Source organism: Salmo salar, chromosome 13, assembly GCF_965601325.2.
Source record: "Salmo salar chromosome 13, fSalSal1, whole genome shotgun sequence".
NCBI lineage: Eukaryota > Metazoa > Chordata > Actinopteri > Salmoniformes > Salmonidae > Salmo > Salmo salar.
The window spans coordinates 93,007,640-93,151,818 of NC_138303.1; the positions used below are offsets into that span (position 1 = coordinate 93,007,640).

The 144,179-nt window shown below is 42.4% G+C and overlaps 7 protein-coding genes across 14 annotated transcripts in view; 4 read left to right on the forward strand and 3 right to left on the reverse strand.

Annotated features, from left to right (window-relative positions):
- The first annotated feature begins 4,025 nt into the window (after nt 1–4,025).
- Nucleotides 4,026–24,412, forward strand: LOC106568228 (E3 ubiquitin-protein ligase RNF34). The gene is made up of 9 exons (XM_014138382.3): nt 4,026–4,184; nt 4,386–4,421; nt 15,840–16,058; nt 17,090–17,584; nt 19,954–20,019; nt 20,234–20,435; nt 20,664–20,699; nt 22,012–22,053; nt 22,351–24,412. Exons 2-9 carry the CDS (start codon nt 4,413–4,415, stop codon nt 22,533–22,535), a joined length of 1,254 nt encoding a protein of 417 aa, XP_013993857.3. The 5' UTR covers nt 4,026–4,184; nt 4,386–4,412; the 3' UTR covers nt 22,536–24,412.
- A 406-nt stretch (nt 24,413–24,818) lies between these two features.
- On the reverse strand, nt 24,819–75,943 carry LOC106568226 (lysine-specific demethylase 2B). The gene is made up of 21 exons (XM_082960456.1): nt 75,199–75,943; nt 74,470–74,614; nt 73,527–73,605; nt 73,330–73,376; nt 72,695–72,873; nt 72,496–72,602; nt 69,258–69,351; nt 68,696–68,849; nt 68,380–68,495; nt 63,635–63,761; nt 62,897–63,306; nt 62,699–62,785; nt 40,300–40,533; nt 40,035–40,178; nt 35,395–35,496; nt 34,921–35,244; nt 33,545–34,611; nt 32,444–32,607; nt 31,759–31,920; nt 31,253–31,471; nt 24,819–30,445 (listed from the first exon to the last, which is right to left on the reverse strand). The coding sequence occupies exons 1-21, from the start codon at nt 75,229–75,231 to the stop codon at nt 30,264–30,266; spliced, it is 4,176 nt and encodes a 1,391-aa protein (XP_082816582.1). The 5' UTR covers nt 75,232–75,943; the 3' UTR covers nt 24,819–30,263.
- Nucleotides 75,944–76,036: 93 nt separating this feature from the next.
- Nucleotides 76,037–78,285, forward strand: LOC106568227 (calcium release-activated calcium channel protein 1). The gene is made up of 2 exons (XM_014138381.3): nt 76,037–76,454; nt 76,758–78,285. Exons 1-2 carry the CDS (start codon nt 76,341–76,343, stop codon nt 77,316–77,318), a joined length of 675 nt encoding a protein of 224 aa, XP_013993856.1. The 5' UTR covers nt 76,037–76,340; the 3' UTR covers nt 77,319–78,285.
- A 26,029-nt stretch (nt 78,286–104,314) lies between these two features.
- LOC106568223 (transmembrane protein 120B) lies at nt 104,315–112,693 on the forward strand. The gene is made up of 12 exons (XM_014138374.3): nt 104,315–104,561; nt 106,792–106,910; nt 107,030–107,146; nt 107,243–107,302; nt 107,392–107,487; nt 107,585–107,674; nt 107,789–107,854; nt 108,026–108,087; nt 109,010–109,102; nt 109,694–109,758; nt 110,243–110,311; nt 110,539–112,693. Exons 1-12 carry the CDS (start codon nt 104,499–104,501, stop codon nt 110,653–110,655), a joined length of 1,017 nt encoding a protein of 338 aa, XP_013993849.1. The 5' UTR covers nt 104,315–104,498; the 3' UTR covers nt 110,656–112,693.
- Nucleotides 112,694–113,478: 785 nt separating this feature from the next.
- LOC106568222 (rho-related GTP-binding protein RhoF) lies at nt 113,479–124,149 on the reverse strand. Of its 3 annotated transcripts, none has more exons than XM_014138372.3 (5): nt 124,005–124,149; nt 117,589–117,676; nt 115,292–115,401; nt 114,315–114,449; nt 113,479–114,099 (listed from the first exon to the last, which is right to left on the reverse strand). In XM_014138372.3, the coding sequence occupies exons 1-5, from the start codon at nt 124,104–124,106 to the stop codon at nt 113,935–113,937; spliced, it is 600 nt and encodes a 199-aa protein (XP_013993847.1). In that variant the 5' UTR covers nt 124,107–124,149; the 3' UTR covers nt 113,479–113,934. The 3 variants fall into 3 exon arrangements, with proteins under 3 accessions (XP_013993847.1, XP_013993848.1, XP_013993846.1); XM_014138373.3 differs by lacking the exon at nt 124,005–124,149 and adding an exon at nt 122,374–122,560; XM_014138371.3 differs by lacking the exon at nt 124,005–124,149 and adding an exon at nt 118,408–118,928.
- Nucleotides 122,876–143,049, forward strand: LOC106568221 (histone-lysine N-methyltransferase SETD1B-A). Of its 3 annotated transcripts, none has more exons than XM_082960459.1 (18): nt 122,876–123,084; nt 124,262–124,378; nt 126,625–126,779; nt 127,072–127,170; nt 127,583–127,853; nt 129,893–130,014; nt 130,963–132,075; nt 133,830–134,570; nt 135,824–136,003; nt 136,150–136,434; nt 136,605–136,680; nt 136,794–137,219; nt 137,340–138,691; nt 138,912–139,079; nt 139,249–139,374; nt 139,483–139,602; nt 139,751–139,888; nt 140,017–143,049. In XM_082960459.1, exons 3-18 carry the CDS (start codon nt 126,639–126,641, stop codon nt 140,188–140,190), a joined length of 5,532 nt encoding a protein of 1,843 aa, XP_082816585.1. In that variant the 5' UTR covers nt 122,876–123,084; nt 124,262–124,378; nt 126,625–126,638; the 3' UTR covers nt 140,191–143,049. The 3 variants fall into 3 exon arrangements, with proteins under 3 accessions (XP_082816585.1, XP_082816584.1, XP_082816583.1); XM_082960458.1 differs by lacking the exon at nt 122,876–123,084 and adding an exon at nt 123,103–123,825; XM_082960457.1 differs by lacking the exons at nt 122,876–123,084; nt 124,262–124,378 and adding an exon at nt 124,407–126,449.
- A 391-nt stretch (nt 143,050–143,440) lies between these two features.
- idd (Integral membrane protein DGCR2/IDD) overlaps nt 143,441–144,179 on the reverse strand; it is a 22,008-nt gene continuing 21,269 nt past the window's right edge. For all 4 annotated transcript variants that reach the window (XM_014138171.3, XM_014138175.3, XM_014138172.3 and 1 more), the window contains one exon: nt 143,441–144,179. This exon is cut by the window's right edge and continues 4,505 nt beyond it. The gene's annotated coding sequence lies outside the window, so the exon portion shown is untranslated.

Consider the following 144,179-nt stretch of genomic DNA (forward strand, 5'->3'; position numbering starts at 1 on the left):
GGCGGTGCTTTCACTCTAGTGGTAGCATGAGACGAAGTCTACAACCCACACAAGTGGATCAGGTAGTGCAGCTCATCCAGGATAGCACATCAATGCGAGCTGTGGCAAGAAGGTTTGCTGTGTCTGTCAGCGTAGTGTCCAGAGCATGGAGGTGCTGCCAGGAGACAGGACAGTACATCAGGAGACGAGGAGGAGGCCGTAGGAGGGCAACAACCCAGCAGCAGGACCGCTACCTCCGCCTTTGTGCAAGGAGGAGCAGGAGGAGCACTGCCAGAGCCCTGCAAAATGACCTCCAGCAGGCCACAAATGTGCATGTGTCTGCTCAAACGGTCAGAAACAGACTCCATGAGGGTGGTATGAGGGCCCGACGTCCACAGGTGGGGGTTGTGCTTACAGCCCAACACCGTGCAGGACGTTTGGCATTTGCCAGAGAACACCAAGATTGGCAAATTCACCACTGGCGTCCTGTGCTCTTCACAGATGAAAGCGGGTTCACACTGAACACATGTGACAGACGTGACAGAGTCTGGAGACGCCGTGGAGATCGTTCTGCTGCCTGCAACATCCTCCAGCATGACCGGTTTGGCGGTGGGTCAGTCATGGTGTGGGGTGGCATTTCTTTGGGGGGCTGCACAGCCCTCCATGTGCTCGCCAGAGGTAGCCTGACTGAGTTTAGGATTAGGGTTAGGGTGCAATGTATTACCAATCTAGGGTCAAGGTTAGGATTAGGATTTCTGCTGTAAGTGCAATGTATTAAATCAAATCCAATTTTAATTGTCACATGCACTGAATACAACAGGTGTAGACCTTACCATAAAATGCTTACTTACAAGCCCTTAAGCAACAACCCAGTTTTAAGAAAATAGAGATAAGAACATATTTACTAAATAAACTAAAGTAAAAAAAAAAGTTACACAATAAAAGTAAAATAACAAGGCTATGTACAGGGGATACCGATACCGAGTCAATGTGCGGGGGTACAGGTTAGTCGAGGTAATTGGGGTAATATGTACATGTAGCTAGGGGTAAAGTGACTATGCATAGATAATAAACAGCGAGTAACAGCAGTGTAAAAACAAAGGGGGGGGGGGGGGTTCAATGTAAATAGTCCGGGTGGCCATTTGATTGATTGTTCAGCAGATTTATGGCTTGGGGGTAGAATCTGTTAAGGAGCCATTTAAGGGTAAGGCTTGGGATTCAGGTTTCTGCTGTTAATGCAGCAATATATTACCAATCTGGGGTTAGGGTTGTGGTTGTGGATAAGGCTAGGGATCAAACGGGATGTGGATATGAAGCTCGGGTTAATGTCCGCGCTCGCATTGAAATCTAATTTGAAAATCTGTTAATTTAAACTAGAGATTTCTAGGTTTTTGCAAGAGAAACGGATGATGGTTTGTTACCCAGGGTCTCCCTCCACAGCTTCAGAATTCTGTTTGATTAAAGACGATCTAGCTCACATTGGGGGAGAAGAAAATCCCTAGTCTGGACCCCATCAAGGGGTCACATTCTGTTAACCTAACAGGCCATAAAACACATCTGAAAAGGATCAAGGGGAAATTCCAAGAACTGATCAAATCCCCACCATTAAGTTAATCACCCTTCCAGCTAAAAGGATTACAAAACGTTGGAGATTGAGTGATGAACAATGTATCATTTCCTGGGAACAGTGTTTTTCCAGTAAACTCTGTGAAACCTTGGATGTGTGGGGGTTTCTAGTTCATACATGAGGCAATGATCCTACTCAGCATACTTCTGTCCCATCTTCAAGATGTTCAAATCCTTGAGTTTTCCATATTGGGGAAGGATAAAAAGCGGAAATCTGTGGTTGCTACATCCACGTTTTTATATTCAGCATGGATAGCAGAATCTGCTTTCCCAGAAACTGAAGAGGTACTTGTTTCTCGCTTCACGGTAAACCTTAAAGAGGGTCAGGATCTAAAAACATACTCTTAAGTTTGATTTGTGTTTTCTAGCAGACATTTTGGCCTACTACTGTGTTGCTATACTCTTTACAGACCCTTCAGGGGGTCAGAGCTGTGGACTTGGGAGAGTAGCAGAGTATTTATTTACCAGGGGTCAGACCTTTGGCCCATAGGAACAAACACTCAACAAACTACTACCCACACGTGTTTTCAGTAAACTTTATTAGTGCCAAAGGCTTCTCACAACATTTACCATGCATACAGTGCCACCTTATGGCCATTAGAGCGTATTGTATTGTGAGACATTGTATTTTACATGGCTCTTTTCCTCAGCATTCCCATTCACTGAGTGTAGGGTTAAGGTTGTGTTTGAGGATAGGGTTAGGGTAATGGTTGAATCAGGATGTGGATATGGACTAGGGTTAGAGTGAGGGGGTTAAGGTTGTGTTTGAGGATAGGGTTAGGGTAATGGTTGAATCAGGATGTGGATATGGACTAGGGTTAGAGTGTTGGGTTAAGGTTGAGGCTAGGGTTGGGGGTTTGGGGTTGTGTGTGTGTGTGTGTGTGTGTGTGTGTGTGTGTGTGTGTGTGTGTGTGTGTGTGTGTGTGTGTGTGTGTGTGTGTGTGTGTGTGTGTGTGTGTGTGTGTGTGTGTGTGTGTGTGTGTGTTAGGGGGAATATTGGGGCCTTGCCTATTCTAGTTATTTTTCCACCTCCAACCATTGGAAACACTGCAGTATTAAATGTAATTTGATCCCACTCACCTCATCATCTACAAGCCTGTAATCAAATGTTTGCTGCTCCGAAGCGGATTCTGCTACATTTACAGGCCACGTTGTTGGCCTCAACTGCCATCACTTAATGTGATTAGGTGGGAATAAATGTCTCTGGAAGCACTGATAAGCAGGAGGCAATAGACTGCAGGCAACACTGCGCTGATGGTGGCTGTGTGATGTACTGTAGGACTGTTATTATGTAATACTGTGATGGCAGTATACATTTGTGGTACAAATGTCCCTAATATTTGGGACAGGCTAGAGATTGATTCAGAAAGACTAACTATTTACCCATGAGGCTAAATATTTTGCCTCTACTGAAGTATGTGAAAAATGTAGATTTTTTGCAGGGTGTAGGTTATACTGCAAAATATGTACTGTTCTGTGTATGTAGTATTATATGTATTGTAGTGTTGTCATCAAAGTCTGTTATACACTCAGTGTACAACACATTAGGAACACCTGCTTTTTTCATGACATAGACTGACCAGGTGAATCCAGGTGAAAGCTATGATCCCTTATTGATGTCACTTCAATGGTAGTAGGTATGGTAGTAGGTGCCATACTGGTTTGAGTATGTCAAAAATTGTAGCACTGCTGGGTTTTTCACGCTCAACAGTTTCCCATGTGTATCAAGAATGATCCACCACCCAAAGGACATCCAGCTACAGTGACTTGACACAACTGGGAAGCATTGAAGTCAACATGGGCCAGCATCCCTGTGGAACACTGTCGAGGGCAATAGTGGGTGCAACTCATTATTAGAAATGTGTTTGTATACTCAGTCTCTCTCTGTCTCCCCCCCCCCCACACACTTGTTTGTTTCCCTCCCACTTTGAAGTTTGTAGAGCCAGATGGATAGCCTCACATTGATCTCAGAGATTAGATGTTCTGATTCTGTATTTAGTGGAATAAAAAAATATTCAAGCCAATTCTTTTTGTGATAATCATAGGCTAATCAAATAAACATTCAGAGGTAGCTAGGCTCTATAACTAGTTGTAGTGCAGTGAAGTGAAGTGATGGATGGGCAGCTTGTTCGAAGATTACATCCTAGCCTACTGGGCTACAACTCAACTCTGCAGTAATGCAGTAATTTAACTATCACCCAAACACTTGTCGCAACAAAATCAAGTCCACATCTTAATAAAAAAGCTGCAGCAGCAGTATTTCATAAATATACATGATCTAAATTAAATATCGATAGTGCACGGCGGGTTGCCCGTATCAAGACATGCGCGTGCCTTACGCATAGCTCAGAACGCCCACTATGCGGCAATTGAAAAGGCGATTGGCTGCTAAAGATAACCGTACCTCCGGTTATTTCGTGATTGGTCGAGGGTGACTTGTACATTACGTTATGCCTATTCTAGAAGTACACAGGGAGCTTCTGAAAAGGAAGACGTAATGGTGTGATTCCTTGTGTCCTTGCAATGGTCATCATTCTAATATTACACGACAAATTCCACAACCGGGAGTCAGAATGAAGGTATAGTAGGCCTACTGCAATGTCAATATATCTATGTTGTGATATTTTGCACAGCCGGCTTGCATTCGATCTATATTACAACTTTTAAATCCGGTGCGTCGACAAATAGTAACAAAATGTCAATTTGGCATCCAATCAAACCTATTAATTGTTATACAATTACAATACATTCATTTTGTTGTTTGTCTGTTTGCTTTAAAGGGTTGCAAACTCTGATTTCACGGATACATGTATAAGGTGAGTGACAGTAGTGTTTTGCCGGTTGGAATATTTTCTCCAGGGCTGAAAAATGTATATTACGTTCTATTTACAATGGCATGGATACATTAAATGATGATGGTCACGAGCTCTTTCTGACCCTCGGTCTGACACTACTGTGCATCTCCCTCGCAGTGAACTATACCACAGTGCAATGTCCATTCATTTCCCCCATCGTTAATCTGCCTTAATGACATCAGTATACTGCAGTCAACGAGTGATGGAATATTTTGAGATGTCTGGTCTATTGATAATACCCCGTCCCTAGTATTTGGACTCACTAATCACAGACCAGGAGTGCTAGAACAGGAAAGAACAACAACCATGGTGGAGGGGATGGTGATGATGTTGAGGATGAGGATGGATGATTATGATAAATAACCCCCTAGCATTCTTTCAGTGTGAGCATCCGAAGTATGGAAAGTTGTTTACCTAATTTCAATGAACAAAGCCTAACCCCTGAAATCCTGTTTCTTGCAACACTGTAATAATGAGTATCAGTGTAGTATTGTGTTCAGAGTAGGTGATAGATAAGATCTAAATTGAGCAATTATTTCCACTGTCAATGTTTGGCTCCGATCCAGCATATCAATGTTATGCTGTACAGCAGGCAGTAGTCTTTCAAATTGCTATAGTATCACAAGGTGCCATGCAACGTCAACATATCACAACATATCACTTTAATAATGTTTACATATTTTGCATTACTCATCTCATATGTATATACTGTATTCTACTGTATCTTAGTCTATGCCACTCTGACATTGCTCGTCCATATATTTATACATTCTTAATTCCATTCCTTAGATTTGTGTGTATTGGGTATATGTTGTGAAAATTGTTAGATACTACTGCACTGTCGGAGCTAGAAACACAAGCATTTTGCTACACCCGCAATAACATCTGCTAAACACGTGTATGTGACCAATAACATTTGATTTGATATCAGACATTTGTGAGTACATAAAGTGCATTCGGAAAGTATTCAGAAACCCTTCACTTTTTTCACATTTTGTTATGTAATAGCCTTATTCTAAAATTGATTGACAAAATTTTCCTAATCAATCTACCCAACACACCCCACCCATAATGACAAAGAAAAAACAGGTTTTTCTAATTTTTTGCAAATTTCTTACAAATAATAAACAGAAATACCGTATTTACATAAGTATTCAGACCCTTTGCTATGAGACTCGAAATTGAGCTCAGGTGCATCCTTGTTTCCATTGATCATCCTTGAGATGTTTCTACAACTTGATTGGAATTCACCTGTGGTGAATTCAATTGATTGGACATGGTTTGGCAAGGCACACGCATGTTTATAGAAGGTCCCACAGTTGACAGTGCATGTCAGAGCAAAAAAACCAAGCCATGAGGTTGAAGGAATTGTCCGTAGAGCTCTGAGACAGGATTGTGTCGAAGCACAGATCTGGGGAAGGGTACCAAAACATTTCTGCAACATTGAATGTCCCCAAGAACACAGTGGCCTCCATCATTCCTAAATGGAAGAAGTTTGGAACCACCAAGACTTCCTAGAGCTGGCCGTCCGGCCAAACTGAGAAATCGGGGGAGAAGGGCCTTGGTCAGGGAGGTGAGCAAGAATCCAATGGTCACTCTGACAGAGCTCCAGAGTTCTTCTGTGGAGATGTAAGAAACGTCCAGAAGGACAACCATCTCTGCAGCACTCCATCAATCAGGCCTTTATGGTAGAGTGGCCCGATGGAAGCCACTCCTCACTAAAAGGCACATGACATCTGGCATGGAGTTTGCCAAAAAGCACCTAAAGGACTCTCAAACCATGAGAAACAAGATTGTCTGGTGAAACCAAGATTGAACACTTTGGCCTGAATGCCAAGCGTCACGTCTGGAGGAAACCTGGCACCATCCCTACAGTGAAGCATGGTGGTGGCAGCATCATGCTGTGGGGATTTCTTTCAGTGGCAGGGACTGGGAGACTCGTCAGGATCAAGGGAAAGATGAACGGAGCAACGTACAGAGAGATCCTTGTTTAAAACCTGCTTCAGAGCGCTCAGGGCCTGAGACTGGGGCAAAGGTTCACCTTCCAACAGGACAAAGACCCTAAGCACACAACCAAGACAACGCAGAAGTGGCTTTGGGCCAAGTCTCTGAATGTCCTTGAGTGGCCCAGCTAGAGCCCGGACTTGAAGCCGATCGAACATTTCTGGAGAGACCTGAAAATAGCTGTGCAGCGACACTCCTCATCCAACCTGACAGAGTTTGAGAGGATCTGCAGAAAAGAATGGGAGAAACTCCCCAAATACAGGTGTGCCAAGCTTGTAGCATCATAGACAAAAATACTTCAGGCTGTATTCGCTGCCAAAGGTGCTTCAAAGTGCTGAGTAAAGGGTCTGAATACTTATCTAAATGTGATATAAAAAAAAATGTAAAAAAATCTTAATCTGTTTTTGCTTTGTCATTATTTGATATTGTGTGTAGAATCAGGGGGGAAACTATTTAATCAATTTTAGAATAAGGCTGTAACGTAACAGAATGTGGAAAAAGGGGTCTGAATACTTTCTGAAGACACAAAGTTGGCTATGATGGTTCAGAGGTCTATCATAAACATGTTTGTAACATCTATATCTTCAAGTACTCAATCTTTTCCTTTATCTGCTTCCCTAGTATTTGAATAGTGATGTATTGTGGGGGGCCTAAATCAGTTTGTTGTCTCAGTGGAGGTGAAAGGTCATCTGGTCTTCTATCTGATCATGACAAACCATCATCTGCCCCAGAGAAATGGCTGTGACGTTGTATTGACAAATCTGGTTTCTTTTGAAAAGCAGCTTTTCAGCTCATGAGAAATGGAGGATGATGGCTGTAATATGTTTAGAACCACACATGAACCGTTTTTGTTGCAGTCAGTTGTACCATATGTTTTTCATCTAATTCATTGATACTGCATTGTCATAAGGATGCTGTTATTCGACATGACTTCTCTTGAATTACACTGAATTGTCAGTCATGGGGACTGTTGCTCATTGGGGCATATTGTTTTGTTGTGCAAGAGAATTCACTGAGAATTTGAGAGAATTTGCACAAGAGAATTCAGGATAGGTTGACTGGCATGACCCTGTTCTGAATTCCAAAATGGATTTGGAACTCTGAGAAAAGGAGCTATGGTCTGGAATTAAATGTGATAGACTCAGAAAGGTAGCAGTTTCCGTGGCGGTCGTTATTAAATATGCCAGTCATATTTTAATATCATTACTATCTCCTGAGCAGACACATCATTTTGGTTTTATTGCCTGCAACCCAAAATCCAAATCGCTCTTTTTTTTAATTAGTTGGAGCTATCCTCTTTTACCCCAAAGGTAAGGCTTTAAAGGTACAAATGTATGATGCACAGGACATTTGCCATCATTTCTAAGCGCCATCATTTCTAAGCTCCATCAGTTATCATTGACATGTTTGAATGCAGTCTTTTGAACAGCACATATTCATACATTGTGATTTGCTGTGCCTTCCCTGACAAAAGCAGCAAGAGATTGATTGAATCAGCTAGATTTTTCTGTCAGTTTTACTTCCTGATCTCAATGGAGATGAAGTCTAGTGCAGGCTGCCAGCTGACTGCACGCTTCACTATGTGAATGGCATCTCCCCCTGAAGCTACTGAAGCAATACTCTCCAGTGAGGAAACGATGGGGTGGAGAAGAGGGAAGGAAGAGAGGATCATCAAACTAAATTGATCATCAAATCACAAGTGTAGAATTTACTGTGAAATGCTTACTTACGACCTTTTCCCAACAACGCAGAGTTAAAAGGAAGAAAAATTAGCTAAATAAAAAAAGGAAATAGTAACACAATTAAAATAACATTAACGAGGCTATATAAAAGGAGTACCCGTCAAGTCAATGTGCAGGGGTATGAGATAGTTGAGGTATTGATGTAATATGTAAATGTCATGTAGGTAGGGGTCAAAGTGACTAGGCTATCAGGATAGATAATAAACAGAGTAGCAGCAGTGTATACGAAGAGTGTGAAAGTGTGTGGGTGGGTAGCCATTTGATTAACTGTTCAGCAGTCTTATTGCTTGGGGGTAGAAGCTGTCCTGGAGACGTTGGTCCTAGACTTGGCGCTCTGGTACCGCTTGCCATGTGGTAGCAGAGAGAACAGTCTATGACTGGTGGCTGGAGTCTTTGACAAGTTTTCCTCTGACATCGCCTGGTATAGAGGTCCTGGGTGGCAGGGAGCTCGGCCCCAGTGATGTACTGGGCCGTATGCACTACCCTCTGTTGCACCTTACGGTCGGATGCCAAGCAGTTTCCATACCAAGGGGTGATGTAGCTAGTTAAGATGCTCTCAATGGTGCAGCTGTATAACGTTTTGAGGATCTGAGGGCCCATGCCAAATGTTTTCATTATCCTGAGGGGGAAGAGGCGTTGTCATGCCCTCTTCACGACTATTCTGGTGCGTTTGGACCATGATAGGTCCTTAGTGATGTGGAAACCGAGGAACTTGAAGCTCTAGACTGGATCCACTAGAGCTCCGACGATGTGAATTGGGGCGTGCTCGGCCCTCCGTTTACTGTAGTCCACGATCAGCTCCTTTGTCTTGCTGACATTGTAGGAAAGGTTGTTGTCCTGGCACCACAGTCCCAGGTCTCTGACCTCTTTCCAATAGGCAGTCTCAATGTTGTCATGATCAGGCACCATCGCGTCGTCTGCTAACTTAATGATGGTATTGGAGTCGTGGCTGGAAGAGTGAAGGCTAGGGACACTGGGACAGGGTCTGTTGTTTTGGTGGGGTGGCAGGTAGGATAGCGGTTAAAAGCGTTGGGCACAAGAGTGTTGGGCCAGTAACCGAAAGGTCACTGGTTTGAGTCCCTAGCTGACTAGGTGGAAAATCTGTTGGTGTGCCCTTGAGCAAGGCACTTAACCCTAATTGTGCCTGTAATTCCCTCTGGATAAGAGCGTTTGCTAAATGGCAACATTTTTTAAATAAAAAAATAAACGTGGTGTGTCAACAGTAATCTGTAATTATTGTGACAGTTTGCCTATGTTGTCTGGTCTTTGTTCTTTAGTGAATGTCTAAAGCTCTGTTTTTACCTGGTTCAATTGTCCTGATCTTGTCCATATCTTGTGTCAATGGACTTATGGCATTAATATGTCTTAAAATAAATAAATATGATTTTGAAAATATAGTTGTTAAATAATTGCCATACAGTGAGGGACCAGGAAATCTGGTCACAATGCGGACACAGTGGATGGATATGAAACTCATTTTAATACCGTGTGTGGACATATTGAACAAGATGGCGCCAGAGAACAAGGCTGACGTTTTACGTATTCCTAACCAGTTGGGTTATTTTTGTTTGTTTCTTTGCGTTGTTTGTAATTAATTTTTGTACTTATTTTGTACATAACGTTGCTGCTGCCGTCTGTTATGACTGAAAATAAATAACTTCAGGACATCAGAACTGCGATTACTCACCACGGACTGGCAGAATACTTGTTTTCCTTTAACAAATCCGACGAGCCTGACGTGAATCATATACTGCTTTCCCTGGAACAGGCCCAGATCCCTGTAATTTGCGTGAAGAGAAGGCGTAGAAAACGGGTCCAGAGGGTGGGCAGTCTTCTGAGAATTCTTAGGTGATCGAATTAACCCCCACTTCCTTCCATTGAAATAGAAAACGTGAAAACTTTGGACGGCATTATCAACATACAGCTGGCTGGTTCTACACTGTATCGGTAGGATAGAACAGCGGCGTCTGGTGAGACAAGGTGCGGACTATGTATTTTTGTAAATAACAGCTGACGCACGATATCTAGGGAAGTCTCGAGGTTTTGCTCACCTGAGGTAGAGTATCTCATGATAAGCTGTAGACCATACTATCTACCGAGAGAGTATTCATCTGTATTTTTCATAGCTGCCTACATACTACTACAGACTGATGCTGGCACTAAGACCGCATTGAATGAGCTGTATTCCGCCATAAGCAAACAGGAAAACGCTCACCCAAAGGCGGCGCTCCTACTAGCCGGGGACTTTAATGCAGGGAAACTTAAATCCGTCTTACCAAATTTCTATCAGCATGTTAAATGTACAACCAGAGGGGAAAAAACTAACTATGGACCACCTATACTCCACCCACAGAGATGCATACAAAGCTCTCCTTCCATTTGGCAAATCTGACTATAATTCTATCCTGCTGATTCCTGCTTACAAGCAAACATTTAAGCAGGAATCACCAGTGACTAGATCAATAAAAAAGTGGTCAGATGAAGCAGATGCTAAGCTACAGGACTGTTTTGCTAGCACAGACTGGAATATGTTCCGGGATTCCTCCGATGGCATTGAGGAGTACACCACATCAGTCATTGGCTTCATCAATAAGTGCATCGCTGACGTCGTCCCCACAGTGACCGTACATACATACCCCAACCAGAAGCCATGGATTACAGGCAACATCCGCACTGAGCTAAAGGCAAGGGCTGCCACTTTGAAGGAGCAGGATTTTAACCCGGAAGCTTAAGAAATCCCGCTATGCCCTCCGACGAACCATCAAAAAGGCAAAGCATCAATACAGGACTAAGATCAAATCGTACTACACCGGCTCTGACGCTCGTCGGATGTGGCAGGGCTTGCAAACCATTACAGACTACCAAGGGAAGCACAGCCGAGAGCTGCCCAGTGAGACAAGCCTACCAGATGAGCTAAACTACTTCTATGCTCGCTTCGAGGCAAATAACACTGAAAAATGCATGAACGCACCAGCTGTTCCGGAAGACTGTGATCACACTGTCCGCCGCCGATGTGAGTAAGACTTTTAAACAGGTCAACATTCACAAGGCCGCAGGGCCAGACGGATTACCAGGACGAAAGGCTGGTCATGGCTCACATCAACACCATTATCCCAGAAAACCTAGACCCACTCCAATTTGCATACCGCCCTAACAGATCCACAGATTATGCAATCTCTATTGCACTCCACACCGCCCGTTCCCACCTGGACAAAAGGAACACCTACGTGAGAATGCTATTCATTGACTACAGCTCAGTGTTCAACACCATAGTGCCCTCAAAGCTCATCAATAAGCTAAGGACCCAAGGACTAAACACCTCCCTCTGCAACTGGATACTGGACTTCCTGACGGGCTGCCCCCAGGTGGTAAGGGTAGGTAACAACACATTTGCCACGATGATCCTCAACACAGGGGCCCTTCAGGGGTGTGTGCTCAGTCCCCTCCTGTATTCCCTGTTCACTCATGACTGCACGGCCAGGCGCGACTCCAACACCATTAAGTTTGCCAAAGACACAACAGTGGTAGGCCTGATCACCGACAATGACGAGACAGCCTATAGGGAGGAGGTCAGAGACCTGTCCATGTGGTGCATGGAGAAGAACCTCTCCCTCAACGTGATCAAGACAAAGGAGATGATTGTGGTCTACAGGAAAAAGAGGGCCGAGCACGCCCCCATATTCGACGCATGTGACTAATACGATTTGATATTTCTGAAAATGTGGGCTCAATTAGAATGTGGACAAGATCAGGACAAGGAACGCATGTTCACACCTGGTTTAAACAAGGCTTTACACTGTCATATATTCTGCCAAAAAGAATAATAGAAGTCAATGGTCAAAAACATTTTAAAAAAGCACAGCGCTCCTCAGCAGGTCCAGCGCATCAGCAGATTGACTGTTTGCTTCACTGTCAAAATGTCTGAAATGACAAGTGCAAGTTAGGGGCCCTAAACCCCTTAAAACTGCCCACAACCAGGCATGCTATAGTAATATGTAATATTTAATCTTCATGTAGATTAGATATTAATAAGCTCAAAGAAGTGTATATATTGGTAACAAAGTAGTGCATTTTATTGTAACTCTTGTTTGCAGTTATCTATTGTATGTTTTGTCAGTCCCTCCCTGCAGAGCTTACTGGGTGCTAATTGAGGTGACAGGGGAAAGCTCTTCCTTTGGCGCTGTGCCAGATATGAGTGATTTCATGGCCATACCACTGTGCCTCCTTCTGCTAAATCTAGCGGAAGGGTGTAGTAATGGCCCACTGAGTAACTGTCCAAAGATAGGGGAATTATCTAAGTCACAGTGGATCTTTTACCACTCTTTCTGTGTGCCTGGTTTATGCCCCATTGCATGCTTGGTTGGATGTATGAGTAGAGCACTCATCTATTTCCATTGCCTGCAATGTATTGAGAAAAACTCAACCCTGCGACACTTATCTTTTCCCATTGACTACATTGTATTGAGAAAAACATCAGCTACTGTGACATTTGACCTTCATTCAGAAACGTGCCAGGATGACATTTTCTTATGATATCATGTTTCACAACCAACTTATTGCTGTACTGTACTGTATTTCTGGGAAGACCATCTCCATCTCAGTGCAGTCAGTTGCACATATAGCACTTAGCTCCTGGATTATATAACTGCAGACTGGCTAAGCAGGCAGGCGAAGAGAGGTGAGATCATAGAGCAGGGCTGTGTGTTGTGGCAGGTCATGGCTGAGTAGAACTGTGTTTGTGGACGGCAGCGGCCTCATCTTGTAAAATATAGCCTACGCTCACTGTTCTCTACTGTGCTCAGACATAGCCACACTGTATGCTCATGTCAGCTATTGATTCCCCAGACCCTGTAACAGAAGACATTTTCTCTCCCTGCCCTCTTCCTCCTCTCCTCCCCCAAGGAGCTGCGCCAGGGATCATGCCATCTTGGGTCTCAGGCCTTGGAGTAGACAGTCTTGCAGTCAGTAAACATTGATCAGGCAAACATGTCACATCCATTGTATGGTCTTCTTTTGGACCACATTAATATCACTAAGTGCACCTACTCTACTAGGTCATAAGGCTGTCATATCTGTTAAATTAACCCACTGCTCACACAGTTACCATACAAGTCTTAACATAGAGAGGATGTTTTCAATGAGAGCCATAGCATACTCTCATCGGGGGATTTATGTCTGTAGCGTTGTGTGTGACCAGGCATTCATTATATAATGGACAGAAAGTTAGTGGCAATGTGCAGTTGCTACATCCATTTTTGGACTTGTGATAATGTACACATTGATTCTTGAAAAATATAACTGATAAATGCCTCATGAGCTTAGTTCAACTGTCGTACCCCATCAGAATGCAAAATATAAGCTGGTTATAAACAAAGTAAATGTAAGCAGGGTTATTCAACTCTTACCCTATGAGGTCCAGAGCCTGCTTGTTTTCTGTTCTACCTGATAATTCATTGCATACACCTGGGTGTAAATCAGTCTCTGATTAGAGGGGAACAATAAAAAATGCAGTAGAATTGGCTTTGAGGTCCAGAGTTGAGTTTGAGGGCTATAAAGCCTCAAAACATGGTTAAAACTATAATTTTGATATCATGGATGGGTCAGGCATTGCATCCATAGCCCTGTCTATAAATTTGAGAGTGGTTACATTTCTCCAGCCCCATCCCTCAGCCGAAACGGGTGGGAGGCAGCTTTGTTATTGTTTCAACTGTGGATTACACCTTTAATGATTGAACCCAAAATCCCTTTTGGGGCATAGCTCATTAGGACAGGCTGTTTATGCTCTAGTGCTTGACCATTTTCAACCACAAACAGACCCAAATAGCGCTCATAATAATGTATTTGCAGCAGGCACGTTCACAGATAGGGGTCTACCTTTGCCCTCCCACTCGCCAACTGCCCTTTGGGTGGTGGAATATATATTTTTGTATGCGGTTTGCTTTACAACTGCAACGGTTTATCGTCTCATTAGGGTGAATGTGTGTCACCTGTGCTGGCCCAGATGCTATTTAAGAGTGGCTGGCCGAGGGCTCCAGTTGTCTTGAAAGAGGTGGAGGGTTAACACCTTTGACTCTCCCCATTTGATTTCAAAATCATTTATCTGAACTTCCCAGTTTTGCACCACTTTTTGGTTTCTTCCATGTTTTTAAATTTGGTGGGTGTCTTTTAGGTCCTAGTTGTTGCTAGTCAGCTTTCAGTGGACACCCCCATAAGTGTTTTTCAGAACCCCTCTTAAAACTCAACCTGTTTTGTTTTGGTTGTTGACTGGTTTTGTTTGTTCCCCTTTTCTGTTTGAGTGAACATTTTTGGTTTTCTTGCTAGGAAATGTAACAAAAACCAAGGAAAGAGAATGCAAGGAAAAAGTGGCACAAAACTTAAACCAGAAGATCAGATAAAGGATTTTGTCTAGAAAGCAAATGGGGGTGTCAACTTAAGGCGTTAACCTTCCGCATCTCTCAAGACAACAGAAGCACTAGGCCAGCTGCTCTTAAATATCACCTGGCCCAGCACAGGTGAAACACCTTCCCACTAATGAGATGACAAACCAGTGCAGGTGTAACACATACTGACTAACGAGGTGACACCAATCGGTGCGCCCCACACACTAACATCCAATCTCTAAATATAAATGGAAAAAACAAAGCCTATAACAGTAGCAGCACCACATGTAGTCTATTAGACTCTAACTACCATATACTAAAAATATCCACTAGCCAGCCAGTCATATATCATGAGTTAGAAGTTTATGAATATTATATTAAGAAGTTATTATTTAAGAGCATTGAAGATAAATCACAACCAGTGAAAACATATATATATAATATAATATTTTTCACCTTTATTTAACCAGGTAGGCCAGTTGAGAACAAGTTCTCATTTACAACTGCGACCTGGCCAAGATAAAGCAAAGCAGTGCGACAAAAACAACACAGAGTTACACATGTAATAAACAAGTATACATATAGAGCTAGCTAACTAGCAGATGGGTGCCCTTTTTTCATTTTGAGCACCTGCACCCTGAAAGGTCTGTGCACGGCCCTGATTTGCAGTCCACATTCAGTGTCCTTTTGTGTCTTTCACTCTGTTCCTTTTGGATCTTAAGTTCCTTCCTGTGAAGAGCTATAGGCTGTATAGCATCCACCTCTGCACCTCCACACTGTTCACAGGACCTTGTTCTGAATACGCCAGCTGCCGTCAGGCACTGCTACACATTTCTGTTTTTATGTGCGAACACCCCAGATTCTGTATTATAAAACTTCAATGCTTTTTGTTGAGGAACTCAGGAGCTCAAAGGTAGTTCATCAGAGGGGGGAGGTGGTTGAGCATCTGAAGGTCACAATGAGGCATTGTGGGATTCAGGGACAAATTACGAATGATGTGAGAAGTCTGAGATACCATTCCCTTAGCGACGCGACCTACAACAAAAGTTGTACTTTTCTCTAGTCTATTGTTGTAGGTGAAATTGGGGCACTGTATTGATTGCATTGAAGGCTACTATGATTTCAGTACTCCCAAAGGCATATTGTTTATGAACCTACTGGGATGGATAATAGGACTCCAAACTATGCATTCAAACTTGGAGACATTCATTTAAAAAGAACAGACGTGCACACTTTGTGTGTTTGTTTCATAGGCGGGGGCATCGTCCATGTGGGCGTCATGCTGTGGGCTGCTGAACGAGGTGATGGGCACAGGGACGGTGCGTGGGCAGCAGCCAGGGTTTGGGGCCGGGACGGGGCCCTTCCGCTTTGCCCCCAGCGCCGGGTACTCCACATATCCCCCCACCAGCTCAGGGAGTGCAGGTCAGCTCTGCAAGGCCTGTGGACTGGCATTCTCCGTCTTCAGGCGCAAGGTAGGTGGTGATGAGGATGATGACAATAGTGTGTAAAAAGATGAGGAAGAACACTGTGCCCCTTATAAATAAACTAATAACACTAACTTCCATATGAAATACTCAATCATACTGGTCACACCAGGGCATCAGCTTAGACTGCAGACCGGTAAATGGCAGAGCATATCTAGGCTTTGACTGACAGTGTAGCATGCTGGGACAGCGATAGAAGCCCCTGGAGGCTTCAGCGTTCTTGCACTTCCAGGCTCAGACTGCTCTATCAGCTCGCTCACACCTGTTGCCATGCCGATGGCAGGTTCAATCCCAGAATATATTCTACTCACGTGTGTGTGTGTGTGTGTGTGTGTGTGTGTGTGTGTGTGTGTGTGTGTGTGTGTGTGGTGTGTGTGTGTGTGTGTGTGTGTGTGTGTGTGTGTGTGTGTGTGTGTGTGTGTGTGTGTGTCTCAGCTCGATATCTGTGTCAAGAAAGGAGAGGTTCTGGGGGACGAACACAGATGATTGATAAATGGATCTGTCAGAGTGTGAATGTCCTTTCTGGTCCACAGCTCATTTGCAATGCACAGTAATGATATGGAAATTATTTCTGGCCATATCCCACTTTTTCTGTCTCCATTCAGACTGCCTGTCAGTCGATTCATCTGAGTTTCCTCAGTAAACCGAGATAAGCTTGTAAATGTCAGGAATAGCTAGAGAATATTCCACATAGTATTATTTAGCTTGTCTGTGCCAAATGGGGTAAACTCATCCTCTCTCCTAGGACATAGTGACATCATAGGGAATGAGTCCTTGTATTGGAAAGCTGTTGTCTGGTAGATCTGGCAGATCCCTGTCATTAGTTGTAATTAAGAGTTCTAAAACCAGGATAGTTAATTGACTCCATGATGCCAATAATTAATTACATCTATTAATGAATTGATCAGGAGGAATGGACATGACTGGCTGATGGGATCGCCTCTCTTCTAAATGTGTGTGGTTAGTCTCTATCGCTGTCTCTCTCTCTCTCTTTCTTTCTCTCTCTCTCTTTCTCTCAGCACATATGCTCGGACTGTAAGAAAAGTTTCTGCGCCCTGTGCTCGGTGCTGCAAGAGAGCATCCGCTGCTGCACCACCTGCCACCTCCTGCGCGGAACGGCCTTCCAGAGACCACAGCTCATGGCGCTGCGCGTTAAAGACCTGCGCCAGTACCTGCTGCTGCGCAACATCCCCACAGACACCTGCAGGGAGAAGGAGGACCTGGTGGACCTGGTGCTCTGCCACCAGGAAGCTGGAGAAAACACCTTGACACAAGGAGGTGTAGAGGAGGAGGAAGAAGAGGAGGAGGATGCAGACACAGACAGCCAGCACTCGCTCCCCCACTCCCTCCACGCCTCGCCCCCCTCAGCCGCACACCGCTCCGCCTCGGAGCAGTCGTCTCTCTCCACCTCGGAGCAGTCGGCTCTCTCCACCTCGGAGCAGTCGGCTCTCTCCGCCTCTCAAGGAGACTCTCCTCTCAGCCGGAGTGACAGCTCAGGGACCGTTCAGAGCCAGGTATGACTACACAAACACATAACACACACACACGCATGCACACACACACTCACAAACACAACCTAGTCCCATTCCCCATACAGCTGCCCCCCTTCGTTTACCATCTTCCCTGCTCTTTTGACATCTGTCCTCCTTGTATCAAAGCTAATTCATGTGAAGGTTGATAAGCACATGGCATGGATGTGGGAAACATATTTGTCAGTGTGAAGTAGAGTTGTCACAGCTAAGCATAACAATCAACAACGAGGAATTGCTACTCTAGATCTCTAGTGCTGGGATGTAAGTGGATTATGATTGTCCACAGCCCTGCTGAAAGTAACTCCTTTGATAACCATTTAGGCTAAATATAGGAGCATAAAAAGCTTACAAGCATTCTAGTAATTGCAGTATAGTTTATTGCAGTCAAGCCCTGTCCTTTGCAGCCAGTTTGATACAGTCTGGTGCTTTGTGTTTGACATGAATGAAGGGGTTCACTCACACAGATCATCTGCTACATTCATATTTCATACTGCACAATTTCAGTCTTTTCTGTGATCTGCCGTCCACGTGACTGACAGCTGCTCTTACAATGTAGCCCTGGGAGCTGCAGCCAGTCATCAACAGCCAGAGCTGAAGCCCTTTTTTTTAGGTCTATTATGCTGTCGGTTATGTAACAACGCTCAGGCTGGACCTGATTCCTCTCAACCGCACAGCTGTAATTGAAAAGAGAGAGCGAAACACAACAATACTGCTCACATCTCTGTCCATGGGATCATTTTGGCCTAAACATCAAAATCATCCACTCCTATTGTAATCCATAAAGGATGAAATGAGTGGGGCTCTAGGCTGGTTGTGGGCATCGCTGGTGTCTGGTGGTAGTGCAGTTGTGGTGTTGTCAGTTGTTAGAGCTGAGCTAGGAAGGCAAGCACACCACAAACAGGCCTGCTGATGCATTATTAACACAGGTGCATGCTTGCAGCCTGCGGCTGATTGGTCCAGTGGAATACGTAGGGAGCATGTGTGTGCACATACACCCAGGAACATCAGCCTCCCCCGACCCCCTATAGACCCAGCCCCCATCCCTCATCGTGATGTCACACCGGAAGAATGCATTAGCCCTGCACCGTTAGCTAATTGCTTTATGTGCGGTGGTCCGGTGGAGACAGAGAGGAGGGGGGGAGTAGGCTCTTCATGATCGTTGCTGTTTTATGTTCTCTCTTCATTGCACATAAATGGCTGAGTTAATGCAAGGCAATACGCCACAAGGTAAACATTCTCATCAGATTCATCCCACCAAGACCATTAGATTCTGGTTGCAGGCAAACTCCTAATATAGTTAACATATTCAAAGGGAATAATTAACCAATCAGTTAAGATTAGAAGAAGCAAATGGTGCTGAATACTAAATGTAGCATGGTACCTTTTTATAGTCCCGTACCCCTTCAAACATTCAACCTCCAGCTGCGTACCCACTCTAGCACCAAGGTCAGCGCACTCTAATGTTTTTGCCATCATTGTAAGCCTGCCACACACACACTATACGATACATTTATTAAATATAAGAATGAGTGTGAGTTTTTGTCACAACCCGCCTCGTGGGAAGTGACAAAGAGCTCTTATAGGACCAGGACACAAATAATAATATAATAATAATCAAGAATTTTTCTCTTTATTTAACCATCTTACATATAAAACCTTATTTGTTCATCGAAAATTGTGAATAACTCACCACAGGTTAATGAGAAGGGTGTGCTTGAAATGATGCACATAACTCTGCAATGTTGGGTTGTATTGGAGATAGTCTCAGTCCTAAATCATTTTCCACACACAATCTGTGCCTGTATTTAGTTTTCATGCTAGTGAGGGCCGAGAATCCACTCTCACATAGGTACGTGGTTGCAAAAGGCATCAGTGTCTTAACAGCGCGATTTTCCAAGGCAGGATACTCTGAGCGCAGCCCCATCCATAAATCTGGCAGTTTTCACAGAAACGCTTGTTGCAATTTTGATGAGGCTCTCTTGTTCAGATATCGGTAAGTGGACTGGAGGCAGGGCATGAAAGGGATAACAAATCCAGTTGTTTGTCATCCGTTTGTTAGTGTCATCCATTTCGGGAAAGTACCTGCTCAATTGCGCACCCAACTCACTCAGGTGCTTCGCTATATTACATTTGACATTGTCTGTAAGCTTGAGTTCATTTGCACACAAAAAAATCATACAATATAAAACCCGTCTAGTGATCACAGCACCTCTGGTGGTGTTTTATAGAAGTTCTGATTTGTGGGAGAAAGAGTGAGGAGCATCAGACAACACAAGTATTTCAAAACTGTCATATCTGCTCCAGTACTGTTACTTAACTGCTGTTGATCCTCTTTTGTGATGTGTTTCCAGGAGCATGGGGAAACTCCGACCATCCCACTCCTTCACCTGGAACCTGCCAGTGACCCTATCATAGAGGTGAGACGACCAGCCCTTTACATCGAGCTGCCTCTTTCCTTTCAGTCTCCACCTCATGTATTTAACTGAAGAGAAATCACTGACCCACTCTTGTGAGAGCATTCACTTGGTCAGTTGTATTGCCTCAATGACCATGGTGTGACCAAACATAGTCATAATTGAACTCTTTGTATTGAACATGTTTTCTGAAGTGCCTCCTCTTTTCTCTTTGTAGGTCAGTCCAGTGACACAGAGGAGGATACGGGCCTCTCTATCTGACCTGGACAACGAAGGGGACATTGAGAGCCTGTCTGTCCGGCAGCTCAAAGAGATTCTGGCCCGTAACTTTGTCAACTACTCTGGCTGCTGTGAGAAGTGGGAGCTGATAGAGCGGGTGCATCGGCTCTACAGAGAGGACGAACAGAACAGGAAGTCCAGTAAGCACCACGTTGAATCATTTTAGTCCTCCTATACCAACCAACCTAATCTTAACTAGAGCACTACTGATCCATTTGATAACGACCTTCATAGATTATCAATCTCCAGTTCAAACCTAGTTTGAACAATAGAGAAACTGTCCAATTTAAAACATCTTTCTTTGATTTGGTATTATTCACAGGTCCAGATACACAGTATTAAAGATGTATTTCTGTATTTTCTTCCAGTGGAAAATGTCAGCAACATCAACAGCATGTCTGCAGGTGAGGGCATTCAATACTGTTTTGTTGTATTGTATATTACATGATGCACATACAGTTGAAGTCGGAAGTTTACATACACTTAGGTTGGAGTCATTAAAACTCGTTTTTCAACCACTCCACAAATATCTTGTTAACAAACTATAGTTTTGGCAAGTCGGTTAGGACATCTACTTTGTGCATGACACAAGTCATTTTTCCAACAATTGCTTACAGACAGATTATTTCACTTATAATTCACTGTATCACAATTCCAGTGGGTCAGAAGTTTACATACACTAATTTGACTGTGCCTTTAAACAGCTTGGAAAATTCCAGAAAATTATGTCATGGCTTTAGAAGCTTCTGATAGGCTAATTGACATCATTTGAGTCAATTGGATGTGAACCTGTGGATGTATTTCAAGGCCTACCTTCAAACTCAGTGCCTCTTTCCTTGACATCATGGGAAAATGAAAAGAAATCAGCCAGGACCTCATAAAAAAAATTGTAGACCTCCACAAGTCTGGTTAATCCTTGGGAGCAATTTCCAAACGCCCGAAGGTAACACGTTCATCTGTACAAACAATAATACGCAAGTATAAACACCATGGGACCACGCAGCCGTCATACCACTCAGGAAGGAGACGCCTTCTGTCTCCTAGAGATGAACGTACTTTGGTGCGAAAGATGCAAATCAATCCCATAACAACAGCAAAGGACCTTGTGAAGATGCTGGAGGAAACAGGTACAAAAGTATCTATATCCATCCTACAGAAAATTTGTGGGCAGAACTGAAAAAGCGTGTGTGAGCAAGGAGGCCTACAAACCTGACTCGGTTACACCAGCTCTGTCAGGAGGAATGGGACAAAATTCACCCAACTTATTGTGGGAAGCTTGAGGAAGGCTACCTGAAACGTTTGACCCAAGTTAAACAATTTAAAGCAATGCTACCAAATACTAATTGAGTGTATTTGTACTTCTGACCCACTGGGAATGTGATGAAAGAAATAAAAGCTGAAATAAATCATTCTCTCTACTATTATTCTGACATTTCACATTCTTAAAATAAAGTGGTGATCCTAACTGACCTAAAACAGGGAATTTTTACTAGGATTAAATGTCAGGAATTGTGAAAAACTGAGTTTAAATGTATTTGGCTAAGGTGTATGTAAACTTCTGACTTCAACTGTATATTTGAGTTTTGTACAGGAAATGACTATGTACAGGAATTGTTTTAATACTATGTGAGAAGGAAGAATTTGAGTAAGAGCTTGTATCCTATTAGAATCACTAATGGTTGTTTTGTCACTGCTCCTTTCCTTCTGTAAATAAAGTGGTGTCATATCCTCCGCCTATCTGCAATGGTGCAGTGGAAGGTAGGCATGTCTAACTCCCACTATCCCACCTGCAAAACCATCACTGTCTTGAAATACAACTCTCCATATTGATGCATGCTGAAGTCTAATTTCCCATTCAATCCCAACCATAACCCCTCCTGAGTAATACGCTATGTGCTGTTCTGAGAGAGACCACCTCATCCTGCTGTTTAACTGGCTATTTGGGCAATACATCATCATGTACAGTATGTGAATGACCCTAGAGAAGACAGCCATCCTCAGGCTGCTAGCTCTGTAGAGTAATACTGTTTTCTCATGTGTTGTTTTTCTCCACAGACAGTGTGAAGGCTCAGCTGGCCTCTGATGACCACCTATGTCGCATCTGCATGGACGCTGTGATCGACTGTGTGCTGCTGGAGTGCGGTCACATGGTCACCTGTACCAAATGTGGGATGAGGATGAGCGAGTGCCCCATCTGCAGGCAGTACGTGGTGCGGGCCGTGCACGTCTTCAAGTCTTAACTCTGCCGTGAGCGTGCATGTCAGCCAAGGACATTGAAGCTGTGACGTGGAGTGTGCATATGCTTGAAAACCTGAGGGAGTGTGAATGGTTTTGCAAGTTTCCAAGGACTTAATGCTGCAGCAGATGTGCACATCCTCCAGTCCAAATGACATGCAGAGCAGACAGCTTCACACGGCCTGACTTTTACTACAGCTACTAGAACTACAAGAGCTCCACAGGAAACTGCTCTGTCGTGTTTGGACCTCCACTGGCTCCGGGACACTGACTGACCTTCTGTCTTTAGTGTGATACACACTGAATTGTTTCACAAATAACTCTACAATATCTTATTTTACAGCGCTTCATTTCAATTCGTTTTTTACTTTTAATAAACCATGATGCGGAATTGGTCCCATCAGGGCCAGTATACTGAAAGGGGACACAGGGCTTGTGCCCCGGGGCCCTGTCCTTCCTCAACCAAATTTGTATTATTACATTTTTTGGGGTTGTGGGTCAGTGGGCCCCCCAGATAGCAAATAGTGTAGAATTGCAGGAAATTACCTTTAAAACGGCAACATATTCTCTTAGCCTCATGATAAAATGTGTAGGAGGGGGGAGTGCCTTGAGGTCGGTGCCCCAGGGTTCCAAATGCAGTAGTCTGGCCCTGGGTCCCATGGATACTTGAATTGGATATGTTTCATGGTGAGTAGGTATGAGGTGATCAAGGTGGAGATCATTATGATATCCCAGGGTTAGAGTCAATATGGTTTACACACTCATACCACACCAGGCTATACTATACGTATCTCCTTCAATGTTCTTTAGTATGTGCGATATTAAAAAGGACTTCTATGTCTGTCTATGAAACTAGTCTGAGAAACTCAACCAGGTTGCATGTCTCTGTGCTGTTCCATTCTACACACACACGGGGAGGGTTTTAGGTGCCAAACTTCATACCACAACTACATTACTGATGTCTGATTGCTGTTTCTATGCCAAGTGTCACTCCTCACTTCAGACCATGCGTTGTAGATTTGAGCAACATCCAACCAAATCAATATGTAAACCATCAAGCTCAGTGATTGGTTGGATTGTAGGGAAGCTCTTGAGCCACATGCTATGGGTTATAGGGGCTTCAGTTCAAGGCTGTCCAACCCATGTTCTCCTTGCATGTGTTTAGTCAGTCACAAGTGATATCACATTATGATTAATGTCTATGTTGATGATCTTGTTTGGTTTAGAGAAGGCTCCTGTCTACTGTGGTAACATACCATACACTGTGGCTGGGTCATCCCATGCTTTACGTTCGTATGCTCTTCGTCGGTGTATCTTTTATTAAAGTCTGGCATGACTGACAATGTGTCTCTGCTACTTAGCTTAATTAAGCAATATCATTCCATTACTTTTCCTAGGTGTGTTGTCCATTGGCTCAGTGTTCACCTCTTGAAGGCGACTGGTGCTAATTCCTCTGTTCTGAGCTCATATTTAAACGTCTTATCACATTGTGGGTTTGTCTTTTAATATCTCTTTTCAAGAAAAGAAAATGATGCATAAACTCAGTCTGTTAAGTTTGTTTGTTTATACAAATACAACTTCTGTTCTTTCATAAAATTATATTTATTCAAATGTCTATTGAAAAAAAAAAAGTATCTACTAATGCCTGTAGATCGTTAGACAAAAAGCTTATTGCTCTAAAATAATTGCATATGATATGTAAGCTATTGATAAATATTTTTGGGATGTCTTAATATAATTTATTAGCATTTGATATTTTAAGAGGTTGAATTGAATTTTTTTCAGAATGTAAATTCCCTTAATTTGATCAAACTAATATGACTCCAATCAAAAACAGAGAGATCACTGATCATGACATTTCCCCATTAAAGTTCTCATTTTATTTTGGAGCATTTCTTATCCTTACCTGCTAGGGGATTCAAAACCTTATGAATATTTGTACATCGCTCACGGTGGCAAACACTGTCACTGTGTTTACATGTATGTTTATAATAATGCTGCGATATCTCAGATGTCACTTGTAGGCAGCTATATGATGTCAAAGTATGATGAGTTATAGCTATGAGCACTCTATGGAATCCTGGAACTTTGTATTTTGGAATGTTGAACATTTTATTTTGGTAATTACAATAATTATTTAATAGATTTAATAAAATACCGTACCATATAATAAGCAGAGATCCTGTTTTTTTTTTTAACACTGCTGTATCCGACCAGTTACCCTAAATCAATTGTTTATCCCCGGTTTAATGAATGCAAGTAGACAAAATGGCAAACTATTCCAAATGTTGATGTTTAAGGTCTTTATTTCAGAATGTAAAAACCGTTAATAGATATTCCAACATATGACATACTTTAAACATATTTCACAAATGTTTTGTTTACATATTGCACACAATGCTTATAAACATGACCAAAAAGATAAATTAAGACGATCGTGGAAACATGACCAAAAATAGAGTTCAGTATTTAGAATGAATTTTTAGTAACTCAAGTCACAAACAGTTCTCTATACAGTATATACAGTTGAACCAATGACATACTAGTACTAAAATATTTCCCAACTGCACAGGGAAGACATGGTTGGTAGTTAGGCCTGTCCTCATACAAAAAAGTATATTTATATACACATTAGGACCCCCCAGTAGCCATACTTTTGTTATTTCCTGTAATTAACACGAGTTAAATACAAACTGGGGAACTGTATGGTCAGTGTCTGACAGGTAACTAACTACATTCCTTATATTACACCAGTAGTAAGTAGTGGCTTTACTTGTGTATAGAAGTTATTATTATACCATATACGATACTGTGTCTGGTTAAAGAGATTCTCCAGTACTTTTGTATACTTTTTAGCCAGTAGTTCTGAAAGTAGCGCTCATAGCTAAAACTGGTCCCCGAAAATTGCATACCACATCAGATATGTGCACCACATCACTGCTCTCTCTCTCTCGCTCTATTATGTGTGCATCTTGCTAGCTGTCACTCAAGCATTTCACGGTTAAGTCTACAACCATTGTATTTGGCGCACGTGACAAATACAATTTGATTGTGAGGGGCTGAAGCTCAAATTGCTAGGGGGCTAGCCCACGTGGGGGAAAATGGCAGAGCCTACAGTTTCCAGTAAACAGTGGCTTCGAACTAGCGATTTCGTGGAACAGTAATTCTGTTCATAGATTATGCACGTATGAACGGCATTGACACATTCAGTCGAAAGTGGGAGGTTTAAAAAAGACTCACTAGTCGGCAAAGTTCAGGAGCATGTCTTTAAAACCTGCATCTATAGGTGTGAGAATCCCTTGTAAAAAATTAAAACAGTATGGTAATGTCACCAGCCTAGTATATGGAGACTGATTGACAGATTCTTGGTATGCAAGTAGTAGACTTGAAATCAGTCTCATGATGCTTCCTCTAGTAAACGGTTACTGGTGCCAACTCACACTGGCTTGATAAACCTGGGAAAGTACAGTAATATAAAAAAAAAAAAGTCAAAACAGTGGAAATCGATTTTTATAGATACTTAGAAATTGAAGTGGAGTAAAACAACTGTTCTATGGAAAGTAGAAAGTACCTGTGTAAAGACAAATACAAATATCAAAATGAAATAGCAGCACTTAAATAAATAAAATATAAAACACCTGCACAGAAAACAAGCTACTGCTCTATTGGCATAAATCTTCAGAGAAGGTTTGAGTCTAAATAATAAAAAACAAACAGTGAGGCAGATTGACACCATTCAATCAAAATGGTACATGTAAATCAGTGCATTCAGTACTGCACAAAAGTATGAAACACTTTCTGATAAAAAAAATTGTTCTGTATAATGCATAAACGGTGCATTGCAACAAAAGAAAATAATGAACAAAATTAGAAAAACATGACCATTGTGTTCATCAGGGGTGGCCAATCATTTTGGCTCGAGGGCCACATCAGCTTTTCAAAATTAAATGTTGAGCAGCACAGATTTATTTTCGGACCGATGTGTTCGTCAAAAGCAAATTTGCAGGTCAGAAAAAGAAGGCAGTTATTTGAAAATATATATCGGCCCATTATAATATCTATCTATCTAGTTTTAGATGTTCAAGAGTGGCCTGGAGTGGTTTTTAACCCAAAACAATCATTCCTCATGGAAAGAGAACACCTGCTCTTTCCATGACAGACTGACCAGGTGAATCCCGATGAAAGTTACGGTCCCTTATTAATGTGATGTTAAATCCACTTCAAATCAGTGTAGATGAAGGGGAGGAGGACCCGTTAAAGAAGGATTTCTAAGCCTTGCAACAATTGAGACATAGATTGTGTGTGTGCCATTCAGAGAGAGAATGGGAAGACAAAATATTTAAGTGCCTTTCAAAAGGGTATGGTAGTAGGAGCCAGGCACACCAGTTTGAGTGACTCAAGAACTGCAACGCTGCTGGGTTTTTTACGCGCAACAGTTTCCCGTGTGTATCAAGAATGGTCCACCATCCAAAGGACATCCAGCCAACTTGACAGAACTGTAGGAAGCATTGGACAAAACCCTGACACCTTGTAGAGTCCCCAACGTAATGATGCTGTTTAGGGCAAAAGGGTGCAACTCCATATTAGGAAGGTGTTCCTAATGTTTTTTCACTCAGTGTGTGTGTGTGTGTGTGTGTGTGTGTGTGTGTGTGTGTGTGTGTGTGTGTGTGTGTGTGTGTGTGTGTGTATGTGTGTGCATACATACACTACCGTTCAAAAGTTTGGGGTCACTTAAATATCCTTGTTTTTTAAAACACCAGTCTCAACGTCAACAGTGAAGAGGCGACTCCGGGATGCTGGCCTTCTAGGCAGAGTTCCTCTGTCCAGTGTCTGTGATCTTTGCCCATCTTAATCTTTATTTTTATTGGCCAGTCTGAGATATGGCTTTTTCTTTGCAACTCTGCCAAGAAGGCCAGCTCCGGAGTCGCCTCTTCACTGTTGATGTTGAGACTGGTGTTTTGCGGGTACCATTTACTGTAGCTGCCAGTTAAGGACTTGTTAGCTGTCTGTTTCTCAAACTAGACACTCTAATGTACTTGTCCTCTTGCTCAGTTGTGCACCGGGGCCTCACACTCCTCTTTCTATTCTGGTTAGCCAGTTTGTTCTGTGAAGGGAGTAGTACACAGCGTTGTAATAGATTTTCAGTTTCTTGGAGATTTCTCGCATGGAATAGCCTTAATTTCTCAGAACAAGAATAGACTGACGAGTTTAAGAAAGTACGTGGTTTCTGGCCATTTTGAGCCTGTAATCGAATCCACAAATGCTGATGCTCCAGATACTCAACTAGTCTAAAGAAGGCCAGTTGTATTGCTTCTTTGATCAGAACAACCGTTTTCAGCTGAGCTAACATAATTGCAAAAGGGTTTTCTAATGATCAATTAGCCTTTTAAAATGATAAACTTGGATTAGCTAACACAACATGCCATTGGAACACAGGAGTGATGGTTGCTGATAATGGGCCTCTGTACGCCTATGTTGATATTCCATAAAAAATCTGCCGTTTCCAGCTACAATAGTCATTTACAACATTAACAATGTCTACACTGCATTTCTGATCAATTTTATGTTATTTTAAATGGACAAAAAATGTGCTATTCTTTAAAAAACAAGGACATTTTTAAGTGACCCCAAACTTTTGAATGGTAGTATATATATATATATATATAGTTGAAGTCAGACGTTTACATACACTTAGGTTGGAGTCATTAAAACTCGTTTTTCAACAAATTTCTTGTTAACAAACTATAGTTTTGGTAAGTCAGTTAGGACATCTACTTTGTGCATGACACAAGTCATTTTTCCAACAATTGTTTACAGACAGATTATTTCACTGTATCACAATTCCAGTGGGTCAGAAGTTCACATAAACTAAGTTGACTGTGCCTTCAAACAGCTTGGAACATTCCAGAAAATTATGTCATGGCTTTAGAAGCTTCTGATAGGCTAATTGACATCATTTGAGTCAATTGGAGGTGTACCTGTGGATGTATTTCAAGGCCTACCTTCAAACTCAGTGCCTCTTTGCTTGACATCATGGGAAAATCAAAAGAAATCAGCCAAGACCTCAGAAGAAAAAATGTAGACCTCCACAAGACTGGTTAATCCTTGGGAGCAATTTCCAAAGGCCTGAAGGTACCACGTTCATCTGTACAAACAATAGTATGCAACTATAAACACCATAGAACCAAGCAGCCGGCATACCGTTCAGGAAGGAGATGCGTTCTGTTTCCTAGAGATGAACGTACTTTGGTGCGAAAAGTGAAAATCAATCTTAGAACAACAGCAAAGGACCTTGTGAAGATGCTGGAGGAAACAGGTACAAAAGCATCTTTATCCACAGTAAAACGAGTCCTATATCGACATAACCTGAAAGGCCGCTCAGCAAGGAAGAAGCCACTGCTTCAAAACCGCCATAAAAAAGCCAGACTACGGTTTGCAACTGCACATGGGAACAAAGATCGTACTTTTTGTAGAAATGTCCTCTGGTCTGATGAAACAAAAATAGAACAGATTGGCCATAATGACCATTGTTATGTTTGGATGAAAAAGGGGGAGGCTAGCAAGCCGAAGAACACCATCCCAACCGTGAACCACAAGGGTGGCAGCATCATGTTGTGGGGGTGCTTTGCTGCAGAATGGACTGGTGCACTTCACAAAATAGATGGCATCATGAGGAGGGGAATTATGTGGATATATTGAAGCAACATCTCAAGACATCAGTCAGGAAGTTAAAGCTTGGTCGCAAATGGGTCTTCCAAATGGACAATGACTCCAAGCATACTTCCAAAGTTGTGGCAAAATGGCTTAAGGACAACAAAGTCAAGGTATTGGAGTGGCCAATCCCAAAGCCCTGACCTCAATCCTATAGAAGATGTGTGGGCAGAACTGAAAAGGCGTGTGCGAGCAAGGAGGCCTACAAACCTGACTCAGTTACACCAGCTCTGTCAGGAGGAATGGACCAAAATTCACCCAACTTATTGTGGGAAGCTTGTGGAAGGCTACCCGAAACGTTTGAGCCAAGCTAAACAATTTAAAGGCAAAGCTACCAAATACTAATTGAGTGTATGTAAACTTCTGACCCACTGGGAATGTGATGAAAGAAATAAAAGCTGAAATAAATCACTCTACTATTATTCTGACATTTCACATTCTTAAAATAAAAGTGGTGATCCTAACTGACCTAAGACAGGGAATTTTTACTAGGATTAAATGTCAGGAATTGTGAAAAACTGAGTTTAAATGTATTTGCCTAAGGTGTATGGAAACTTCCGACTTCAACTGTATGTAAGTATGTATGTATGAATGCATGCATGCATGTACGTGTATACACACACACACACACACACACACACACACACACACACACACACACACACGTTCACTTGCAGAAAGAAAAAATTAAATACTTCAATATCTTAGCAAAAAAAATAAAAATAAACATGCTCTGTCAAATTTCCAGTACAGCCAGGTGTCCTGTCTTACATGTTGAACATCCTGTTTTGGAAAACATTCTTGCTTCAGCAGCACAAGAGCCATTCAATGAGTATCAGGGCAACAGTCACTTTTAAAATGTCTTATGCCATTTCCAATGTGGGTTGTTTTTTTGCACAGAGATGTGTGAAATACAACACTGTCTCCATGGTGACAACATCACCCTTGCCAGTTCCTTATTCTGACGAGTGTCCTAGCTAGCCAGTGCATACAGTAGTCTTTGTCAACCTGCTGTTTGTCCACTAGCTGAGTTTCAGCAGTAGTTTCTCCTCTACTAGTTCAAACTGTACACTCACTGACATCTCAGCAATGAATTGCTCGCAGCCCTCTTTGGTCACCTGCTTGCAGTAGCGCAAGTCAATATGACAGATGCTTCCACAGCGCTTGAAGTAGGTCAGGGACTGGTCCGTGACTCTGTTGCACACTGCAGAGATTAGGGAGGAGGAAGATACATTATGAGGTTGTTGTAATATGAGACCATTCATCATCTTCAGTTAATGCACAGAAAGATACGTGCCTCCTATATACTTGGTCATAACAGTCATTTGTTTTCTAGAATAAAGGCTCCAACCAAAACCTCACCATAGTCATGAGCATATTGAGTACAGTCAATGGGTGACAGCTTCCCCCATTAACAGTGACTGACAGTGGATATTTAGACATCAGTGGTGCCAGAGAGCCGTCTGTCTGTCTGTCTGTCTGTCTGTCTGTCTGTCTGTCTGTCTGTCTGTCTGTCTGTCTGTCTGTCTGTCTGTCTGTCTGTCTGTCTGTCTGTCTGTCTGTCTGTCTGTCTGTCTGTCTGTCTGTCTGTCTGTCTGTCTGTCTGTCTGTCTCACATTGACCCAACCTTTAACAGCACTACTCAGGGAGAGGAGAACCATGGGGTGGTACTTCAGTTATGGTGTTTGGAATGGAGCCTAGTTTTACTCCACCCCATGGCTCCAACTGTGCATCAGAAATAGAGACAATTAAAGATATTTATACTGGTGTCCATGGGGTCGTTATATGACTTTATGAGGCACACATTCATCTCAGTGGGCAACATTTGTCATTCAATAAGACCTATGAAGCAATGAATGAACGTTGCAATGAGCGGTCAATGGCCATGTCCGGATTCTCACCAGTATGTTTTAAATAGTAAATAGTACTGTTAGCAGTGATTACTTTTAGTAGAGACATCCAATGTCTCTAGTGATAGTAGGCATTGTGACATGGCCTTGTATGCTCCTACCGGAGAGGTTGATGTCAGTGAGCGAGTCTCTGGTGGTGGTCCCTGCAGCGGTCAGGATGTTGACTGACTGGTCAGTAACGTGGTTGCAGTAGCTCAGGTCCAGTCTGGTCAGCTGGGGCATGTAGCGGATGAGGAGGCGCAGAGAGGTGTCCGTGATGTCCAGCCCGGCCAGACGCAGGTCCACCACGTTTCGCAGCTTACTCCTGTTGTCCAGCTGACCTATGGAGGGAGAGAGAGACAAAGATTGAATGCATGTCAAGTTCTTTTTCTTCTTTTTTCTTTTAAAAGCTCCTTACTTCCAGTAGGAGCAGAATCGAATGCAAGCGTTTCCAGCTGTGTGGTCTATAAAGGCCAACACAAATGTTCAGCAGAGAGCACAGCAAGACCTGACATGGATGGGCTGCAGCAGCCTGACTGGACTGCAAAGCAGATTGACATACTGTTCAATACTTCACACCATGTGTCCAGATGGTCACTAACACAGTGCAGGATTGGCGAAAACCTACCTGGTCTGTTGTCTGTGGGGGGTGAGAGCAGATCCCTCATCTGGGCGTCTTTGAGACCCTCTACCCACTGGACGTCCAGGGTCCGCAGCAGCGGGCAGCTGGCGGTGCAGAGGGCAGACACAGCCACCCAGGAGCAGCCTGAGAGCAGCAGCATCCGCAGACCTGCAGGGACAACAGTCAGGGGTTAAGAGGGGTCAAACTCATCGACATCACTCACTCTCTCAATTCCTACTAAACATCTTAATAGTCTCCAACAGTTCATTAACATGAGGGTGCAAAATCAAGCAAACAAAAACCATCACTATGCAAATGTAATTACAGTCGCCGCATAATTAATTCTAAGAAGAAACAAAGCCAATCGTCAGAAACTCTGAGGAAACCCTGGGGATACCATTATTATGGAGCAGACATACGGCAGCATTCTCTGAAACTTCCAGCTCACCCAACCAAGGAAACAAAGACAGCGTTACATTATCCCCAAACTAGTCACATTAAATACGTTCTTATCAATGCTCTCAGTACAGAGAAGCACAGTAACAGGCTGCAGTGGTGACATCAGGTTTGCAGTGTGTACCCAGAGCCATGGACAGAGACACAGTATAATGGTATATCGTTCTATTATAAAGCCACAGAGGGATATGCACATTGCCTCAGTTACAACACTGCTGGCTGGTGTTTAATATACCTGGCAGTCTGTTGATGAGCCAGCTGAGCTGCTTCTTGGAGATGTTGGTCCAGCTGAGGTCCAGAGCCACAGGCTGTCTGCGGATGATGCCACTCAGCATGAGGGGAGTGATGGACTTACAGCGGTTCAGATCGATCTGCGTCCACAGTCTCTTATCACAGCACCTGGGGAGGCAGGGACGAAGGTAACTACACGATCACACAGCCACCATAGCTACAGCTGTGGAAAGACTACACTGAGGTGAGAGCTCTAGGCAAGCTACAAGCCTTAAGTGTTCATATGGTCTTTCCAATAAACAAGGACCACTTTGAAAAACACAACCCGCTATTCACAAGACTGACTTGTCCAACTTCGTACCAGACGCTTTGGTCTATCAGGCCCTGTCTGGACTTAACAGTTCATGCAGCTGTAGTATTCTGATAATGGAATTCCGAAAACGTCACGAGTCTACATTTAAATGTGTCCACATTGTGTCCGTTCCTGCACTATAATCAAATGCCAGTGTGCATTCTACAAATGGTGGAATAAGCTAAATATGATAACAACAACAGACGGCAGTAGTTAACTACTGTATAGCTAAGTAGCCAGATAACCTCTGTAGCTAGCAAGCAATGCTGAAGGGATTGCATAACTCTAGCCAAACAAAAGCATTTATGAGGCCAGCAAATACGATCCTCAGACGCTAGGAACGCATTTCCTCCAATGTTAGAATGATGGCCTTTCTAGGGAGTTTTTACACCTGCATTGCTTGCTGTTTGGGGTTTTAGGCTGGGTTTTGGTACAGCACTTTGAGATATCAGCTGATATAAGAAGAGCTTTATAAATACATTTGATAAGGTGCCTCTCGGTCCCAAAACACACATTTTCTAGACACTGATGACGTCGTCCACTGTATGCGCTTTTGGTAGCCTGATTGCATCCAGACTGAGGAGAAATCCGCACACAACGCATCCCTGACCACTTCCTGAAGTGGTCAGACAGATCTGAATACAATCAGACCACAAAGTGACTTTTGTGCGTCTAGACCCATGCGATCTTCGTATTCTGATAGCAGAAGTTGCATGTAATTGTCAAGTGTAGACACGACCTCCGATAGCTCACCATCGGTTCCAGGTCTTGCAGACGCGCATGCAGACACACAGGTCTCTGTGTGCGAGGTGGCCAAACACGACCATCCACACCTCCCTGCGCATCACGTGGGCCTGTCCGTCATCCAGGGGAAGTCTGTCTGGTGGGGGGCTGATGGGAGGCGGCCGGATCACGTGACGCTCCATCTGTACACACTTGGGCGGTGAGTGGCAGGGAGGGGGGCGTGGGCAAATAGGTGTGATCGGAGGGCTGCGGTTCCACCCCAGGGGTGAGAGCTGGCGGGGCGTCCCGTTCACCTCCCGCCCCCTGGGGTGGAGCCAGTCTCCGAGGTCACTGCTACCGTTGTCGAGTGGCCGCTTGGGCTTAGGCTCCTCCCCGTCACTCTCAGGCTCTGTCTTCATTGGCCTGTGGTTCTGATTGGCCAAGCTGTCCTCGGTCTTCAATGGTCGACGGTTGTGATTGGATAGGCCATCCTCAGTCTTAATTGGCCTGCGGTTATGATTGGTGGGGGAGTCCTCTGTTTTTAGTAGTCTGCGGTTCTGATTGATAGAGGAGTCCTCAGTCTTCAGTGGTCGACGGTTGTTATTGGTTGGGCTGTTCTCCCCCTTCAGTGGTCTGCGGTTCTGATTGGCCAAGCAGTCCTCGGTCTTCTGGATCTCCAGGTTGAGCTCTTTGCTCAGCTCCTTGCTCAGCTCTTTATTGGGTAGGCGGCGTCGCTGGAGTGCCTTCAGCTGGCCAAGTGTCTTTTCTGGGGCATCGCCCCCCTCACTGCTGGGCCCTGCCCGGGGAGAGCTGGAGCAGGACTGGTCACTCTCTCTGGCTGCAGACGTCCGTAGCAGTGGACTCAGCATAGTCTTTACTTTACCGCCTTTACTGTCCTCTACACCACGTTTCTCCTCTTCTTCCTCCTCATCATCCTCCTTATCTTCATCATCTTCTCTTTTCCCTTTAGCTGCAACCCTGTCCCCTGTGTATCTGTCATCTTCATGGTCTTTGTCCTCATCAACTTTCTCTTGCTTGATGGGCCGTAACAGTTTGGAGGTGAAGGTGAAGGTGTCATCAGGTTTTGGGGGCTTCTTCTGTAAGGGAACATGGGGAGCATATCAATTACTCTGACATTCATTTGTTATAATCATCTTTACAGTTTTAATTTGCATTTTTATAAAGACCTTATTTATCATATATTTTTCTCCAAACAGTGTTTGACAAGTAAGTGGACTACAAATTCTCAAATCAAAAGGGTTATTGTTTGGTAATAGAATTTTGACAAAATAAACTCTGGGCCTTATCAAATCTGTCTCTTATCAAATCAAGAGGAATGCTCAGTAAAGACAGTCAATATAAAAATAATTATCCATGGTCAGCCTAAAGCCTGTTGGATAAATTACCTTTTTCTTGACAACAGGAGGTTCGTCCTCATCTTTGATGTCAAACAGCTTCCTCTTCTTCCTCAGAGGGTTGTCCTCAGGCCTGGGTCGGGGATGAGGTAGCCCGCCCAGAGACAACATGGGAGAACGTTTCTTCAGAGGAGGATATTCCTCTGCTTTCCTCTTGGGGGTGTCATCACGCTCTGCCTTCCTCTTCACTACAGTGGGTGATGTTGGCACACTGGGCAGGTCGGACTCTTCCTTAACGTCACGGTTCAATCGCGAGTCCTTCAGTAGCGACCCGGGAAGGTTGGACGCGTACTTGAATCCTGGTCCTCTTTTTTGCTTGACAGCCAAAAGGGAAGAAACAAGGGAAGACAACTTTATACCTTTTGCCTATTTGTTTTCAGACAATTCAAGTCTTTTTACAATAAACGTGATATATTGAACAGTGCAGAGCGTAGATATTCTGCCTAGAACATTAATTTCCACAACCACATAGATGCTTACTTTCCCGGTCTTCCCTGCATGGTTGCATTTTGGACACTCCCAGCAGTTTGGCAACTCTTCATTTACAACTCCACCAGAATTCTTCACCTGAACAAGAGAGCACAAGTAGTGAGTGGGTCAAGGTGATAAGAAGCACAAGTAAAAGTGATAAAGTATGAAACAACGCTATCATTTATCATTTGCAGAATAAGTCCTTTATAGCAGGGGAAGGCAAATAGATTAATCTGCGGACCAATTTTTGTCGGAGCGTATGATGGGGGGCCGGAACATAAAATTGACCACAACTTAGACCCTCATATTTTGGCGGAGTGAAAAATATAGCTACGAGCAGCAATAAACAGGGTTCACAGGGTGACAAAAGGAACACAAGATCAGTTGGATAACAAATCAAGCACTATCATGTAGGAACTACTGTATCTTCCTTTATGTGCACTAAATACAAAATCATTAGCGTTACATATGCAAAGAGTGAGTTGTTATATATATATATATAGATATATATATATATATATATATATATATATATATATATATATATATATATATATTTTATTTTTTTAACCATCAATACCAAATTCAGTGTGGTACATCTTAACCTGTTGGGGCTAGGGGGCAGTATTTTCACGGCCGGATAAAAAACGTACCCGATTTAAACTGGTTACTACTCTTGCCCAGAAACGAGAATATGCATATAATTAGTAGATTTGGATAGAAAACTCTAAAGTTTCTAAAACTGTTTGAATGGTGTCTGTGAGTATAACAGAACTCATATGGCAGGCCAAAACCTGAGAAGATTCTATATAAGAAGTGCCCTGTCTGACAATTTTTTGTCCTTCTGTTGAATCTCTATCGCAAATACAGCATCTGTGCTGCAACGTGACACTTTCTAAGGCTTCCATTGGCTCTCTAAAGCCGCCAGAAAGTGGAATGGGGTGTCTGCTGTCTCTGGGCAAAATACAGCAGCAGAGTTTGTAAGTGGTCAGCCTGGGGACAGTGAGACTGAGATGCGCATTCACGAGACTTCTCCATTTTTTTTCTTTCAGCCTTTGAATGAATACAACGTTGCCCGGTTGGAATATTATCGCTATTTTATGAGAAAAATAGCATAAAAATTGATTTTAAACGGCGTTTGACATGCTTCTAAGTACGGTAATGGAATATTTAGAAATGTTTTGTCACGAAATGCGCTCGCGCGTTACCCTTCGGATAGTGACCTGAACGCACGAACAAAACGGAGGTATTTGGATATAACTATGGATTATTTGGAACCAAAACAACATTTGTTGTTGAAGTAGAAGTCCTGGGAGTGCATTCTGACGAAGAACAGCAAAGGTAATCCAATTTTTCTAATAGTAATTCTGAGTTTAGTGAGCCCCAAACTTGGTGGGTGTCAAATTAGCTAGCCTGTGATGGCCGAGCTATGTACTTAGAATATTGCAAAATGTGCTTTCGCCGAAAAGCTATTTTAAAATCTGACATAGCGTTTGCAAAAAGGAGTTCTGTATCTATAATTCTTAAAATAATTGTTATGTATTTTGTCAACGTTTATCATGAGTAATTTAGTAAATTCACCGGAAGATTTGGGTGGGAATGCTAGTTCTGAACATCACATGCTAATGTAAAAAGCTGTTTTTTGATATAAATATGAACTTGATTGAACAAAACATGCATGTATTGTATAACAATGTCCTAGGAGTGTCATCTGATGAAGATCATCAAAGGTTAGTGCTGCATTTAGCTGTGGTTTTGGTTTTTGTGACATATATGCTTTCTTTGAAAATGGCTGTGTGATTATTTTTGGCAGGGTACTCTCTCCTGACATAATCTAATGTTTTGCTTTCCCTGTAAAGCCTTTTTGAAATCGGATATTGTGGTTAGATTAACGAGAGTCTTGTCTTTAAAATGGTGTAAAACAGTCATATGTTTGAGAAGTTGAAGTTAAAGCATTTGAGGTATTTGTATTTCGCGCCACGCGATTCCACTGGCTGTTGACTAGGGTGGGACGCAAACGTCCCACCTAGCCCATAGAAGTTAAGGATGTCCATGATAACAATGACAAGTTTCAAGTCGATAGGCCACTGTTAAATGTGGATTTACAGTGGGTTAAATGAGCACTTAAAATCTGATTTTTGATTTGTCAATAACTCAGCCGTCTTTTACCGATCAAGACCAAATGTGTTGTCATTTGGTCCTATGGTTCATGAGAAGAAGATTTCTTTTAAGTATTTTGGCATATTTTAACATATGTGCTAATATGCAGCTACCGGCGAACATTGAAGGATCATTGTGATGAGTCCAACAACCAAATTTGGAGTGAATCTGGCTTTTGTCAATGAGAAGATTTGTTATGATTATTTTAAGTTGTAGCGTTACATAGTTAAACAAGTGAATTGTTAGTTTGCTTATTTGTTAAGATATCAATGCCAAACTTAACATGGTTCATCAATGTAATGTCTTTGATGACATTACACAGGATTTACAAAGGATTTAAAATTGACACATGAAATCAGATTTCCTGATTTATCAATAACTCAGCCATCTCTTAACTAAACCCTTAGCTTTTCTCAAACTAAGTTAAGAGATGTACCATGGGCCTACATGCCAACTTATGGTTCATGATAACAAGTTTTTCAAAAAGGTTTCCAAAATGTCAAGATGGAGGAAAATCTATTCTGATGGAACTTATGGGTCCATGATGAACATTTGTTCAGCATGAGGAAAGACACATACAGTGCATTCGGAAAGTATTCAGAAATGATGTTTTTCCACATTTTGTTACGTTACAGCTTTATTCAAAAATGGATTTAAAAATCTCAATCTACACACAATACCCCATAATGACAAAGCGAAAACAGGTTTTTAAAAATGTTTGCAAATTTATACAAAATAAAAACTGAACTACCTTATTTACATAAGTATTCAGACCCTTCGCTATGAGATTCAAAATGAAGGTCCATCCTGTTTCCAGTGATCATCCTTGAGATGTTTCTACAACTTGATTGGAATCCACCTGTGGTAAATGTATTGATTGGACATGATTTGGAAAGGCAATTCCCTGTTTATATGAGGTCCCACAGTTGACAGTGCATGTCAGAGCAAAAACCAAGCCATGAGGTCGAAGGAATTGTCCGTAGAGCTCCGAGACAGAATTGTGCGTCGAGGCACAGATCTGGGGAAGGATACCAAAACATTTCTGCAGCATTGTAGGTCCCCAAGAACACAGTGGTCTCCATTCTTAAATGGAAGAAGATTGGAACCACCAAGACTCTTCCTAGAGCTGGCCACCTGGCCTAATTGAGCAGTCGGGGGAGAAGGGCCTTGTTCACGGAGTTGACCAAGAACTTGATGGTCACTTTGACAGAGCTCCAGAGTTCCTTTGTGGAGATGGTTGTCCTTCTGGAAGGTTATCCCATCTCTGCAGCAGTCCACCAATCAGGCCTTTATGGTAGAGTGGCCAGACAGAAGCCACTCCTCAGTAAAAGGCAAAATGCACCTAAAGGACTCTCAGACCATGAGAAACAAGATTTAGATTTTCTGGTCTGATGAAACCAAGATTGAACTCTTTGGCCTGAACGCCAAGCGTCACGTCTGAAGGAAACCTGGCACCATCCCTACAGTGAAGCATGGTGGTGGCAGCATCATGCTGTGGAGATGTTTTTCAGCAGCAGGGACTGGGAGTCTGACTAGTCAGGATCGAGGGAAAGATGAACAGTTCAAAGGACAGAGATCATTGATGAAAACCTGCTCCAGAGCGCTCAGGACATCAGACTGGGGTGAAAGTTCACCTTCCAACAGGACAATAACTCTAAGCACACAGCCAAGACAATGCAGGAGTGGCTTTAGGACAAGTCTCACAGCCAGAGTCCGGACTTGAACCCGATCGAACATCTCTGGAGAGACCTAAAAATAGCTGTGCAGCGACGCTCCCTGTCCAACCTGACAGCGCTTGAGAGGATCTGCAGAGAAGAATGGTGTGCCAAGCTTGTAGCATCATACCCAAGAAGACTCGAGGCTGTAATCACTGCCAAAGGTGCTTCAATAAAGTACTGAGTAAAGGGTCTGAATACTTATGTCAGTGTGATGTTTTTTATTTTTCATACATTTGAAAACATTTCTAAAAACCTGTTTTTGCTTTGTCATTATGGGGTATTGTGTGTAGATTGAGAAAAAACAACAACATGTAATCCGTTTTAGAATAAGGCTGTAACGTAACAAATGTCAAACGGAGCAGCGGATATGGGGGTTTAAGTGAGACTTATTAGAGGTTCACAGCAAAGCACAATAATTTCATACCTTGACTACATTGAGACACGTTGACGTATGTCTCTTTATTTGTGGGAATACCTGGGAACAGATTTCCTAAATTAAACTCATTTTTTGCTGAATTCCTGGTGACTTTACATTCTTTTGACCAAAAACATAAATCCTAAAAATTCTAAAATACTTTTTTTGGGGGGTGGGGGACAAAACCAAACCACTCTCGGTCGCCTGTTGCCAACCCATTCTCTATAGGAGGAAGGGCAACCATAAACAAATACACTGCAGTAATGTAAGTGCTCACACCGAATCAATTAAATCAAACAGATAAGATGCTCATTAACAGCATACTGTCTTGAGCAGTTTACCTTGAGGCAGAGTGGATGGACTATCTCATTGCAGATGGAGCACTCCATGAGCATGAGGTTAAATTTGTCCTCCTCTTCCTCCACCGTGTCCTCCTTCCCTGCCTCCCCACACACCAGACACACCGCAGTGTGGGGCAGGACAGGCTGGAGACAACAAACACCACATTAGTATATTAGAAACTCCCCCTCTGCACAGTCACCAGATAAAATGTCCACACACATACAAAGAATGTCCAAACACTCTGCAGGTTAGTATGAGGCCTACCGCGATACACTGCCTCATGATGCAGGACTGTTTCATGCGACCTGGCCCTCCAAACTTCTTCATGTCTTTACAGAAGTGGCATTCTCCACACTCTGTCCTCAGGCACGCCTCACACTTCCGACATCGCGTCCTCCTCCTCCGGGCCCCAGACGTGCTCCGGCTGGCCGACAGCTTGACCGCAGCCGCAGGAGACGAGGCCGTCATTTTGGGTTTGGGCCTGTTGGGAGGTCTCTGCTGCTGAATGGAGAAGAGGAAGAGGTAGGAGAGTCAGGTATCTTTATAGTACAACAACCCAATTGTTTATGAAAATGTATAACACTCCAAAATATACCGTAACCCTAAAGATCTTTATTTATTAAATGCATTTAAGTCAGGTATCTTTATAGTACAACAACCCAATTGTTTATGAAAATGTATAACACTCCAAAATATACCGTAACCCTAAAGATCTTTATTTATTAGTAGATGGTTAGACCAGCAAACTACAGTGAGCGGAAAAAAGTATTTGATCCCCTGCTGATTTTGTACATTTGCCCACTGACAAAGAAATTATCAGTCTATAATTTTAATGGTAGGTTTATTTGAACAGTGAGAGACAGAATAACAACAAATAAATCCAGAAAAACGCATGTCAAAAATGTTATAAATTGATTTGCATTTTAATGAGGGAAATAAGTATTTGACCCCCTCTCAATCAGAAAGATTTATGGCTCCCAGGTGTCTTTTATACAGGTAACGAGCTGAGATTAGGAGCACACTCTTAAAGGGAGGGCTCCTAACCGCAGCTTGTTACCTGTAAAAAAGACACCTGTCCACAGAAGCAATCAATCAGATTCCAAACTCTCCACCATGGCCAAGACCAAAGAGCTCTCCAAGGATGTCAGGGACAAGATTGTAGACCTACACAAGGCTGGAATGGGCTGCAAGACCATCGCCAAGCAGCTTGGTGAGAAGGTGACAACAGTTGGTGCGATTATTCGCAAATGGAAAAAACACAAAAGAACTGTCAATCTCCCTCGGCCTGGGGCTCCATGCAAGATCTCAACTTGTGGAGTTGCAATGATCATGATAACGGTGAGGAATCAGCCCAGAACTACACTGGAGGATCTTGTCAATGATCTCAAGGCAGCTGGGACCATAGTCACCAAGAAAACAATTGGTAACACACTACGCCGTGAAGGACTGAAATCCTGCAGCGCCCGCAAGGTCCCCCTGCTCAAGAAAGCACATATGCATGCCCGTCTGAAGTTTGCCAATGAACATCTGAATGATTCAGAGGACAACTGGGTGAAAGTGTTGTGGTCAGATGAGACCAAAATGGAGCTCTTTGCCATCAACTCAACTTGCCGTGTTTGGAGGAGGAGGAATGCTGCCTATGACCCCAAGAACACCATCCCCACCGTCAAAAATGGAGGTGGAAACATTATGCTTTGGGGGTGTTTTTCTGCTAAGGAGACAGGACAACTTCACCGCATCAAAGGGACGATGGACGGGCCATGTACCGTCAAATCTTGGGTGAGAACCTCCTTCCCTCAGCCAGGGCATTGAAAATGGGTCGTGGATGGGTATTCCAGCATGACAATGACACAAAAACACACAGCCAAGGCAACAAAGGAGTGGCTCAAGAAGAAGCACATTAAGGTCCTGGAGTGGCCTAGCCAGTCTCCAGACCTTAATCCCATAGAAAATCTGTGGAGGGAGCTGAAGGTTCGAGTTGCCAAACGTCAGCCTCGAAACCTTAATGACTTGGAGAAGATCTGCAAAGAGGAGTGGGACAAAATCCCTCCTGAGATGTGTGCAAACCTGGTGGCCAACTACAAGAAACGTCTGACCTCTGTGATTGCCAACAAGGGTTTTGCCACCAAGTACTAACTCATGTTTTGCAGAGGGGTCAAATACTTACTTCCCTCATTAAAATGCAAATCAATTTATAACATTTTTTACATGCGTTTTTCAGGATTTTTTTGTTGTTATTCTGTCTCTCACTGTTCAAATAAACCTACCATTAAAATTATAGACTGATCATTTCTTTGTCAGTGGGCAAACGTACAAAATCAGCAGGGGATCAAATACTTTTTTCCGCTCACTGTAGTTTGCTGGTCTAACCATCTACTACGGAAAACACAGAACCATGGGAACAGGCCTAAAGCCCTGTCATTTGAGTGAAGAGAAGGCAGAGAAAAAGGAGCCAGAGGGCAGGCTGCCTTCTGAGAATTCATTAGCGATCGAATAAACCCCTACTGCCTTCCATTCTGCTAGCAAATGTGCAATCTTTGGAAAATGAAATTGATGACCTACGCGCAAGATTAAACTACCAACATTCAAAACTAATATCTTATGCTTCATAGAGTTGTGGCTGAACGACGACATTATCAACATACAGCTGGCTGGTTATACACTGTATCGGCAGGATAGAACAGCGGCGTCTGGTAAGACAAGGGGCGGCGGATTATGTATTTTTGTAAATAACAGCTGGTGAACAATATCTAGGGAAGTCTCAAGGTTTTGCTCACCTGAGGTAGAGCATCTCCTGATAAGCTGTACGCCACACTATCTACATCTGTATTTTTTGTAGCTGTCTACATACCACCACAGACTAAGGCTGGCACTAAGACCGTACTGAATGAGCTGTATTCCGCAAACAGAAAAACACTCACCCAGAGGCGGTGCTCCTAGTAGTCGGGGGCTTTAATGCAGGAAAACTTAAATCCGTCTTACCAAATTTCTATCAGCATGTTAAATGTGCAACCAGAGGATAAAAATACATTTAAAAAAAAAAAACACCTCTGGACCACCTTTACTCCACTCACAGAGACGCATACAATGCTCTCCCTCGCCCTCCATTTGGCAAATCTGACCATAATTCTATCCTCCTGATTCCTGCAGGAAGCACCAGTGACTCAATCAATAAAAAAAAGTGGTCAGATGAAGCAGATGCTAAGCTACATGACTGTTTTGCTAGCACAGACTGGAATATGTTCCGGGATTCCTCCGATGGCATTGAGGAGTACACCACATCAGTCATTGGCTTCATCAATAAATGCATCGATGACGTCGTCTCCACAGTGACCATACGTACATACCACAACCAGAAGCCATGAATTACAAGCAACATTCGCACTGAGCTAAAGGCTAGAGCTGCCGCTTTCAAGGAGTGGGAATCTAACCTGGAAGCTTATAAGAAATCCCGCTATGCCCCCCGACGAACCATCCAACAGGCAAAGCGTCAATACAGGACTAAGATCGAATCATACTACACCGGCTCTGACGCTTGTCGGATATGACAGGGCTTGCAAACCATTACAGACTACAAAGGGAAGCACATCCGAGAGCATCCCAGTGACACGAGTCTACCAGACGAGCTAAACTACTTCTATGCTCGCTTCGAGGCAAATAACACCGAAACATGCATGAGAGCACCAGCTGTTCCGGAAGACTGTGTGATCACGCTCTCCGCAGCCGATGTGAGTAAGACCTTTAAAACAGGTCAACACGTCTGAAGCCATGAAGTGCTTTGAAAGGCTGCTCATGGCTCACAGCAACAGCATTATCTCAGAAATCCTAGACCCACTCCAATTTGCATACCACCCTAACAGACAATGCAATCTCTACTGCACTCCACACTGCCCTTTCCCCCCTGGACAAAAGAAACACCTACGTGAGAATGCTATTCATTGACTACAGCTCAGCGTTCAACAACATAGCTTATTGATGAGCTTTGAGGGCACTATGGACCCTGGGTCTAAACACCTCCCTCTGCAACTGGATCCTGGACTTCCTGACGGGCCGCCCCCAGGTGGTAAGGGTAGATAGCAACACATCCGCAACACTGATTCTCAACACAGGGGCCCCGCAGGGGTGCATGCTCAGTCCCCTCCTGTACTCCTTGTTTACTCATGACTCCACGGCCAGGCACGACTCCAACACCATCATTAAGTTTGTCGATGACAACAGTGGTAGGCCTGATCACCGACGAGACACCCTATAGGGGAGGTCAGAGACCTGGTCGTGTGGTGCCAAGAACCTCTCCCTCAACGTGATCAAGACAAAGGAGATGATTGTGGACTACAGGAAAAAGAGGACCGAGCACGCCCCCATTCTCATCGACGGGGCTGTAGTGGAGCAGGTTGAGAGCTTCAAGTTCATTGGTGTCCACATCACCAACAAACTAACTAACATGGTCCAAGGAAGCACCCCAAGACAGTCGTGAAGAGGGCACGACAAAACCTATTCCCCCTCAGGAGACTGAAAAGATTTGGCATGGGTCCTCAGATCCTTAAAAGGTTCTACAGCTGCACCATCAAGAGCATCCTGACTGGTTGCATCACTGCCTGGTATGGCAACTGCTCGGCCACCAATACAGAGGGTAGTGCGTACGGCCCAGTACATCACGGAGGCAAAGCTCCTGCCATCCAGGACCTCTACACCAGGCGGTGTCAGAGGAAGGCCCTAAAAATTGCCAAAGACTCCAGCCACCCTAGTCTGTTCGCTCTGCTTCCGCACGGCAAGCGGTACCAAAGCGCCAAGTCTAGGTCCAAGATGCATCTAAACAGCTTCTACCCCAAGCCATAAGACGCCTGAACATCTAATCAAATGGCTACCCAGACTGTTTGCATTGCATGCCCCCCCCCCCACTTTTACACCCCTGCTACTCTCTGTTGTTATCATCTATGGATAGTCACTTTAATAACTCTAACTACATGTACATATTACCTCAATTACCTCGACTAACCGGTGCCCCCACACATTGACTCTGTACCGGTACGCCCCTGTATATAGTCTCGCTATTGTTATTTTACTGCTGCTCTTTAATTACTTATTACTTTTATTTCTTATTCTTATTCGTATTTTAAAAAAAATGTAACTGCATTGTTGGTTAGGGGCCCGTAAGTAAGCATTTCACTGTAAGGTCTATACCTGTTGTATTCGGCGCATGTGACTAATACAATTTGAAGTCATCAACATCTGACCACACTCAAGTGAGAACATGCAATTTTTCTAACTCAAATCATCTGCACTCCAACATCTTAAAAGCTTGGTTTGAAAGTGTTTCCATGTTTCCCTAGCAACATTGTATGCCAAAACACTAACACTTTTACGTAACAACGAGAGGGCACAAGTTTAAATATGCTGTAAAATTCAACTGAAGGCAGTGAGAGATGGAGGGGAGGGGAGAGGGGCTGCTTTGATGTGAAGCATTTTCCATTATTGAGTCCATCTCTTCCTGAGTGTTTATTTTCCCCTCTTATTTCTGAGACAATGTTGTATGTGCCGCTCATAAAAACACACACACACACACACACGGTAAAATATTTTTCTTGTTCAAAAACGTGGGATTTGGCAATAGCCATGGTCGACCCATCGGCGCAGCCAAATTCGGTCCAGTTCATGTGCAAGAACATTTGAGGCCCCCAATCTTGGCGGTGTAGAGTAATGTCTGCATTTTAAGCTAATTACCTGCAATTCTACACATGGAGCGGAGAGAAAATGTTGCAATATTGCGAATTCCCTGCGATTTAACATCCTGCAGTGGAGGTGAGAAAAATGTGCAATTCTAAATTTCATGCAATTCTATGCATTTTGCCATGGCTAATGCTGTGTTATGCTCAAACATAAAATCAATAATCCCGAATTCATTCATTTTTTCCCCCTAGCTTTTATTTTGTTGAGTTAGTTCTCAAAGATGATATATTATGCAAAAGTATTCACCCCCCTTGGCATTTTTTCTATTTTGAAGCCTTAAAATCTGGAATTAAAATTGATTTTGGGGGGGGCTGTATTATTTGATTTACACAACATGCCTACCACTTTGAAGATGCTAAATATGTTTTATTGTGAAACAAACAACAAATAAGACACAAAAAACGGAAAACTTGAGCGTGAATAACTATTCAATACTTTGTAGAGCCACCTTTTGCAGCAATTACAGCTGCAAGTCTCTTCGGGTATGCCTCTATAAGCTTGGCACATCTAGCCACTGGGATTTTTGCCCATTCTTCAAGGCAAAACTGCCCCAGCTCCTTCAAGTTGGATGGGTTCCGCTGGTGTACAGCAATCTTTAAGTCATACCACAGATTCTCAATTGGATTGAGGTCTGGGATTTGACGAGGCCATTCAAGACATTTAAATGTTTCCCCTTAAACCACTCAAGTGTTACTTTAGCAAATATGCTTAGGGTCATTGTCCTGCTGGAAGGTGAACCTCCATCCCAGTCTCCAATCTCTGGAAGACTGAAACAGGTTTCCTTCAAGAATTTCGCTGTATTTAGCACCATCCATAATTCCTTCAATTCTGACCCGTTTCCCAATCCCTGCCAATGAAAAACATAACATGATGCTGCCACCACCATGCTTCACTGTGGGGATGGTGTTCTCGGGGTGATGAGAGGTGTTGGGTTTGCGCCAGACATAGCATTTTCCTTGATGGCCAAAAACCTACATTTTAGTCTCATCTGACCAGAGTACCTTCTTCCATATGTTTGGGGAGTCTCCCAAATGCCTTTTGGCGAACACCAAACGTGTTTACTTATTTTTTTCTTTTAGCAATGGCTTTTCTCTGGCCACTCTTCCGTAAAGCCCAGCTCAGTGGAGTGTATGGCTTAAAGTGGTCCTATGGACAGATACTCCAATCTCAGCTGTGGAGCTTTGCAGCTCCTTCAGGGTCATCTTTGGTCTCCTTGTTGCCTCTCTGATTAATGCCCTCCTTGCCTGGTCTGTGAGTTTTGGTGGGTGGCCCTCTCTTGGTAGGTTTGTTGTGGTGCCATACTCTTTCCATTATTTAATAATGGATTTAATGGTGCTCCGTGGGATGTTCAAAGTTTCTGATATTTTTTATAACCCAACCCTGATCTGTACTACTCCACAACATTGTCCCTGACCTGTTTGGAGAGCTCCTTGGTCTTCATGGTGCCGCTTGCTTGGTGGTGCCTCTTGCTTAGTGGTGTTGCAGACTCTGGGGCCTTTCAGAACAGGTGTATATATACTGAGATCATGTGACAGATCATGTGACACTTAGATTGCACACAGGTGGACTTTATTTAACTAATTGTGTGACTTCTGAAGGTAATTGATTGCACTATATCTTATTTAGGGGCTTCAGAGCAAAGGGGTTGAATACATTTGCACACACCACTTTTCAATTTTTTAAACAAGTTATTTTTTTCATTTCACTTCACCAATTTGGACTATTTGGTCTATGTCCATTACATGAAATCCAAATAAAAATCAATTTAAAATTACAGGTTGTAATGCAACAAAATAGGAAAAAACGCCAAGGGTGATGAATACCTTTGCAAGACACTGTATACAGTACCAGTCAAACAATTGGACACACCTACTCATTCAAGGGTTTCTCTTTATTTTTCAATATTTTCTACATTGTAGAATAATAGTGAAGACATGAAAACTATGAAATAACACATACGGAATCATGTAGCAACCAAAAAAGTATTACATAAAAATATATTTTATATTTGAGATTCTTCAAAGTAGCCACCCTTTGCCTTGACAGCTTTGCACACTCTTGGGCTCCCGAGTGGCGCAGCGGTCTAATGCACAGCATCTCAGTGCAAGAGGCATTATTACAGTCCCTGGTTTGAATCCAGGCTGTATCACATCCAGCCGTTACTGGGAGTCCCATAGGGCGGCGCACAATTGGCCCAAGTTTGACCGGGTTTGGCCGGGTTAGGCCGTCATTGTAAATAAGAACTTGTTCTTAACTGACTTGCCTAGTTAAATAAAAAGGCTACATTTACCTAGAATGCATTTCAATCAACAGGTGTGCCTTGTTAAAAGTACATTCGTGGAATTTCTTTCCTTCTTAATGCATTTGAGCCAATCAGTTGTGTTGTGACAAGGTAGGGTGGTATACAGAAGAAGCGCTATTTGGTAAAAGACCAAGTCCATATTATGGCAAGAACAGCTCAAATAGGCAAAGAGAAACAGCAGTCCATCATTACTTTAAAACCTCTTTGGGAAAGGCGTGCCGCTAGCAGGACACCTCGACAACATCCGGTGAAATTGCAGAGCGCGAAATTCAAACTACAGTATTATAAATATTTAACTTTCATAAAATCACAAGTGTAATAGATCAAAATAAAGCGTAACTTCTTGTTAATCCAGCCGCTGTGTCAGATTTCAAAAAGGCTTTATGGCAAAAGCACACCATGCGATTATCTGAGGACAGCGCCTCGCATACAAACACATGAAAAACATATTTCAACCAGGCAGGTGCGACACAAAAGTCAGAAATAGCGATATAATAAATGCCTTACCTTTGATGATCTTCTTCTGTTGGCACTCCAAAAGGTCCCAGTTACATCACAAATGGTCCTTTTGTTCGATAATGTCCTTCTTTACATCCATAAAAACTCAGTTTAGCTGGCGCGCTTCAGTCAATAATCCACCCAGTTTCTCTCCATCAAAATGCATACAAAATGAATCCCAAATGTTACTAATAAACTTTTCCAAACAAGTTAAACAACGTTTATAATCAAACCTTAGGTACCCTAATACGTAAATAAACAATACAATTTAAGACGGAGAATCGTTAGTCTTTACCGGAGAAAAATACCAAAGAACGCGCTCTCATTTACACGCTTGGTAACACTACAGTCAAAATGGGAGCCACCTAGAAAAACAGTTTTTTTCCAAAAACCAGCCTGAAACTTTCTAAAGACTGTTGACATCTAGTGGAAGCCCTAGGAACTGCAATCTGGGAGGACTTCACCTTATAATAAAAGTGAGCCATTGAAAATAGTGGTAGGCTGAATTTGTTTTTTGGGAGGGATGGTTTGTCCTCGGGGTTTCGCCTGCCATATCAGTTCTGTTATACTCACATGCATACTTTCCACAGTTTTAGAAACTTTAGAGTGTTTTCTATCCAAATCTACCAATTATATGCATATCCTAGCTTCTGGGCCTGAGTAACAGGCAGTTTACTGTGGGGACACTTTTCATCCGGACATCAAAATACTGCCCCCTATCCCAAACAACTTCATTTTATGGAGGTCAGTCAATCCGGAAAATTTCAAGAACTTTTCAAGTTTCTTCAAGTGCAGTCTCAAAAACCACAAGCGCTATGATGAAACTGTCTCTCATGAAGACCGCCACAGGAAAGGAAGACACAGAGTTAACTCTAATGAACTTATCCTCTGCAGCAGAGGTAACTGCACCTCAGATTGCAGACCAAATAAATGCTTCAGAGTTCAAGTAACAGACACATCTCAACATCAACTGTTCAGAGGGGACCGTGTGAAATCAGGCATTCATGGTCGAATTGCCTGAAATAAATCACTATAAAAAGGACACCAATAATAAAAATAATAAGAAGAAGAGACTTGCTTGGGTCAAGAAACACAAGTAATGGACATTAGACAGGTGGAAATCTGTCCTTTGAGTCCAAATTTGAGATTTTTTCGTTCCAACCGCTGAGTCTTTGTGAGACGCAGAGTAGGTGAACGGATGATCTCCAAATGTGTGGTTCCCACCGTGAAGCATGGAGGAGGAGGTGTGATAGTGTGGGGGTGCTTTGTTGATGACACTGTGATTTATTTAGAATTAAAAAGGCACACTACCACAGCATTCTGCAGCGATACGCCATCCCATCTGGTTTGCGCTTAGTGGGACTATCATTTGTTTTTCAACAGGACAATGACACAACACACCTCCAGGCTGAGTAAGGGCAAAATACCAAGAAGGAGAGTGATGGAATGCTGCATCAGATGACCTGGCCTCCACAATCACCCGACCTCAACCCAATTGAGATGGTTTGGGATGAGTTGGACCGCAGAGTGAAGGAAAAGCAGCCAACAAGTGCTCAGCATATGTGGGAACTCCTTCAAGACTGTTGGAAAAGCATTACTCATAGGGCGGCGCACAATTGGCCCAGTGTCGTCCAAGGTAGGGGAGGGTTTGGCCAGGGTAGGGTTTGGCCAGGGTAGGCCATCATTGTTAATAAGAATTTGTTCTTAACCGACTTGCCTAGTTAAATAAAAAGCGGGTTGAGAGAATGCCAAGAGTGTGCAAAGCTGTTATCAAGGCACAGGGTGGCTACTTTGAAGAATCTCAAGTATATTTTGATTTGTTTAACACTTTTTTGGTTACGACATGATTCCATGTGTGTTATTTCATAGTTTTGATGTCTTCACAATTATTCTACTATGTAGAAAATAGTAAAAATAAACAAAAAACCCAAAATGAGTAGGTGAGTCCTAACTTTTGACTGGTACTGTATATAGGTACATTATCTTTTCTACATATTTCAAAATTACAACTTAGGTGGGCCGAAAAACCCTTAGTGGAACACCCAAGCATTTTTTATACAGAACAATCCCTTATATAGATGTACTGTACGCAAACAACAAGGAAATACAGGCTATGCCTGGTCACTAAAAAGGAGAAGACCCAGGGGATATTAGCTACTGCAAACAAACTCATATTTTAAATCATATTCAAAAATCACACTGATATTTGTTATACTATTTTGATATTGAATACTGCAGAGTAGGGCTTGCAAGTTACGCATTTCACTGTACTTGTGCACGTGACAAATAAAACTTTAAACATCCCGAGGGTACTGTGAATTAATCTATATTAGGCAGACTATTGGAGGATGGTTTCTATACTGAACAAAAATACAAACGCAACATGTAAAGTCTTGGTTCCATGTTTCATGAGCTGAAGATCCAGAAATGTTCCATACACAAAAAGGTTATTTCTCCCAAATTTTGTGCACGTTTGTTTACATCCCTGTTAGTGAGTATTTCTCCTTTGCCAAGATAACGCATCCACCTGACAGATGTGTCATATCAAGAAGCTGATTAAACAGCATGATCAGTACACAGATGGACTGATCATGCTGGGGACAATAAAAAGCCACTCTAAAATGTTCAGTTGTCACACAACACAATGCCACAGATGTCTCAAGTTTTGAGAGAGTGTGCAATTGGCATGTTGACTGCAGGAATGTCCACCAGAACTGTTGGCAGAGAATTTAATGTTAATTTCTCTACCATAAGCCACCTCCAATGTCATTTTAGAGAATTTGGCAGTACATCCATCTGGCCTCACAACCGCAGACCATGTGTAACCAGTCCATCCCAGTACCTCCACATCAAGCTTCTTCAGCTGCGGGATCGTCTGTGACCAGCCACCCAGACAGCTGATGAAACTGAGGAGAATTGGTCTGTAATAAAGCCCTTTTTGTGGGGAAAAACTCATTCTAATTGGCTGCGCCCCTGCCCAGTCATGTGAAATCCATAGATTAGGGCCGAAATGAATTAACTTCAATTGACTGATTTCCTTATTTAACTGTAAAATCGTTGAAATTGTTGCATGTATACTTTTGTTCAGTATGCTTCAAAGAGATACTGCACTTATCACGACCGTTCACCCATAGATCACAGGGTTATAATGTACTTCACCAAGCGGCACATACTTATATATGGTTATATACACTACATAGCCAAAAGTATGTGGGCAGCCTTTCAAATTAGTGGATTCGGCTATTTCAGCCACACTCATTGCGGACAGGTGTATAAAAATGGAGTAGACAAACATTGGCAGTAGAATGGCCCGTACTGAAGATCTCAGTGACTTTCAGCGTGGCACCGTCATAGGATACTACCTTTCCAACAAGTCAGTTTGTCAAATTTCTGCCCTGCTAGAGCTGCTCCGGTCAACTGTAAGTGCTGTTATTGTGAAGTGGAAATGTCTAGAAGCAACAACAGATCAGCCGCGAATTGGTAGGCCACACAAGCTCACAGAACAGGGCCACGAGAAGATAAGCGCATAGCACGTAAAAAAAATAAAAAAAAAATAATAATAATAAATACATTTAAAAATAAAAAAAATAAAAAAAATCGCCTGTCCTCGGTTGCAACACTCACTACAGAGTTAGAAACTGCCTCTGGAAGCAACATCAGCCTCAGAACTGTTTGTCGGGAGCTTTATGAAATGGGTTTCCATGGCCGAGCAGCCGAGCAGCCTAACACCATGCCCAAACCGGACACAGGCGTGTGTACGCAAGTTGATTTTGTCCCCCCACACCAAACGCAATCACGAAACACAGGTTGAAATATCAAAACAAACTCTGAACCAATTATATTAATTTGGGGACATGTCGAAAAGCAATTTGTCCTGGGATATAAAATGTTGAGTTGTTATTTTACCTGATATGCAAAGTCCTCTACTCCGACAATTAACCACACATAAAACGGTTACCGAATAGTTTCTAGTCATCTCGCCTCCTTCCAGGCTTTTTCTTTTTGGACTTTATATGGCGATTGGCATCAAACTTTCATAATAAGGTGTATTACCACTACCGACCTCAGTTCATCTTTCAATCACCCACGTGTGTATAACCAATGAGGAGATGACACGTGGGTATTTGCTTCTAAAAGACAATGAGGAGATAGGAGAGGCAGGACTTGCATCACGTTCGGAATAACAAATAGAAGCATCTATTTTAGTGCTTGGGAACGAAGATGCTCGTTGGCAGGTGCGAGCAGTGTGGGTGCAATGATTGAATAACATGTATGTGTACATTTATTTTGCAACGCTTGCACACTTGACACGTCCGGCTTGGGTAGCATGTAAGATCACCATGCGCAATGCCAAATGTCAGCTGGAGTGGTGTAAAGCTCGCTGCCGCCATTGGACTCTGGAGCAGTGGAAACGTGTTCTCTGGAGTAATGAATCACACTTCACCTTCTGGCAGTCCGACGGATGAATCTGGGTTTGGCGGAAGCCAGGAGAACGCTACCTGCCCGTATCCATAGTGCCAACTGTAAAGTTTGGTGGATGATGAATAATGGTCTGGGGCGTTTTTTCATGGTTTGGGCTAGGCCCCTTTGTTCCAGTGAAGGGAATTCTTAACGCTACAGCAAACAATGACATTCTAGACCATTCTGTGCTTCCAACTTTGTGGCAACAGTTTGGGGAAGGCCCGTTCCTGTTTCTGCATGACAATTTCCCAGTGCACAAAGCGAGGTCCATACAGAAATGGTTTGCTGAGATCGGTGTGGAAGAACTTGACTGGCCTGCACAGAGCCCTGACCTCAACCCCATCGAACACCTTTGGGATGAATTGGAACGCCAACTGCAACTAGGACGAATCGCCAAACATCAGTGCCCGACCTCACTAATGCTCGTGGCTGAATGGAAGCAAGTCCCAGCAGCAATGTTCCAACGTCTAGTGGAAAGCTTTCCCAGAAGAGTGGAGGCTGTTATAGCAGCAAAGGAGGGACCAATTCCCTATTAATGCCCATGGTTTTGGAAAGAGATATTCAACAAGCAGGTGTCCATGTACTTTTGTACTGTATATACACTGAACAAAAATATAAAGAAACAAACACAAGGTTTTACTGGAGTTACAGTTCATATAAGGAAATCAGTCACTTAGGCCCTAATCTATGGGATTTCACATGACTGGGAAAACAGATATGCATCTATTAGTCACAGACACCTTCAAAAAAAAGTAGAGGCGTGGATCAGAAAACCAGTCAGTATCTGGTGTGGCCATTTTCCTTATGCAGTGCAACATTTTCACATAGAGTTGATCTGACTGTTGATTGTGGAATGGTGTCCCTCCCACTCTTCAAATGGCTGTGCGAAGTTCCTGGACATTGGCGGGAACTGGAACATGCTGCCGTACACGTCGATCCAGAGCATTCCAAACATACTCAATCGGTGACATGTTTGGTGAGTATGCAGGCCATGGAAGAACTGGGCCATTTTCAGCTTCCAGGAATTCTGTACAGATCCTTGCGACATGGGCCCGTGCATGATCATGCTCAAACATGAGGTGATGGCGGCGGATGAACGGCACGACAATGGGTCTCAGGATCTCGTCACGGTATCTCTGTGCATTCAAATTGCCATCTATAAAATGCAATTGTGTTCATTGTCCGTAGCTTATGCCTGCCCATAACCACACCATGGGGCACTCCGTTCACAACATTGACATCAGCAAACCGCTCGCCCACACAACACCATACACGTGGTCTGCAGATGTGATGCTGGTTGGACGTACTGCCAAATTCTAAAACTAAGTTGGAGGCAGCTTTTGGTAGAGAAAGGAACATTAACCTGTTAGGGCTAGGGGGCAGTATTTACACGGCCGGATAAAAAACGTACCCGATTTAATCTGGTTATTACTACTGCCCAGAAACTAGAATATGCATATAATTATTGGCTTTGGATAGAAAACACCCTAACGTTTCTAAATCTGTTTGAATGGTGTCTGTGAGTATAACAGAACTCATATGGCAGGCAAAAACCTGAGAAGATTCCTTACAGGAAGTGGCCTGTCTGACAAGTTCTTGTTCTTCTTGACTCTCTTTATTGAAAACTGAGGATCTTTGCTGTAACGTGACACTTCCTACGCTCCCATAGGCTCTCAGAACCCGGGAAAAAGCTGAATGATGTAATTCCAGCCCCTGGCTGAAAAACATTAGCGCCTTTGGTAAGTGGTTTATCAGAGGACAATGAGACTGAGGCGCGTGTACGAGGCGACCCCATGTTTTTATTTTCTCTCTCTTTGTACTAAAACACAGATTCCCGGTCGGAATATTATCGCTTTTTTACGAGGAAAATGGCATAAAAATTGACTTTAAACAGCGGTTGACATGCTTCGAAGTACGGTAATGGAATATTTAGAATTTTTTTGTCACGAAACGCGTCGGGCGCGTCACCCTTCTTTACCCTTTCGGATAGTGTCTTGAACGCACGAACAAAACGCCGCTATTTGGATATAACTATGGATTATTTTGAACCAAACCAACATTTGTTATTGAAGTAGAAGTCCTGGGAGTGCATTCTGACGAAGAACAGCAAAGGTAATAACATTTTTCTTATAGTAAATCTGACTTTGGTGAGGGCTAAACTTGGTGGGTGTCTAAATAGCTAGCCCTGTGGCGCGGGGTTTTCTACTTAGAATATTGCATAATGTGCTTTCACCGAAAAGCTATTTTAAAATCGGACATAGCGAGTGCATAGAGGAGTTCTGTATCTATAATTCTTAAAATAATTGTTGTTTTTTGTGAACGTTTATCGTGAGTAATTTAGTAAATTCACCGGAAGTTTGCGGGGGGTATGCTAGTTCTGAACGTCACGTGCTAATGTAAAAAGCAGGTTTTTGATATAAATATGAACAAAACATGCATGTATTGTATAACATAATGTCCTAAGATTGTCATCTGATGAAGATCAAAGGTTAGTGCTGCATTTAGCTGTGGTTTGGGTTTATGTGACATTATATGCTAGCTTGAAAAATGGGTGTCTGATTATTTCTGTCTGGGTACTCTGCTGACATGATCTAATGTTTTGCTTTCGTTGTAAAGCCTTTTTGAAATCGGACAGTGTGGTTAGATTAACGAGAGTCTTGTCTTTAAAATGGTGTAAAATAGTCATATGTTTGAGAAATTGAAGTAATAGCATTTCTAAGGTATTTGAATAACGCGCCATGAGATTCCACTGGCTGTTACGTAGGTGGGACGAAATCGTCCCACTGGCCCTAGAGAAGTTAAATTCTCTGGAAACATCTCTGGTGGACACTCCTGCAGTCAGCATGCCAATTGCACGCTCCCTCAAAACTTGAGACATCTGTGGCATTGTGTTGTTTGACAAAACTGCACATTTTAGAGTGGCCTTTATTGTCCCCAGCACAAGGTGCACCTGTGTAATGATCATGCTGTTTAATCAGATTCTTTATATGCCACACCTGTCAGGGGGATGGATTGTCTTGGCAAAGGAGAAACGCTCACTAACAGGGATGTAAACAAATGTGTGCACAAAATTTGAGAGAAATACGTTTTTTGTGCGTATGGGATCTCAGCTTTTTAGCCTACTCGAGTATTTCATATCTATTGCTTCTGATATTGCTATGTAACCCAGATTATTGTCTCTTTCCAATTATACCTGACAAATTGTCAATTTTTGATACTTTATATATTCCTTTTTAATATGCATCGACTCCCCATTTGCCAGTCTCTAATTAACTATCTGCTTGCACCTGTTGCGCCTGTTATGCACATCATGTGTTTTAAGTACGTGTCTTCATTTGTTTGTACAGCACTGATGAAGGCATGAGGCCAAAACGTATGCTCAGTTTATTGAATTTGTTTTATTAGCACCTTGCACTTTCTGTATTATTTTGAGTGTGGATTAAATTAATGATATTATTTTTGCATCTTGGCCTCTTTGGGTTATGCCTCTTTATGGTTGAGTGCAAGTACTTTTTGAACTCTACAGATACTCTTCCACGCACTAGCCACCTTTCATTCTATCCTGAGCTAACCCTCATACTGACTTTCTATCTATTATTTCAGCTCGTGAAACATGGGACCAACACTTTACATGTTGCGTTTAGATTTTTGTTCAGTGTATAACCTAGCTGTGTACAGTATATGGGGATGGGGCACGAGCTATACCAGAGGAAATGTGGTTACTGTGAATTCAAATGGCAGGTATCCAACAGGCACTTGTTTCCATAGCAACCCACGGTACAGAACATGTGTTACTTTCCCCCCATCCTGTGATTTTCAGTTGGAAAGGGCATGTACTAAGGAAATGCAGGTGAATGCTGACTGACTGCTCAGAGCTACACCAGCAACACTGGGTGTGTGTACTGCTTTATATTTCTATCTGAAGAGCATTATGCAAAACACAATATGTGAGTCAGAATAATAACAACATTGAAATTGCTAATTCACTAATCCCTTTGATCCTCATACTAAATCACTAAGCTGTGCACACTCCACCTCCTCCCTATCCTCACTCAATGACCAACCAGCGGGACTAACAGGTTTTGCAAGAATAAAACCACAAACCGCTTTGGAAAAATTTGCATGATGTAATGAGGTGTTTGAATTCAATAGAATGGTTATGTCATCATAACATTCTCCACCTAGCCTAGTGAGAGCAGTAGGAAGAGATGAGAGAAATCAGTGATCACAATTACAGCGAGGAATGGAACAAAAAACAGCCACAGCCAAATCAGGTGTATCAGATTTCTATAGCAACATCAGCAGTGCACATTTTCCAAGGATCAGCATAGCAACAACAAACGTCCTACTATTCCTGTGGCATGCAGGGAGAGATGGGTAGCCAACCAAGTGCTGCTACCACTGGACAGAGAAAAGGCAAATAACCTATCAGCAAAGAACATCAGGGTCAGAGGCTAAACCTTGCCTTGTTCTAGACTTATCCTAAAACAAGTGTACACCAAGCAGAGTGGCTAGGCTGGGGTGATCAGAGATCTAGGCAAAATTATATTTTATTTTAGATATTGGGGGCATCGATAATCTGTGGTGGAATCCAAGGATCTCTGTTTGGATTACAGACTCGGGGCCTGACTGAGCCAGAGAGGAAGTGCAGATAACTAAAGAAGACTCGTTTTCTTATGCTCCCTCTTGTCTCTCTGTGGCAGACATACAGTGCATTCGGGAAGTATTCAGACCCCTTGACTTTTTCCACATTTTGTTACATTACAGCCCTATTCTAAAATTGATTAAATCGTTTTTTCCCTAAAATCAGTCTACACACAATACCCAATAATCACAAAGCAAAAACAGGTTGACATTTTTGAAAATGTATTTAAAAAAAAAAAAGTAAACTTTGTCACAAGCGCCGAATACGACAAGTGTAGACTTTGCCGTAAAATGCTTACTTACAAGCCCTTAACCAACAGCGTAGTTCAAGAAGAAGAAAATATTTACCAAGTAGACTAAAATAATAAATAATAATAAAAAAGTAACTCAATAAGAATAACAATAACGAGGCTATACTGTATACAGGGGTCACGGGTACCGAGTCAGTGTGCAGGGGTACAGGCTAGTTGAGGTAATCTGTACATGTAGGTGGGGGCAAAGTGACTATGCATAGATAACAAACAAACAGCGTGTAGCAGCAGTGTACAAAAAGGGAGGGGGGGTGTCCAATGTAAATTGTCCGTTGGCGATTTTATGAATTGTTCAGTCGTCTTATGGCTTGGGGGTAGAAGCTGTTGAGGAGCCTTTTGGTCTGAGACTTGGCGCTCCGGTACCTCTTGCCGTGTGGTAGCAGAGAAAAGAGTCTATAACTTGGTTGACTGGAGTCTCTGACAATTGTATGGGCTTTCCTCTGACACTGCCTATTATATAGGTCCTGGATGGCAGGAAGCTTGGCTGATGTACTGGGCCGTTCGCACTACCCTCTGTAGCGCCTTGCGGTCAGATGCCAAGCAGTTGCCATACCAGGCGGTGATGCAACCGGTCAGGATGCTCTCAATGGTGCAGCTGTAGAACCTTTTGAGGATCTGGGGACCCATGCCAAATATCACATTTACATACAGTGCCTTGCGAAAGTATTCGGCCCCCTTGAACTTTTCGACCTTTTGCCACATTTCAGGCTTCAAACATAAAGATATAAAACTGTAATTTTTTGTGAAGAATCAACAACAAGTGGGACACAATTATGAAGTGGAACGAAATTTATTGGATATTTCAAACTTTTTTAACAAATAAAAAACGGAAAAATTGGCCGTGCAAAATTATTCAGCCCCCTTAAGTTAATACTTTGTAGCGCCACCTTTTGCTGCGATTACAGATGTAAGTCGCTTGGGGTAAGTCTCTATCAGTTTTGCACATCGAGAGCAATATATAGTCAGCAATATGTTTGAAACATCAAATCGCAGTATCGGATCGCAATACATATAGAATCATAATACATATCGTATCGGCACCTAAGTATCGTGATAATATTGTACCGTGAGGTCCCTGGCAATTCCTAGCCCTAACATAGTGTTCTATGATCTGTCCTGTCACCGATCACCTCCTTGACATATCTATCACAAGCAACCATAGACAATGACAGAGGATCCATTTGCCCACATCAAAAGTCATAACCCAACAGGTTACCTGACAGCATTTTGTGATTTTCAAGTTAACCTGCCTCAAAGGAGTACGGATCTATCGCTGTCTGATCGGACCTGACCCCAAAGGACCACAGACCTTACATGAGAAAATATGTTCCAGACAGCCCTCCACATTGTCCAGAAAATCCCCTCGTCTCCCAGCAACACAATAGGATTGGGAATCCTGCAGAGCAGTGACAGAAGGGTGTAAAACTCTGTCTAAAAAGAGGAAGGGAAACTAACTTTACAGAACCTGAACTGACCCATCAGTCAGTCTCTGGAAGCTGGGGTCACTGAGTGACATAAGATGTTCCTCATCATATCCCAAATGGAGACTGTACAGGAAGCATAATATCTCCAGGCAAGGTCATGCAATGACAGAAATGTAGCTTATCCATCTCATCAGCGTCAAAGCCTTACATGCCTAGAAAGTTTGTCATCTGTAAACTATGTAATGTATTACCAGAGCACACAAGTAGGTATGTTATGTAGCTAGCTAGTAGGGCCCTGTGATTTGGTTAATCATATCACATGACATGAATTTTAACCTTTATTTAAAGCTTTTTTATCAAAGCTGTCCCATTTTCTTTTTATGTCAGATGGTCCAGAACCATCCTCAGACAATTGCTTTTATTTTTGGTCTAATTCTCATTTCTGGAAAAGGCTTAAAATAATGGTGAAAATCCAGGTCATGTGACATGATTAACCAAGACATGACCCTAGATCTAAGTTATGATGATGAACATTCCTCTACAAACCAGCGTGCTATTCCTTAGCTCAGCAAAGCTGAGGTTCAGCAGAGGAGTTGGAGTATGTGCCACAGTGTAATAACCTACTGCGTCACAGGAAGACCTGCTCAATTTGAATAGCCCATATCCACACAGGCACACGCCCAATCAGTCATACAGCACAAACAAACACAATGTGTGATTTTAGATAAAACACCACTGCTGGTAAACCTCAAGAGGAAACGCAAGCGAGGAATAATAGAGTCAAGGCTCTCTTAGACTGAAGCACTGTGAGCGCCCAGAGGTACTGTCAAAAAAGATAGCTCGTGATTTATTTTAGGCTACTTCGTGAAAATGTATGTATGGCGATCAAAAAGGTTTGTTGCCAATGCCCCCCCCCCCCCCAAAAAAAAACAGTTGTCCAAACATTGCCACTGATATTGTGGGCTTCTGGGGGATTTACAAGCCTAATTCATTTGCTCTTGATATACCTCAAAGGCATTCATCTCAATCAATCTATCATCTCATAGGCACTGTAAAAAAATATATATATAATCTGCAACCAGACCGTTGAGATGGAGGTGATATGTTTAGTTTTTTGGAACCCCAAAAACATGCACATCCCTATCGAACAGGAACACCACGTACAAATGCTGTGTTGATATCAACAGGGAGGACAAAATATCTTCCGCCATCTCATCTGTGGCAGGATCGAAAAGAATCAAACTGTATCCAATGATAAATACACTCACAGTCAGTGTATAATTGGAAGGGGCTGTGGAATGCAGTGCTATGACTATGTGGCAGAGGAGTCTATACACAAACACAATCTTCCTCAGCGTTTACATGCACAATCTCCTGGCTCATTTACGTGCCATAGCCAATTCATACGGTACACATCAACTATATTCCCTCATTATCATACACAATTGCAGGCACAATAAATATATTATATGCATCAGATGTATTCTTCCCTGTTCATACATATGAACCTATTAAATATTAATCTCTAATCTGCATCTTTCTGCCTGATCTCTCACACACATTCTTGTTGTTTATCTCGTTTCTCTTCCCTGTTCTGGAACAACCAGTAGTTTCCCTGAGGACTGACGCTGCTGTCTGAACGGTCTGTGCCATCTCACCTCCTTACTGCATTTCTCAGACACACACACACACACACACACACACACACACACACACACACACAACCTGTAAATCAACCTACAACCAAAGGGAAGAAAATAAAGAACACAAGAAAGGAGGCTAACACAGAAACAGAAGCAGCATTTCTCTTCAGGTGGCTCCCTTTCCATACAACAATCAATCACTGCTCAGCTCAATTAACTGTGCCTCACACACAGACACATTCCTCTCCTCTGCTATGTCCCGAGGAGTTCAGCGCGCTAACCAACCTGCTCAGCCTCTGAGTCGTAATCCTCATCGTCAGTGCTCAGCGACATGGCCATGGCTGCTTTTCATACCCTGACCAACTCACAGCAAACTGACATGGCTGCAGCCCACCCCAGCCTGAGCCTCCTCCTCATCCAGCTGCTGCTGCCGTCTACCGCACAGCCCTCCCTCCTGCTCCACAATCTTCCAGCAAAGGCAATATACACAGCAGAGCAGAGCAGGCTAGCTCATGAATAGGGAATGGCTAGGTCTCTGGGAGGGAGGAGTATAGGGAGACAGTGCAGGGAGACAGTGCAGCCAATGGGGAGACCATATGCAGATAAGGTATTTGAATATGTGCAGTGGAGCCCCACCTTCTTCCAGTCAGGAAGGAGAATGCAGAACCAGTTTGGGGATATTCCTACATGAGCAGGATCACTGGGAAGGAAGACCAGACAAATTCAGCCAATAGAAAGAGACAGATGGTGTTTTATTCCAAAAGGAACACACAAAGAGCCCACAGAATCAGCAGCTGGCCTTTAAATTGATCAACGACGTGTAGGGGGAGCAGCAGACCACAGATTTCTATGATCAAAATTCATCCCATATGCAGCTTTGTGCTACTGTGTCCACATCACACTTCTTTGTGAGGGATTGATCTAGTCTGTTGCTTTCCTGCCTGCCCGCTGCATCAGTGAATCTGGCTTTGATTGCTCTGCTCTGGCTTCTACTTTATGTCCAGCTGTACTGTGGTTGGTTGGAGCTTTTAATGCAGTACAGGAAGTTAAAGATCAAAAGGGGCTTCACACAGACCATTTTCTATCATGAGGCCACTCCTCCCCATTCTGTCTTAGTCAATACAACAGTAGAAGTGATGTCTAATGAGATGCAGTGACACAATTAAGCATTTTTGGACTTCGATACAAAAGAATAAATCAGACTTATTTGCAAATGATTTGTCAAGCTAATCAATAGGCCTAGATAGATCACCCATAAGGAGCATAGTTTTAGTTAACCTTTTATCAGTAAACTCAAAGCCCTGACTTGGTAAACAAGATCACGCAGAACAGTGTTAATTATCCAACAATGACAGACACTGTGGATGAGACCCAGCTGTGACATGGAAGAGATGAGGAGCAAAAAAAATACAGAAAATCTCATTATCTCCCTCGTTAGGCAATTCTGCAGCCCGCTAAATCAAAATTATGCAAATAAGTACAACCACTGCTCTAGGGAAGAAGATAATCTAGTTTGAGAGAGAGGAGAGAGAGACACACGAGTACCAAAATCACGACATACACCCTGCTCTACTAGGCCAAGACAGAGTATGAATGTGGGCAGGCTTTCAGATGACAGATACAATACTGAGGCTACAAACACCGCATTCTCACCGTGGCAGACTTCTTGGGCCAGCACACCACAGGTACACCAGTGGCAGCCATTTTTGGATCATCGTCTTCATGTTCCTTCAAGACAACCTGGGGAACGGATAAAAGAGTAATGGAAGTTCCTGTGTTTTGTAATGGTACGTCCAGATATTTACACAGAGACAGAAAATACATTAGAGCTGAGCTGGACGAGGCACATACCTTCATGTCATCCAGCAGGGCCTGGGGGTCCTCCATGCCATCTGGGACACATTTCTTATTTTCAGGGAGTGCTTCCAGCTTCTCCACCAGGGCCTTAAGGCCCTTCAGTTCAAACTCAGTCAAATGAGTCCATTTACTCTGAGACTCTGAGCCTGGCGAACCAGAGGGGGTTTTGGGGAACTCTGGAGGCTGGATGGAGGTGGGGATGCAGCTATCATCCAAGGCAGCTTTGAGAGGCTGAGGAGCGCCTGGTTTACCCTTCCTGTTATCAGGAGAGCAGGGGTCATCAAATGCTGACCTGTCACTCCGTTCATCTCGTTCCTGCTGCGTCTCGCAGGAGTCCTCCTCATCCATGTCCTGACTCCGCGAGTCAGAGGAGGGGCTCTCAGTGCTCAGCTTCGTCTCCAAATCTGAAGAAGTGCAGGAGGAGGATGAGAGAAGACTAAAGGACCAGTCTGATGTGCTCCATGTGTAACCATTACGGTCAGATTCTAATTTCTGTCACTTTCATCATGCTAGCTATCATTTCTGTGATAACGCAGTCTCACTGATTAAACAGAGGTCAGAGGTGTTATAACATTGGCTCTTAGCAAAGGATTAGAGTGTTACCCACTTGTGAGTGGTAATTACAACAAGAGTGCAGGGCAAGAGCTCTCAGGATAGAAGAAAGATTGAAGCAGCATTCATGGACACACCCAGGGCATTGGTTAAACAGCTCCATTAGTTGGGCTCACTCACCGATTAGCAGAGGCTCTCTGTGAAACTCCGGAGCGAGATGGGAGCGCTTGGTCAGGCAGTGCACGTACCTCTCCAGGACATACCAGCACATCTCATTGTAGAACGGGTAGCGGAACTTGGAATGAACCTGAAACGAGTTTGGAGAGAAAATGTGATTAAGAGAACAAAAGTCTCTAAAAAGACAATGAGGGTAGTCATTCCCATGTTTAGTCTGCTACCATTTTGTAATGATTAACAAGAGTTAACACCTAATCTTCACTGTAGGTCTGGTGGTTTATTTACTTCCTTCTGTATTAATGCTCAAGCAGTAGGCCTAATGTCTGGGACTAGACAGTTATCATTTACTCTAGGCAAAAGCATGACGATCGCCACAGGAAAGGCAGACCCAGAATTACTTCTGCTGCAAAGGTAAGTTAATCAGAGTTACAAGCCTCAGAAATTGCAGCCCAAATAAATGCTTTACAGAGTTCAAGTAACAGACACACCTCAACATCAACTATTCAGAGGAGACTGTGGGAATCAAGCCTTCATGGTCGAATTGCTGCAAAGAAACCACTACTAAAGGACACCAATAAGAAGAAGAGACTTGCTTGGGCCAAGAAACATGAGCAATGGACATTAGACCAGTGGAAATCTGGTCTAATGTCCATTGTGTCCGTCGTGTCTTCGTAAGACGCAGAGTAGGTGAACGGATGATCTCCGCATGTGTGGTTCCCATCGTGAGGAGGAGGTGGTGGTGTGATGGTGTTTTGCTGGTGACACAGTCAGTGATTTATTTTAGAATTCAAGGCACACTTAACCAGCATGGCGACCACAGCATGTCCAAACTTTTGACTGGTACTATATAATACAAAAGTATGTGGAAACACTTTCAAATTTGTAGAGTCGGCTATTTCAGCCACACCCTTTGGTGACAGGAGTATAAAAATATATATTTTTTAAAGCACACAGCCAAGCAATCTCCATAGACAAACATTGGCAGTAGAATGGCCTTACTGAAAAGCTCAGTGACTTTCAACGTGGCACCGTCATAGGATGCCACCTTTTCAAAAAAGTCAGTTTGTCCAATTTCTGCCCTGGTCAACTGTAAGTCCTGTTATTGTGAAGTGGAAATGTCTAGGAGCAACAACGGCTCAGCTGCAAAGTGGTAGGCCATACAAGCTCACAACAGGACTGCAGAGTGCTGAAGCGCGTAAAAATCGTCTGTCCTCGGTTGAAACACTCCGTATTCCAAACTGCCTCTGGAAGTACCGTCAGCACAATAACTGTTCGTCGGGAGCTTCATGAAATGGGTTACCATGGCAGAGCAGCCGCACACAAGCCTAAGATCACCATGCGCAATGTCAAGCGCCAGCTGGAGTGGTGTCAAGCTTGCCGTCATTGAACTCTGGAGCAGGTCAAACACGTTCTCTGGAGTGATGAAGCTTACCAGACGAGCTAAATTACTTCTATGCTCGCTTCGAGGCAAGCAACAGTGAAGCATGCATGAGAGCACCAGCTGTTCCGGACGACTGTGTGATCACGCTCGCCATAGCCGACGTGAGAAAGACCTTAAAACAGGTCAATATTTACAAGGCCAGACGGATTATCAGGACGTGTACTCCGAGCATGCCCTGACCAACTGGCAAGTGTCTTCACTGACATTTTCAACCCGTCCCTGGCCGAGTCCATAATACCTACATGTTTCAAGCAGACCACCATAGCCCCTGTGCCCTAGAACACCAAGGTAACCTGCCTAAATGACTACCGACCCATAGCACTCACATCTGTAGTCATGAAGTGCTTTGAAAGGCTGGTCATGGCTCACATTAACACCATCATCCCAGAAACCATAGACCCACTCCAACTTGCATACCACCCCAACAGATCCACAGATGACACAATCTATATTGCACTCCACACTGCCCTTTCCCACCTGGACAAAAGGAACACCTACGTGAGAATGCTGTTAATTGACTACAGCTCAGCATTCAACACCATTGTGCCCTCAAAGCTCATCACTAAGTTAAGGACCCTGGGACTAAACACCTCCCTCTGCAACTGGATCCTGGACTTCTTGACAGGACTGCACGGCCAAGTACGACTCCAATACCATCATTAAGTTTGTCGACGACACAACGGTGCTAGGCCTGATCACCGGCAACAATGAGACAGCCTATAGGGAGGTCAGAGAATTGACAGTGTGGTGCCAGAACAACAACCTTTCCCTCAACGTGATCAAGACAAAGGAGATGATCGTGGGGTAAAGGAAAAGGAGGGCCAAGGACGCCCCCATTCTCGTCGATGGGGCTGTAGTGGAGCAGGTTGAGAGCTTCAAGTTCATTGGTGACCACATTACCAACAAACTATCATGGTCTAAACACACCAATACAGTCGTGAAGAGGGCACAACAAAACCTATTCCCCCCCCCAGGAGACTGAAAAGACTTGGCATGGGTCCTCAGATCCTCAAAAGGTCCTACAGCTGCACCATCAAGAGCATCCTGACTGGTTGCATCCCTGCCTGGTACGGCAACTGCTCGGCCACCGACCTCAAGGCACTACAGAGGGTAGTGCGTACAGCCCATTACATCACTGGGGCCAAGCTTCCTGCCATCCAGGACCTCTATACCAGGTGGTGTCAGAGGAAGGCCCTAAAAATTGCCAGAGACTCCAGCCACTCTAGTCATAGATTGTTCTCTCTGCTACTGCACAGCAAGTAGTACCGGAGTGCCAAGTCTAGGTCCAAAAGGCTTCTTAACAGCTTCTACCCCCAGGCCATAAGACTGCTGAACAGCTAATCAAATGGCTACCCGGACTATTTGCACTGGTCTGTGGCGGTTTTTCATGGTTCGGGCTAGGCCCCTTAGTTCCAGTGATGAGAAATCTTAACACTACAGCAAACAATGACATTCTTGACGATTCTGTGCTTCCAACTTGGTGGAAGGCCCTTTCCTGTTTCAGCATGACAATTCCCCAGTGCACAAAGCGAGGTCCATAAAGAAATGGTTTGTCGAGATCGGTGTAAGAACTTAACTGGCCTACACAGAGCCCTGATCTCAACCCCATAAAACACCTTTGTGATAAATTGGAAAGCCTACTGCGAGTCAGGCCTAATCGCCCAACATCAGCTTCCGACCTCACTAATGCTTGTGGCTGAATGGAAGCAGTTCCCCACAGTTCCCCACCCCCACAGACTACCTCCATATTGATGCCATGATTTTGGAATGAGATGTTCGACTAGCAGGTGTCCACATACTTTTGGTCATGTTGTGTAAGAAACTAGTTGAACAATTCAACTGCATTTGATAGAGACAATGGTTAAGTTAAACACACACTGGCAAACCAGAGGCCCTGTTCAAGGCCAAGCTCTTCCATTCATTCCCATCTCTCCAGGGAGACCTTGCCCTCTCAGACACAGCAGCATGATCTGATTCCCACTCTCCTCTTAGAAACACAGCTATATTTATCTCGCTGAGATGATTTCACACAGATCAACACTTTTCAGTGATAATCCTTTCTTTCTCCAGCTCCATTTCTGTGTTGAGGTGTAAAAATAGAGTGAACGCAACGTGCCAAGCCCTGGGGAGCATATGAAACTGTCTGTTTCTCTCATGCCTCTTTTCCAGCAGAAACAAAAATAGTACTGTACTTTCAGCAAAGCTGACTCTTCCAACCAGCTATCCATCATAACTGAGAAAGCTACATTTAGCCAAGTATCCATATAAATCTCAAAGCCTGCAGGACTTGCATCCATATCATTACAGCAACTACTCCCATCTTATTATTGGAAAGAATACCGGAATAAAAATAGTGAAATATTTCTAGACATTCCTCTAATTAGGTCATATACAGTACAAACACATGCATACACACAAAAGCAATAGGCTCATATACACTATATTTCATCAACATAAGAAGCCCCTGGGAGTTTATGTGAAAAGAAGAGAAACACTCTTTCCTTTAAGTATTTCAGTCTCAGGCTGCCAGTATGTAATCTCAGTTAACCCAGAATTTAAATCTTGCGTAATTTGATCAGCTGCGTGGGTCCATACGGTTTGGTTTGCGAAGTCTCCACTCTAGCAAAAAGAAACTCTCAGCCAAAACCCCCTCCCCTCACTAATTGAACCTGTGTTTATCACCCCTGGAGTTTAAAATTGCTTAAGCACCGCCTTGGCCCAATTATACGTCCAAATAATCAGTGTCAGATTCTTCGGTATACGCGGAGGATCTCTCCATGAGAGATTAAGACAATATGATACAACAAGCTCCATGATTCATTTCTGCCCTTTTAGTGCTGTATTCTGATTTTACATGAACCGCTGTCACAGACTATTTCCACATGAATATGGATGGATTTTTTGCGGGCACAGACCTCATCCACGCCATCATTAGCACATCAGTCTGTTTCTCAATTGGATGGTAATGCAAATGACAGAATTTTCAGCACTTGGGCCTTTGTGTCACATTCCTGCCTTGTTTCAATCCCTAGCTTCCCAACTTCTTTCATATACATTTAGGATTTCACCTATCCAGTTCAGATCTGTAAAAAAACAGAGGTAGGGGCTGAGGAAGGGACTATTCAGTTCTCATACTCATTGACATAGCAAACTAAGTGACCTAGACTTGTTTGTATGAGGTTAGGCGTTTTCCCCATCGATCTTCATTGTAGAGACACAGTTTAGTTTCACTAATGGTTTCACTAATGGAGAAGGTCAGAGGCGGAGTGAAGCGTCAGTACTGGAACACCTGTATGAGACAGCCTACCTTAGTCCTGTTCTCTATCTCATAGATTGAGAGTTGCATGGGAATGTTAAAGCTGTGCAGAATGTTGCCTCCGAACACCAGTGTGTCCTCGGGGGTGTAGACTGCATGAATCCAGCCTGAAACGGGACAGCCAGCCAAACATCATGAGAACCAGCTGACCCACTCAAAACATGCTCAGGCAGACAGACATGGTATGCCCAAACATGTTCTCAAACACATGCCTGAATAAAGCAGTGAGTGTACTGTATGGTTTGTTACAATGATAGTAATGATATTATGATAGGAATAGATCAAAACAAAATGCTAGGCAGCTCACCGGAGGGGATGAAGAAGGTGTAGCCCTGTTTTAGCTCAACTCTCTGGCAGCCATCTACACGATCTCCCAGGAAGACGTCACTCTGCTTGCCTGACAGAACCCAGTCCTCATACAGGGCAAGGTTATGAGGTGTCGGAGGCACCAGCCAGAACACCTGAGCACAGGACAGGGAGTTAAAATTTGGGGATGTGGCTTTGGTTGTCATCTAAAAACAAGGGCCATATATTTCCCAAGGTTACAGGTTATATAGAGAAGTCAGCACATTTCGGAGATTTGCTCATCCATTCACATAATGTTCTTCCCCCTCGCTTCCTCTTTGACCTTTGCAAGTTTATATAATGTGATCCGTCAAAGGTGTGCATATGGACAACCTAGCAACAATCCTCTGATGTCTGCTGACTCTGCAGCAATTGCTGAGACAAACATGGAAGAGGTTCATTTGTAGCGCCTCTACAGAAATAGGATACATGTACAGTACCAGGATTGGGGGAGGGTATACCAGAGAGCCTCAGGATGCACTATTTTGCCACATACAGTCTGGAAAACAAACATGACAACTTACCTTTCCTCCCTTGAAAACGTGATACCACACAGACGTGCCCCCGAAATCAATGTGGAAGTCAGTATAGCAGCCCTTCACGCTCATCAAACAGTACCTACAGAGGGACATGAGAGGGGTGAATGATGACCCACTGCATCTGAATAGTTATGACGAACCTAGGGGAGCATATTTATTTTGTTTGACAGCGTAGATATTAAGAGCGTTGGGCCAGTAACAAAAAGGTCCCTGGTTTGAATCCCTGAGCCGACTAGGTGAAAAATATGTTGATGTGCCCTTGAGCAAGGCGCTTAACCCTGATTCCTCCCGCAATTCGCTCTGGATAAGAGCATCTGCTAAATGACTAAAATGTAACTAATAAGACTGTGGGTTAGGGGCTGAGCTGAATGAACATCAGAAACTGAAAGGGGGAAATAAAAGATGTGCAGTATGGCCACCAAGTATGGTCACCAATTATATCAAAACAGTGTGTTAGAAATGTTAAGTGAGCTCGTTTTTTGTTCATTGTTCTTACCCCAGAAACTATACAGTAATTGTACCATTTCAACATCCCAGCTGTGCATTGTACAACTGAATATGAAAGCTATTTGGATGAAAATGTCTTTGTGATTAATTTCTAAGAAACAAGCAACTCAACCACAATATCTGTTTGAAATCCGCTACTCTCTACTGTACTACAACTGCCAGTACCCTATTCCAACAAACACCAACAAAACAATCAGTAACCACAAATAAGCTAAGAGAACCGCTCACAACAGCCTCTCCTCTGGAAGTTCATTGTGGAATGATTAGGGCTCCGTGGGACATAAATCATTCAGTAATTCAGTGAGATAAGAATGAGAACAGGTCTATTAATAGAATGGGACCCGACCACTGACTCCAGTAGCCTCATATAAACCAGAATGTTTTACTATAACGCAGCAGTAATCAATGTAAGCTCGCGAAATCAGGCGACTTGCGAGGTTATAACTCCAGGGCTTCAGTGGAGAAAATGGAACACTATCATTTACGACCGGGACGATACCAATATCGCAATATTTTTTCCATGACAAAACTGAAAACACGAAGCAGATAAAACTCTTTGGTCCTTTAAAAACCATCTGTATGTAACATAATGTGCTATAGCTTGGGAAATAAATGAATGTGACTGAATGACAACATAATGATGTTTGTTTCCAACATTAGTGCTGTTTTCCTAAAGAAGTTAAATCCACTTCGTGTTTTGTGTCCTTGACACGATACTAATGAGTATCGCGATACTGGTATCATCCCGGCCATACTATCATTACATGGCACAGTATTGTTAGAGCCACAGTCATGATTTTTGTTAGGTGGTTTGATTTGTATGTAGGCTACTGTAAAATGGTGCATCTGTTCTCCTGGTATCATTTTGCAGCCAGCACAGTTAGTCTACGCTCAAGGTTTATCAGAATGAAATCAGCTAATAACAAGTGCATACCACACAGAGTGTGTGATACATAAAAAAGGCCAAATAAAAAGTAGGGACGAGACGATACCAGTATCACAGCCCTAATGTTGGAAACAAACATCATTAGGTTGTCATCCAGAGTAAAAAAAAATTATAATTCCAAGCTATAGCACACAATATTTTAGAGTTTTGGTTCGCTTCATGTTTTCATTTTTGTCATGGAAAAAATGGTGATACTGGTATCATCACAGCCCTAGTAAAAAGGCTGTGATACTTCTACTGTGGATATGCAGGGTAGAAATTCCACTCTTCAAGCCATGGGACATCCAAAATGAGTGATGAATAAACCATATACTAATTCTATACCTGGCACTGATCAACATAAACCCTGGTCCTGATGCAGGGGGAACAAACTCTCTTGGCAACATGAGTCCGCCAGGAGCCTCAATAACACCAGGCAGCTGATCAATACAAGCTTGTTTGCCTCTTCTGATCCAGTCAGTAGCAGTAGCTCATAAAATACAGACCACTTCCCATCCTGTCAACACGGGTCATTGTGTCCATACATATCATTTGATTTGGTCTTGTTACATAAGTCTATGGTTAAGATATAGTTCTCCAGCCCCGGCTGACTCTTACTGTATGAGGCCAGTCAAACAGATACAGGCTTGTCATCCATCCCACAGCAGTGTATCTGCACCTTCCCACAGAGACACCGGAGGAGAGGGTTCACATGGGCTGGAGACCGGAGTATGACCTTGACTGAGGTAATGGTGGAAACTGCCAGTGTAAGCACATTATAAATGCTCCCACTCAGAGGGAGGTCACCTCATCCACATACACACATATCACCGACACTCAACAGAACAAGTCGAGACGCATAATACTGTATGGCTTACAGACTTCACTGAGGGCCCATCTGCTGAACCTGTGAGACACTCACATAATCACACCCACAGATCCCCAGCCTATTGCACAGCAGTTTGCAACTCTCCTCTGGACAGAGAGCAAGCAGACCCTGGGCTATAGAAGCCCAACATCCCACTACAAAACACCACTCACGATCAATCACACCAGCCCTTGAGCGTCTCCATTAAAGACAGGGTAAATAAATCAAATGACATGGTAGAGTACTCCCGACATCTCTCAATCTGAACAGCTTTTCCCAATAAAAGACAGAAACGTACCCGATAGCTATTCCTCTCTCTGACCCGGTTCGCTCAGGACCACCCCCCACCCCACCCCCCACGCGCTGGTCACCGACCAGACAGGAGAGAACTGCTCCAGATTTTATTTCTGCCCTGCACCATTAAGTAAAAAATAGAGAGGAGTGAGAGTAGAAGGGGAGAGAGAATATTAGAGTGAAAGAGAGAGCAAGAAAGAGAGAGGGGAAGAGTGAGGGTGAAAGGGAGGGCACAATTGGCTCTTGAATGCCCTCTATGTAATAATGCTGGTAGCTGATTGGCTGAGGAGGAGCCATGAAGTCACTTCGGCATCCTGTGAAGAACCGCCCTCTACCATGAAAGAGCCCTGCTGCCTAGCAACCATCTAGAACCATCAGAGGAAGTGAACGACAGCAGGGGCTAAAGGAGAGAGGGCAAAGGGACTTTGGAAAAAAGAGGAGTAAGCTAATATTTCCTCCCAGCAAAGCAGCAATTTTCTCACAGCTTTTTAAAAGAAACTTTGGCCTGTGCTTCAGCGTTTTCCTGTTATGTACAATCAACTGCATTTTTGTAACAGGTCCACACATCAAAAGAAACTTTGACATTGCACACAATAACTAACTGAATTTCTAAATGACAAATTACTTACTTCTGTACTTTGGGGTACTTCATCTCTGAGATGACATTAGTGGCTTCAGTTTGTCTTTGTTTAAGTTTAAGGGGCCACATGTTGTCCACCCAGTCCACTAGATCCACCTATAAGAGAGAGTTGACAGTTGGCATTCAATATCAAATTTGCCCTTGTTCATAATGGATAAATGAATCAAAACCTGGCGGTGCCATCTTACCACAGTGGGCCTCTTGACGAGGTTCTCCAGTTTGGTGTGGCTGAACTCCAGGCTGATAACGTTAAAGAGTTTGTCCCGCTCCTCCTCAGGCGTCTCATAGTAGCGGACAAACTGGGCCATGCTCATCTCAGAGCCTTTCTGAGTGCTCACGTCCATCACATCAACGGCACGGCGGCTACCTGCAAACACAAACACAGCAGTCTTACCGTAAACCTGAACACTACCATGTCACATGAGAGATCCTATTAGAGGTCATTTAGCCTAATAAAAAGTGGCATTTAACTGTATCTGATTTCAGTCTGACTTTCTGTAATATAGATGGATAGGCCTATGTGTATTGTGTCTGCACTGGACATTTCTGAAATGCATCTTGGTAAAGTGAGACATCTAATGTTTGTTCCATAAGTGAAAGAACCCTGCATTACAGGCTTAAAAACAAAAGTTTCCAATCAACACCCACACACTTTTTGACTTGACACCTTTTCCGGCAGCATGCTTTTCATTCATCAACAAATGCAGGGTATTGTTGAGTACAGTGTGGGCACTGCTGTCCAAACTAAATGATGAGTCTAAGAGAAGTATTTATACAGTGAAAGGAATATGTACCATGCCTAATATTTAAAAGATAGACTTACCAACCAAACCCTTAATCTCACTGACGGTGAACTCCGGGTCTGGCATTCTGTATTTTTTCAAGAATAAAGTCAAGATAAGCATATTACCTTCAAACCGTTCCACAAAACCTAATATTTAACCAAGGCAAACAAGAACATTTAATAGGCTAAATAGGACTTTATTGTTCACACGTCTTCATATTGTACTCATCTCTCACCTGAGCCCCAGTCCATCTTTGGCTTTGAAAATAAGAGGGGTCTGAAGTGCTTCTCTTTGAACATACTCATAAGTGAAATCTGAGAAGAAAAAAAGTGTAGGTATTCATTATAACTTCACTCTGCACATGGTACAGCAGAGTACAATTTGTGTGTGTCTCAATGGCTGCGTTTAGAAAGGCAGCCCAATTCTGGTCTTTTTTTCACCAATTGGTCTTTTGACCAATCAGATCAGCTCTGAAAAACATCTGATCTGAAAAGATCTGTTGTGACTGGTCAAAAGACAAATTAGTGGAAAAAATATCAGAATTCAGCTGCCTGTCTAAACACAGCCATAGATGTGTGAGGACATCCTGCACAAATACGGATTAACCAAATGGAACTTCTCCCCTAATGTGTGTGAATGCAATGAATGAAAAGGTAGAACATTTTAAAGGCCCAATGCAGACATTTTTATCTCAATATCAAATAATTTCTCGGTAACAATTAAGTACCTTGCTGTGATTGTTTTCAATTAAAATGCAAAAAAATATTAAAATACAGTAGCTTCTTAGCAAAGACCAATTTCTCAAGCAATCATTTTCCTAAGACTGTCTGGGAGTGGACTGAGTGGGGAGGGGAAAATGGGAAAACTAGCTGTTATTGGCAGAGGTTTGGGATGCTCTTTCTTATTGGTGTATTAACTAATTTACCACCTGGTGATGTCACTAGGCACACCACAACTCCATCCTACCAAAACAGGCTGAAATTTCAGGCGGTCTTTTCAAACAGCTCTTACACTAAATGGGCATTATCCCAGTATTATTCCAACCTCAGTGTGGAAATATATGAAATACAAGAAAATGACGTTTTTGACTGCACTGGCCTTTAAGCATGTGCACCAGTGAGGGGACAGTGAGTGTGGTTGGCTGAAATTACGAATTAAACATTTAATTTTAAAATTACCTTTGCCGTCCATCAACTGAACGAAATGTCTGTTGTACGAATTGCTAACAAGTTTCTCCTCCAGATTAAAACCCCTGACATTTGCAATTTCTTCAACGTCAGAGAAGTCCTCATTTTCGTCGTACATTGTCCGGCAGATGGAGCGCTAGTAGAGGAATGAAAATACAGGTTATAAAAGTACGAGTCAATATTTATCACGTCTTACCAATAATGTTCTCAAAATAGTAGAGTATATAATGAACATGTAAGTATAGCTTTGAATAAAGGCGGTCGTTTCAAACTAGAAAAAGCATAGGCCAGGCAGTACATTATCTTCTGTAGGCTCGAGAGAGATCACAATAAAACAGTGGTGCACGTGGCTATGCTGTATTTGTGGTTGTAGGTGGGCCTTTAGCTGCAAACACCTTTACAGATTAAACAATGCTAGTTAATAACCTCAATCGTTATGTCAAGACAAACATTAACATAACGTGCTAAATTGCACAATAACAACGTTACGCAGAGTCTAAGTGGGCTTGTGAATGACGTCTATCATTTACCAAGTAAAATATAGCCTAAGTAACTACATAAAGCTGACGTTTGTCAAATTTTAACAAAACATGACATCTTCTGTTCTGAGGGTCATTGAAATGATGATAAGCTAGGCTACCACTGATATTTTAGCTAAGCTAGCTAGTCCAGTTAAAAGCGAGGCTAGCTATGCTAGAATAGGGTAATAATGCTACACACCAGCTTGCGTCCAGAATCTGCACCAGCTTCCATGATCTGAGCCCTTGCCTAGTGTATCTTTCAGCCCTTCATTTAAAAATGATAATAATCACATTTAAACTAATTATCACTGCGTTTCGACTCAACTAAGTGGTAACCATATTTGTTTTGTGCTGGATAACGTCACCGACAGAATCAAAACATTGTTGGACAACGTCATGCGTCACCTCCCACACTACTTATTCTTCACGTCAACTATGAAAATAGTTCTGAATGTATAACAAACAAATGCTATTACATTTATTTATCCGACTATTTTGCGGTCTGTCATAGACCTGCAATTGCATGCACAACAAAAGCTGCTTGTAGTCCGCATGCATGCTCGCTCTAGTTTAGATCCCTCAATATGGATATATTGCATGCATGTACGCTACTGGGCACAATGGGCAGTGGGAACATTGTCTAAAATGATTCAATTGATTATTGCAAATTGTTAGTTAGTAGCTAGACATTTGTATCAACGTGTCATGCGAATGGCTAAATTATAATCGTCCACAATTATAATCGTCCAATTATAATCGTCCTCTATTATAAATAATTTGCAAGTATAACTGACACTGTTTGGTTGGCATTCTTCACCGGCATATGTTTCAGATAGGCAGGTTCTATTTTCCAAGAGTGGCCCTGCATGACTGACTAATGGCAGTAACCAAGTTATTTTAACCACTATAAATATCGTTTCAGGGTAACTAGTTACCATGTGAAAGTTAAAAGTATTTTTTTTGTATGATCCAACTAACTTATTATACTTATTGTGGATAGGCAGAATTGTGCGTAGTTTATTAAGCTTTGCCGCAATGGCTTATGGGTGCAGCCAGCTCGAGCGAAACAGCAGTCTAGGTGTTCGGTTCAGAGGCGCTGCAGAAGAAGTAGACGGTATGAAGTTTAAACAGCGTTATGCTTACAATACTTTGCCATTATTTAATGTCAACATAGCGCTAGCGAAATTCGATTGAAAGTATCTGAACTGCTGCCAATTTCTACATCAATTTATTTGGACAACGAGGATGTTATCTCTGGCTAGCTAACGCCTATCGTCATTATTAAACAGCCACATACGAATCAAACAACGCCTGTTCAGTCTATTCAATTTCAGCGGCACAATGAGTCTGAACGAGCATTCATTGCAAGCGCTGTCTTGGAGGAAGCTTTACTTGAGTCGAGCAAAACTGAAGGCTTCCAGTCGAACGTCTGCTCTACTATCTGGGTTCGCTATGGTAAGGAATATACTCGCCCAAAGATGCATTGCAGCAAAGGCAAGTCTTTGATGTCCATAGCAGGATGACGGCTAGGCATCATCCAAAAGCAGAATCCTTGTGTATTCATCTCATGTTGTATAGATTCTTTGCACCCCATAGTTTTGCATTGCAGTTTTTCTTCATTTGGGAAGATCATGTCTGGATGGAATTTTGACAGCACGTTTTTCCCCCTTTATAGAGCTCTAGTTCCAGACGGTCTGTCTTGAATGCTAATTTTCTCTGATACATTTCATACTGTTACTATCCCTTTCTCCTCTCTAGGTAGCAATGGTGGAGGTTCAGTTGGACACAACCTATCCTTACCCACCTGGTCTCCTCATTGCCTTCAGTGCCTGCACCACTGTGTTGGTGGCCGTTCACCTTTTTGCCCTGATGGTTAGTACCTGCATCCTGCCTAACATTGAGGCAGTCAGCAACGTTCACAACCTCAACTCAGTGAAGGAGTCTCCACATGAGAGAATGCACCACCACATCGAGCTGGCCTGGGCCTTCTCTACAGTCATTGGCACCTTGCTCTTCCTGGCTGAGGTTGTACTCCTCTGCTGGGTCAAATTTCTACCCATTAGGCCTAAGAACTACAACCCCAACAATGGGACCATATCTGCAGGTGTGGCTGCTGCCATCACCTCCACCTCCATCATGGTGCCTTTTGGCCTGATATTTATAGTATTTGCTGTACATTTCTACCGTTCCCTTGTCAGCCACAAGACAGACAGGCAGTTCCAGGAGCTGGAGGAGCTATCCAACCTGACCAGGCTGCAGAATGAGCTGGACGGCAGAGGGGAGTCCCTCATGCAATCCCCCAGCTCTCAATTCCCTTAAAGACTGACCACTCTGACAAGATAGATATCTCTACCACGCCAATACTTTTGCCATTAGTTTGACATTTCTATTAAAAACACATAATTTATATGAAAGTGTTGTGCTACTCACTGTTTGAAATGTTCACATTTCTAGATTTTTTTACTTCCATATAACTGTAAAACTATGCCACTTAACGCATGTACACATTTTCAACAGAAAAAAACACCACTGTCTTAATTGGCACTTGGAGCATTGTATTGTGGACAGTTTTTTTAAAAATTCTATTTACCTTGCCGGTAATAATGCATGGGGCTGAAGAGGGCTCTCATTAACAATCTATTGTGACAAGATGGCTTTCTTTATTGTTATGAGCACCACTGAAGGTCTTATGGTGTTTAAGACAACTCTGAACCTCGCAAGTTAAAATTTGCGTAGAGCTTCCTATTGGACGATTCCGTATTCAACCTAATGTTAAGATTTTTTGTTTTTAGAGTTTGTTTGATATTAATATGTAATCAGCCTGCTTAAGTTATTTGTAGTCCAAATGTTACTGCATAAACTCAACAAATAGTTTACATAGTATTGAAATAAACATTTTGTACCATGGTTGTCTGAACAATGTTTTTGTGACATAGAAAAGCTATTTTCACTGCTGCTTAAACAGTGAATACAGAAATGAACTGCACATATTCTTTCTCAACACAATTTGCTTCGTAAAAGGTGTTATGTTGCTTTCATTTCCTGTCAAAAGTGCACCCTCTGACTTGTTTGTACACTGAGTTGGTAAATATAGAAAAGTTTGGTCATACGCACATCCTTAAACCATGTAACCATTTGCTTTTTGTTTTGCTTCTAGGAGAAATTTTTTTAATACCTCAAATTGCCATTGGGGAATGATAGACAGATGGCGCTGTGACCTCATTACAAGTCTGATCATGTTCAGTGGTCCTGTTTCAGAGAAGTAAAGTTACTAAGATGTTACTCATGATGTTGTGCTCTCTTTATTTGTTAAATTATGGCATTTTACTACGTGTCCAAAGATCAACAGAGATGAAGCACTTTAGGGTGGTCCTCCTGTTGTCCTGTGGTATGTCCTATTCACTGTGGTATGTTGACTGTGTTTCCATTAAAACTGATCTTACATCCAACAGATGTACCTTAAGCAGAGAAAAGTGGGACACCTCACCATACAGTGAATTGATCATCACCAGACCTGGGTTCAAATACATGTATTTTATTATTTGTTCTTTATTTTCAAATAATGTGGCCTGAAGCAATTACTTATTTTGGAAGTAATTTAAAAGTATTTTCAAATACCTGGGTTAAATGCATGGAAGTGTATTTGAGGACTTTCAAATAGCTGCCAATACTTTCCAAATACATTCCAATATTCAACTACTTCTCGTTTCAAATAAATATCAGAATACTTTGAAATGTATGTGAAAGTAATTGAGATATTTGAAATAGTATTTTAACCCTGGTCTGCTAGGGGGCTCAGCACCACATCTGCAACACCCAGTAAAAGACAAACTTTTAAATGCTTCAAAATACAAAGTATTTACCTTAGGAGTTGTGTATATTGTTGTTGTTGCCTCTTCTCTTCCAAAGTCCGACACTGTTCCACATTTGGCCACTCTGTCCACCCAGAAGCCCTCATAAAGCTGACCTTTGTCCAGGTAAAATAACTTCCCATGCCCATACTTCCAATTGCCTTCATACCGTTTTTTTCCTTGATTCCCTAATTTGTGTTGAAGCCAATCTCAAAACCTGACATACTGTTATAGTTTACACCCAAATCCAAACCGAATTCATTCAAGTTGTTTCACCAAATACATTTATGAACTAATCGCTGTAGCCACAGTAGTAACAGACTTGTCTGCAATATTTCGTTCTTTCAGTGTTTGATTGAATTACAGACAAATTGTCAAAGTTGGGGACAGCTCATCTACACTAATAAAGATGCATGCAAATGTAGGCTACAATTACTTAATCTACCTCACCTCTCCATTTACACACTGGAAATAAACTTTGTCTTGAACGCACCCGTGCTGACAGTCATGAGACTTCCATGTAAGGTAATATGCCCCTTCCTAGACGAAACATGCCCTGTCCGTGATGTTTGTCTTCGGCCATTCTCCCTCATATACAGTATAGTGGGAAAGGAAAACAAGTGTAGGTCCTATAGCTACATCCTTATTACCTGTTGAAAGATTTTTAAGAAAAAGATGGAGAGAACCAGTCACGGCCCATGGGTCTAAATGATGACTCAGTAAAAGAGAATTTATGCTTGATCCGAAGGTGGTCGGAGGCGCGGTATGGATGGTGTGACGCAATTGCCGAACCTCTTGAGACATTCAGTGGCCAAATTGAGCTCTGTACCGCATCGCCGTGCATAACGAAAATGTTTTAACAATGCAGAGGGATCCGTATAGTTCCGCATTGACATGATTGGTTGATGGTAAGTGGGGGCGGGAGGTCTAGTATAAACACAAACTCACTTCCTTGACAACTTCCTTCACAACAGCTCTGCACTGTTCCGTGAAGCGCAAGAAGTGTGAATGCCCTACAGAGGCCATATCACCCTAAATGCTACACGGCCAATGCAGATGGAGGGTTGACCATGGAACGCCTTTAAACCTAGGCCTAATACCTCAAAATAAATGATGTGTGCAAAATCTAGGCTGTGTCATGCAACAGTACCATGCTTCTTACTCTCCAACTAATCCCCTGTGTATGCCTCTAACCCTAGGAAGCTCTTTGCTACCTTCTCCTCCCTCCTGAATCCTCCTCCCCCCCCCCCCCCCTCCTCCCTCTCTGCGGATGACTTCGTCAACCATTTTGAAAAGAAGGTTGACGATATCCGATCCTCGTTTGCTAAGTCAAACGACACCGCTGGTCCTGCTCACACTGCCCTACCCTGTGCTTTGACCTCTTTCTCCCCTCTCTCTCCAGATGAAATCTCGCGTCTTGTGACGGCCGGCCGCCCAACAACCTGCCCACTTGACCCTATCCCCTCCTCTCTTCTCCAGACCATTTCCGGAGACCTTCTCCCCTTCCTCACCTCGCTCATCAACTCATCCTTGACCGCTGGCTACGTCCCTTCCGTCTTCAAGAGAGCGAGAGTTGCACCCCTTCTGAAAAAACCTACACTCGATCCCTCCGATGTCAACAACTACAGACCAGTATCCCTTCTTTCTTTTCTCTCCAAAACTCTTGAACGTGCCGTCCTTGGCCAGCTCTCCTGCTATCTCTCTCAGAATGACCTTCTTGATCCTAATCAGTCAGGTTTCAAGACTGGGCATTCAACTGAGACTGCTCTTCTCTGTGTCACGGAGGCTCTCCGCACTGCTAAAGCTAACTCTCTCTCCTCTGCTCTCATCCTTCTAGACCTATCTGCTGCCTTTGATACTGTGAACCATCAGATCCTCCTCTCCACCCTCTCCGAGTTGGGCATCTCCGGCGCGGCCCACGCTTGGATTGCGTCCTACCTGACAGGTCGCTCCTACCAGGTGGCGTGGCGAGAATCTGTCTCCGCACCATGCGCTCTCACCACTGGTGTCCCCCAGGGCTCTGTTCTAGGCCCTCTCCTATTCTCGCTATACACCAAGTCACTTGGCTCTGTCATATCCTCACATGGTCTCTCCTATCATTGCTATGCAGACGACACACAATTAATCTTCTCCTTTCCCCCTTCTGATAACCAGGCGGCAAATCGCATCTCTGCATGTCTGTCAGACATATCAGTGTGGATGATGGATCACCAGCTCAAGCTGAACCTCGGCAAGACGGAGCTGCTCTTCCTCCCGGGGAAGGACTGCCCCTTCCATGATCTCGCCATCACGGTTGACAACTCCCTTGTGTCCTCCTCCCAGAGTGCTAAGAACCTTGGCGTGATCCTGGACAACACCCTGTCGTTCTCCACTAACATCAAGGCGGTGACCCGATCCTGTAGGTTCATGCTCTACAACATTCGCAGAGTACGACCCTGCCTCACACAGGAAGCGGCGCAGGTCCTAATCCAGGCACTTGTCATCTCCCGTCTGGATTACTGCAACTCGCTGTTGGCTGGGCTCCCTGCCTGTGCCATTAAACCCCTACAACTCATCCAGAACGCCGCAGCCCGTCTGGTGTTCAACCTTCCCAAGTTCTCTCACGTCACCCCGCTCCTCCGCTCTCTCCACTGGCTTCCAGTTGAAGCTCGCATCCGCTACAAGACCATGGTGATTGCCTACGGAGCTGTGAAGGGAACGGCACCTCCATACCTTCAGGCTCTGATCAGGCCCTACACCCAAACAAGGGCACTGCGTTCATCCACCACTGGCCTGCTGGCCCCCCTACCTCTGAGAAAGCACAGTTCCCGCTCAGCCCAGTCAAAACTGTTTGCTGCTCTGGCACCCCAATGGTGGAACAAGCTCCCTCACGACGCCAGGACAGCGGAGTCAATCACCACCTTCCGGAGACACCTGAAACCCCACCTCTTTAAGGAATACCTAGGATAGGATAAAGTAATCCTTCTAACCCCCCCCCCCCCCCCCCCCCCTTAAAAGATTTAGATGCACTATTGTAAAGTGGTTGTTCCACTGGATATCATAAGGTGAATGCCCCATTTTGTAAGTCGCTCTGGATAAGAGCGTCTGCTAAATGACTTAAATGTAAATGTAAATGTAAATATTCATCTCCATACACTGAATAAACAGCATCTTTCATTATCAGCAAAAATATTGTAATCAGATTAGATACTTTTGAAAAATTAGATGATTACTTCGAGGATTACTTTTACATTCAGAAAATATGTTTGCAAGAAAAAAATCGGACACTACTGTTTTCTCAATGACATTCAAATCAGCATTGAAAACATGCGAAAGTTTAAGTTTGTTCCAGCTGAGCGAGTCTGACCACAATTCAGAGACCACTATGATGACACACCAAATGAGTTTGATCAATCGCGGGAAAAGAGCCGGAATAGGCTTTTGTAGGTTACAGTCCAAGCTATGTCGTCCAATAGAGAGACTGCTGTCGTCATCCAAAGATTAACGAATTTCAATAAACGCTTGGAGGTAAGGATGACAGCAGTGGTGTAGTCTACGGTGATACGGATATAATTTATTATAGATATCTACATAGCGCATTGATGTGAATCATACTGCTGCTTTCTCATTTAGCTATTTGCGCCTTACGGATTGTGGTTGTTGTTCATGGCTGTATACAAATCTAAAATGTATATCTGAACCCATAATGGTTCAGTTCAAGAAGTTTAAGCTGCCTATCAGAAACCTGTGGACAGTCAGTGAAAAATGCGCTCTTGTAACAGCTGCATAGTGCGGATCCAAGCCTATGGAATAAAAGTGGGGCTTTAATTGCTCAATCCAATTCATGCTGATAAAATAAATCCATAGGCCTAATGGACATATGCTCAAACTCGCACACTTTTGACAGACTTAAAAGGGTTAATCTGTAGTTGCCACATCCATTTTTGTACTAAATTATATATCAATTGATTCTTGAAGAATATAACTTATAAATGCTAACTTATAAAAGAATATAACTTATAAACTGTCACACTCCATGAGAACCCAAAATATAAGCTTGTTTTTCTCCAATGTTTGTAAACATTGTAAATGTAAACAAACACTGTATAGTATGGAACGCCATTTGGGTCTTTGAGTGTCAAAAAAGATACATGTCAAATAACACTATGTTGACCAATCTGGACCCGAATATGACTGCACGTCACATAATAATTTAACATTTAATTTTTGACGTTATTACACATTGATTACACTATCACTCGTATTTCATATGTCACAACGATTCACCGATATGTATGCTATGATGCTGGTAAAATTGTGTCTGGCGCCCATGCCGCTGCTGCACGAGCGCAGACACACTTACCCAAGCTCTAGAGACAGTGCTGGTCGTAAAAAAAAGCTAGCTAGCTGATGGATGCAAACAATGTTCTCCCCAAAAACATAGCAAAACGACAATCTGTTTCAGTAGCTGTAGTTAGCTAGCTAACTATCTAGCTAAGTAGCATCATCTAAAATACCCCTAATTTATAAAACGGTTCTTATTTGATTAATGGTGGTCGGACCCACCTATGTGAAGCTAGCCACAATACAGATTAGCCACAACAGTGGAATTTGCTGTTTGCTTTCAACATAAAGGTCTCTCAATGAATGTCAAATGCAAATAATACAAATAGTGGAATCATGCCATACTGGAATAGATCATGCTAAACGTGGTTGAAATGTTCTTATATAAATTCAACAAAAGTTTAATTTCACAAAAAATCTGTTGAAATCACACTGGATGTATTAGAGTTTAGAATTGCATTGGGGGCATACTTATTTCACTGTACAGCCTCTATGGATTGTGGATCAATGATTTGGGTTATCAGTCTACTCAGTGACAGCCAGAGAACATTAGCATCATAGCTCTTATTGCGGGACTCTGAAACAACTGTGAATTGAGCCACATTTATTGTCAATCTATGTGTATTGAACACAATTCCAGAAGAAAAACAATGCTGTGTGGATGTTTTGGAGTCTGATAACTCTGAGGAGGGTGTTAGGAAAAAATATCTTGGGTATTGAGTAGACTGATAGCCCATTTCATTGATCCCCAATCCTTGATCCCCAATCCTTAGGTAAAGCCGTACAGTGCAATATGAATGTCAATACACACAATTTTGATTACTGTCCGGTATTATGGTCAAGTGCAGCAAAGAAATAACTAGTAAAGCTGCTGCTGGCTCAAAACAGAATAGCAGGCATTGCCCTTAAACAGGTCAACATTCACAAAGCTGCTGGGCCAGATAGATTACCAGGACGTGTACTCAAAGCATGCGCGGACCAACTGTCAAGTGTCTTCACTGACATTTTCAACCTCTCCCTGACCGAGTCTGTAATACCTACATGTTTCAAGCAGACCACCATATTGCCCAATGAAGCGAAGGTAACCTCCCTAAATGATTACCGCCCCATGGCACTCACGTTGGTAGCCATGAAGTGCTTTGAAAGGCTGGTCATGGCTCACATCAACAGCTTCCTCCCCTACACCCTAGACCCACTCAATTTGCATACAGCCTCCACAGATGACACAATCTCAATCGCACTCCACACTGCCCTTTTTCACCTGGACAAAAGGAACACCTACGTGAGAATGCTGTTCATTGACTACAGCACAGCGTTCAACACCATAATGCCCACGAAGCTCTTAAAACCTGTTGGGGCTCGGGGGCAGTATTGAGACATTTTGAAAAAAATATGTGCCCATTTTTAACTGCCTCCTACACCAACTCAGAAGCTAGGATATGCATATTATTAACACATTCGGATAGAAAATACTCTGAATTTTCTAAAACAGTTTGAATGGTGTCTGTAAGTATAACAAAACTCATATTGCAGGCAAAAACCTGTGAAAAATAGATTTAAAAAAATGTGAATTTTGTGACTGTAGTATTTAGTGTCATTGTTTTATAGATACCATAGTGAGAAAGGATTCATTTCGCAACACCTACGGCTTCCACTAGATGTCAACGATCTTTATAAAGTTGTTTGAAGCGTCTATGATAAACAGAGAGCAAATTAGAATCCTAGGAAGTTGACATGTCATCACTTCATTTTTTTGCGCCTGCGCATAAATCTGAGAAACGTGAGTTTTGTCTTCATTGTTTATCTCGACATAGGATAGGTTGTGTGAAAATATTACTGATGTTTAACGTTAAAAATGGACCAAAAGATTAATGCTAAACAACATTTGACATGTTTGAACGAACATAAATAGATTATTTACTAGGTTTTTTTAGCTTTTCGGCGTGATTTTACAGTCCCCCACCACGTTTTGTGGGAGCATAATGAACGCTAAGTACTTGGTGTTATTTGGACATAAATTATGAACTTTGTCAAAAGAAACCACATTTGTTCCGGACCTGTGATGCCTTCCGGACCTGGGATGCCAGTCTTCTGATGGAGATAATCAAAGGTAAGGGGATATTTACAATGTTATTATCGATTTTAGATGATGCTAACTGTATAGCATAGCCTGTTGTTCTTAGCATAGCACCCCGTTTATTGCAAAATGTGATTTCCCAGTAAAGTTATTTTGAGATCTGGCCATTCGGTAGCAATTACGAGATGATAATATATTATTCTTTGAATGACAATATTATAATTTACCAATGTTTTCGAATAGTAATTTTGTTATGTTCACCGGAAGCATTTCAGAGAAGAAAAAAATCTGAATTTCACGCTACTGTAAAATGCTGTTTTTGGATATAAATATGAACTTGATGGAACAAAAAATGCATGTATTGTATAACATAATGTCCTAGGAGTGTCATCTGATGGAGATTGACAAAAGTTAGTGCATAATTCAAGCTGGTTTCTGCTTTTGGTGACGCCTGACCTTGAATTGAAAATGGATGTTTGTACTTTTGTGGCTATGTACTGTCCTAACATAATCTAACTTTATGCTTTTGCCGTAAAGCCTCTTTGAAAATCGAACAATGTGGTTAGATTAAGGAGATGTTTATCATTTAAATTGTGTAAAATAGTTGATTGTTTGAGAAATTGAAATTATTAGATTTTTGATGTTTTGAATTTCCAGCCTTGTTAGCAATCCCGGCTCGGGGTTCATTGCTAACCTGTAGCCCCAACAGGATAACTAAACACCTCCCTCTGCAACTGGACACTGGACTTCCTGGCGGGCTGCCCCCAGGGGGTAAGGGTAGGTAACAACACATTCGCCACGCTGATTTTCAACACGGGGGCCCCTCAGGGGTGCGTGCTCAGTCCCCTCCTGTACTCCCTGTTCACTCATGACTGCATGGCCAGGCACGACTCCAACACCATCATTAAGTTTGCCAATGACACAACAGTGGTAGGCCTGATCACCGACAACAATGCCTATAGGGAGGAGGTCAGAACACTGGCCGTGTGGTGCCAGGATAACAACCTCTCCCTCAACGTGATCAAGACAAAGGAGATGATTGTGGACTGCAGGAAAAGGAGGACCGAGCACGCCCCCATTCTCATCGATGGGGCTGTAGTGGAGCAGGTTAAGAAGTTCATGTTCCTTGGTGTCCACATCACCAACAAACTATCATGGTCCAAACACATCAAGGCAGTCGTGAAGAGGGCACGACAAAGCCTATTCCCCCTCAGGAGACTGAAAAGATTTGGCATGGGTCCTCAGATCCTCAAAAAGTTCTACAGCTGCACCATTGAGAGCATCCTGACTGGTTACATCACTGCCTGTTACGGCAACTGCTCGGCCTCCGACCGCAAGGCACTACAGAGGGTAGTGCGTACAGCCCAGTACATCACTGGGGCCAAGCTTCCTGCCATCCAGGACCTCTATACCATGCAGTGTCAGAGGAGGGCCCTAAAAATGATAAAAGATTCCAGCCACCCTAGTCATAGACTGTTCTCTCTGCTACCACACGGCATGCAGTACCAGAGCGCCAAGTTTAGGTCCAAAAGTCTTGTTAACAGCTTCCCCCGAGTCATAAGACTCCTGAACGGCTAATCAAATTGCTACCCAGAATATTTGCATGCCCCCCCCCCCCCCCCCCCCCCCTGTTTTATGCTGCTGCTACTCTGTTTACTATCTATGCATAGTCACTTTAAATCTACCTACATGTACATATTACCTCGACTAACCTGCACACTGACTCTGTACCGGTACCCCCTGTATATAGCCTCGCTACTGTTATTTTACTGCTGCTCTTTAATTCGTTTTTATTTTGTATTTTTTACTTAACACTTATTTGTCTTAAAACTGCATTGTTGGTTAAGGGCTTGTAAGTAAGCATTTCACTGTAAGGTCTTCATGTAACGGGTGTCGTAAGGATCAGAACAAAACGCAGCGGGAACGTGTATACTCATCTTCTTTTTAATGTTGAAGAAGGAAAACAAACCACGTATACAAAAACAATAAACAACACTAAACAGTCCTGTCAGGTGTATAGACACAAAACAGGAGACAACTACCCACAAACCCCCATAGCAAACATCCCTATACATAGGACCTTCAATCAGAGGCAACGAGGAACAGCTGCCTCCAATTGAAGGTCAATCAAAAACCCTAAACATAGAAATAGAAAGACTAGAACATAGAAATATACTAACATAGAACATTAACCAAAAACCCCGGAACACTCTAAACAAACACCCCTCTATATAAACACATAGCCCAACAAACCCCGAACCACATAAAACAAACACCCCCTGCCACGTCCTGACCAAACTACAATAACAAATAACCCCTTTACTGGTCAGGATGTGACACTACACCTGTTGTATTTGGTGCATGTGACAAACACAATTTGATTTGATAGGTGGGGTAAAGTGACAACAGGATAGATAAGACTGAACTGTAGCATCAGTGTTTGTGGTGAGCGTGAAAATGTGAGTTGCATCGGTATGCATGTTATGTGTGTATGTAGTGTGTTCATTGTATAGGTAGTTGAAAATAGTTTATATTTTGAAGCTATAGGTACATTGTATGTTTACAATGTCTGCTCAAATGACAACCAAAACAAGAAAAAAATTGCTGATTCATGTGCCAACTTGCTAGCTAATGTTAGCTGGCTAGCTAGCTAAGGACCTGTTTATGTTACACATTACTTTTACAGCTAAAAAAAACATTTATTAACACAAATTGTACCTTGTATCCAAGTGAACAGCTCCTTTTAGCTTGTCTTTCAAAGCAAAGTCAAATTTGACATTAGGTCAAGATAGCTAGCTAGGTGGTAAAAATAGACATGAATCATGATGAGTGGCAACCACTGAGGTAAAGATGGATTAGCTGACATCACAAAAACGATGCATACGCTTAAATGGGGCAGAAGTCCGTGAGTTGTTGTGATTCTGGATGGCCAGATAGCTACCAACAATGACAAGAAACTGCCATGTGGGGAATTGTAAGCAAGTGACTAGTTTCAGCTAGTTTAATCTTATTCTTGATACCATGACTTGTTTTGAGGCGTTTTGACTGTTAATAGTAATATGGCAGAAATTCGCTAGCTAGCTTACCAACAACTGTATTTTCAGAGATGAGATAGCAAGTGCTCATTGTGTAAATGTATTTATGTTTTCAATAAACATTGGAGATGAAATTTAGTTTACATGTCAACAAACTAAGCCAGGGGTAGGTAACACTGTTCCTGGAGTAGTAGCTGCTGCTGCTGCCGCTGCTTCTTCTTCGTCTATATAATGGCAGTCCACAAACCAACGTTAAAGGTGCATGCCACCATCTACTGTGCTGGAGTGTGTGGTCAATCACGGTTTACAACATTTCTAAATCCTCCTACCTAACTCAGTACTTCTGAGAAAATAAAAAAGTACCCTACTAACTTCTAATAGTCCCTCCCATCCCCCAAATCCCCCCCAACCAACCTCAATGACCCTACACGTCAATCTTGCCCTCTCTTCAACATACTTACAACAATATAACACATGCTCCACCGTTTCATCGACCATACACTCCAGATACAAACCCTTCACATGCTTGCCAACCAGATGTAATGACGAGTTCAATGTACAATGTCCTAAACGCAATCGAACAAACACCACATCTTCCTTCCTAATCTGATCTTTGAATCCTGGTCCACCAACCTTTCTTTGGAGGGCATATACAGTGGCAAGAAAAAGTATGTGAACCCTTTGGAAATATCTGGATTTCTGCATAAATTGGTCATAAAATTTGATCTGATCTTCATCTAGGTCACAACAATAGACAAACACAGTCTGCTTAAACTAATAACACACAAACAAGTATACATTTTCATGTCTTTATTAATACTGTGTAAACATTCACAGTGCAGGGTGGAAAAAGTATGTGAACCCTTGGATTTAATAACTGGTTGACCCTCCTTTGGCAGCAATAACCTCAACCAAACCTTTTCTGTAGTTGCAGATCAGACCTGCACAACAATCAGGAGGAATTTGGGGCCATTCCTCTTTACAAAACTGTTCCAGTTAAGCAATATTATTGGGAAGTTTGGTGTGAACCGCTCTCTTGAGGTCATGCCACAACATCTCAATCGGGTTGAGGTCAGGACTCTAACTGGGCCACTCCAGAAGGCGTATTTTCTTCTGTTGAAGCCATTCTGTTGTAGATTTATTTCTGTGTTTTGGGTCGTTGTCCTGTTGCATCACCCAACTTCTGTTGAGCTTCAATTGGCAGACAGATAGCCTAACATTCTCCTGCCAAAATGTCTTGATAAACTTGGGAATTCATTTTTCTGTCAATGTCCAGGCCCTGAGGCAGCAAAGCAGCCTCAAACCATGATGCTCCCTCCACCATACTTTACAGTTGGGATGAGGTTTTGATGTTGCTGTGCTGTGCCTTTTTTTCTCCACACATAGTGTTGTGTGTTCCTTCCAAACAACTCAGCTGTAATTTCATCTGTCCACAGAATATTTTGCCAGTAGCACTGTGGAACATCCAGGTGCACTTTTGCAAACTTTAGACATGCCGCAATGTTTTTTTTGGACAGCAGTGGCTTCGTCCATGGTGTCCTCCCATGAACACCATTCTTTTTTAGTGTTTTATGTATCGTAGACTTGTCAACAGAGATGTTAGCATGTTCCAGAGATTTCTGTAAGTCTTTAGCTGACACTAGGATTCTTCTTAACCTCATTGAGCATTCTGCGCTGTGCTCTTGCAGTCATCTTTGCAGGACGGCCACACCTAGGGAGAGTAGCAACAGTGCTGAACTTTCTCAATTTATAGACAATTCGTCTTACCGTGGACTGATCCTCAGTGATGTCACCATTGCCCTTGATTCTTGATTCTTAGCAATATTGTGCTGCTATTTTTATTGACTTGGCCAAAGCTTTTGATACGGTAGACCATTCCATACTTATAGGCCGGCTAAGGAGTATTGGTGTCTCTGAGGGGTCATTGGCCTGGTTTGCTAACTACCTCTCTCAAAGAGTGCAGTGTATCAAGTCAGAACATCTGCTGTCTCAGCCACTGCCTGTCACTAAGGGAGTACCCCAAGGTTCGATCCTAGACCCCACGCTCTTCTCAATTCACATCAACAACATAGCTCAGGCAGTAGGAAGCTCTCTCATCCATTTATATGCAGATGATACTGTCTTATACCCCTCCCTGGATTTTGTGTTAAATGCTCTACAACAAAGCTTTCTTAGTGTCCAACAAGCTTTCTCTACCCTTAACCTTGTTCTGAACACCTCCAAAACAAAGGTCATGTGGTTTGGTAAGAAGAATGCCTCTCTTCCCACAGGTGTGATTACTACCTCTGAGGGTTTAGAGCTTGAGGTAGTCACCTCATACAAGTATTTGGGAGTATGGCTAGACGGTGCACTGTCCTTCTCTCAGCACAAATCAAAGCTGCAGGCTAAAGTTAAATCTAGACTTGGTTTCCTCTATCGTAATCGCTCCTCTTTCACCTCAGCTGCCAAACTAACCCTGATTCAGATGACCATCCTACCCATGCTAGATTACGGAGACATAATTTATAGATCGGCAGGTAAGGGTGTTCTCGAGCGGCTAGATGTTCTTTACTATTTGGCCATCAGATTTGCCACCAATGCTCCTTATAGGACACATCACTGCACTCTATACTCTTCTCCAAAATGGTCATCTCTGTATACCTGTCGCAAGACCCACTGGTTGATGCTTATTTATAAAACCCTCTTAGGCCTCACTCCCCCTTATCTGAAATATCTACTGCAGCCCTCATTCTCCACATACAACACCCATTCTGCCAGTCACATTCTGTTAAAGGTCCCCAAAGCACACACATCCCTGGGTCGCTCCTCTTTTCAGTTCGGTGCAGCTAGTGACTGGAACGAGCTGCAACAAACACTCAGACTGGATAGTTTTATCTCAATCTCTTCATTCAAAGACTCAATCATGGACACTCTTAATGACAGTTATGGCTGCTTTGTATGATGTATTGTTGTCTCTACCTTCTTGACCTTTGTGCTGTTGACTTTGCCCAATAATGTTTGTACCATGTTTTTGTGCTGCAACCATGTTGTGTTGCTACCATGTTGTTGTCATGTTGTGTTGCTACCATGCTGTGTTGTCATGTTTTGCTGTTATGTTGTTGTCTTAGGTCTCTCTTTATGTAGCGTTGTGTCTTTCTTGTTGTCATGTGTGTTTTGTCCTATATTTATATATATATATATTTTTTTTTAATCACAGGCCCCCATCCCCACAGGAGGCCTTATGCCTTTTGGTAGTCCGTCATTGTAAATAAGAATTTGTTCTTAACTGACTTGCCTAGTTAAATAAATATTAAATAAAAAATATATATAAAAAAAATAAATGAACTTCAAGGCTTTTAGAGATAGTTTTATAACCCTTTCCAGCTTTCTGCAACTCAACGATTCTTAATCTTAGGTCTTCTGAGATCTCTTTTGTTCGAGGCATGGTTCACATCAGGCAATGCTTCTTGTGAATAGCAAACTCAAATTTTGTGAGTGTTTTTTATAGGGCAAGGCAGCTCTAACCAACATCTCCAATCTCGTCTCATTGATTGGACTCAATGTTAGCCGACTCTTGACTCCAATTAGCTTTGGGAGAAGTCATTAGCCTAGGGGTTCACATACTTTTCCCAACCTACACTGTGAATGTTTAAATTATGTATTCAATATAGACAAGAAAAATACAATAATTTGTGTGTTATTAGTTTAAGCACACTATGTTTGTCTATTGTTGTGACGTAGATCAGATCAAATTTGATAAACAATTTATGCAGAAATCCAGGTAATTCCAAAGAGTACACATACTTTTTCTTGCCACTGTAAATATGCTCAGAGTCAAAATGGCTCTGATCTTACATTTGGCCTCACCTCTACCCAGTGGAACATTAATATCAATTATATCTTGTTTCAAAGCTCTTTTGGCTAACTGGTCTACAATTTCATTCCCTTCCACACCCGAATGTGCTGGGACCCAGCAGAATCTCACTATTACAACCATTCTCTCAATTCTCCAAAATAACATTAATACCTCCAATAGTAGGTCACTCCTATTAGATTTACAAGATTATAAACTATTTAATACAGACAGAGAATCTGAGCATACTATAATTCTAACAGGTTGTACATCCTCCACCCACTGGAGGGCAACTATTATCGCCAACAGTTCAACTGAGTATACTGACAGTTCATTTGTTAGTGTTCTACATATCTGCACATCACATTCAGGAACGGAAATGCCTGCTCCTGTGCGCCCAGTATCTGGGTCCTTGGATCCATCTGTGAAAAGCGGTTAAAAAAAAGCATAAAAATGTCTACCAATGTAATCGTCAAGCAGTTTCCCTATTTCACCGACTTCTAACCAATCTTTCCTTTTCTCTACCAAGGTTAGATCAACAACAGGATCTGGGAGTAACCATGGAGGAACATCCCCTATCACCACAGAAGGACCAACCTCTAACTCCCTCAAACCACTCTCAACAGCAAGCTTTCCAACTGTCCAACCAAAACCACTGCCTTGTCTACTAGTATTTTCCCAACAGTCATCTAGAACAGTAGCAGTGGGATGCTCAACCTCACAGCTTTTCAACAACTTTTCAATAAGCGAATGACCATTTTTTACACCATATATCAAAAGGCATCTCACCTGCCTCCACTAGTAAGGCACATACATATGTTGATTTAAATGCACCAATACATATCCTTAAAGCTATATACTGGATTCTGTCCAGTTTCTGAAGCAAAGTATTCGCCGCTGTTCCATAAACTATACACACGTAATCAATTGCTGTCCTGATCAGAGCTCTAAAAATATTTGTAATCGATTGTCTTTCAGCACCCTATTGCCAACCAGAGACCGAGCGCACAAGATTCACCACCTTCTTACACTTTGTTTCAACATTTATGATCATCTTTCCATGTATATCGCTCATTGAACCATAGACCCAAATATTTGTACTTAGAAACCCTCCCCATAGGCTGTCCATACATAAACAACTGTATATTATCAGCAACTTTCTTCATCGAGAAGAACATACAACAAGACTTCGCCACTGACAATTTAAAACCCTAATCAATCGACCATCTTTCAACATCCACTATAGCTTGTTGAATAGATTTTGATCCCGAGAGACATTCTTTCCCCTCTTCCAAATAGCTCCATCATCAGCATATAGGCAAGCCCCAATACACCACCTACATTCGAAAACACATTGTTAATCATAATGTTGCACAAAATAGGACTGATAGCACTGCCTTGAGGAATACCATTGTAATACCAGGCTTCAGATAAAATGTATTCTATTTTAACTCGGAAATAGTGATTAAATAAGGCCCAAACCCAGTTAAATAATCTCCCACCAATACCAAGTCTTTCCATTTAAATCACCTTCTCTCCACATAGAGCCATAATGTAAAAAAAGACAGTAGCCATTACTTCATTCATGACCAGAGGTTTTTCAACTTCATTGCTCACCTTTATTAATGCATCTACCTTTTCAGAATACACTTTAACTCAAACCTCCATGTTCCAGGAAATATGACAATGTTTCAACTATCATCTTTACACAAGTTAGAGGTCAGTGCTACTGGTCTATAACTATCAGCACATGAAAGGTCCTTACCAGGCTTTACAAAAGGTAATATTACTGCACGTTTCCAACCAAAAGGTATAACCGCCTCACTCCAAATCGTATTAAAAAATCCCAGGAGAACATGTATGACCTCATCAGGTAGATGCTTAAACATTACATAGCACAACTGATCATGACCTGGGGCTGTATATCCACAGCCTATTAAGGCTGAACACATCTCATGTATGGTCAAATCAGGATCCAAAGAAGAGTTAACAGTATTCCTTTTCTTATACACATTAACATGAGCATTTAAAATCTCACACCTGTTTTGCTTATCAAATCAAATTTTATGTCACATACACGTGTTTAGCAGATGTTATTGCGGGTGTAGCAAAATGCTTGTGTTTCTAGCTCCAGCAGTGCATATCTACCAAGTAATATTTAACAATACACACAATCTAAGGTAAAGGAATGGAACTAGGTTCTCCTCTAGGTTTCTTCCCAGGTTTTTGGCCTTTCTAGGGAGTTTTTCCTAGGGAGTTTTTCCTAGCCACCGTGCTTCTTTCTCATGCATTGCTTGCTGTTTGGGGTTTTAGGCTGGGTTTCTGTACAGCACTTTGAGATATCAGCTGATGTACGAAGGGCTATATAAATAAATTTGATTTGAATTAAGAAAAGATAAATATTTGGACGAGCAATGTCAGAGCGGCATAGACTATGATACAGTAGAATTGGATACAGTATATACATATGAGATGAGTAATGCAAAATATGTAAACATTATTAAAGTGACTAGTGTTCAATTTTTAAAGTGGCCAGTGATTTCAAGTCTATGTACAGTTGAAGTCGGAAGTTTACATACACCTAAGCCAAATACATTTAAACTCAGTTTTTCACAATTCCTGACATTTAATCCTAGTAAAAAATTCCCTGTCTTAGGTCAGTTAGGATCACCACTTTATTTTAAGAATGTGAAATGTCAAAATAATAGCAGAGAAAATAAATTTGTTCAGCTTTTATTTCTTTCATCACATTCCCAGTGGGTCAGAAGTTTACATACACTCAATTAGTATTTGGTAGCATTGCCTTTAAATTGTTTAACTTGGGTCAAAAGTTTCGGGTAGCCATCCACAAGCTTCCCATAATAAGTTGGGTGAATTTTGGCCCATTCCTCCTGACAGAGCTGGTGTAACTGAGTCAGGTTTATAGGCCTCCTTGCTCGCACACACTTTTTCAGTCTGCCCACAAATTTTCTGTAGCATTGAGGTCAGGGCTTTGTGATGACCACTCCAATACCTTGACTTTGTTGTTCTTAAGCCATTTTGCCACAACTTTGGAAGTACGCTTGGGGTCAATGTCCATTTGGAAGACCCATTTGCGACCAAGCTTTAACTTCCTGACTGTAGTCTTGAGATGTTACTTCAATGTATCCACATAATTTTCCTTCCTCATGACGCCATCTATTTTGTGAAGTGCAGCAAAGCACCCCCACAACATGATGCTGCCACCCCTGTGCTTCACGGTTGGGATGATGTTCTTCGGCTTGCAAGCCTCCCCCTTTTTCCTCCAAACATAACAATGGTCATTATGGCCAAACAGTTCTATATTTGTTTCATCAGAACATAGGACATTTCTCCAAAAAGTACGATCTTTGTCCCCAAACACTTAGGTTGGAATCATTAAAACTAGTTTTTCAACCACTCCACAAATTTCTTGTTAACAAACTATAGTTTTGGCAAGTCGGTTAGGACATCTACTTTGTGCATGACACAAGTAGTTTTTCCAACAATTGTTTACAGACACATTATTTCACTTATAATTCACTGTATCACAATTCCAGTGGGTCAGAAGTTTACATACACTAAGTTGACTGTGCCTTTAAACAGCTTGGAAAATTCCAGAAAATGTAGAAGCTTCTGATAGGCGAATTGACATAATTTGAGTCAATTGGAGGTGTACCTGTGGATGTATTTCAAGGCCTACCTTCAAACTCAGTGCCTCTTTGCTTGACATCATGGGAAAATCAAAAGAAATCAGCCAAGACCTCAGAAAAAAAATTGTAGACCTCTACAAGTCTGGTTCATCCTTGGGAGCAATTTCCAAACGCCTGAAGGTACCACGTTCATCTGTACAAACAATAGTACGCAAGTATAAACACCAATGGACCACGCAGCCGTCATACCGCTCAGGAAGGAGACGCGTTCTGTTTCCTAGAGATGAACGTACTTTGGTGCGAAAAAGTGCAAACCAATCCCATAACAACAACAAAGGACCTTGTGAAGATACTGGAGTAAACAGGTACAAAAGCATCTATATCCACAGTAAAACGAGTCCTATATCGACATAACCTGAAAGAACGCTCAGCAAGGAAGAAGCCACTGCTCCAAAACCGGCATAAAAAAAGCCAGACTACGGTTTGCAACCGCGCATGGGGACAAAGATCGTACTTTATGGAGAAATGTCCTCTGGTCTGATGAAACAAAAATAGAACAGTTTAGCCAAAATGACCATCGTTGTGTTTGGAGGAAAAAGGGGGAAGCTTACAAGCTGAAGAACACCATCCCAACCGTGAAGCACGGGGGTGGCAGCATCATGTTGTGGGGGTGCTTTACTGCAAGAGGGATTGGTGCACTTCACAAAATAGATGGCGTCATGAGGAAGGAAAATTATGTGGATATATTGAAGCAACGTCTCAAGACATCAGTCAGGAAGTTAAAGCATGGTCGCAAATGGGTCTTCCAAATGGACAATGACCCCAAGCATACTTCCAAAGTTGAGGCAAAATGGCTTAAGAACAACAAAGTCAAGGTATTGGAGTGGCCATCACAAAGCCCTGACCTCAATCCTATAGAACATTTGTGGGCAGAACTGAAAAATTGTGTGCGAGCAAGGAGGCCTACAAACCTGACTCAGTTACACCAGCTCTGTCAGGAGGAATGGGCTAAAATTCACCCAACTTTTTCTGGAACTTGTGGAAGGCTACCCGAAACGTTTGACCCAAGTTAAACAATTTAAAGGCAATGCTACCAAATACTAATTGAGTGTATGTAAACTTCTGACCCACTGGGAATGTGATGAAAGAAATAAAAGCTGAAATAAATCACTCTACTATTATTCTGACATTTCACATTCTTAAAATAAAGTGGTGATCCTAACTGACCTAAGACAGGGAATTTTTACTAGGATTAAATGTCAGGAATTGTGAAAAACTGAGTTTAAATGTATTTGGCTAAGGTGTTTGTAAACTTCCGACTTCAACTGTAGAAGCCATTGTGAGGTCCAGGCTGGATGTAACCCCTCTAACAACATCAACTCTTGTACAACCACATTCATCGTTAAGACATACTAATGCTCGTTTCCATCATATCTTCCACAATAGTACCACTAGCATCTGTGTGCTTCCCCATAAACTATTACGTGCGTTAAAGTCGCCACAGCATATCTCTCTAGAGCCCAATTCTCCTGGTGTTTCATCAAACATCGCTACAGATTGTTGATGACCAGGGTTGTACAAATTGTGTGACTTAATATTACTACCTACACTGTAGATTTCCACCATCACACGTTCAGTTATATTACGATATACAAGACCTTCTCTTATGAATGTAGCACAACCACCACCCTGTCCAATTCATCTATCAGATCTGATTGAACAATAACCAGGAATAATAAAATCAAGATGTGGTGTAAGCCATGTTTCTTGAACACATATCACATCAAGTTTGATCTCTAAATCTATTACATATTTCTTAAAACTCCTGACCATTAGCAATAAATCTTCTGGCATTCCACTGAACGATAACAAAAACCATAACTCTAATTATCATCATACTGAGACATTCCATCATTAGTATTATTAGGAGTTGACATATCAACAATCATGGCAACAGTAACATCTGTTAAATCCTAAAAACTCTGTTGCTGCTTCCACAATGATCTTCAACTTGGCAGTTCTTTTTTCCACAAACGTAGTCAGGTTGATAACCTTTCCAATGAAAGTTAATCTAAGTAACTATTAAGGTGTCCTTTGAAACAATACATTTGTGAAAGCAAGATTTCTGAGCTGGTATTTGTGTTGACCAACAAAAGCAACATTTCCTACAGTAGGTCTACTTATTCCAGGAGTAACCCTATTATCTCCATCATTCTGGCTTAGGAAGTCCACCAAAAACTCTGAAATCTTCATCCCTAACTACAACGTTTTCAGACAAGATAGAATGACCAAAGGGGGCAGTGTTGCAATCTACTGCAGAGATAGCCTGCAGAGTTCTGTCCTGCTATCCAGGTCTGTACCCAAACAATTTGAACTTCTACTTTAAAAAATCCACCTCTCTAAAAACAAGTCTCTCACCGTTGCCGCCTGCTATAGACCCCCCTCGGCCCCTAGCTGTGCTCTGGACACCATATGTGAACTGATTGCCCCCCATCTATCTTCAGAGCTCGTGCTACTAGGTGACCTAAACTGGGACATGCTTAACACCCCAACCATCCTACAATCCAAGCTTGATGCCCTCAATCTCACACAAATTATTAATGAACCCACCAGGTACAACCCCAAAGCCGCAAAAACTGGCACCCTCATAGATATCATCCTAACCAACGTGCCCTCTAAATACACCTCTGCTGTTTTCAACCAAGATCTCAGCGATCACTGCCTCATTGCCTGCACCCGTAATGGGTCAGCGGTCAATCGACCTCCACTCATCACTGTCAAACGCTCCCTGAAACATTTCAACGAGCAAGCCTTTCTATTCGACCTGGCCCTGGTATCCTGGAAGGATATTGACCTCATCCCGTCAGTTATGGTTGGTTATTTTTAAAAATGCCTTCCTCACCATCTTAAATAAGCATGCCCCTTTCAAGAAATGTAGAACCAGGAACAGATATAGCCCTTGGTTCTCCCCAGACCTGACTGCCCTTAACCAACACAAAAATATCCTGTGGCGTTCTGCATTAGCATCGAACTGCCCCCGCGATATGCAACTTTTCAGGGAAGTTAGAAAGCAATACACACAGGCAGTTAGAAACGCCAAGGCTAGCTTTTTCAAACAGAAATTTGCTTCCTGCAACTCAAACTCTAAAAAGTTCTGGGACATTGTAAAGTCCATGAAGAATAAGAACACCTCCTCCCAGCTGCCCACTGCACTGAGGATAGGAAACTCTGTCACCACCGATAAGCCCACTATAATTGAGAATTTCAATAAGCATTTTTCTACGGCTGGCCATGCTTTCCACCTAACTACCCCTACTGCATTCAACAGCGCTGCACCCCCCACAGCTACTCGCTCAAGCCTCCCCCATTTCTCCTTCTCCCAAATCCATTCAGCTGATGTTCTGAAAGAGCTGCAAAATCTGGACCCCTACAAATCAGCTGGGCTTGACAATCTGGACCCTTTCTTTCTAAAATTATCTGCCGAAATTATTGCAACCCCTATTACTAGCCTGTTCAACCTCTCTTTCGTGTCGTCTGAGATTCCCATAGATTGGAAAGCAGCTGCAGTCATCCCCCTCTTCAAAGGAGGTGACACTCTTGACCCAAATTGCTACAGACCTATATCCATCCTACCCTGCCTTTCTAAGGTCTTCGAAAGCCAAGTCAACAAACAGATTACCGACCATTTCGAATCCCACCGCACCCTCTCCGCTATGCAATCTGGTTTCAGAGCTGGTCATGGGTGCACCTCAGCCACGCTCAAGGTCCTAAACGACATCGTAACCGCCATCGATAAGAAACAATACTGTGCTGCCGTATTCATTGACCTGGCCAAAGCTTTTGACTCTGTTAATCACCACATCCTCATCGGCAGACTCAGTAGCCTTGGTTTCTCAAACGATTGCGTCGCCTGGTTCACCAACTACTTCTCTGATAGAGTTCAGTGTGTCAAATCGGAGGGCTTGCTGTCAGGACCTCTTGCAGTCTCTATGGGGGTACCACAGGGTTCAATTCTTGGGCCAACTCTTTTCTCTGTATACATCAATGATGTCGCTCTTGCTGCTGGTGAATCTCTGATCCACCTCTATGCAGACGACACCATTCTGTATACTTCTGGCCCTTCTTTGGACACTGTGTTAACAACCCTCCAGACAGGCTTCAATGCCATACAACTCTCCTTCCGTGGTCTCCAACTGCTCCTAAATACAAGTAAAACTAAATGCATGCTCTTCAACCGATCGCTGCCTGCACCTGCCCGCCTGTCCAGCATCACTTCTCTGGACGGTTCTGACTTAGAATTTGTGGACAACTACAAATACCTAGGTGTCTGGTTAGACTGTAAACTCTCTTTCCAGACTCACATCAATCATCTCCAATCCAAACTTAAATCTAGAATTGGCTTCCTATTTCGCAACAAAGCATCCTTCACTCATGCTGCCAAACTAACCCTCGTAAAACTGACCATCCAACCAATCCTCGACTTCGGCGATGTCATTTACAAAATAGCCTCCAATACCCTACTCAACAAGCTGGATGCAGTCTATCACAGTGCCATCCGTTTTGTCACCAAAGCCCCATATACTACCCACCACTGCGACCTGTACGCTCTCGTTGGCTGGCCTTCGCTTCATAATCGTCGCCAAATACATTGGCTCCAGGTCATCTACAAGACCCTGCTAGGTAAAGTCCCCCCTTATCTCCGCTCACTGGTCACCATAGCAGCACCCACCTGTAGCACGCGCTCCAGCAGGTATATCTCTCTGGTCACGCCTAAAGCCAACTCCTCCTTTGGTCGTTTCTCCTACCAGTTCTCTGCTGCCAATGACTGGAACGAACTACAAAAATCTCTGAAACTGGAAACGCATCTCCCTCACTAGCTTTAAGCACCAGCTATCAGAGCAGCTCCCAGATCACTGCACCTGTACATAGCCCATCTATAATTTACCCCAAACTACTACCTCTTCCCCTACTTTATTTATTTTATTTATTTTGCTCCTTTGCACCATATTATTTATATTTTAACTTTGAACTTTCTTCAAATAACAAATCTACCATTCCAGTGTTTTACTTGCTATACTTTATTTACTCTGCCACCATGGCCTTTTTTGCCTTTACCTCCCTTATCTCACATAATTTGCTCACATTGTATATAGTCTTATTTCTTTCTACTGTATCATTGATTGTATGTTGTTTTACTCCATGTGTAACTCTATGTTTTTGTATGTTGTCGAACTGCATTGCTTTATCTTGGCCAGGTCACAATTGTAAATGAGAACTTGTTCTCAACTTGCCTACCTGGTTAAATAAAGGTGAAATAAAAATAAAAAATAAAATTCTGCATAAGAGTTCCACCAATCTGGCTTGCAGCCTCTACATAAGAGACATGAGTGATTTTATATCTTTGGGCCTCTCAAGGCTCTTACAACATTTAACCTTGACATTGTTCCCACATTCACCATAATCATGTTCCCCTCCACACTTGGCACATCTTTTCTTTCCTTTGCACAGAGCCACTACATGTCCCATTCTTTGGCATTTAAAACACCTTAATGGAGGTGGAACAAACTCTAACAGTAAAAGCCAGGACGCTCATCTGTACTTTCTTAGGTACAACCTTCTCAAACATGAATAATACTGACAGGCTTTCACTTCTTTGCCTCTCTTTCTTACTGAACAGCCTTTTGGTTTCAACCATTATGCCCCCCCTCTACATTTTCAGTATCTTCCCTTGCTGAACATGGTCAGCACAGAATATTAACAGTCTACCATTACCAATGAACCGGCTAATATGACTGCCCTTATCTCTTTCTTAACGGCATTGGTTAATTGAATAGTGTGTAGATGAAACACAATTACAACTTTCCATTCCGAGCATTCATTTTATATTTTTTGGGGACTTGCCTGTTTGCATGTTATTTTGGCATTAATACATGTCACATAGTTTGCAAACAATGTAAAAATATATACAATTAAGTTAATAAAGCTGCATACAAACCCGGTTTCTTTTTTGTTTTCTTGAGAAAGGCAGCTCCAAATTGGAGGTGTTTCAGCCTAGCTCAGTGCTTTCTGTGGTGGTGGGGCAAGCCAGCACCACGTTGCACCGTGATTGGCTCAGTGTTCTGTCACTCATGGGGACACTACGTCACCGCCAAGTCTAAGGGTAGAGCTAGAAAATTCAAGCCCCTTGTGTGCTGCCATAGAGTTACATTAAAAGTGCCCATCCAAGAAGGCTCAATGTCATTGGCACAGATAAAATGACATCAAATCATGTTATATGTACAGTAGCTTTGATTGGACTGATCATGTCAACATCATACTTTAAAAATCTTAGCTAGCAGTTGTCATCATGAATCAAGTCGACAATCTACTGGCAAATCCTTTTTAATCCTTGTCATATGAAGACAAATTCTGAAGAGAAATTATAAATAAAACGTATCAGTGCTCATCGGCCATAAACATTACACAACTTGGAAATCGCAAATTCAACAATGAGTGGTTTGGAAGGAATCAGTGACAGTGGCTAACTGCAAGAATTGCGAAAGCTAACACTAGCCTGCTACTCAGTGGAGTGGCTGTGTGGTCCCAAATCTGGAATTAAGGGGCTCTTTTCCAAGTTTAAAATGATAAACCTTCAACATTAGCCATGCTGTCAATGAAGCATTATTTGTGCCGCGCACAAAACAACTTAACTCGGAACTACAAAAACTTGACTTCAGTGAGTTCAAGACAACTGGGAAGTCAGGCATAAACAAGCTCCGACTGGGAAAATACATTTTAAACGGTCATCCAATTCTGAATTGTAAATCCAGCCTCTTTCTAGAGCTACAAACTGAAGATCAATGACGTCATCATGATTCAACATTGTTTTTTTCCGAGTTCCCAGTTGTTTTGAAAGCACCATAAATCCAGAGAATGCCAGAATTTTATGACAAAATGTTCCCACAGAGGACCGCTGCGACACTTTCCTGTTCAAGTGAGCACAACAAGGGGAGTCCAAAAATGTATTGTATGCTGCTGCATAAATGATGTAATATGCCAGGGAGATGTCAACTTTAGCTAAGAAAGTAATACTAAGTGTATGTTGTGTATTAAGATGTTAGTAGGCCATGTGCCTAACCCTAATAATTTTGACTATTTACCCCTCTTAAATTCACCTACTGTTCTGACTTGGTGGTGCACATGTAGCCTATAACCTGTTTTAGAGAAATGTAATCATTGAATATTGTAAGAGCTTCCATTGTCTGTTTATATGTCCCCTTTATTTATCCTACCGTTCTGACTTGGTGTACAGGGAGAGCACTGTAAGAACGGCCCATGTTCTGAATTCTGTCACTGTACATTTCAAAAGCGCTTTAGCGTCTGTCCTAGTTCACTCATTAATGTCTTAATCGAAATTACGGATTGCCTCTTATCCGCTTGTCCGTCTCCTTATGCCATAGTTTGTACATCTCAATTGTCATTAGAAACCACATTTGTTTAAGCAAGTTAGCCATATCAGCTATGTTTTTTTTTAAAGGCAATAAATGAGGCTCAATTAACGGTTTTGCTGCCAGAGTTCTGCTGATAGCCAGGTGTAGCAGTGGTAAAATGTTGGGATTGCCGTTGGGACATCTTTATGTAACCATAACAGTTTGTGGGCACCGTTTTTCACCGTTATAGTGCAATTAATGTATTGTTTAGTGGCTTTGTTGGCATGCATCCCACTTTTTCTTTTTTGCCCAACCAAGATTTACATGCTAAAATTGCCACTGATTCCGAGACATCATTCATTTTGTTTTTCACTACCTTCACCCTCTTCACGGTCTCAACACTAGAACTGTCACTGCTGTCAACAGCTCTTATAGCAGGGCCATTCTTTTTTTATTTTACTTTTCACCACAGACTTTCATCATCCCCACCCATACCATCAGAACTATCATCCACGTCCTGCACAGCTGTTGCTAAAACCACCTACCAGAATATAGAACTATAGATACTATTTCGCTTCCTTGTTTAAAATCGAACCTTGCGCGTCCAAGTTTACGCCTCCCCCAGAAAGTTCCTGTCTGCTTCTTCCTGGAGTGCTGCAGATACTAGAGGATTTTGTTCCAACAAGGCACCACACCGGACCAACTGAGCTAATTGATCAGTTCAATGACTGCCTAAATTCAACACACCTGGTCTTCCAGTTCAGTTACTCCAGGACCAGGGTTGCATATTCCTGATTTACACTAACCCCGTCTGTTGTGCACTCGTCGATTAACTTGCTAAACAACCAACCTGTCTATAATGAACCGTGGCAACAGTCAGTGACCAAGCGTTCTATCCCCATAGCAACCAACTTGCATAGACGCACACATTTTCCTGTCAGCGTTTGCGCTGTCAGAATTTTTTTTCAGTTCTTATAAATGTATTATATTGCTCTTCAAATCATTATCAATTTTTTTTTTCTCAAACAGTAATGTGAAGCTGTTATTGTAGTAGGCGTTCCTGTCTAGTATGAATATTTCTGCACTTTTAGAACTGTGACGTTACAAAGGTACATTTGACAGGAGTGGGCGGTCTGACGCATGCGCACAGCGTGACATGGAAAAATAATCTTGAACAGCTGTAGCTACCATTCTTATTATACCTCAGTGGTAGCGACCAAAAAATACTAGTAACTGTCTGCGGCTGTATTGTAGCCATCTGGAGGTTCTGTACAGGAAGTCGGAGGAAGCGAAATAGCTAGCTCGTGCCGCTAACTTGCAAAATGTCCCTGCAAAGGTGTCAAACTGATTGGGAAGAAATTGACCAAGAATATCAACAATTACAGGTAGGCCTATGTGAAGCCTGTTTGACAGCTAGCTAACGTTAGTGCGTAGCGTGACGTGTACTACCGTCAGTTCGGCAAGAGAGGAGGATGATATAGCTACGATTGTCAACTCCGTTTGGTAGATTGTTAGCTAGCCTGTTAGTTAGTTTGCTAGCTAGCTAGCTAACTTAGTTAACCCAGCATACTAATTTGAGAAGGTTATCGGGTAACGTTATAATTGTACACAATATTTTGTATTCAGGTACTTTCCAATATAATTATGCTGAACAAAAATATAAACGCAACATGTAAAGTGTTGGTCCCATGTTTCATGAGCTGAAATGAAAGATCCCAGAAATCTTCCATATGCACAAAAAGCTTATTTCTCTCAAATTGTCTACAAATTTGTTTACATCCCTATTAGTGAGCATTTGTCCTTTGCCAAGACAATCCAGCCAGCTGACAGGTGTGGCAAATGAAGAATTATACAGCATGATCATTACACATATGCACCTTGTGCTGGGGACAAAAGGCCACTCTAAAATGTGCAGTTTTGTCACACAACACAATGCCACAGATGTCTCAAGTTTTGAGGGAGCGTACAATTGGCATGCTGACTGCGGGAATGTCCACCGGAGCTGTTACCAGAGAATGTAATATTCCTTTCTCTACCATAAGTCACCTCTGTCGTTTTAGAGAATTTGCAGTACATCCAACCGGCCTCTCAACCGCAGGCCACGTGTATGGTTTTGTGTGGGTGCAACCGATGTGAAATGGCTAGTTAGTTAGCGGTGGTGCGCGCTAATAGCGTTTCAATCGGATGACGTCACTCACTCTGAGACCTGAAGTGGTTGTTCCCCTTACTCTGCAAGGGCCGTGGCTTTTGTGGCGCGATGGGTAAAGATGCTTTGTGGAGTGTCAGTTGTTGATGTGTGCAGAGGGTCCCTGGTCCAAGCCCAGGTTGGGGCAAGGAGAGGGACGGAAGCTATACTGTTAGATGGGCAAGCGGTTTGTTGAAGTTAACGTTGTGAACCATAAGCCCCAGTGCCCCATGGGGCGGTGGGATTATGTTATTGGCAGGCATAAGCTATGGACACCGAACACAATTGCATTTTATCGATGGGAATTTGAATGCCCAGAGATACGTGATGAGATTCTGAGGCCCGTTGTTGTGCCATTAATCCGCCGCCATCACCTCATGCTTCAGCACAAAAGTGCACGGCCCCAAGATCTGTACACAATTCCTGACAGCTGAAAATGTCGCAGTTCTTCTATGGCCTGCATAGTCACCAGACATGTCACCCATTGAGTACGTTTGGGATGCTCTGGATCGACGTGTTAGACAGTGTGTTCCAGTTCCCACCATTATCCATCAACTCCGTACAGCCATTGGAGAGTGGGACAACATTCCACAGGCCACAATCAACAGCCTGACCAACTCTATGCGAAGGAGATGTCTCGCTGCATGAGGCAAATGGTGGTCACACCAGATACTGACTGGTTTTCTGATCCATGCACCTACCCTTTTTTTGTTGTTGAAGTTATCTGTGACCAACAGATGCATGTCTGTATTTCCAATCCTTAAGGGCCTAATGAATTTATTTCAAATGACTGATTTCCTTATGAACTGTAACTCAGTAAAATCTTTGCAATTGTTGCATTTTATATTTTTGTTCAGTATAGTATCCTGGGGTATGCTAGTCAGGTTTACTTCAATTTAATACATGGAAATTTGGCCAGTGAATGGCAAATGTTAGCTCGTTAACTAGCAATAATAGCCTGTTAAAGTCATAATAATCAGCAAGCAAACTAGCTAGCTCAGTTTGATAACAATGATTAGTAGCTAGCTAGTTGTTTTTTATAGTGAAATCCCCCAAATTGTAACCTCGGCGCAGTTAAATCAGTCAACTAATGCAGGTATGTAGCAAATAAGGGTCACTTTACCCAGGGTGCAGTGGCTTCTTTCCCTCTCATTTCCTTCTTGACACCACTTGAAAGGACAGGATAAGTTCAATGATATCGCAAATGCAATGCTGTCTTCCATCCACCTATTATATTCTGCCAGATCAGGGATCAGCCTCAAACTCCTTAGAAATGGAAGTGAGGGATCTGTCCTAGACCTGGACTTATCCATCACTGCATGCCTAAACTCTCTTTGGTGAAAGTAATTGCGGATTTGACAGTCTCTGCTATGAACATATTTGAGTACAGATGAAACATCTTCGCTTATTTATTTCCATTTAATTTATAGGAAACTCACAAAGTGTACAGACAGAAGCTCGATGAGCTCACCAACCTCCAGGCAACATGCAGCAGTGCCATTAGTAAACAGCGGAAGGGTCTAAAAGACCTCGGGCACAGTCTGTGCAAGTAAGTAGCCTACTCTTAATTGTTGTCAGTTGACACGGAATGGTTCAGTCTTATTTTCCTGTAGCAAAGGTCCCCATAAGTAGGACCTGAGCATTTAAAGGTTTCATTTTCTTCTACAGGTGCACAAAAACAAGTGATGAGAAAGAAACTGAACTGATCAAAGACATCCAAATGCAAATTAAAGACAAAGAGAATTTCTTCTTTGATATGGAAGCCTATTTGCCAAAGAAGAATGGGTCAGTTTATTTGAGGACATGATTATTACATATTTTGGTTACAGATGTTACCATATGAGGGTGTCAAAGCATATTGTAAAATGTTTCTCTTTTCAGATTGTACTTAAGTTTGGTGCTTGGCAATGTGAATGTAACACTTCTCAACAACCAGGCAAAGTAAGTGTGCTTTAACAAAATATCTGTATTCAGTCACATCCGCATGGTTTCTGCTTATGACCCCCTGTTTGTTCTATTCTCTGGAGCAGATTTGCCTATAAAGATGAATATGAGAAGTTCAAGCTTTTTATGACAATAATCTTGATGTTTGGGGCCATAACCTGTCTCTTTTTGCTCAATTACCGGTGAGTTGGTTATGTTATGCATTTGATGTTTCCTTGTAGTATCTTTTAATGTTTCATCAAAGCAAAGTAGTTGTAAATGTCTGTTTTGTTGTTGCAGTGTCACAGATGAAATTTTCAACTTCTTGCTGGTTTGGTACTACTGCACTTTGACCATAAGGGAAAGCATCCTCATGAGCAATGGGTCCCGGTGAGCTACTAAGCTTTTTATGTGACTATTAACTCAGTGAGATCAAAATACTTTACCAGTGTGCCTACCAAGTTGTGCTTCTTTATTCTAATTCCACTCCATGTGTCCTTTCAGGATCAAAGGGTGGTGGGTCTCCCATCATTATGTCTCTACCTTCCTATCAGGTGTAATGCTTACCTGGTAAGTGCTTTATTTATTTTTTTAACTTTGAACACTTTCTTTGAGTTGCTGTTGGTCAAAAGCAAAACATCTGTTGGCAGTTGCCCTCAGGTTTTCTGACAAGCAGTTTGATTGATAAACGTTATCCCATCACCTGTATTGATTGGTTCCTCTGTTTGCTTCTTCTCAAAGGCCAGAGGGGTCCATGTATCAGATGTTTAGAAGTCAATTCCTTGCATTCTCCATTTACCAGAGTAAGCATCTACTTTCTCTATTTATACTGAACAGAAATATAAATGCACCATGTAAAGTGTTGGTCCTATGTTTCATGAGCTGAAATATAATATCCTAGAAATCTTCCATATGCACAAAAAGCTTATTTTCCACAAATTTGTTTACATCCCTATTAGGGATAATTTCTCCTTTGCCAAGATAATCCATCCAGCTGACAGGTCTGGCATATCAAGAATTATACAGCATGATCATTACACATGTGCATCTTGTGCTGGGGACAATAAAAGGCCACTCTAAAATGTGCAGTTTTGTTACACAACACAATGCCACAGATGTCTCAAGTTTTGAGGGAGCGTACAATTGGCATGCTGACTGCAGGAATGTCCACCAGAGCTGTTGCCAGAGAATTGAATAGTCCTTTCTCTACCATAAGCCACCTCAAACGTAATTTTAGAGAATTTGGCAGTACGACCAACCGCAGACCACGTGTAACCACATCAGCCCAGGACCTCTACATCCGGCTTCTTCACCTGTGGGATCGTCTGACCAGTCGCCCGAACAGCTGATAAAACTGAGGAGTATTTCGTCTGTAATAAAGAACTTTTGTGGAGAAAAACTATTTCTGATTGGTTGGGCCTGGCTCCCCAGTGGGTGGGCCCCTGCCCAGTCATGTGAAATCCGTTGATTAGGACCTGCTGAATTTATCTCAATTGACTGATTTACTTATATGAACTGTAACTCGGTAAAATAGTTGACTTTTTTGTGTGTTGCGTTTAATAGTTTTGTTTAGTAGATATTGTGTTGGGGGAGGGGGGGGGGGGGATCACAAGCTGCACAATATAGCCTAAATTACTGTAATGTAAGTGCATGTCATTGCTCATACATTATTGGTTGTAAAGGTGTTTGATAGAAAAAAAATGTATCCATCCTTTTGTTTTTCAGGCTTTGTGCATTTTCTTCAATATTACTACCAAAGTGGCTGCTTATACCGGTTACGAGCTTTGGGGGAGAGAAATCAGTTGGACCTCACAGTGGGTAAGATGAGCTCCTTTTCAGTTAGGAAAGTTTCTAAGGCTTGCTTATTGGTTATGACTTGGGAAACCCCCTGTGGGCTTTTGAACCATTTACAAGACATTTGTGAGTGTTAATAGTTGTTACAATGAAGTGGGCCACAAGCAACCCCATGACTGCAAAAATGGGACGAAGGTGGGGTTTTACCCTTAAGCAAGTTGTTTCTCTTCCATGTTGAGTGAAATCCCAGTTGTCGGAATACCATGCAGAACATCACACTCTTTGAATCCCAAGTTTTCCTTTCTACTGCCCAAAATTGCAATTATGATAGAAATCCACTAGAAAAATGTATATCTTGCTGACCACAGTGAGCTGATGGATAACATCTCACAATTAGTTTGCAGCTGCCCCTTGAACAGAGTATTGGTTCTGACATACAGAATGTTTAGCTCTGTTTTTGGTATAGCTTACTGTATTCTCCTTACCATAATGTGTCTAATGATTAACCTGTACCCTTGACAAAGCTTTTTAAACTGGATGTAAACTTTCTGTAGTTTGTGCCTTACTGAATGTTAATTTTCCACCATCAGTAATGTATGCATGTCTGTTTTGCAGAGGGGTTTCAGTCATGGATGTGGAGAGGGCTCACCTTCCTCTTGCCATTTCTCTTTTTCGGCCATGTAAGTCAAACACCAGACCACCACACAGCTTTTAAGTATGGGTTTAGTTCAGAGGTTGTTTTACATTTATTACACCTTTCTACTACTTTCAACTCAAGACATTGACGTATCAGGCTTAATATATTTTCTCAACAGTGAGGAACTTAAACACAATTGAATTAAATGGTCATCCAGGGATGAGGTCAGGTTAGTCTGGGTGTGTGCCAGTGTGTTTCACACAGACTGGGATGAGAGTGGGGTGGGGAGACAGTCAACTGGAAGTAAAAAGATGTTGCAAAATCTGTCACTATTGTAAAATAAAGTCTTGCCCAACATGATTTCAAGGCTTTAATTTTGTTCCTTATTCCATTGAATAAGATGGTTATTTCTGCTGTTTATACATTTACATGTACACACCAGGGTAAGCTTATTCATGCTCGTGTGCATGAATAAGGTTTCAGGTCTTGGACTGAGCTTTTTTCTCTTTCTCCAATCCCCTTCACAGTTCTGGCAGCTGTACAATGCTATGACTCTGTTTCGGTTGGCAGGACATGAAGACTGTAAAGAGTGGCAGGTAAGGACAGAAATACTACCCTACAATCTCTAAGTCCCTTGTTTTCAAATGCAGTACATCATGTCTCTACTTCCAGCCCGTCTTGTGCAAGCTCGTCTAGAATTGTCTTGTAGCCTATGCTCGTTACAAGACTTCTCTCTGACGCTGGAAGTTAAACCTTGTGATGTCATTATACTAAATGTCATGATTACATGTCATTCCTAATGCCTTTGTTTGTATCTTTTCAGGTATTTATGTTGGCACTGACATTTCTTGTCCTATTCCTGGGGAATTTTCTCACCACATTGAAAGTTGTTCACCAAAAGATCCAGGAAAACCCAGAAAAGGTGCAAAAGCAGGAGTGAACGAGTCTGACTACAGCTCAGACCTCCAAGTAGCCAGTAACCATTAAGCAAAAGAGCACTTTGACATGCACAGCCGATGGAAAGATGGACGGCAGAGGGTTTGTGCCAGGAAAAGACAGAGCAGAGAGACCAATGTGTCTCGGACCGTGATGACAGCTGCAACATTAACCAATAATCTTGGCTGAGTGTGCTTTTGTTTCCGATAACCTGTCATTGTCCTTGCTACACATGCAATCACTACAGAGCAGCTTTTGTCTGGCAGATGAACCACTGTGATCCTGGACCGTTTGAGGCTTGATCCTTTTAGATTTAGTGAGTGGACAGACTGATTAATTATGGTGTTGATGTTTTTAGGTCGGAGCATAAACTACATGTGCAGAGAGCCACTCTTCAAACTATATGCAACTCAACAAAGACAAGTAGCATTAGGTCAGGGTTTCCTAAACTCGGTCCTGGGCCCCCCCAGGTGCATGTTTGAGTGTTTCCCCAAGCATTACACAGCTGAATCAAATAATCAAAGCTTGATGATGATTAGTTGGGTATTTGAGTCAGCTGTGTAGTGCTAGGACAAAAAAACAAACGTGTACCCAGGGGGGGCCCAGGACTGAGTTTGAGAAAGCCTGCATTAGGTAATGAGAAAAGGTGAGTTTACCTACAAAGTATATATACTGTGTGGTCATGTCACTACTTCACATAACTGTTATCGGTATGGCATATTCGAATACGTCCAGGGCACAGCCATTTTTTTCACTGTTATTTGTAACTACAAGTGTCTGTTGTTTTGATGTTTTTCAGGAAAGATGCATTGAACTATATATTTCTCCCCAGTGTGCTGTTGAAAGTAAACCTGTTTGCTTATTTCTGGATAGTGACATGTCTACGTGTCTATATTATATAAACTAAAGCCTGCTTCTTCTTTCAGCAAGGTACCAGCCAGGACTAAACTGATCATAGACATTTACACATTTTAACAGCAGCAGTTTACTACCATTGTTTGGGTTGATTTGGCAACCATAAATTACACAGGTGTTCTATTTTTAAGTGATGCATATACTAATGATACTGACCAAGTTTGAGTATACAAGGGTTTCTTTTCTGTAATGGTCTGCACCTTGCTAATCTGAGTGCCTGGTGTTGTAACTTTTCAGACACAGTGGATTCTGCATAGAGACAAAAGTCCATTTTTTTTATTTTTTATCCTGTAATCTGGTTCAAAATGATAACCCTTTCAATTAATTATTATTTAAGAGACTTGTCCAATTCAGGTTGTGAGAAGATGCTGGTTGTTTGAGTTCACCTTGATCACTATGCTGTTAAGGTCCACAACATACAATTGCTGCTATGAGCACTGGTACTGTGAACAAATGATTGGCAATAATGTCTTGAGCACGAATGTGCTGGAGTGATCAAGTGTATATAACTCTGCTGACATACATGGTATGTATAGTAACGCATCTGCTCTGAACTATGTACAAATCTCGAGCTTTTGTACCCATTTTCAGCATTATTAAAGTTTTTACTGTTATTTGGATGTGCATTTGAACAGAGGGATTGGTCTGAACAAATGTATTTCTTAGTGACAGGGCTTTCTAAATGCCTTATCTCTCACTGTAGCCTGTCACAATTGCGTGATGTATGTTTTTGTTCCATTTGGAATCAAGTGTTATGTTATTGGGGAAAATGTAAGGTCTTGGACTTTTAGTCTTTCATTAAAAACAATCTATTGTACTCTTGAAGGGAACCACTATTTTTGTTACACTTGTGGGAAAAAGCTAAAGCATGTTATTGAATTTAAAATGTTGGTCTAATGGTCAGTCTGCCACAACGCAGTACACAACAGATCCTATTTCCTCATGTATTGTGAGTTTGGTTTAATATTCATGTCATGGATTGTCCTGTCATAAGACTAACTTGTGCCTGAACGTACACCTGTAACAAGAGACACTGGACAAAATCATTTAATTTATGCCGTCTCTTACTGCTTTTTCACACTGTATACATGGCTGTAAGACAAATAAACATCTGATTGTATAATGTATTTTCATGTTTAGTTGTGGCATTTGATTAATTGATTGGGCTGATTTATTTTCAACATATCTTAATGTTGAATCAGCTTTGCATGATGGTAGCTGTTCCCTCTTGGGGGAACATATTTATGTCAGAGCCATTTATTTACATACATGGATATATATGGCTCTGTAATATTTTACAACAAATTTTACAACTAGAAAATCATGTAATATGTTTCTTTCCTAAAGAAATGTATCAATCAGCATGTCCATATTATTCAGTTATCTAAGTAGGAAACACTGCCTTGTCTTTTTTTCATAGCAATCACCACTAGTGGGCACTGTCATTTAACTTAGTGACCTGCAATAAATATTTGTCCAGACTCCAGCTTTGAAAGGAGCTCATTTCTAACCGCTTTCAACCACAGTATTAAATTGCCCTGACAATATAAAAGGTGCAGCATCACATTGTATTCAGAAGATGGTGCACTGTTTACCAACATGCTTAGTAAGCACGGTCACTGATTAGTGCTTATCATCCTCTGCAGAAAGGGTACATGAACATATGTAATAGGGATATTTTCCCTGAGTAGGTATCCATTAACAGACAACTTCCTGAAACAAATCTTGCCAGGTGATAGTGATCAGTGGACCAGAGCTGTGATTGTATCAAGGAAGAGTTATTCAAGGTAACCCAGTACATTAAGTAGGTCAGTGCCTCGTCCTAGAAATGGAACTGCTACAAAAAAATGTTGTACAAGTCAACCACTCAATGATTGTGAGAGATGTTAAAAAAATAAACACCACAAAAGGCTAGCAATAGGCATAAGTTCTTTATAAAAGTACAAATAGAAATTCAGTAGTTGATAAAAGGATATTTGAAAAAAAGTATATGAAGCACAATCTCAATCTGCTTTTATATGCCAATTTACACCCTGGTCTAACGTAGCTAGTCATTAACAAAACCACTCTAGAATCCCAGAATAGACCTGGCGCCCATAGAACTAACAGGAATACCATCTCTATCCTAGCAGATCTTAGCAGATATTAGTTCAGTGTTCAATATCATTGTCCAGATCCAAAAGGCATGAATTGGTTGGGGATGGAACAGGCTCTTCTTGAAATTGAATTAGGATGACCCAGGATGTGGCAAGCAGTTGTTTATAATAGACAAGCAGCAGATTGTGTAGCTTTGGCATGTAAGACCTGAGGACAGAGTGTCCCGTTGTGTCAATGGACTTCAAGCCTCTGTTCTTTCACTAAAACGAGGTCACAGGATGACACAATGGCTCTTCTTCGTACGGTGTCTTGCTCTACGGCTTGATGCCAGGGCTTTTTTGGTGGCATCTCTGAAAATGTCCTCTACGTTCTCCCGGTATTTGGCTGAACACTCTAGATAAAGCTCAGCACTCATATGCTGCCTGGTCTCCTCACCCTGTGGAACCAAACAATGAGCATTCACTGGATGACGGAGTACTGGACCAGAATTGGAGACTGGTAAACAGGGCAAATCAGAGAAGGTTTTCTAGGATCAAGCATTTGAAGGTCATTATCCATAATTGAAATGAAATGGTTAAAGTAAAAGCACCACACCTCAACTTATGTGTATAAACCTAAACCCTGTCATCAGGAGGACAGGTTGATCCTCACCTGTGTGTAAGTGATGGGAGCCTGATCCATGGCTTTGAGTCTCCTGGTACGCTCCTTATCCTTCCTCAGGTCAGTCTTACAGCCAATCAGAATGACAGGAATATCGCGACAGAAGTGGTTCACTTCCGGGTACCACTGCGTGAGACAGCAGAACACAATAGTGAATGTAGAGGTAAGAGGTCAAGGTAGGAAGGAGCTCAAACTGTCACATTGGGATTACACTTGGGATCATGGTGTTTGCATACTGTGTGTGTGCACTGTTTTCATATTTTCATTGATTGGACCCATAAACAATTAGCAATAAGTTTCATCAATGACCCAACAGAGGAAACAGATACTTATAAAATAGCCTACAAAAATACTACATTGACAGGTTGTTTGGTTTGGCTCTACATCCACCCAGGTATCGTTTCTACAAGTAGGCGTGTTTACCCCCTCCCTTGGTGTAATGTTTTGTGCCTACAAAGTCTCACTCTGACTGCATTCCCCTTGACTTTATCACATGGTATGCATTCATGGCTCTGTATTGACATTTCCCTGCTCATTGAGGGAGGCTTCTAGCACAGTGCCGTTTGTTTTTCAGGCCAAGCCACTGGGGTCAAAGTTCATGTGCTCTGGTTGAGTCACAAGTAGCGAGCAAAGTCAAAAGAATGTACACAGTCACATCAAAGTCAATCTCCAACAATCATTCATCAAATTCCTGCCTAGACATGACGTCTAACCACTGATAAGCGGTGAACTCGCAATACCTTTCCCACCTCTCTGTGGAGACTAAGGTTGTGCTTGTTTATTTGTACAGACAATACTCACTAGATCTATTATGCGCTGTACCGGGATCCTAGCAAAACATGCAGGCCCTTAAATTCACTGTGGTTAGCTGCTTACTTAGCGTTGGCTGTTGTTGGGCAGAATATGAATGTCATTGGCTGTCACTGGATAATGTAATATCGTAGATGAATCATGATCAATGAGCTTACCTTGATTAAGACATTTTCAAAACTGGTGGGGTTGGTCACATCATAACAAACTAACACCAGGTTGGCATTCTGGTAGGAGAGTGGCCTCAAACGATCGTAATCATCTTGGCCTGAAAAAATGGACACACAAATACACTCAATGTAAAGTGTTTGGTGAACTTACATTAGGAAAATAGAGACAATATTACCCCCCCCCCCCAACAACCTCTAGTAATGGAATGAGTTGATACTGAAACCATGTTATAACCAGTTATAAAACCACATCCTGGCTTCAACTTCCTTTTCCTGTCAAATTAAGTGGCTGTTGCGGCAGTTAGGCTAAGATAAGTCGGTGACTCACAGTGGAGACATTGTACTAGGACACGTGATAGGTTGTCCTTGGAAACACCAAAATCAGCCCCAACATAGTAAGTAGATCATTCTGCCACTGTTATTAGTCAATACGTGTAACTTACATTTCTAGAGGGGAGTGGTTTGCAATATCCAGTATTGATAGAGAACAAGTATAAAGTCATTTCTGAAACTAACTTCTCTGGAAGCCAAGTATTCCACAAGTCTTGATAAAACCATAAAATACACAGTGTACATAACATTAGGAACACCTTCCTAATATTGTGTTACACCCCCTTTTGTCCTCAGAGCAGCCTCCATTTGTTGAGGCATGGACTCTACAAGGTGTTGAAAGCCTTCTACAGGGATGCTGGCCCATGTTGACTCCAATGCTTCTCACAGTTGTGTCAAGTTGGCTGGATGTCCTTTGGGTGGTGGACCATTCTTGATACACACGGGAAACTGTTGAGTGTGAAAAACCCAGCAGTGTTGCAGTTCTTGACACACTCAAACCGGTGCGCCTGTCATCTACTACCATTCCCCGTTCAAAGAGACTTAAATCTTTTGTCTTGCCCATTCACCCTCTGAATGGTACACATACACAAGACATGTCTCAATTGTCTCAAGACTTAAAAGTCCTTCTTTGACCTGTCTCTTCCTCTTCATTTACACTGATTGAAGTGGATTTAACAGGTGATATCAGTAAGGGATCACAGCTTTCACCTTGTCAGTATATGTAATGGAAAGTCAGGTGTTCCTAATGTTTTGTGCACTCAGTGTATGCTGGTATAGAGCCACATAGTGGAGATGTCAAAATACCCAGAAAACCTGCCGGTCAAAACAGGGAAATGGTTCCAAGAATTTTTCTACCATTCATTTTTCCCATAGGGGAATGGCTGCGTTTTGTTATCCCTTACTGAAGTCACCTGCTAAATCCACTTCAATCAGTGTATATGAAGGGGAGGAGACAGGTTAAAGAAGGTGTTTCTAAAAGTGTTTCTAAAATCCCCTATAGGAAAATTTATGTTGGAAAACGATTGGAACCATTTCCTTTTTTGACAGCTAGGTTTTATGGGTAATATGACTCATACTGTGGTACTCTATTTGTGATATCCATAACAACGAGCTGAAAAACTAGAAAATGAAGTTTGACATGCTCTTAATCAAATAGTAAACAATTCAACAGAATAAAGTTATTATTTAGAAGCTATTGAGATTTTCAATTCAATATCTAGCCATTTGAGTTGATAATCTGAGGTTTCACTGACAATGTCTAGTTTAAAGTATCAAAGAACCACTCAGATGCAAATACAGTTACAAACATTATTTCTATAGATGAGCCTCCACCACATCCTCTGTCACAGCAGCTTTCTGCAACACTGCTGCGTGTCATTGCATAAGTGCTGTGAGAGGGCAAGGTGTAACACTCAGTGAGATGTCGTGTCATACTCATCGTTTACAAAAACAATGTAATCTACTACAGTCAGACAGTAAATCTACAATACTCCATTATGACATTTCAATGAAACACATTGCTTGGACAAAAGGTTTCCAGTCATAGAGAAAGTCATAAGACACATTTTCAGTTCTCATCCTCCAGCAAACTAGTCCCATGTTTGTTTATACTGTTTATTCTCCAGAAAACAAGAGGATAAATAAGTCACAATATTTTTAACTGATGGCTATATTAGTCAATAATTGAAAGCATTTCAGAATCTCTGTTCTGAACCCAATGCTTGGATTGCACTTACCTGACACAATTCTATCCTTCTATCTAGCTTTATGTTCCACCTAGCTGATCAAAGATATGCTATCAGAATATATCTGCTCCAGCATTACAGGCAAGATGACTCCACACCCACAGAACAACGATCCACACCCTACATACCTGCCCATTGTGCAGGAACAGAACCCTCTTCTTCATCTATAGATACTTAATAATGATTATGTTGCATAGGGGACCTTACCAGCTGTGTCATAGAGGTTGAGCCGAATCTCTTTCCCTCCATACGTGACTGTGGTGACATATTTCTCAAACACAGACGGAGCATACTTCTGTTAAACAGAAATGACAAAGGGAGAAAGAAATTCAGTATTTCAATCATTTTGCATTTCATCCACGGGATACTGTAAATGCACATAATTGAGACAATGTAATTCAACCAAAACTGGATACAGTGCCATAGATCTTGAATACATGTAATGCTCTGCCTAGGAGAATTCCTTAATTATGTTACAAATCATTATCTTTGGAGAAGGAAGCCTATATTTAGAATAGTGTTACTGATTTGTGCTAACTTACCATGACTTTTTTGGGGAGAGTTAATGCAGTGAAAAAGAAATATATTTGCATAGTCTAAACTGTTTATTGAAAAGGTTGTTTATGCTGGCACTGACAGTGTTGGTATTAGAGTCTTAACTTGAATAATGAACTAAGCATAAATCTGCTGACCAATAATGGAGATGGCAATAAAATAACTTGTTTTATTTGTATTAAGAAATAAGTTAGTAAGATTAGTGATATAAACAATATACTTTTACATTCATTTCATGATAGAGTGGAGATAATCATGAGGCTACTTTCCTGACAGGAACAAAACTCTTGAGCATGGCTTGGTGATGTCACCCTCAAAGGGGCACAAATTAATAATGACTGCATAAATAAATAAAAAATGTAAAGGGTGATTACATTAATCTAAAACAATTATGTTCATGAACACACTTACATCCTTACTCTAATATGCAAACATCTCAAGAGAAGCCACTAGATGCCATGTTGTCCTTACCTCTGGAAAGTCTCCTTTGGCATACACCATTAGAAGGGATGTTTTCCCACATCCCCCATCACCCACAATAACAATTTTTAGTTCTTCTCCCTTCTTAGCGTTGCCATTGCTAGTCACAGTACCATTCTGTGTCATATCTAGAGTCCAACAGGTCGCAGATAGACAGAAGTCAGGATAAAGTCAGTCCCTCCCAACTGAGTCTGAACACATGTCAGTTCTACCCAGTGAATTTATAAAGAGAACCTGGCTAAGTGGGAAGAATGAGTGTCAACAAGAGGAACAAACCAAGCTCAGTCTCATCTTGAACAGGTGTCTCACTCTGCTCTGTTCACCACTTAATTGTCCTTTCCAACTTCAGTTATTTCCTAGTGACCCTGAACACCCTTCTCTTCCTAATCAATTTGTTCACTGGAAGCGTCTCTGTGGTAAAAGCTCAGTCACGCAATAGAGTCAGTCTACAGCTGCTCGCTTTCTCTACTGCTCTGTAGTCATCTGGCCTGTCCCGTCACATCACTGGGTGGGGCTGAGGCTCACACTGAGGCACTTCCTCTATTTAGAAAGGTGTGTTGAGTGTGCTGTAGAAGAGTTCTGAGTAGTTCGCTCTGCTCCCTCCCCTTCCCTCTAAGAGCAGAAACCAATGTATTTTTTTTAACCTTTATTTAAACTAGGAAAGTCAGTTTAGAACAAATTCTTATTTTACAATGACGGACTACCCCGGCCAAACCCTCCCCTAACCCGGACAGCGCTGGGCCAATTGTGCGCTGCCCTATGCGATTCCCGATCACGGCTGGTTGTGATATAGCCCGGGAACGAACCAGGGCCTGTAGTGACACCTCTAGCACTGAGATGCAGTGCCTTAGACCGCTGTGCCACTCGGGAGCCAATAATGATCAGTGGTATATGAAGTATTTGTGCTCTGTGATATAGAGAGCTATAACTGAGTGGACTCTGGGTTAGCTGGGGTTAGGATCACACACAGGCCTAGTAACATTTGACTTGACCTAGTAACCTGTGCCTGTACCTTAAGAGCGCTCTTATTTTATACCGAACAAAAATATAAAACGCAACATGCAACAATTTCAAAGATTTTACTGAGTTACAGTTCATATAAGGAAATCAGTCAAAAATAATTGAATTAGACCCTAATCTATGGATTTCACATGACTGGGTATGCAGATATGCATCTGTTGGTCCTTGTGACATTGGGCCATGCATGATCATGCTGAAACATGAGGTGATGGCGGCGGATGAATGGCACAACAATGGGTCTCATGATCTCGTCACGGTATCTCTGTGCATTCAAATTGACATCAATAAAATGCAATTCTGTTCGTTGGCCGTAGTTTATGCCTGCCCGTACCATAACCCCACCGCTACCATGGGGCACTCTGTTCACAATCCGTGAAGAGCACACTTCTCCAGCGTGCCAGTGGCCATCAAAGGTGAGCATTTGCCCACTGAAGTTGCTTATGACGCCAAACTGCAGTCCGGCCAAGACCCTGGTGAGGACAATAAGCAGATGACCTTCCCTGAGATGGTTTCTGACAGTTTGTGCAGAAATTCTTTGGCTGTGCAAACCCACAGTTTCATCAGCTGTCCGGGTGGCTGGTCTCAGACGATCCCGCAGGTGAACAAGCCAGATGTGGAGGTCCTGGGCTGGCGAGTTTACACGTGGTCTGCAGTTGTGAGGCCAGTTGGATGTACTCCAAATTCTCTAAAACGACTGAAGTGGCTTATGGTAGAAAAGTGAACACTAAGTTCTCTGGCAACAGCTCTGGTGGACATTCCTGCAGTCAGCACGCCAATTGCACACTCCCTCAAAACTTGAGACATCTGTGGCATTGTGTTGTGTGACAAAACTGCACATTTTAGTGTGGCCTTTTATCCCCAGCACAAGGTACACCTGTGTAATGATCATGCTGTTTAATAAGGTTCTTTATATGCCACACCTGTCAGGTGGATGGATTATCTTGGCAAAGGGGAAATGCTCACTAATAGCGATGTGAACTAATTTCTGCACAAAATTTGAGAGAAATCTGCTTTTTGTGCGCATGGAACATTTCTGGGATATTTTATTTTAGCTCATGAAACCAACATTTTACATGTTGCGTTTATATATAATATTTTTTAGTAATTTACCACCATGGAAGAAAAGGCTCTTCTTTGTGTTGATTCATTCAGTATATCACCCTGTGTGGTTCTAGTCTGGGTACCAGTCAGTTTTGCTGACATTCCATGAATTGTATTCCATGTTACATGCCAAAGTTTAGCATGACAGGAGTGGCAAGGAGAAAATGATAGCTAAACAGACTGCTACACAGACTGTGGTTCCACTGAGCCCCTTCAAATTATACTGAAAATGTGACCACTAAACCAATAGTAAATTGGCATCATATTTTTCTTAAAGTAAAGCTACAATGTATTTTAAAATCATAATCTCTGAGTCTTCTTAATTGTCCCAGATATCAAAACAATCAATGTCAAAAACTCAAAAGAAAACATAACAGACATCTGATTAATTTATATTTATTTGCTGTTCAAAATTATATGTCAATGAACATTTCGAAGGAGCAAGTACATTTGAAACACAATTTCTTTAAAATGGTAGCAGGATAAAAATTATATTTTGATTCACATTTAATAAGAGAAATAGCCTACCATTGGGTTGTTTTTTATGTAAATGTTTAAAACAAATGTATAATTGTATGTAACAATCAAACTATTACTTCATTGTCACCTACAAGAATGCCATCAAAAGGAATATTTCAAGTAGGTCTGTCATGTAGGCTTCCCGACATGAAAATGTGTGTCAAAAGCAATACAGAGAGAAAAACCCAATAAAACATATATTTAGTTTAGATAGCATATACAGTTCATGGAAAAATAAATACAGACCCAGAGAATATAAAAGCAAAATACACACAATAGGTCTATATATGTACATTTATATCATCATATTTTTCTAATCTAAATAACAGATCAACGAATCATGGAACAACGAATGGGATTTATGTGAAGTGGAATGTTAGCCTATATGAATAATAGCTTTGGCTTTCCTGTTATCGCGTCAATAAACCTTCAATATTCAAAATAAATTGGAGTAAAATAATGTTTAAAATCCCAATAGGCCACTATGGCCTCTCTCTCCTGTCCATTTTGGACTGTGTGTGATTGGTCACGCTGTAACAGTGGACATGTTGACAGCCTCCACAGAACGATCACAACATTAATTCCATGCATCATTGTGATTTGGATAGTGTTGGAGATGGAAATCAATTGTTTATGCAACAAAATGTAAATCTTAAAATTTGATCTTTATTTTCCTGTAACATACTTAATCACAATTCATGAGCTAAAATGCCGTCGTGCATCCAACATAAATCAACCTGACTCCTACTATTTTGATAAATGAAAAACCCTCCATATAATCTTTTATATTTCTATGGAACTGAAAACCAGATTAGAAAGGACAAAAAGCATGCGATTATAAAAAGACGTGTTTAAATTATTGCAGATTTAAATGTTTGTTGGCCAATAGATTGTGTAACATTGATTGTGTAACAACAGTGCTTTAAAAAATGGGAGATTATCTAAATTACGCCGGGTCGATTTATTTGTAGGTACATTTTTTTTTGTCTATAGGTTACAGGCTTTAATTGTTGGTTGAATAAGGTTTGAATTCATTATTCTAAATTAAGTACTCAAAATTGGATTTTCAATACGCTTTCAAACGTGCAGAACCTCTCATTTTTCTGTTTTGACAAATACATCCTGACAAAAACCCTATCGAAAACAGCAGTATCGACTAACTGAAAACCAAAGAATTATAAAACTCATTTAGTTATGCTGCCATTGAAAACACAAATCATTTGAACTATTAACTTTTTTAAGGTCTAAATAGCTTGCCTAAATATAACAGCTTGACATACAATGGTCCGAGAGTATAGGCAAATAAATATACCCTACTGTGCTGCGAGCAGTCGGTCTTCTGCACAAGAGGCCCATTCCCTTTTTTCTGGGTGTGCTTTAATGTGTTCCTTCTCTGCTTGCGTAATAACAGCTGGTCGGCTTTGCCATACAACAAGCCTTTATACTATGATTCAGTCGGATTTAACAGTGCTCTGTCGGTCATAGAATAAGACATTTGGGTAACACTTTTTTATTTTTACATTACTTCCGCTCTAGCTGCTTCAACAATAGCAAAAACATGGTCTTCAATAATTTGAGCACTGAGGGAGCGGATGGAATGGCCTGCTTGTTCTATTCTCTACAAGAAAGGCCCATCGATTGCTGGTATCTGGCTTGCCCAACGCGTCTATTTTGTTTTCAGAGGGTGTAAACAACAGTTTGTTGGATGCATGGTTTACGGCGTTGCATGGAGCCTCGTGACCTTATGGTTCGACACTCCTTTTACCCTTAGCCATTTACGCAGCGATTGTGCAATAGGAATTGAGCCCTGCCTGGAAATACAAGCTCCTCTACAGTTGACTAAAACATTTCCGACATGTAGACTATTTCTCTGTTTCTGAAACATAAATGAGGTTGTTTAGCCTCTGTGTGGCTCATGCGATTAAGGTTGATCAACATAATCCATGGCATATTCACTGCAACCAGAAGAGTTCAACTCGAGACACTTTAATACTCAGGAAAACATACATACAGTGTACACACAGACAGGTTTGTTCCTATTTTTCTCCTTTACCTATAGGATGGATTACATCTTGCTTGTATGACATCTCCTAAAATCTTCGTGTGTAGCTGATCAACACCTCGAAATACAACATCGAATCATGATCTTGAAGGGGAGACAGAGTGCGAAGAAGTCTGAAATCCCCTTTGAGTATCCTGAAAGAAATACAGCACTGTTCGAAATCGTTTCTTCTGACCTTATATGGCTGTGTGGGTGCAGTTCTCTCATACATTTGGCAACTGGCCATGGCCAGACCCTCAGATTACTGATGTTTGCCAAACCCGTTTAAAGTCTATCAACTGTAGCCCTGCAACTAGACGACTGGACTGATTGTGCCATGTTTCTTCGCTCTGTCGTTTCAATTTTGCTGTAGTCTACACTTTTACAAACACACCAGTTGAAGTCATATTTCTTGCGCACCATTGATACATTTCCAGTGTGCAAACAGAGACCCCTGTGTGGGAAACTGCAGCTCTTTCTTGCGAATGACTACCTCGCCCAGCAATGGCGAAGCAATTTAACCAACACACAGTGATCTCCTTTGTCTGTGAAGAAGCCATTTTGAAATTGAGAACAACAGCAGACAGAAGCCATTAAACGAAAGTACATATGAAAGGTCGTTTTTGGACAAGGGGGAGCAATGAGATGTCTACCAGATAAATTTTACCCCTAAAAGCATTTGTTCCCAATAAGACATCTTTCTCTTGGATTACATGTTTTAATTAACTGTAAGTTTATTATTAGCATCTAATTCCAACAACATTTCACAATTTAATGTTACAATATAATAGTTGTTAATGAGATCAATTTAGGCAAATCCCTCTTTGGTGAACCTGTCCTAAAACAGTCAAATGTAACATTACTGTTGTTTAGAACTAATACATTGAGACAGATCAAAATCCATTACCTTTAAAATGACAAGATTTCCATGGCAGTAGGTTATGTCGTTTAGGTTTATTTTTGATATCTTCAAATTCGAGGGTGAGGGATTTGACTGCAATACTGTCATCAGGAAGAGAGAGGGGAGTTGGTTTGCATACTGCACTTACTGATGCTGCTTGAAGATTTTCAGCATTTGTTATTCGTTGGTCAAATAGCAGTCAAGACTAAGTCAAAAGCCTTCAATAGATATAGTTTTGGGCTAATTGTTTTCTTCCTTTTTAGGAGTTGCATCCCCACTCATCCTTTAAACCACTATAAGAGGATCCGAAGATGGGAATAAGAATGTTCAATTTCCCCCTGCATTTAGGCCTGATAAATGTATTTCCTCACAATGTTAAGGTAAATATTTTCATTAGAGTTTCATTTTTCATCTGCTTCCAGTTGGATTCAATGTCTATGTAGTGAACCTTTGAAGATACCAATAAGTGTAGGATTGTGTCTGGAATTCTACAGAAATTTAAATATGCCCATGAAGCAACATCAGGCACATTATACCCTTGCATTTGTTCTGTCTATTGCCCGAATGTATAGCCTACTGCTTACTATGAGCTATTACAAAACATGCATAATTTGACACATTTAGTGCAGGAGCCATCATTTGAAAGAAGAACACTTACTGACCTTCATGGTATTAAACGTCTCTGTTGTGTAACTAGATGGTGTACCATGTGAAAGATGAGAAGCAACCCCTCTTTAATGTAGAACAAGTAAAGGGGGTTAGTTGAGTACCAACAGCCAATTTCCAGTTATAAATGATTCAGCAGTTTTGCTAAAGGCCATTTGCTCTCTGGCCTGCTTTATGTGCTGACATTAGATGAGCAAATATATTTAGCCTCTGATGGATATAGTTAAAACAGTATGCAAATTAATGTATTTTAGAGAGTTGGCAATTCTACTAACACCATGACTCCAAAATGATCAAGTCAATAAAAATAACAGAATTGTGATACTTTAATAACAATAAGTTCACATTTCCTACATATACAAAAGGTAACACAATTTAACTTACACATGCTATAAATCATACATGGCCATTTACAGTGCAATGTCAACAAAATCCCATTACACAATTTCATTATACATTTACTGTGCTTCTCTTCATAACAACTTCAAACTACAAGCTGTTTATTCACTATACTTTTTTCTTTTTACTTTAGAATCCAAAATCATTTTATATGGGTGTGCCATGACCTAGTTAGGACAAAGATGGATTCCAAGCAGAGAAGGAAAAAGGTTAAAAATGTCAAAGGGATAACATCCAGTATTTTATCTTCCTTCTTCTCCATCCTGTCAATGGGGAATCATTGTTATTTATCATAGTCCAGAAAGAGATGAGGAAATAAAGTATAAGATCCCTTTTGAAACAAAGGAAACCCATATTGGCCATTGAGTCCCATTTCAGGAAAATGGCTGCTGAGAGCGCGCCCAGCCCCCTCTTTCTGCTCTCTGTTGAAAGATTCCTCAGCCGTGCCTCTAATAGCAGAAGCTAAAATGGTGCTTCGCTCTGATTGGCCGGTGGAACTGCTAACGTTAACCAGCCAATTGCCCAAGCACTGCAAAAATATCAAGCAATGGATGGCACATCTCCTCCGCCAACATAACACAAAATATCAAAAAGACAATGAAACAGATTAATAATGCAAAACATGTCGGTTAAAATAAACAGTTACTTTAAAATGTACCCATATTTGGCCTTTGACTATTATACGGGTATTACAGACAATGTGTGTATAGGTTATAATGTAGGCCTAGTCTATAGTCTCAAAATGTATTTAATGTATGTTTTATTTGTGTAATATATTGTAAACAGACCCAACATATTTCCTGAGAATTGCCCATAAGCACAGCTCTAGGGTCAGGTTTAATTTCCTAAGGCTAACGTTTTCAATCAGGAATTAAAACGGAATAATGACCCTAGATCTGTGCTTAGACAGAACTTGCATCAACCTATGTCCATCTTGTGTTTGCTCTTTGAGTAAAAGTAGGCGGTAGATTCAACACTTATTTCATACCCAATGTGCGAGCTAAAAAGCCACTATACAACAACTTATACTATTTACATTTAAATGCAATACATATCTTAATTTATTAGTGTGTTGTGTGTTTAAAATGGTCCAATAATATTACAAAATGTACGCATATGTAAAGAACCTCAAATCGAAAGTGCGAATGGTATGAGGGGTAGCGAAGCTCAATACTATTGTGGGAGAGACAGAAACCCCAGACTGGAGGCACAATATGTGTTGGCTCGCAAAAAGGGAGGCAGTATTCTTTGAATCATGTAATGTAATCAGTAAGACAAATTATCTCGCCGTTTGATTATTAAAATAAAGTTCGATCGGACAAAACATGTCCAAGCCAGGGGAAAGAAACAGACTAAACGAAGACCATGGCAGAAAGCAGAGTTCAAGTAAGCTTGCTCTTTTTTTCCCCTTCCTCTGTAATGTCTGTTTCTGTAACTGGGATACGCTTGTAATCCCCGTTTTCCTCCTCATAGTATTTGCAAAGCTATCGCTACAATGTAACCTAACGAGTGTTTGTGCGCAAGTCTGTGTTGCTCTCATCTTCTTGACATTTCTACACAGGTTTGGCAAACGGCATGGACAACCACCATCCCGTTTGCAGTTCGGGGGAGAAACGAAGTCACCATTGTAGAAGTTACAAGTTGATTATTGACCCAGCGTTGAAAAAGGGATCGCACAAATTGTATCGCTATGATGGAACGACTTTTAACATGCCAGTAAGTGTTACATCCGTATTCGAAAAGAGAAACACTTAGCTACATTGTTGCAGTGTTTGCCTCAACGATTGATACGTTACTTTCTGCACATGACACAGTGCATCAGAAGTGTCACTATCCCGTCGTTAAACGCAGTCAAAGGTTTATCCAAACAATTCCAATAAACTCTAACCTTTTTCATGAATGTAGTGGTGTCTGGTGTAAACCCCGTCTTGATATATCGGCAGTCGGCGCGTCATATTCTTCCTGCTTGTCAGAACTTCTGGAATAGTTACATTTTATCGTTCTACAGAACCCTGGGATGCCACCAGTGGATATCGTCCGAGACCCGAGAATCGGTCGTCTATGGACGAAGTACAAGGAGACGGATCTCCCAGTTCCGAAGTTTAAGGTAGGGTAATCAGTCACACCCCCTCTCAGATCTTAACAAAATGTTCCATGCTTTTTATGTTTTGGGGCTATAGCCTTTTCTAAGGTTCCGAAGTTTTAAGTAGCCTGACACACCCCCTCGACGTTGTTGATGGAAGTGTCATGCTTTTTATTTAGGATGTAGTTCTCCAGAAAGGCAACACATGCTAAGCTATTATCCCTTACAGCATGAACACATTTTGGATGTTGTATGTCAAGACTATTCTATCGTGGTTATTTGGTTTCTCGAAATGTAAACTGCAGATGTCCAAAAATATGATATTTAATCGGGCATTGCAGCCTGGAATTTAGGTTTCAACGGCTACTGGATAAATGTGCTGTAGTCTAAATAAATGTAACATTTATCATTTAATGTAACTATTTTCTTTCTCTAGATTGATGAATGTTACATCGGCCGCGTGCCTCCCAAGGAGGTGACGTTTGCGAGGCTGAACGATAACATTAGAGAAGGTTTTTTGACTGACATGTGCAAGAAATTTGGGGACATAGAAGAGGTGGAAATTCTATACAATCCGAAGAACAAAAAGCATTTGGGAATAGCCAAAGTTGTTTTTGGAACTGTAAAAGCAGCCAAGGATGCTGTCCAGACCCTTCACAACACGTCAGTTATGGGCAACATCATCCACCTGGAGCTGGATCCTAAAGGTAATAAATCTTGTATGTATATATGTATGTGAGTATGTATAAATAATGTGCAATTCATTCTCAGTTGTAGAAACAACATTTATGCATACGTGAAAACTTGATATTTTATTTATAAGACGTCACTAATTTCATTTTTGGAGGACAACATTTAGTCACGTGTATAGCCTACGTTTACGGTGGTTGCTTGGTAACCAGAGCACTTGCATCTGAATGTAAGTGCGATTTACCAACGAGCCCACGAGCATCAATAGCATGTGCAAACAGCAGAACGGTATTTTCCGACTTGAATAAAGATAAAACGCAGTTTCGTTTGGTTTATTTGATTTATATCCAATTATGACAGTCATCATTGAATTAGTTATAGCTGTTTAATTATTTATGTGCACATGGACGCCTGTAATAAACGCCTATAATGCAATTATGCTTAAATTACATAGGATTTTTTTTAACTAATTCTAAAGCAACTTTATAGCCGAAATATATTTTTTCTTGATTTCAGCGAGTAAATTCTAAATATGATACACGATATTCCATTTAGCCTGGGAAATAGACGAAAGTCCTTCATTACTGATGTTAATGGCTACAGACAAATATATTAACATGGTAAATATTAACATGTTAAAATGCAGCCAATGTCAACAAGTAAAATATTGTTTAATGATGACGCTGATGACGCTGTAAGTTTTTTTGCGTGTTCAAAATAATTGGGAACTCGGAAATTTCCAACATCAGTGCGTTCAAGACAACTGGGAACACTGGGGGGGAACTAACTCGACCTGGGAAAAATCGTTTTGAATGGTCATCTTTCGAGAGCTCTGACTTTCCGACCAGAAGATCACTGACCTCATGAGTTCCTAATTATCTTGGAAGTACCACTATTCTCTTAATCTCTTGAATAGACAGAGGTACCTCTTACATCAGCAGAGGGTCATAGGGAAAGTGCTCAGTGCCGCATTTAATATAAACTGGTAGCCTATATAATGAGAGGCTGGAGATTAAGCAGAAAATCTAAGGCCTACTGAGTACCGATTTATCATTATAATTTCACCTGCCTGCAATAGTACGCACATATCATTTACATTGATTTACCATATGCAGATTTTAAATGTACAACTTAAATTAAATGTCACTAGAACATTTGCCTTGTGGAAAACTCCACATGCAGAAACTCCTCAAATTCTGTTTTCAAGTTTTATTTTATTTTATATTTATTTATTGCTGTGAATGATGTTCTTCTTACATACCTCTAAGGTCAGCCTGGTCTCATAGACTAGACATAACACAGTAAATGAAAATCCAGGACACTCAAATTAGTATAATATGTTACTTTTGGTATGGTTACATAAGACAAAATGAAAGGAGGGTGGTTGGTTGGGTGTAAAATGCGAAGGTCTAGCAACCCAAATGTTGCATCTTTGAACCTCATCACCGACAACATTAGTATTTTAGCTAATTAGCAACTTTGCAACTACTTATTACTTTGCACCTACTTAGCCACCTAGCTAACGTTAGCCACAACAAGTTGGAATTTGTAACATTTTGTACGAATTGCATTTGTAACATCATACAAATTGTAATTTGTAACATCATATGAATTATAATTCATTATTGCTTCTGTGACAGCATGGGCAGTGCCATTGAGGCAATCTCCATTTTGAAGTAATACATTTTCTTCTTCACAATTGGCTGATCCTGCCTGATGACCCGGTTGGACATGAGTCCAACATGGTCACCAAGAGGGATCAGCCAATGAAGTTGAGAGTCCCACCCAATTGACTACATTCAAATGGTGGAAGCCCTCCATTGCGCTGCCCATGCAAAAACTGCCTTTCGGCCACTAGAGACCTCTATCATTCTCTATGTTCTTAACATACAGTATCATACGAAATGGATGATGGACATCCACGAATTTCACACAACCATATCATACTAATTTTAGTGCCCTGGATTTGCATTTACTATGAGTCTAGTTGCTAAGGCTACTGAGAAAAATATATATATTTCACTTATTGAACCATATCTTAACCTTATCCATCCAGGTGAGAATCGCCTTAGGTACTTCCAGCTACTGTTGAATGGCACCTTCACCCCTCGGACACTTCCGGTGGGAGGAGAGGAGGCCAGACAAGTGTCCCCTCGTAGCCTGGCAGAGGCTCTTCTCGTAAGACCACCACTTTTATGTTGGATGTTTAGCAGCACTATGTTATGTTGTATTTGAGACAATTTGCAAGTGTTCCAAAACAGGCTCACAGGAAAGTTAAGCGTGTTTAATATGTCTGAACATTCTATTTGATTTACCTTTTTATGTTTGCATAACTAGTCTCTCTGCAGTGCCAACTGATAGTCAAGGCCCTGGCCTAGTCCCTTGAACAGATTGTAAAGTTCTGCGCATAAGCCTGGTTCTCTCAGCTTTAAGGAGCTTTGCATTATTGAAAGTAAAAAGTGTCCCATACTCAACTGCAGACCAGCCAGTATGAGTTTATTGTATGTCATCAGAAAGGTATTTCAGATGAAGACATAGTTAAGTCAGTAGTTTTTCCAGCTTCATAGGTTTGGTTGGTGATAAATGTTGCCCCATTCCTGAATCATTGTTACTGCGCTGTACTCCAGTGAGTCTCTGTGACCCCCAGCCAATATAAGCTGACACCCTTATCTCTAATCCAGTTTATTAGTGCAGCAGGTGGTAAAATGGGGCCCAGGAAGGAATGTTGTCTAGAACCTCTGCCTGCCTGCAGAGGAAAGGGGCAGAGCTGTTGTAAGCCTGCCTTTGAGCCATAGCCTTACTGCACAGCTTCTCCTGCAAGCAGTGCTCGGCTGTCTTCAGCGGTTTGAATTAATGCATATTGGGAACTGTCGCAAAAACTAAAATCTGACCCTACATCTTTAGATATAATTATTGGCCTGTTAATTAAGTTAAATCATAACAGTTGCTGTGTGCTCAAGATGCATGAAGTTGCATTATTTTCCTTTTAAAACCTGAACTTGATTGTGACATTAAATGGGCAATGTAGCCATGCTGATGGATGTTATATAGGGTTCAGCAGTTGACTGTATGAAGTGCCTTCTGTGAGTGTGTTTCCTAAGCAGAGTTTGGTGTGTCCCTCCCCAGGCCTGTGAGTCCCTGCGCCGGCTCTCTGAAAGCAGCTCGTCTGCTGCAGTGGGAGGCATAGTGACCCCCAGCAGCACCGCCTCCAACACCACCCCTCTGTCCCAGGATACGGCCTACTCTAGCCTAAGGCAAGACACTCCGCAGTCCCAGGGCACCCCGCTCACCCCGCGCCAGACCAGTACACCCTTCTCTCAGGACTCCAACTATTCCAGCAGGCAGGCCACCCCAGCCTACCAGTCTAGCTGGGCCGAAGGCTCTGGAGGCTACAAGTCTCGCAGACACGAGAGCAAGTTCCAGGATGCCTATAACCGGAGACCGGAGAGGCGTTATGTCCATGGAACTGGGGGATCAGGATCCTCCTCCTACCGAGGGAACTCTGAACAGTCTGCCTTCAAGCAGCACCAACCTGCCCCACCTGAACCCCCTCCCTCTGCCTCATCCTTTGCCCACACACCACCTCCCCCTACCAGTGCCAGTTTTAAGTCTGCCTTTTCCCCCTACCAGCAGGCCCCAATGCACCCTGCGTTCCCCCCCTCAGAATCTCCGTTCCACCAGCCTGTCCAGCGGGAGGCAGAGTACCGGAAGCCCTCCATGGCCCCTGCCACTGACTTCAAGCCAGTCAAGAACAAGCCAGCTACTCCACCCATTCCAGAACCCCCACCAGAACCCAAGGCCCACCCCAGCACCCCCCCTGCCCTGACACCAAAGCACGGCCCCCCCTCCCCTGGCACCCCCACCCTGGAGTCAGAGCGAAATAGCCTGGACTCCCGTATTGAGATGCTCCTGAAGGAGAAAAGGACAAAGCTTCCCTTCCTTCCTGGAGGCGACTCATCAGACCCTGATGTGCGTATGGTCTGCAGCCCCATCTCCTCCTCTTCCTCTCAGCTGTCCCCCATCCCTCCTTATGGGGGCACCCACACCTCTCGACCGTCTAGCACGGGCCTGGAGGACGTCAGCCCCACGCCCCTGCCTGACTCCGATGATGAGGAGCCCATCCTTGTAACAGGCTCGCTCCTCAAGGGAGTCAGCTCTCCAGACCATCTCCATGGGAAGAACGCCAGTGACTTGAAGGATGGTCGCCTCGGAAACCACACACCCACAGACAAAATGGAGGTAAGAACCAACAGTATCATCCTTACTTTGGGTAGATGCTATGTTTAAAAAGTGGAAGATGGAAACGGGGAACAGATACTCCATTCCATACATGACACGCTTTTGGCCACATTAGTAGTATTGCTGTGGAGATGTCTGCTTGCAGCTGGATCTGTTTGGCAGCTACAGAGGGGGCACCGGAAGTAAACAGGCTTCAGTGTCTGATAGTAAGCCTGCACTTTCCCTTTTTGTTTCATTCTTCTGTCTGTATACTACAAGAGGAAATGGTTTATTCTGGTTTCACAGCAAACAGTGACGGTTTTTATGGGTCTGTTCCAAACTTGGTGAAGTTATCAACAATATACCGTGAGTGACACAGAACATTAGTGTTTTCCCACTGCCATCAGAACTAATTGCCTCATAAAGATATACACTTTATACACTCGTCATGTACTTTGAAATCTGTTTCCATGGTCTTTCTGTTTGAATGTCTTTGTGTTTGCAAGCCATGTATTAATCATTTTGCAAAACATTCAAAGCTCGTAGTTGCTATTTAATTCTCTACCTGGCACGATAACAAATTTCATCCAAAACTCCAAACTGGGGACATGCATCAGAGAAACATCAAGCAAAAGTTTTAACCTGATCCCAGATCAATTTGACAGGCAAAGTAAGTGGCAGTACAATTTTAGGGTGTAATAGGCTACCTCTGTCGTTTCAAATAATATTTGATAGTATTTGATATAAAAAAATACTTTTGGAAGTAACTCTTCTGTTGATGTGTAAATGGTTATTTTCCTCATGTTTGCTACTACTCACTGTTTGTAACTAGCCTGTGCCCTGGTAATAGGAGGCCCACACCCAGGGCTGTGACTGGGAAACCTGACTCATTCTTCTGTTGGGGAATAGAAAACACTTTCACTTCCTCTTTCTAACACTCATGGGACGAGTTACCAGGGTGGCTGTTAGCTCCATTCAACACTCAACTCACCACTTCCTGGTTCTGTTGAGCTTGACAATCAGGATTGGCTCACATCCCTGTATATTTTATGTTATCGCAAAGCAAACATTTCAATAATATGGGCAGTTTGGCACACACAGGCCGCTCCCCAGGCTTTTTCAGTCTTTGTGGTTTTGATTGTTTTATGAATCCTGATTTCATTGCCACCCAGATATGATTTGTCAATGAAAGCTAAGTTGTTACTGAATCTATGACCATGACCTGGTTGCTCTGCGATATCGTTTTTTTTGGTAGTTTCACACAGCTATTCAAGGACATTATATCAACAGTTGTGTTTTTTGTAGCCAAGAATCATGTATATATTTGATTATAATTGTGCTAACACTTGGGATGAATGTATTTAGACTTGGCTCATCCTTCAAATAATAATAATGATTTATTTTTTATTTTTAAATTTTATTTAACTAAGCAAGTCAATTAAGAACAAATTCTTATTTACAATGACGGCCTACATCGGCCAAACCCGGTGTAGGTCGATGTAATTAACTGTTCATGATTTGAAAGATTAGGAAATAACCACATGCTGCTAAATTCTAGTAGTGCCTTTTTAGACACTAATATCAAGGTTAGTGTTAGACAGCCTGTGTTTGGAATTTAAAGAAGGGGCTGGCAGAGTTTGCTATTTATTATGATATTATAGGGATTTGTAGAGAAGCTAGAAACTTTGCTCATTATGTGGATGCTTCCTATATGACTATCAGGTCATGTAGTGTAGAGAGATGTCCTGACACCTTGTCCTCTCTCTCCCACACAGAGCCATCAGTCCTCTGGGGAAGACATGGAGATTTCGGACGAGGACGACATGCCAGGCACACCCACGCACGGTGGCGACTGTGTCAAGGGAATTGTGGTCAACTCTGCTGTGTCCCCCATGCAGTCCATGCCCCTCCCACCCCCCGGCTTCCCCCCTCTACCCCCTCAAGCGGGCTTCGGTCTTCCACACCACCTCTCTGCTGTCCCAGGCCCACACCTGGCACCTGCAGTTCCACACCCCATGCTGCCTCACCTCTACCCCCATGGCATGGTGCCTATGATGCAGATGGAGCTGATGAGCTGCCTGCCTCAGTGGGGCAGCGTTCACATGTCCTTCCAGATGCAGACCCAAATGCTGAGTCGCATGGTCCAGACCCGGGGTCCCTACCCCTACCCACACTTCATGACCGCAGGAGGGGCGGCTGCAGCTGGGTCTGCAGCTATGCAGTTTGGGGGTCCCTACCCACCCTTGTCAATGAGTAGCACCCCAGCTGCCAGTGCAGGGGGCCACAGGCAGCAACCCTGGCCGCACCCCAGCATGCCCAAGTTCAACCCTGCTGTTCCTCCACCGGGCTACGAGGCTAAGGAAGACCCTCACAAGGCCACCGTGGAAGGGGTGCTGCTGGTCATCGTCAAGGAGCTGAAGGCCATCATGAAGAGGGACCTCAACCGTAAGATGGTGGAGGTGGTGGCCTTTAGGGCCTTTGACGAGTGGTGGGATAAGAAAGAACACTCAGCCAAGGTGAGTCATTCTTCAAAGCCAGCTCCTATCTAGTCTCACTTCAGTCTCATGTTAGCGTGTTTGTCAATTCTGAGATTATCTGGAATATTTCATGAAGCACAAATTTAATCCATTTTTTTCGTTGCATGCACATATTTAGCAGATGTTATTACCGATGTAGCGAAATGCTTACGTTCCTAGCTCCAACAGTGCAGTAATATCTAACAATACTCACAAGAATGGAATTAAGAAATGTATAAATATTAGGATGAGCAATGTTGGAGTCCGGAGTATAAATATACACACAGTACCAGTCAAAAGTTTGAACACACCTACTCTTTCAAGGGTTTTTCTTTATTTTTACTATTTTCTACATTGTAGAATAATAGTGAAGATATCAAAACAATGAAATAACATATGGAATCATGTAGTAACCAAAAAAGTGTTAAACAAATCAATATAGATTTTATATTCTTCAAATAGCCACCCTTGCCTTGATGACAGCTTTGCACACTCTTGGCATTCTTTCAACCAGCTTCACCTGGAATGCTTTTCCAACAGTCTTGAAGGAGTTTCCACATATGCTGAGCACATATTGGCTGCTTTTCCTTCACTATGCGGTCTGGCTTATCCCAAAACATCTCAATTTGGTTGAGGTCGGGGGATTGTGGAGGACAGGTCATCTGATACAGCACTCCATTGCAAGTTTGCGGGCGGTGCATTTGCCATACCAGGCGGTGATACAGCCCGACAGGATGCTCTCAATGGGCCTGTAAACTTTGGGTTACCTAAAATATACTGTATCTCCCTAAAACTTTATGCTAATGGTAGAATGTGGCCATTGTTGCTTGGATACAAAAGAATGTTTTGGAGGAAGGCCTCATTTAAAACTCCTGGAATGTTTTGAATAAGAAAAGTTCAGCTAACCTTGAATTTAACCTTGAAGTTGAATGCACACTAGCTAGATAATGAGTGAAGATTTATTTGAATGTGTTGAAATGATGGACACTGGTGAAAACAAGGTAGGCATATCGGAGCGATATATTTAGAGTTTGGTTAATTGAATGAGTTTGGTTAATTGAAATATTTGAGTGCAAAGGACAATGCTGTGTTAACTGGCTATGTTGTCAGAAGTTTTACTTTGCTATTTCACTAACTCTGGCTGACATTTAATTGTAATGACATGACTATTCTAGCCAAGGATTCTCCTGCATTATTGAACCAGATAGCTAACAGGCTTTCATATGAGTACCATGTTGTTGTTCATCCTCCAGGCGTCCCTGACCCCGGTGAAGGCTGGCGAGGGAAAGGAGGAGGAGAAGGAGAAGCCCAAGCCCAAAGAGGCCATGGGCTCCAGTCTACTGGAGAACTGGAACAAGGGTGAGGGCCTTGGCTACGAGGGTATGGGCCTGGGCATCGGCCTCCGAGGAGCCATCCGCCTACCCTCCTTCAAGGTACCTCCAGACACTTTTAGGATTGACTAAGAATATGTCTAAAGGTCTCTGTTACTTTGGAAAATAGTTATATAATTTTATGTTTGGCAAAGTGCATTTGCCACAAATCCGTGGGAGAGATTATTAATGTGTTTGTGTGTGTACAGGTGAAGAGGAAGGACCCTCCTGATGCTGCCTCCACTGGGGATACTAAGCGAGCGCGGCCCTCCACGCCAGTGGATGATGAGCTTGAGGACATAGCAGAGCTCCCAGAAGATGTGACCAGGGTGGACGAGGACAGTGCAGCTTCTCGGAGACGACATGCCCGGCCGCTGGAGCTGGACAGTGAGGGAGAGGAGAAGGCAGAGACCTCTGGAAAGGAGGAGTCCCTCTCCGACAGGGAGGAGGAGCCTGACGAGACGGAGGTCTCTGACAGGTTGTCGTCGGCCAAGGTGAGCTGTCAGTCAAATGACCTAAAATCGGCCTAGAATGGGAGATGAAGTGTTGACCACTACAACCTTCAACAGGTGCTTCATCTCATTGGAGAAGGCAACCTGAGGCATTATACTGTAGAACCATTTTTTTTATAAGAGCTTTTAACCTCTGGAATTTAATCTTTCAGGAGAGTGAAGAGGATGAGGACGAAGATGAGGCAGCCTCATCCAGTGACGGTGAATCATCTGAGTCGTCGGATGAGGGTAAATACACGCTGATGTCAATGACCGTAGTTAGTTATTTAGTTCTCTATGTGTAAACGCTGCCTCTGTAATTGTCCTATCTCTGTGTTTCTTTCTCCTCCTCACTCCTTCAGAACTTGCCAGTTCTGCATCCTCTAAAGTCGACTCTGACTCCTCTGCGAGTGGGGATTCCTCCGAATATGAATCCAGTTCAGAGGAGGAGGCAGAGGAGGAAGAGGAGGAGGAGGAGGCGGCGGTAGATGTGGAGAGTCTACCAGATAAAGACGAGGACCGTGTTCAGACCTCTTCGTCGTCCTCCTCTTCGTCGTCCTCATCTGAGCAGGAGGTGGAGGTGGAGCCCAAGGCCCCCAGCACGCCCCTAGTTCCTCCCCCACAGGACGAGCCCTCGGAGCTGGCTGGTTTAGATGAGGATCAGAGGCCTAGGGAGGGGCTGAAGCTCAAGCCCAACCACAGAGCCCTCAGTGAGGGGGAGGAGGCAGCGGAGCCTGGCCGGACCAGCCTGGAGGACCTCCGGCCCCCTTCACCCAAAGGAGTCCCAGGTTTTAACCCTCTCCTATTACCTAACCACAAAAGCTTCATGTTTCAGTTTCCATTTCAGATGTTGCACTGCATATTGCTTTTAACTGACAGTTTGTCTTGACATGTTGGTTGTCTTTCAGCTGAGGAGCCAGACATTGACCTGGGAGTCGCCATCCCTGTATTTAAGATGGATCTCCAGGACGATGTTACTAACCTGCGGCCGCCCACGCCAACAGGCTCCCTGGCTGACAGCGACCAGGACACTCGACCCAAGGCCCACACAGAGGGCGAGGATCTCCCCTGTACGCCAGGTAGAGGGGCTCCTGCATCCCTGGAGCCCAACACAGCCCTCCCTAGATCCCTAGTAGACCCATCTATGCACCTTCCACCTACCCCGGCCATGGAGGCCCACTCCCTCCTGCTGCGTCCTCCCGGCCCCCTGCCGGAACTCCCACTCCCATTTCGGGCCAGGCTGTCCACAGACGAGGATGTGCCCCGCACCCCTGGCAGAGACCTGATGGTCCGAGCAAGGGGCCTGGATAAGTCCCAGAACAGCACAGAGAACGTGCCCGTCACGCCTGACAGTGATGCTCCTCTGACTGGCAGCAGCCTGGCCAGCATCAGCTCTCCCCGCATATCCAGCAGCCCCTTCTCCTACCCTGCCCAGTCTCCTGTCCTGAGTGCAGGTATCCCCCGAACCCCCGGCAGAGATCTGACCTTCACTCCTGTCTTCCCAGACAACACAGCCCTGGTTGTTGGCCTGCCCATCCACTGGAAAGCCTCTTCAGAAAGCCCGCTGTTCAAGGAGCCTCCACTCAGCACCCTGCCCAACCAGACCCTGCCCCCCTACTCCCTCCAGGGAGAGGCCTTAACCAGCGTGCCAAAAGACCTGCCTGCCGTCCCAGTCTTAGACCTCCCTGTGCCCCCTGACACAACCCCACCTAAGAGGAAGCCTGGGCGACCCAAGAGTAAAAAGGCTGCAGCACTGACCTCTCCTAAGACTGAGTTTATGGAGCTCTTGGTGACTCCCAGCCCCATGCCCCGATCGTTGCCTCATGATGCCCAGCTCAGAGAGTTCTCTGCAGACATGGCTGCTGCAGCCGCTCTTCCTGACATCCCCAGCCGCGCTGGGCTAGACTCCTCCACAGTGGGCCTGGACTTCAGGGAAGGGGAGACAAAGCTGCATACGGTTTTGCCCCCTGACGACCGGTTCCTCCCCTATGAAGAAGAGGAGCAGGTGCAGAAGCCTGCCCGTAAGGTGCGGCGAGGGTGGGAAGAGCTGCTGCTGGCCAGCCACTCCCCCGTGACCACACCGCCGTGGCCCCACTACTTTCCGCGCTCGGAGTTTGAGGAGATGACCATCCTGTACGACATCTGGAACGACGGCATCGATGAGGAGGACATCCGGCACCTGCAGGTCACCTACGACAAGATGCTGCAGCAGGACAACGGCAACGATTGGCTCAACGACACGTTGTGGGTCCAGCACCCTCATATCCTTTACTACTGGCCATTACTAATATTACTGCCAGTTACTGCTAGTGCATTACTAAGTGCTGTTCCTTTAGTGTCCCTTTGTTACTGGTCTTTTAGTTTTGTTCAGTCATCAAGCATTTTAAAAAGTAGTAAATTAGAAATGCTTGCTCATGGTTTTACCAACACAAGGTCTTACCTTCTCCAAAAGCCTTTTTAATCCCTTGACTCCTCCTGTACCTACCAACATCCCAGCGGTGAAGAGGAAGAGGAGGGACGATGGCATGAGGGATCACATGACTGGCTGTGCCCGTAGCGAGGGCTACTACAAGATTGACAAGAAGGACAAGATCAAATACCTCAACAGCAACAAGCACCTACTGGAGGAGGGGCCTGTAGACATGCAGGTGGGTTTTAGCAGAGAGGGGGCTGGTGGGCTTGAGTTCAAATCAGCAACGGTGTCTCTGTTCATCTGTTTGTGTCTTGATGGGTCTGTTTTTGTCTAAAGGTGAAGTAGGAGCTTGTGGAGTAGAAGCTCATCACTTTCTCTCCCTTCCTCCATCTCTCTCTCTGCAGGGCATGAGTATTCCCGCACAGCCCCTAGTCTCCACCAGAGCTGGCTCTGAGCGGAGGTCTGAACAGCGCCGCCTGCTGTCCTCTTTCAGCTGTGACAGCGACCTGCTCAAGTTCAACCAGCTGAAGGTACCAAAGGCCAAACACAGCCCACACACAACTACTGTTATTTTACACTGTACGTGTGTCAATGCAATACTGTGTCACTTCAATTTGTCCTTTTTAACACTTCCCCAGTTCCGTAAGAAGAAGATTCGGTTCTGTAAGTCGCACATCCACGACTGGGGCTTGTTCGCTATGGAGCCAATTGCTGCTGATGAGATGGTGATTGAGTATGTGGGGCAGAACATCAGACAGGTGAGTAGAACAGGTTATGTACAGATGGGAAGCATTCTACAAATGATCCAACACCACTAACATGCACTTTGTGCCGGCTGCAAAACATCATGCCATACAGGTGAGTGTTAAGCAGGCTGAGTATAAACCCATCCAATCCTGTGTCTAGGTGATTGCTGACATGAGGGAGAAGCGCTACGAGGACGAGGGCATCGGGAGCAGCTACATGTTCCGTGTGGACCATGACACCATCATAGACGCCACCAAGTGTGGCAACTTCGCCCGCTTCATCAACCACAGCTGCAATGTAAGTGTCTCTTCTCCTCTCGAGCTGCAGCAAATCGTAATCAAGTCAATGTAAATGAATCGACCCAGTTTCACAGTGCTAGGCTAGCAAACACATGGACGCTAACACCACTGTGTTGTTCTTCTCAGCCCAACTGCTACGCTAAGGTGATCACAGTGGAGTCCCAGAAGAAGATCGTCATCTACTCTCGACAACCCATCAATGTCAACGAGGAGATCACCTACGACTATAAGTTCCCCATCGAGGACGAGAAGATCCCCTGCTTGTGTGGGGCAGAGAACTGTAGGGGAACGTTGAACTAACGTTAGCCCCTGGCCAAGGGGCAAACCTCCCAGAAAAAAACAAGCACTGTCCCAACAAACGTTGTCCCCATTCCCTGGACACACACACAGAGACGCCATGCTAAAAACACACGGACAGAAGAGGAGTGGTGGAAGAAGCAGGGATGAAAACCAACCCATCGTCTGGCTACAGTGCAGCTACCTGTCTGGGACTCTTTTTATACGCACAGATATTAACTGAAGATTGTTTACGATTCCAGGTGCTCTTTAAAACAGAACTAAACATGGGTTTTCTAATAGTCTCCCAGTGACCCTTGAATTTTCACAACGCTGTACCATCTGGCTTCCTGGTGCAGCACTCTTAATTGTCCCTCTTCCATTCAGCATGGCTCCCCCTTTCTGGTCTTTGCTTGTACAGTTTTACCTACTCTTTTCATAAGCTTTATGGCGACCACGTGGTATGTAACCACACACACACACACACACACACATCTACATTAAGCTGCTCATTGATACTGTTGACACGCACAATGAAAACACTTGTCGCTGTGGGAGGGACACAGCCTCCTCATGGGAGATGACACTATTTTCACCATGTGGTGGTCATAGTGGCACAGACAGGAAGTAGGATTGGGGCCCTGAGAAATGGGTTTGCTGCCCAAGGAGAAGCCTGCGTGCATGCCTTCACTTGCTTAACACCCCTTTTGTTTTTATAGTAAATGCAGAAAACATTTATCATTTAAGCTACAGAATGGTTAATTCTGTCATTAGTTCACAAACGTGGTTATCACTGGAGATGAATCCACACCTGCTCATACCAGCAAATAATATAGAGTATGCTGCTGTCTGTTACTTTATGCAAAATCAAGGAATATGCTTTCAGAGATTTACAAATGGTATTAAGGTTTATTACAGTAGTTTTTCCATAATTTCTGTTGTCACTCTTCTTACCGTCTTGTCTTCCCCAAAAACACTACTTGGTGCCCTCTGTAGGTCATATTGTGGAAATAGTGAATGGGGAAAGAACGCGAGATGGGTACCGTAGAAATGTATTTACACAGTTTAACCTTTACACCGTATTGTAATGTAGTATCGTGTTTCCAAAAATGACCATAGGCACATGATTCCTTCCGTAACAAACTTAGTTATCACTGCACAGTGAGACTGCTGATCGAAGTATACAGATTTTATTGAAATGCTTTGACTTTCTGATGCCTTCTCATCTCCAACATGACATCCATCCACGACAGACTGCTTGTTGAGGTTCACATGTAGAAGGGTTATTCAACTGATTCACCACTTAAAAGACTGCCTGTCCTAGGAAACGGTTCAGATCAGGTCAGCTGTACAGTACAGAATAGCGATTCAAACTCGAGTACTTTTAGGTTTGCATACTTTTCTTCCTGAAGCTCATCCAGTGCTGTCTGGAAACCAAACTGATCCCCACTGCATTTCCAGTGTTATATCTTGAGAAAAGCATTTATTCAATGCGCTATAAAGATGACAACATGACAATAATAGTAAATATAGGTGAAACCTATCTAAATGGAACTTCAATGTTCTCTATGAAGCACACAGACTGCAATAAACAGAAATTATTACATTATAGAGACTTTGACAAAAGCCTTGAAATAGGGAATGGCTATAAAATAAGTCAGTTTATGAATGTAAGTTTATTGTAAGTGCCATATCCATGTACGTGTCTGGGTTGTTCATGACTACAAGGCAAAAGTGTTTCTGAAAGCTGTCGCTTGCAACTGTGTTAATGCGCATGCACTTATGAAATGCTGTCTATTTTCACCCGTGTGAATGTGTTTGTATTGTGTGACATGAATGTGTACGTGTGTTGTTTTCCCTCACTGTTTGGTGGTGTTGATGACAGGTTTAGGTGTCCTCACCTCATGGTGCTTTATCAGCCCTCACTGTACAGATAGCTCAGTATTCTACTCACCATACAGAAGTGTTTCTAATCTAAAACAATCCATCAGACGTCAGTCTATCAAATCATCACCACACTAACAACCCCAAGCTCCAATCTTCTGTTTGTGTATGTTTGTCACGTGGTTATTGTCTCTTGTCATTCAGTTTCATGAATCATTAATGTTTGTGAATGCACTAGAGGCTTGCACTTCAGCTTACGCCCTCCTAGCCAATCAGAACTCTGAAGACCAAGTCATTCATTGCTTGTCATTCAGTTGGATAGCTTTTTAACAAGCGTGATGTTTATATTGTACAGGATCACTTGTATAGAAGACCTGAAGTTGTTTTATTTTTTTCATCACATGGAGAATACTTAATGATGCATCTTTTCTTTTTTAAACAAAAAAGACTGAGTATTTCATGTTGTATTTTCAGGGATCAGTATAAAAAAAAGTAAGGAATCTTTAAAAAAAAAAAAAAATGTTCAAGGGTTGAATTGTTTATTTAAAGCAAAGGTGCATCTTGTACAGAAAAAAAGATCTCCACTTCCCTTTGAAAGATTGTTTCTTGTAGAAACGTCTTCATTTTCTCTGCCCATTTCTTTTGTAATCTTAAAATATATAAATACTTTAACTGTGAATATATATATATATATATATATATATAATTTTTTTTGTTCCTGGGGATTTGCTACAGAAATACAACTCTGAGAGATCTGTGTCAGACAGCTGGTGAATGTGGAGCTGGTGGCAGTATTTTCAGCTTGTGTCAAGCTTTATTTTGATTTTCTGTTGTAAATTCTATGAAAACTTGTTTGCAGTGTGGAGAAGGGGATAAAAGCATTATGGTGCAGAAATGGCATAGGAATAAGGTGGAATCACCAGCCTGTTTCTCATGTCTATTACACAAAAAAATGTATGAAAAAGAATAATGGGAAATAAAGGCATTTTTTTCAAACGATTACGAGTTAATTTAACTAAATTGAATACATTACATTTCAGTGTTCAGACAGAGCAGTTACTGGATGATCCAGTTTTATGTACAGTAAACTGACACAGGATGTTGGATAAATAAAGGTTCCTTTATGTTGGAAACCTCAATGGAGAACACGTATAACTTCACCCATGATGAGCAACATGAATAAACCAACATTCAGAAAGGGTGAGACACTGTCCTTGGATAAACAATGGCCTTCTGTCAGTGTGTCGGCTACAGTTTAGTTCAGGACCAAATTATGTGATTTCTCCCACATTTCAAGCAGTGTCAATCGGGATGCTAGGGACTTCGACTGAGTATGACAGTCACTTTATATTATCAATAGCATCAAGGTATGGTCAGTAAAGAACATTAATACAAATCAAATTTTATTGGTCACATGCACCGAATACAACGGGTGTAGACGTTTACAGTGAAATGCTTACCAACATTGCAGAGTTAAAAATACATATTTGCTAAATAAAAGGAAATAGTAAAACAAAAACAAAATTCGAGGCTATATACAAGGAGAACCAGTACCGAGTCAAGGTGCAGGGGTACATTCTTATCCTCCATGACATAATACACATTTACCTACACTACCGTTCAAAAGTTTGAGGTCACTTAGAAATGTCCTTGTTTTTGAAAAAAAAAGCACATTTTTTATCCATTAAAATAACATAAAATTGATATGAAATACAGTGTAGACAGTTAATGTTGTGGCTGTAAAAATATTTTGAATGGAATATCTACATAGGTGTACAGAGGCCCATTATCAGCATCCATCACTCCTGTGTTCCAATGGCACGTTGTTAGCTAATCCAAGTTTATCATTTTAAAAGGCTAATTGATCATGAGAAAACTCTTTTGCAATTATGTTAGCACAGCTGAAAACTGTTGTTCTGATTAAAGAAGTAATAAAACTGGCCTTTTTTAGACTAGTTGAGTATCTGGAGCATCAGCATTTGTGGGTTCGATTACAGGCTCAAAATGGCCAGAAACAAAGTACTTTCTAATGAAACTCGTCAGTCTATTCTTGTTATGAGAAATGAAGGCTATTCCATGCGAGAAATTGCCAAGAAACTGAAGCTCTCGTACAACGCTGTGTACTACTC

Bases quoted from the DNA above. Each gene is read 5' to 3' on its own strand.
- LOC106568226 (XM_082960456.1), bottom strand. From the start codon at position 75,231: ATGGAAGCTGGTGCAGATTCTGGACGCAAGCTG. The intron at 35,497-40,034 runs GTAAACTGCTCA...TCTCTTGTTCAG, and splicing joins TCCATCCACTCTGCCTCAAG to GTGAAGAATTCTGGTGGAGT. The intron at 31,472-31,758 runs GTAGGTTTTCGC...CTCCCTCCATAG, and splicing joins CCCCACAGACAACAGACCAG to GTCAGCTGGACAACAGGAGT.
- LOC106568221 (XM_082960457.1), top strand. From the start codon at position 126,389: ATGTCCAAGCCAGGGGAAAGAAACAGACTAAACGAAGACCATGGCAGA. The intron at 136,681-136,793 runs GTAAATACACGC...TCACTCCTTCAG, and splicing joins ATCTGAGTCGTCGGATGAGG to AACTTGCCAGTTCTGCATCC. The intron at 139,375-139,482 runs GTACCAAAGGCC...ACACTTCCCCAG, and splicing joins TCAAGTTCAACCAGCTGAAG to TTCCGTAAGAAGAAGATTCG.
- LOC106568223 (XM_014138374.3), top strand. From the start codon at position 104,499: ATGTCCCTGCAAAGGTGTCAAACTGATTGGGAAGAAATTGACCAAGAA. The intron at 104,562-106,791 runs GTAGGCCTATGT...TTTAATTTATAG, and splicing joins AAGAATATCAACAATTACAG to GAAACTCACAAAGTGTACAG. The intron at 107,488-107,584 runs GTGAGTTGGTTA...TTGTTGTTGCAG, and splicing joins CTCTTTTTGCTCAATTACCG to TGTCACAGATGAAATTTTCA.
- LOC106568222 (XM_014138371.3), bottom strand. From the start codon at position 118,542: ATGACACAGAATGGTACTGTGACTAGCAATGGCAACGCTAAGAAGGGA. The intron at 115,402-117,588 runs GTAAGGTCCCCT...CCATTTTTTCAG, and splicing joins CAACCTCTATGACACAGCTG to GCCAAGATGATTACGATCGT. The intron at 114,100-114,314 runs GTGAGGATCAAC...TTGGTTCCACAG, and splicing joins CTCCCATCACTTACACACAG to GGTGAGGAGACCAGGCAGCA.
- LOC106568227 (XM_014138381.3), top strand. From the start codon at position 76,341: ATGAGTCTGAACGAGCATTCATTGCAAGCGCTGTCTTGGAGGAAGCTT. The intron at 76,455-76,757 runs GTAAGGAATATA...TCTCCTCTCTAG, and splicing joins TACTATCTGGGTTCGCTATG to GTAGCAATGGTGGAGGTTCA.
- LOC106568228 (XM_014138382.3), top strand. The intron at 17,585-19,953 runs GTATGACTACAC...ATGTGTTTCCAG, and splicing joins CAGGGACCGTTCAGAGCCAG to GAGCATGGGGAAACTCCGAC. The intron at 22,054-22,350 runs GTAGGCATGTCT...TTTTCTCCACAG, and splicing joins CTGCAATGGTGCAGTGGAAG to ACAGTGTGAAGGCTCAGCTG.